Source organism: Thalia democratica, chromosome 7 (genome assembly GCF_965202585.1).
Source record: "Thalia democratica chromosome 7, ktThaDemo2.hap1.1, whole genome shotgun sequence".
Lineage (NCBI taxonomy): Eukaryota > Metazoa > Chordata > Thaliacea > Salpida > Salpidae > Thalia > Thalia democratica.
This window is the reverse complement of record NC_139171.1, coordinates 39,229,849-39,362,610: the sequence shown is the minus strand read 5'-3', so window position 1 is coordinate 39,362,610 and position 132,762 is coordinate 39,229,849. Positions and strand designations below refer to the sequence as shown.

The window sequence follows — 132,762 nt, the reverse complement described above, 5'->3', positions numbered from 1 at the left end:
ATTAGTCAGGGCTTTGAATGCCTAATAACAATTTTAGTTTTTTTCCTTGGTGTCTTTCGGGTCTGCGTGTAAAAGGTTTAAGTTTGAATATGTTATTTTAAGTTACATCTAACTTTACTTATGTTAAAATTCAGATTTGATCATTATAAACATTTTATAAATAGATATTACCCCAAGTTTCTTTAGCTTTAATTACGCTATAGTACTATATACTGTATACTTAAGCTATAATAAAATTATAAGTATACAGTATTTCGTTGCACTTAAATCTAAATTTATTATTTTACTTAACAACTCAGTTATTAATGTTTGTTGTTTTACTTCTTTTTCTTTACAATAGATTACTTATTATGTAGTTAAAACAATTGTAATTAATTTTTTCAACTAAAGTGTCTGAATGATTTTTTCCGAACATAAATTGAATAAATTGTCTATCTTGGAATGTAAGATAAATTATTTTTTTTATGTTTATGTATTTGGACACAATATTGTGAAGTAATTATTAAATTATTTTCGAATGTTTAACGACGGTTTAGTCTTAAGAATCAGTACTTTAACAACTTTCATGTGAGTGCTTTATATTTTGATTTATTACTTAATTTTGTATTTAACTTTACTTAAAAATAATTAGATATAATAATAACAAATATCATATAGTTTTATAACAGTCGGATTTAAGATTATATACTGTATCTATTATTAGCCATTAATCTACATACAATAATGTATAGTATTTACTATTTAGTCTTATATTAAATAAACACATAAATACACCTACTTTAGCTACTATTTTTTCCTTACATTATTTATCTTTTACAGAGCTCCGTTAAAAAGTGTTAACTTTTTAACACACAGAAACATGTGTTAGTTTAATAAAGAAAGGTCCATAGGTATTAAAATGACTTTGAAAAACGAAACAACAATATTTTTTGCATTAAAGTTTTGAAAAACTTATGTACTAAATCAGGGTTTCCCAAACTCATTTACTAAATCGCCCCTTTTTCAGAAATTTGAAAAATAATCGCCCCCCACGATTTTACAAAGTAGTTTTTCTCTTGAGTACAAACTTTTGAGCCAAAAAAGTTGTGTTTGAAATGTAACTTAGTCTGGTATTTCTTATGCAAGCATTTTTGTGGCTGTTTTCAAAGTAGTTTACAGGGCTTGAGAAAATGAGTTACAGTTGTTTTCTTATACGCCCAGTAAAGTGTATTAAAATAGTTGATTACTAAAAAGCCTTGTGTAATCTGTAATCAATCCTGTTTAATTATGAAATGTTTTAAAAATAATGAAACTTTTAGGGTAGTGGTGGACAACTTTTGTAACCAGCAATTAATATTTACTAAAAAATCTTTTCTAGTTTCAACTCGTTGAAAAAATGTAATTGCGGGCTGCATAATTTAATAAAATAACATATAAGAAAATTAAACAACTCGATCAAAATTGTAATAAAATGATTTAGCATTATTGTGATCTAGGAAATGCTATTGTGAACTGAAAACCAAATTGAAAGTGTATTTCAAAATATTAAGTACCAAAAAATTTTTTTTTTTTGCACAAGTAGTTTTCAAGTTATTTAGCGGGTCGAAATTTGACTGGTACTTAACCGTACATTACCGATCTGAAATCTTAATTGAAACCTGACATTTTAATAATCTCTCATTTAACAAATTTCGGACATTTAGTATTTAATACTAAGTAACTTAATTAAGCCGTTAGTTATTAGCCTATAATAATTTATTAAAGGTAGTGTTGAACTATTAAAATAAACAACACATTCTAATTGTTAATATATTAAAAATTAAGATAAAACAAAAAACAGTTGTATTAATAGTTTAAAATTTCTTAATATATAGATTTTTTAACAATAATAAATCAAATAAAAACTTTAATGGTTATCAAGACTTTTTTATTTATACAGATTAAAAAAGTAATAACAAAATATGTCAAATAAATTTCTTTCAAACAAATACTTTTATCACTACGCTATAAAAACTTTTAGTGTAATATAAAACGACAAATATAAACTACAAAATTAACCAGGTCAAAATAAAACTATTAACAGATTTAAAACATAAACCTTTTAATAAATACAGTAGACTTTCGCTTGAAATCGCACTTTGAACAAAATAAAAAAGTGCAAACTCAAAAATTATTACCATTTTTTTTACAAAATGATAAATTTAAATATGTTAGTTACAATAACGTTATGAATAAACATGAAATCAACTAAAACATAAAATGAACATTCAATAAAAAAATTAATCTATATAAGATATCAAATATTATGTAATTTTTGTTTTATTAATACTTAGTTCGTAAATGACTTTAGTTAAGTTAAATTTAAGAAAATATAAATTTGCAGTTTTTTTTTGTGTAAAAAGTGCGAAATCAAGAGGAAGTCTACCGTAATTAATATTTATTAGGCATTATTCAAACCTGTTGTAGAATAAATAACTTAATAAATTTTTTATCATAAAAAGACTTTTTAGATACATTACAAACCAGGTCAAAAAAGAAGTATTTTAAAAGATCAAATAAAATAAAAAAAACTTTTATAAAATAATGTCTGCTACTGAAGTCTAATATAATGTGAAGGATGAGGTTCATGACTGCTTGCAAGTTTTTTTTTAAATCTGGTTCTTAATCAGTAAAATAAAGCCTCCTTTACAAATATCTAGAATAGATCTTTTGCTCAAGATGTTGATAATGAACTGAAAGTTTTTTCAACAACATAGCTAGAAAGAAAAACTATAAACAAAATTCCAAATTCCTCTCAAATGATTGGATACTTTTGCCTTATTTTTTTTAGTCCAAAAGCTTTCATATCGTTCTTTAGAAAAATTTACTTTAAGTTAAAGGTTAGTTTGTAAGTCTGAGAAGGTTTCCTTTAAGTCGTTTACTTCAAAAAGATCTGCCTCGAAGGGATCCATATTTTTATCTGTATGATAGCTTTTTTGTGACAAATCAAAATTTTGACACTACACTTTTGACTATACAATATGTTGAAATTGTTAAAAATACCAAATTTTTTAGGTTTTTTTTTTGCCTAAATTGTCAAATTCTAGGTTTTTCCAGGTTTCTAGGTAAATTGGTAACCCTTTCTATTTTTATTTTTTAGTCTAACTTAGTGACTTTTCAAAAATCAATTGAAAATATCATGAGGTTAAAGTTGATAATAGATAACATAGATTTTTACAAACCATTTATGATCCCAAATAACATAAATGTCAAGTTATGGTGAGAGGGATTCCGATCGTCTATGATCTATGTAATTGTCAAATAAGAAAACAAATAAATGAAAATATGTAATTAACTTGAAAGTAGGAGTCATAAGTACTTGATTTTTTTCTCTATATTTTACATAAAAAAAAAATTTTTTGTTTAAGTTTTATCTCAGAGTCAAATATTTAATAGCAAGCTAAAATTAGTAAAATAGCAAGGTAAAAAGTAAAAATTTTATGACAGCCCAAAATTTTAAAATCGCCCCCTTTTCGCCCCCTTACTAGTTATCGCCCACCCTTTCGCCCTCTTACTAATTATCGCCCCCCGATTTACTAAAATCGCCCCCAGGGGGGCGATATCGCCCACTTTGGGAAACCCTGTACTAAATGAACTTTTAAGAAACAACGAAACTTTTTAACATTATTTTTTAGGAGTGTAAGTACTATTTAAATAATAATAACAACTTTTTTAAGAATCTGTTTATAGATTGCTAAATAATTGTACAACAGCACATTTCACAATAGTAACTCCTTATTTTTATAACGATAAAGTCATCTCTGGTATATTTTAGAACTTAGACAACATTCATGGAAACATTTGCCGAAATTGTAACATTGAATCTTAAAACAATAAACATGTTATTAGTTTATAAATTTAGAGTAATAAAGAAATTTGAGTTTAGATAATTTGTTAAAAGAAAGTGACATCTTTACTAACCCATCAAATTTTGCCAGGATAATCATTTAATTTTCGTGGAAGAGGATAAAAGTCTCTACAACTCTTATAAAAGTTGAGTCTACAACTAAAAAAAAATTCAATTAAACTTTTTGCAACTTAGTTTTTTCTAAATACAATATGATCTGTAAAGTAACCTTATTTTTTACTTCCTTCACGGAGAACTTGTACACCTAATCATGTACGCTTTTGTACTATACTTTCTATGCGACCTGTTGTTAATGTGATCGCATTTAGTAGATTCGGTTGATTCTAAACGATTTGTTCTCCAGCCTACATAGTTGAAATCTTACTAAAAAAAGCTTTTTTTTTAAGATGTCTACCAAAGACAAGCCAGTTTTATAAAATTTGAAATTAAAAAAGTACCAACCAACCTTCCATAAGCTTACGTGTTTCGATATATATTGTATATAATTAATCAAAATTTAATTTAATCGTTTGCTAATAAAGATCGGCAAAAAAAAGGTCACTGGAAGTTCCTAGGTTCTGGAACACATAATAATAATAAATTTAAAAAGTACTCTACCAACCAACCTTTGATAAGGTCTAAAAGTACTAAAACACACGTTTTTTGAAGCTCTCTAATTATTCAAGTGTTAAAAGTAATGAAATTAAACTTGTTTTTAATTTTTTATCAAGTTTATAAGAATTACATGAAAAAGTTTCATAAAGTTTAAAATAAGATAAGTATAAACCAACCTTGCTGAAGCTTACGTGTTTTTGATAAGGTCTAAAAGTCTAAACCACGCGTTTTTTGAAGCTCCCTAAATACTCAAGTATTATGGCAATGAGTTTAAACCTGTTAATCGTTTTTCATCCAAGGTTATAAGAATAACATGACAAAGTTTGATAAGTTTATAATCAAGTAAAGTACCAATTTAACTAACCTTGTATAAGCTTATGCTTATGTGTTTTCGATAAGGTCTAAAAGACGTTGCAGCATTTAGTGTAGTATTCGCCAAGTATTCGATGTAATTTTGTTTCGGAGAATTCTAATATAAAGAGTCAAAGTTGGTCTAAAAAAATGGTATGGGCGTCTTCCCTAAGGTCTGTAGTTTTGCAATTCAGTCTTTGATTTTTATTTTTTGACGTATTTTTTTTTCAAAAATGACGTTATAAAAAAAAAAAATTTCGTCAAAAAAAATAGTTTCGGAGAATTCTCATATAAAGAGTCAAAGTTGGTCTTTAAAAATGGTATGGGCGTTTTTCTTAAGGTCTGCAGTTTTGCAATTCAGTCTTTGATTTTTAATTTTTGACGTATTTTTTTCAAAAATGACGTCACAAAAAAAAGTCATTTTTCGTCATAAAAAAATAGTTTCGGAGAATTCTCGTATAAAGAGTCAAAAATGGTCTTTTAAAGAGGTATTGGCGTCTTCCTTAAGGTCTGTAGTTTTGCAATTCAGTCTTTGATTTTTTATTTTTGACGTATTTTGTTCAAAAATGACGTCACAAAAAAAAAGTCATTTTTCGTCATAAAAAAATAGTTTCGGAGAATTCTCGTATAAAGAGTCAAAAATGGTCTTTAAAAATGGTATGGGCGTCTTCCCCAAGTTCTGCAGTTTTGCAATTCAGTCTTTGATTTTTATTTTTGACGTATTTTATTCAAAAATGACGTCACAAAAAAAAAGTCATTTTTCGTCATAAAAAAATAGTTTCGGAGAATTCTCGTATAAAGAGTCAAAAATGGTCTTTAAAAATGGTATGGGCGTCTTCCCCAAGTTCTGCAGTTTTGCAATTCAGTCTTTGATTTTTATTTTTTGACGTATTTTGTTCAAAAATGACGTCACAAAAAAAAGTCATTTTTCGTCATAAAAAAATAGTTTCGGAGAATTCTCGTATAAAGAGTCAAAAATGGTCTTTAAAAGAGGTATTGGCGTCTTCCTTAAGGTCTGTAGTTTTGCAATTCAGTCTTTGATTTTTTATTTTTGACGTATTTTATTCAAAAATGACGTCACAAAAAAAAAGTCATTTTTCGTCATAAAAAAATAGTTTCGGAGAATTCTCGTATAAAGAGTCAAAAGTGGTCTTTAAAAATGGTATGGGCGTCTTCCCCAAGTTCTGCAGTTTTGCAATTAAGTCTTTGATTTTTAATTTTTGACGTAATTTTTTCAAAAATGACGTCACAAAAAAAAGTCATTTTTCGTCATAAAAAATTAGTTTCGGAGAATTCTCGTATAAAGAGTCAAAAATGGTCTTTAAAAATGGTATGGGCGTCTTCCTTAAGGTCTTTAGTTTTGCAATTCAGTCTTTGATTTTTTATTTTTGACGTATTTTATTCAAAAATGACGTCACAAAAAAAAAGTCATTTTTCGTCATAAAAAAATAGTTTCGGAGAATTCTCGTATAAAGAGTCAAAAATGGTCTTTAAAAATGGTATGGGCGTCTTCCTTAAGGTCTGTAGTTTTGCAATTCAGTCTTTGATTTTTTATTTTTGACGTATTTTATTCAAAAATAACGTCACAAAAAAAAAGTCATTTTTCGTCATAAAAAAATAGTTTCGGAGAATTCTCGTATAAAGAGTCAAAAGTGGTCTTTAAAAATGGTATGGGCGTCTTCCCCAAGTTCTGCAGTTTTGCAATTCAGTCTTTGATTTTTTATTTTTGACGTATTTTATTCAAAAATGACGTCACAAAAAAAAAGTCATTTTTCGTCATAAAAAAATAGTTTCGGAGAATTCTCGTATAAAGAGTCAAAAATGGTCTTTAAAAATGGTATGGGCGTCTTCCCCAAGTTCTGCAGTTTTGCAATTCAGTCTTTGATTTTTATTTTTTGACGTATTTTGTTCAAAAATGACGTCACAAAAAAAAGTCATTTTTCGTCATAAAAAAATAGTTTCGGAGAATTCTCGTATAAAGAGTCAAAAATGGTCTTTAAAAGAGGTATTGGCGTCTTCCTTAAGGTCTGCAGTTTTGCAATTCAGTCTTTAATTTTTAATTTTTGACGTATTTTTTTTCAAAAATGACGTCACAAAAAATGTCATATTTCGTCATAAAAAAATATTTTCGGAGAATTCTTATATAAAGAGTCAAAAATGGTCTTTAAAAATGGTATGGGCGTCTTTCCCAAGTTCTGTAGTTTTGCAATTCAGTCTTTGATTTTTATTTTTTGACGTATTTTGTTCAAAAAAGACGTCAAAAAAAAAAAGTCATTTTTCGTCATAAAAAAATAGTTTCGGAGAATTCTCATATAAAGAGTCAAAGCTGGTCTTTAAAAGTGGTATTGGCGTCTTCGTCTAAGCAAGTTGAAATAAATAAATGTTTCTGAAATCTTTAAAGTTATCAATTTACTACACAATATTGTTGTTTATATAGTATGTATATTCTTTTTGTTGTTAAGTACTTTTTTTCGTAGATAAAAAAAAATAAAATACATGTTACAAATAGTTTACTACCATCCGGCTTTATAATAAATTAAAAAACTAAGCTTTTAAAAGCATTTTATTAACTATAAGTTAGTTGGAAATTGGTTTGTTTTACTTAATTATCAAAATCAATCAAAGTTTAGCATTTAAAAATCAATGAATTTTAAAATAAACAAAATTTAAAGTAGCTATAGTTTAGTAAAAATAAAGAGAAAAATAAATATCAGTAATAACTTTTTGTAGATATAAAGTTGACTTAAAATGTAAAGAAACTTTTAAAGCAATTAATAAAGAACTGCTTTAAACAGTAACTTTTATTTTAAGACACTTAATTTGTTTTCAGAAGTAAATAAAAACATCAAAAATTCTAAAAATAATACAAGAAGGAATTTTTGATTGAGAATTTCACCCCTTCAACATAAACTTTAAAATTAAAAAACTCTGTGAACTGGAAATGCTTTGATGGCTTTTTTTTTCTTCTTTGTGACTATCATCTATTTTTGTTTATAATTTATAACAATTATAAGTATAATATAAAATAAACTACAAAACGTAAACTTACTTGCTCATCCAAAGTATCACTAGAAGAACATTCTTTGTCATAAAATTTAACCTGTTTATAAATTTATAACAATTGATAGTATAGAATTAAATAAACTAAAAAATGTAAACTTACTTGCACATCCAAAGTATCACTAGAAGAACATTCTTTGTCATAACATTTCACCTGTTTATAAATTTATAATTATTAGAAATTTAAAATAAAACAAACTACAAAATGTAAACTTACTTGCTCATCCAAAGTATCACTAGAAGAACATTCTTTGTCATAACATTTAACCTGTTTATAAATTTATAACAATTGATAGTATAGAATTAAATAAACTAAAAAATGTAAACTTACTTGCACATCCAAAGTATCACTAGAAGAACATTCTTTGTCATAACATTTAACCTGTTTATAAATTTATAATTATTAGAAATTTAAAATAAAACAAACTACAAAATGTACACTTACTTGCACATCCAAAGTATCACTAGAAGAACATTCTTTGTCATAACATTTAACCTGTTTATAAATTTATAATTATTAGAAATTTAAAATAAAACAAACTACAAAATGTAAACTTACTTGCTCATCCAAAGTATCACTAGAAGAACATTCTTTGTCATAACATTTAACCTGTTTATAAATTTATAACAATTGATAGTATAGAATTAAATAAACTAAAAAATGTACACTTACTTGCACATCCAAAGTATCACCAGAAGAACATTCTTTGTCATAACATTTAACCTGTTTATAAATTTATAATTATTAGAAATTTAAAATAAAACAAACTACAAAATGTAAACTTACTTGCTCATCCAAAGTATCACTAGAAGAACATTCTTTGTCATAACATTTAACCTGTTTATAAATTTATAACAATTGATAGTATAGAATTAAATAAACTAAAAAATGTACACTTACTTGCACATCCAAAGTATCACTAGAAGAACATTCTTTGTCATAACATTTAACCTGTTTATAAATTTATAATTATTAGAAATTTAAAATAAAACAAACTACAAAATGTAAACTTACTTGCTCATCCAAAGTATCACTAGAAGAACATTCTTTGTCATAACATTTAACCTGTTTATAAATTTATAACAATTGATAGTATAGAATTAAATAAACTAAAAAATGTACACTTACTTGCACATCCAAAGTATCACTAGAAGAACATTCTTTGTCATAACATTTAACCTGTTTATAAATTTATAATTATTAGAAATTTAAAATAAAACAAACTACAAAATGTACACTTACTTGCACATCCAAAGTATCACCAGAAGAACATTCTTTGTCATAACATTTAACCTGTTTATAAATTTATAATTATTAGAAATTTAAAATAAAACAAACTACAAAATGTAAACTTACTTGCTCATCCAAAGTATCACTAGAAGAACATTCTTTGTCATAACATTTAACCTGTTTATAAATTTATAACAATTGATAGTATAGAATTAAATAAACTACAAAATGTAAACTTACTTGCTCATCCAAAGTATCACCAGAAGAACATTCTTTGTCATAACATTTAACCTGTTTTTGAATTTTTAAAATGTCTTCAAGTAGCTCTGTTTTATCAAGTTAGCAAAACAAAGGTATAAAAGAGGAAATTCAAAGTCTTAAAGATTGAAAAAAATTATTTAACATAACTACAAAAAACTATATATATACACAATTACTAAATATTTAAACATTCTTTTGTATATTTAGTTGAATACTATTAATTTATGTTTAAAGTGTAGAAATTTAAGATAAAAATTTAAAAATACTTTGAAAATTTTATAAACATTAGATAAAAAAATTAACAAACTTGCTCAGTTAAAATTTCAGCAGATGGAAATGTTTTTGAATCACACACCTGTTAATAAATTTATAACAAATGACAATCTTTTACCATAAATATTCTTAAATAATAAATAATGTTAAAATATAACATATTAGAAGCTGCATTTATTGATATTTAATACACTTTTTAAGAACTTACTTTTGTGATGTTTTCATTCTGCCCTCTTTGCTTGATTTTCTTTTCAAAATTTTTTCCATTCTTCTTCCAGACACGTAAAAATTTTTCAATAAATCTTCTCATAAATTCTTTGGATCTTTTTCCTTTAATTATTGTTTTTAAGAACACTTCTGCAGCTGTTCTAACACTACAATTTTCTATGTGATATAGTAGAGAACAGTCAATAGCTGTCTTAATAAATAGCTCCTCATCACAAAGTTGGCTCAATGGTGAAATATTTTTTTTTGGCATTTTATTTAGTTCTTAAATGGATCTATAAGTTTTTAACAAGTATTATTATTATATAAAAAGCATAATGTTGCTAAAAATTTACTTATAGAATTTAAAATACTTATAAATTGAATTTAATAAAGAAAGTTTAGATTGTTTACAAAAAATGTTTACACAAAGTTAAGTTAGAGTTTGTTTTGCTGTGGCAACCAAGAATCGTAAAACTATGGACTTTAAACAATATGTTTTTGTATTCAAAGCAGAAATGTAAAAGTTTTGATAGTATAAGAAGGTTATACCGTTATAGTGATATAAAATTTAAAAAAGCTTTTATAACTTATCGCTGATTAATTAGACAAGTTATTTAACAATAAATTTTCATAAAAAAAAAAAAAATTAACATATAAATATAGCATCGTCAGTAAAAATTCCTCTGACATTATAGTTTTTATTTTTATCGTTTTTAAAAAACAACAAAAAAAGGAAAACTATACTTCTTATTTTAATTTTGCATAAAAAAAAACATGATAATCAAGAATTTGTTTGTAAAACAATTTGATTACTGAAAGTTTTAATACAAATTACACCACAATTTATCTAGTTTGTTTTACAAACTATAATTATCTTTTCAAACGATTATCAGTTAATAGCTATTTACAAAAACCAAGTAACTTGTTTTAGTTAACTTTAATCTGAATTGATTAAATTAGTCAGTTACTCTAATAACTGTACTTTTATTTTTAAAATTAATTTTAAATGTTATTACTTATTGTACTAGTGTTTTAAAAACTATTTTAACTTTGACAAATACATATTTTATTAAGTTGTTTTTATAACTAGTTTTATGTTTTTTTTATGTGCCGTTTCTACTTTTTTTTGAAAATTTTTCTAATTAAACTTTATTTTATTGAATAGAGTAAATTAATATTATTAGAAATTATATAAAGAATTAAAACTTTAACAATCTTTTTGGAAATTGTTATTTAACCATTAAAAATTATTCAATGTAAAAAACTTTATAAGTCATTTTATATTAGATTGGCTTAAAAATTATATTTATAATCAATTTAGGTTGAACAAACTAATTTAAAACTTAAAGATTAGTTTGAAAAACTATTGAGCAAAAAGAGGACGGAACGGAAATACTTTTTTAAGAAATAAATTTAATTTTTTTAAATCTAAAACGTCTTTAAAACAATCAAAAACTGATTTGCAAATTTACAAAACTTGATATAGACTCTTAATCTTTTCTTATCACTTAATATTCGTTATGAGGTAATACACTTAAGAAATAATTAAAAAAAGATTATTCTTCTATGACTTGATTGTAATAGAATCGATAAACAATAGTCAATTTTCAAAAATAAAAATCTTGAAGAAGGAGCCTATTCTATTGTGAATAATTAACTTTAATATTTCTAGGAGAAACGTTCGAAACAAGTTTTTTTAAAGCAAAAAACTAATTTTGTGTGACGTCATTTTTGAAACGTTTTTAAAACAATCAGAAACTGATTTGCAAAACTACAAAACTTGAGAAAGATTCTTAAGTTTTTTTATTACTTTATCTTCATTATTAGGAAATACTTTAAGAAAGTGTTTTAAAAACGATTACTTTTACATGAATTAATTTTAAAAAAATAGAAAGTCAAAAAAAATTTCAAAAATAAAATTTTTGAGTAGATGCAAATGCCCCATACTATTCTAAATTAACAATATTGCCTATTTATAAGAGTATTCTCCAAAACAAGTTTTTTAGGGCGAAAAATGACTTTTTTTTATGACGTCTTTTTTGAAAAAAAAACACGTCAAAAATAAAAAATCAAAGGCTGAATTGCAACACTACAGACCTTGGGGAAGACGCCAATACCATTTTTAAAGACCATTTGTGACTTTTTATAAGGGAACTCTCCGAAACCATTTTTTTAACGACGAAAAATAACTTTTTTTTGTTACGTCATTTTTGAACAAAATACGTCAAAAACTAAAAATCAAAGACTGAATTGCAAAATTACATACCTTAGGAAAGACGCCCATTCAATTTTTAAAGACCATTTTTGTCTCTTTATATGAGAATTCTCCGAAACTTTTTGATTATAGCAATTTTTTTTTTTTTCTTTGTGACGTCATTTTTGAAAAAAAATACGTCAAAAATTAAAAATCAAAGACTGAATTGCAAAACTACAGACCTTAAGAAAGACGCCAATACCTCTTTTAAAGACTAACTTTGACTCTTTATAGGAGAATTCTCCGAAACAAAGTTTTTTTAGGATATCAATTAGAGAAAAAAAAATACTACTATTGTGACGTAATTTAAGGTAATTTAAAACTTATATATTTAAAAATAAAAACTGTTTTCTAAAATTTCAGACCATCCAGAAAAAGAAGGTACTTTTTTTTTTGGTATTTACTTAACTTTTATATGATAAATTATCTTTTTAAAAAAACTTCGAATACTTGGCGAATACTTGGCGAATACTACACTAAATGCTGCAACGTGTCTAAAAGTACTAAAACACGCGTTTTTTGAAGCTCCCTAAATATTCAATTATTAAGGCAATGAGTTTAAACCTGTTGATCGTTTTGTATTCACGGTTATAAGAATAACATGGCAAAGTTTGATAAAGTTTATAATAAAGTAACGTACCAAACGATCTTGCATAAACTTATGTGCTTCGATATATGTCATATCTCATATATATTGAGTATTTATATATTGTTCAAACTTCACCTTAGTATTCCATTAAGCATGCTAAGCTTTTATGAATGGGTTTAAACTGCAAAAACAGCTGCATTGCAACAATGTAAGAGTAGTGTATTGCTTGTTTAACATGATTAACTTTTGCTGTTATCTAACTCAGTGGTCGTCAAAGAGTGCACACTAGTGTGCATAGATTTTTGTTTACTATGCACATAAAACTTAGTAAGGTGAAAAAATGCTTATTGGAGGAAGTTTGTTTTCTCTATTTCTATGGGAAAAAGCTAGTTATAACATCAAATAACAGTTTTAAACTGTTATGTACATACAAAGGCACTCAAAACATAAAAAATAGTATTCTTTTATACTATTTATATATTTTTTTTAAGTATAAGGTGATACAATACATTTCCAAGTAATTTAGGGTGCACAGATTTTGAAAAAGTTGAAAACCACTGATCTAACTAAACATAAATTTAATTGTTGGTCAAGTTTGAGACTGATGTGTTTATGCCATAAAAAAACAATATTATCTTTTCAAATCTCACCAACTAAGTTATAATTTAGTCTTTATTTTTAATCTAAAGTTTTTATTAATTTGTTAAAAATAGTAGTTTTTCATCTTTTAAACATACTTTTAAAGCAATAAGTATCCAAGTTAACTTTCCTAAATTTAACTCAATATTTTTTATTTTCTATTTATTTAAAATACTTGATTGATGCGAAATAAAGGACTTTATCTGTGTAGCACACCACTTGACAAACTCTTCCTTGTTTCAAGTCTCTAAATGTACAGTTCTTGACTATCCCAACGTTTCAACTCCCAACCCAAACTAGTTTCCACTGGCACTATTTAATAATGTTAACACTAACAGTCTAACTATTCTATCACTGATTTACATAAAGTTTCTATAAGCTCATGTAGATATAAAATCTAAACTAAGTTATTGCTTTTATTTTGTATATTTGTTGGCGATCTGTATAGATATTGCAATGCTCAACTAAGAGAGTTTTGAAAGCAGTCATAAGGACCCTTAGACCATCAAGCCACAGCTTTGATAATTTAGGCAAAATTACCTGGAAATTGAGAAATTTTGAAAAAAAATCTGGAAAAACCTGGAAGTTTTTACAAAAATAATAGAAAAGTTTAAACTAAAAACTATTGTTATATAATAATAACATTAAATTTTATCATTTTCAAACTTAAAAAAGTGTATTACTAGTTTTTTATTAGTACTTGATAAATTATTAGTAAAATTATTACTGCATAATAGAAACTACTTTTTTCACATCTATTTTTATTGTTTTGAATGTAAAGTATGTAGAGTTTGTTAATAAAAAACTACTTCTGATAACACTTAAATAGTGTTTAGATTAAAAGAAAATTGTTAGCAAGAGAATATTGGCTACATCTGATGCAATGTTTTATGCCCAATGTATAGCTATACTGTATTATATACTCATTAGAGTTAAAGAGTTAAGATTTGAGGTAAACCTTTATCAAAAAAAAACAGTTTTAGCGTGATTATGTAGTTCCAGTATTTGAAATTTATTTTTTGCAGTTTCATGTAAAATTCTTATTTATTTTTTTAATGTGGTTTTTATAAGGATTCCAAGTAGGTTATTTTCAAATTATTTTCAACATTTCTTAAAACATCATTCTCTTAGATAGTTTATTTACAGCAGAATAAGTTGTTAACTCTAAATATTTATTATTTTTGCAATCATCTAAAAATATGGCTCAATACTTATGTTAGACGTGTAAAAAAATCTTTTTCATTTCTAAATTTTTAGTTTTATTATTATTTAATTCATAATTTTTTGTGAAGTAGTTTTTATTTGATAAATCATGTATGTATTTATACTTCAAGGATCAAGTTTAAAAAATGGGTACATAGAAGATATGTCAATATTTCTTTTGCTGTTTAAGTTAATGTTCATTGTATTTTACAGAAAATAAGTAAGTTTTTCAATAACAAAATTTTAATCCCAGTAATAAGACTATAGTAAAAGACTAGTGTGAATATAAGCAAGTAGAAATACACAACAAATTGTAAACTATTTAAATTTTAGTTTTTCATACCTTAGAAATTTATTTTAGTTCTTCCACTTGCTTCTTGTTATAATTTTTATTTGACTTTTTATTAATTATTGCAAATTATAAAACGTTATTTAGTTAGATAGCTTGGTAATTATTGTTTAAAAAAAATAACAAAATAAAACTGACAACAATTTTTAACTAGATTGTATACCAGTTTATTTTATAAGACAACAAAATAAAGGCTTTAAAAAAATTGTATGGAATTTTTTTTCAAGTAGTTGATTCCAAATGTTAGTACATGTTGCAATAGAATAAAACAAAGACAAAATAGTAATATAGTATGGTTTAAGTAATTTTAATATATCAACAAACACTTGTTGATATATCAAACTTAAACGTTGATATATATTAAAATTAATTTACTACTAAAAATGGTCAAAAAAATTTCAAAAACCTGAAAGACATTTTTTAAACCTAGAAGATATTTAGAAAACCTTTTCTATGCTTGTAAGAATTTATGCTAGTTTTTTAAAAATCTTCTCATAAAAACTTTTGGTCAAGTTTTTCATAATTAGTTAAAAATAAAACCTATCTACTAGGATTTTAAAGTTAAGTACCTCAAAATTTAAAAGTTAATTTTATAGTGAATCTCACATAGATTTAGCTATTTTAGACAACTCAGGCTAAATAAAACAAAAAGAAAATTTCAGGCCCACTCAAGTTTTAATGATTTTTTTTAAAACTCAGATAGTTTTGGGTTCCCACTCTTTGAATCACAAAAGCCTGCCTGAGTAAACCAAAGAAAATTGAACAGTCAATCTATAAGTAGTTACTATGTTTTACAATGAAACTACTTTGGTGCTAAATTCTTAGAATTACATTCAGTCTAATTGCTGTGTTAAAGGTACTACATTAAAAGGCATCTTAATACTGATAGTTGTAATTTTTATGACATAAGTGATAAGTGGAAAAATTTAACTCGGCAGAAACATTCTTTTTACTTTTATTTGCCTAGGGATAACAAGTTTTTACCTTAACATTAAGATCATCAGTCCAAAAACTTCTGATTGACTGAGACCTTAGAAAAAGAAGAAAAAAAAGTTACCAAGGGTAAGGGTTAGGGGTAACAGTGATAGTAAAAAAAATTGATGGAAAGTTTAAAATTAAAATAAATAAAAAATCAACCCATGCAAAAGTATTTTTATGCAAAAATGTTCCTTGGTGCAAAAGTGACCCTTGGTTCATATTTGACACCTACCCACTTTTTTGACATTTAGTTTTTTCAAGTCTTTACATTTTTGTATAGTAAATTTTTAAGTTTATTATAAAATCTACATACATCTTTATTTAAGCAGTCTTATATAATCAGTATATGTGAAATAATACTTTATTATAAAAATTAAAAAAAAAAGTAATCAAAGTTTTAGGTCTTAATGTTTTATTTTTAATTATGGATAATAACAAAAAAAGTGATAAAGTGGAAGTTGTTGATGAAGAAAAGGTACACTTTACAAGGTGTATAAATGCATTACGCGCATACAGGTTAAAACTAGATGTATTTTATTATAGAATTTTTTTTACCTGTGTATGGGCAAAGTTTTTGACTGTTTATTTGAATGATGCATTCAGTAATTTAAAAAAATTGTTTTGACTCCATTTTTTACTGATTCGGTGCATAACTAGTTTATCTTTTCTAAACTATAGGTACTACTTCATGTAAGTAATTTTAAAGTTACTCAAGTTGTTTTAGTATTTACAAACTCATATATTTAATTGTAAAACTATGCTTGTTCTGGATTATACCTTACAAATTAAAAAATAAAAGTGAATTTATAGTTAAGAAAATGTTTAATTTCAATCATTAGTATATATATGTCAAACATATTAACAGTTAGTGGTCAATAGATTATCCCTCCTGGTAGCAATTTTGTTAATAAACTTGGTATATCCTTATACGAAATAAATTTTATTTTGATGTTTTACTGTTTTAAATTCTTAAAATGTAATATACTAGGTAACTTTCTGAGATATTTAAATGTGTATTCTGATAATAAAATTTAAATATATATTTTCAAAATATTCAGTTTATAAAATAAGTTTTACTTTAATGAAGTTATTCATTATTTTTAACTTGATGGTTTCTGTTTGTTGTAAATTTAAGTAAAATGTAATTATATAAAATATTTTTAATGCAAAACAGTAAGCACGGTTTTTTAAAATAAACATTGTTGTAACAAAATATTATTTCACAATAAATAAAAAATCAACTCATCAGAAAATCTGCCTTTAACACCATACACATTGCTCAACAAAATTACAAGAAGCTTTCATTCAAACACCAGAAAATGCTTCCAAGTTTTATAAAACAGCTGGAAGAAGCTAAAGTGTGTATTGATGAAAATTCTATTTATTTAACCGATGTAGCAAATGCTGGTGATGTATTTGTCAATGAAAGTTACAATGAAGTTAGTTTTAGTTTTAGGTAGTCCAAAAAGAAAAATAACCTTAAAATTTAGTTGAAAAATTACAAATAAATAAATGCTAAAGTTTCTATGTTTAAGTAGAAAGCACTGTAGTTTTATGAAGAGTACAAAAAGATCTGTAATAATAGGTTAACTAGGTATACTTGAGTAGAACGTTTTGTTTTTCAACTATTTATCTGCAAAAATGTAAAAAAGTGGTTCTGAGGTAAATAAGATATTTTTATTTACTACAAAATACCCTTAAAAATTATAAATTATAAGCATTACAATTTTTTTTTAAATTGTTATTATTTTTTTTGTGTTAAGCAATATAGAAATCCCGGAGTCTAAATTTATAAGCTAGATATTTTTGAGTCTAAGATGAATAGCAAAACAAGTTTTAGGTATTTCACAAGGATATTCTAAACTTACAATAGGTGTTCTTTGGGTCTTAACAGAAGAGAACAAAGGTATTACAAAATGCTTTATGATTAATGAGGAAATAATAAATCAATCAAAAAAATTACTTTTAAATGTAGTGTAACACAACCTTTTATATAAGATCCAATTTTAGTTTTTGTAAAAAAAAACATTTATTCTTATGATTTTAATTAATGGATGTGTTTAAATTCATAGGTTTTATATTGAAACATGGTTATAATTTTATTTATTTTGATTGACCACTTGTTTATTGAAATTTATCTTTTTCACAAGGTAGACCACATACTCAGGCTGGTTTGAAATTTTAGAAAATCAGGCCAACTCATGGTAGTATGAACTTTTTTGAAAAACTCAGGCTGGGTCATGCTAGTTTAGATATTTTTTCAAAATTTCAGACAGTTTTTAGGACTTCAAAACTCTTCTTTTTTTCTTAATTTTTTTTTTTATTACTATTTTGTTGTTTTAAGGTGTTTAAGTTTGATTAACATTAATTAAGTTTTAAAAAATAATTTATTAACATTTAAAGACTATGTTAGTTTTTTAATACGCAGTATTGGCTTTAACGATTACGACAGTAGTGTAATAGCATTGGTGATTAAGGTAAATTAGGAGTCCTAATGGCAGATTGAAACTGATGTAGTTGTAAGATTGAAATCTGTGTGTCAAATATATAAACCAAAATAATATTTAAGTAGTAATGTTTAAGCAAATAAATGTTATATCTGCAAATACATTTAAATGAATATTTTGACAAATATGTGTATCAAAATAATATTTTAATTGTGGTGTTTAAACAAATAAACTTAACCTTTTTGATGTCCCGCAACCCTAAAGTCTCTTAATTTAATCTCGCACCCCTAACACTATATGCTATAATTATTTATTAATAATTTGATTATAAAATCATCAATTTCATTAATTAATAATTTGTATTTTAATTTTTATGATAGTGTACTATACTAACAAAAATAAAATAAAATAAATAATGAGCTCATCACTTGTAATTCTACCTGCTCATTTTTATACTAACTTAAAAAATTAATTACTTTTCAATTAAACAAATCTATCTTTATGGAAAAAAAAATTCAATTAACATTAGGAAAAAACTAAACTAATCTTATATATTTAATAAATAAATTCTAAATTACACGTCGTTATAGTCACAAGATATTTAACAAATTATTAAAATTCTGTTCATGCAATATTATTTTCAAAAGATTAAGAACTTAATTTTAAATCTACTCTAAAGTTAATTACTTTTTTGTTTCTGTTTATTGTACAAAACTTTCTGAAAACGTGGCATTTTGTTGCTGATGGCAATTCGCATGTCTGCCTGTGCATTCAAGCAGTTTCTTGATTTAGTTTTTGTTGACAAAAAAGTACTAAATCCAGACTCGCACAAGTAAGTAGTCGCTAATGGAATGAGAGTACTTAGTGCTTTTTCATCAAGTTTTGGAAACATATTCATTGAACACACAGAACCAATAACTTGCATGTCTAAGTCATGTTTTGCAAAAAAAATCTTGATACATTGAAATATGTCTTTTGCTTTAGTGGTTCTCTTCAGGTCTTCACAAAGTAGAAATCTTCTTTTATCGAACCATCATGCACATATCTCACTAGTACAATCAATTGACTGCAATTTTCAATATTGGTTGATTCGTCCAACTGGAGAGAGATTTTTTAAAGAACTAGCTTTTATTTCAGCAATGACTTGATCCAAAACATCCGAACTTAAATCTTTAATTCAACTTTGAATAATATTATTAGATAGCGGCATTAACTCAAGCTTTTTTTCCCTGAACATCTTCTGTCATTTGTAACACACATGGCTTTATCAACTCTTCAGCAATTGTATGAGGCTTTTTGGATTTAGCTATGTTATACGCCACATGGTCAGAAGCCAGCAGATACAAAACCGAACTTTGGAAGTGTTCCTCGTGATTCATAGCTGATCCTTTTAGATTTCAATGACTCAAAATCATGACCTGAAATATCTGCTCCACCATGTTGTTTGTTTAAATGTTCTTGCAACTTAGATGGCTTCAAATTTGAGTTCGAAAGTACTATGTTACATAACATGCATTGCGGTTTTTGCAGGCCTTCAACTGTTTCAGTGCAAGTAAAACCAAACTGAACATAACTACCAGTCAACTTCCTTATCTTTGACATGATTGAGTACTAATTAAATAAACTGTATTCTAAGAAAAATAAAAAGTCAATTACTAAGGCATTTTTTTTCATAAAATTTATACAAAAACAATGCTTCAGCCTATGACTTCGTCATTTAGTTTTTTAAGATTTGGAAAAATGTTAGAATTGAGGAAAAACCACTAGAAAAGTAATAATTAGGCTTAAACTTAAAATTAAACTTTTTATACATTTTGTTATGAATATATGTACTTAAAAAAATAAATAAGCTGTTCTAAGTTAAGCTTATGGAATCAGAGAGTATTTATTTGAGAGTGTTAAATATTTTATCAGAGAGTGAAAATCTCCCTATTTATCATACAAAAATGAAAAGCCATCTCGCACCCCCAAGGAACTGAAATAAAGAAAAGAAACAAAGAAACTTAGTTTAAATGTATTAGGTCAAACAATGATCTAATGGTATTGCTTGTGAAAAAGAAGAAAATATCATATCATATTTTTCTTCATATTGGCTGCTTCCTTGGTGGAAAGCAACTATTTTTCTTCAACAGCAAAAGATACAACTTGAACAGGTTGCTCATTCTCTAGTTTGTGGTTGTACTCTACCATCAGCTTGGTGTAAAGTTTCAGGTCCTGTGGCAAAAAGTTGCAGAAAATCACCTGATTTAAAGCATCTGGGTTGCTTTTCATCCACTCGACTACTTTGTTAAAAACCAATTTTGCAGCCTTATCATTTGGAAAGCCATAAATTCCGGTTGAAACGCAGCAGAAAGCAATAGTTTTTAGATTGTGTTTTTTCATCAGTTCCAAACTAGTAGTGTAACAGCTCGAAAGTTCCTCTGGAAACTCACTTTTTGGACCAACAGTGTGAATTATGTGTCTTGTGGGCAGCTTGTATCTTTAATGATCTTTGATTGACCAGTCTCACAACCATTGAGTGTTTTGCATTCTTTGAGCAAATCTTTCCCTGCTGCTTTATGAATACATCCGTCTACCTGTAGACCTCTTAATAATTAAGGGCATAGGGGGGTCCAACATTTTTTTTACTAAAAATAACATTGTATCTTATATAAAAGTTTAAAGTACAAACTACAAGCCAGTTTTTACAGAATAAAAAAATCTTATTTAACTTTTGAGATATTGTAATTTTTATAAAAAGTTTCCAATACAAACGTATGGACCGCAAATTTTTCAATGTCAATTTTTTCGGAAACTTAAAAAATCACTAAAAACCTATCTTCTCCCTTATTTTTTGAGCTGGAGACCTCAAACTTTCAGGAAACGTTCCTTTTGTAATTTAGAAGACTTTGAATGTTGGAATTTCGAAAAAATTAAGAAATAAAAATTTTAGATAAAAAAAAACAAAAAAATAGGTGGTTTTATTTTTAATAAAAATTTTATTTTTCAAAATTAAAAAAAATCCTGCATTCAATCTTTTTGAAATTTAATAATACACTTTCTGTGAAAATTTGAAGAAGATTGCTTAAAAAATGAAGGAAGAGATAGATTTTTAGTGAAATGGTCTTTTTTCGCATTTTTAGTTTGCACCTTCCATTGGGAACCTATTGAGATCACCAACTTTAATCGCTCATATCTCAAAATATACTTTGTATTTTTTCAAGCGGTTAAAAATGTCTAATAGCTCAGATAAAACTCTATAAAATAAGATCAACATGTAAAAATCAAGGTAGACCCCCCTATGCCCTTAACTATTTACAGCGTTTTCACGATTGCGTCAACTGCCAGTTTTGTGATGTTAACTTTTTTCACTGTAGTTTTCTTCAATAAGTTCATTTTGTGTCTATTAAATAAAATAGGAAGTATTAAAATTTGTTCATTTTCATGTTTTTTCTTGAAGTTTTTTAAAGCTTTTTACTTACTTTTATAAACAAGTTAATTGTTTATATATATTTATATAGAATTAAGTTATTTAACTTGATAGATCAAATCTTTCACACTGAGCCCACCTTAGTCACTGAAGTTTTATGAACTTTTGCCAGTTTATTGACAATTGGTAAATTAATTTTTGCACAAGCCGTTTTGCATGATTTTTGATAGTTTCAAAATTACATCATAATCTATTTATGCTAAATTTTTTAACTTTCATTTTTGTGTTTTTTTTGTGCTTTATTTTGAAGTTGTTTTGAAGCTGATGTCCTTCTCTTGAAATAAACCTTTATAGATATACATATATATATAATTTATTGAAATGACGATTTTTAAAATGCTGGAACATATGTTTCATAAAGACAAAAAAGATTGTCTCTAATCTTCAGCCCGTTCAAATTTAAAATAAAAAGCACTTTGGTAAACAAAGATGCAAAAGTTTACAAAAAAACAAAAACAATATGACGTAAGAATTGAATATTGTACATTACAAATATTCAGTACAAAAATCAATCTACCATCTAACTAATCAAACAACTAAAATTAACGAAATTATTTTTGTTTAAGTCACTTAACTGTTGCTTTTGTTAATTTTAGTTGTTTGAAAGTTAGATGGTAGATCAATTTTTGTATTGAATTTTTGTAATGCAATATTACGTCATAGTGTTTTTTGTTTATTTGTATAAATTTTACATCTATGTTTAGCAAAGTGCTTTTTATTTTAAATTTAACTGGCTGATGATTAAGGCGTCTAGTCTTATTAAACATATGTACCAGTATTTTTAAAATCTTATTTTTCTAATACACATATATATATATATATATATATATATATATATACAATTAAGTTATTTAACTTGATAAATCAAATCTTTCACACTGAGCCCACCTTAAGGGCTTTATATATATATATATATATATATATATATATATAAATATAATTTATTCAAATGGCGATTTTAAAAATTCTGGAACATATGTTTCACAAAGCTTTAATTTTTCATAAAGCTTTGATCATCAGCCAGTTAAATTCAAAATACAAAGCACTGTACTAAACAAAGATACAAAAGTTATGCAAAAAGCAAAAAACAGTATGACGTAATATTGTACATTACAAATATTCAGCACAAAAATCGATCTACCCTCTAACTAATTAAACAACTAAAATTAACGAAAACAACAGTTAATTGACTATTAAATTCTTCAAAATTTGTTGTGTTTTAAAAGAAGCTTTTTCATATGTCGACAAGACGATATAAATTCGCTTCTCTTATTTAAACAACCTTCCTTTTTTAACGCATACATAACGGCTGTTGATTCTTTTAAGCACAGCCTACAAACAGGGTTGTTACCATCTGCTATTGGCTGTGCTCTTTTTATCACCTCCCAAGTTAATTTAAAATCAATGTTTTTGCGCTTAAGGCCGCTTAAAGCTCAGTTAACAGCCGTTATGTATGCGTTAAAAAAGGAAGGTTGTTTAAATAAGAGAAGCGAATTTATATCGTCTTGTCGACATATGAAAAAGCTTCTTTTAAAACACAACAAATTTTGAAGAATTTAATAGTCAATTAACTGTTGTTTTCGTTAATTTTAGTTGTTTAATTAGTTAGAGGGTAGATCGATTTTTGTGCTGAATATTTGTAATGTACAATATTACGTCATACTGTTTTTTGTTTTTTTGCATAACTTTTGTATCTTTGTTTAGTACAGTGCTTTGTATTTTGAATTTAACTGGCTGATGATCAAAGCTTTATGAAAAATTAAAGCTTTGTGAAACATATGTTCCAGAATTTTTAAAATCGCCATTTGAATAAATTATTTAAAGCCCTTCAAGTGGGCTCAGTTGAAAGTGTTTAAGTTTAAACATTAACCTTATTTTATATATATATATATATATATACAATGTAGTTGATCAATTATGGTTTAGAATGTAGATGAAATATGCCTATAAAAAAACTAGTTTTTGGTATCAGTTAGTTTTTACATTTTTAAACAAAAAAAAGCTCTTTAATGTAAAGATTTATTTTTGCAAAAGGTAAAAACAGAATTAAATTGATGACCACTGCTTTCTTTTTGACTTTAATTTTAGAAAATCTCCTCATCAAAGTTCATTTTGTGGATTAAAATTTTGTTACTATTGACAGCTTTTAAACAAAATTTATGATCTTTTTTATGCTATAATACAAATTTTGATAAAAATAAGCCCATAAGTAATTGCTTCTACCTAAACTTAATTATATTTTGCTAAAATAATTATAATTTCTATAATTTCAAAGCTACTAATAAAACAAATAGAAAACATAAGTTATATTTTTTATTTAAAAGTATTGATATACCATTTAGTTGCAAATATTGAAATTATTATTTTTAACTATATTGATAAATTTAAGCAATGATTTAAAATTATTTGATAAAAAACTTTTCATAACAAACTCAATATTGGTCATATAATTTAACTAAGCACAATATCAGAATTTAACTTGGAATAAAAAATTTAATTAAAAATATTACTTTAAACTAATGAAAAATTTTTATTAGAACAAACTAAACTCTTCAAAAGTATTAAATGTTACTCTTAATACTTTATCTGGGCCATATTGTTATTTTAAGTTTTTTTAATTTAGTTTAACTTCAATTGTTGGAAAAATAGATTTAGTTTTCAGGGTTATTTATAGTTTTGATTTTTTCAAAGTTTACTCTGATTTTTGTGTTTCATTTAGTTATTTTATGATTTTTCAGTTAGTTTTGAAAAACGAAGTGATACTTAACTATACAAATGAAAATAGTGAAAATTTTAATATAATTTTGTTAATAAACCTATAAGCTTGAAAACTATATGAACAGTTTCTGCTTATATTTTATTATTAAAATACTTTTTCAGTTTTGTTTTATGCCCATGTTTAGGTTTAATTTTATTTAAATCGTTATTAGCTACTAAATCCTCTTTTTAAAGATCATTTGAATTTCAGATTTGTTATGAATGTAATAAAATCAAAAATAAAAGAAAAAATGTTTATATTTTTTTTATTTCTCAGTTTATTTGTCAGTGTCTAAAGTTAAACTAAAAATTATTTCATATAAAAATTAAAATAAACTAGTTTTGTAACAAAATACATAAAATTTATACTCTGACAAAGGATTGTGCTTTTACTCTAGTTTAAGTAAAATGATTAAAAGTAAGTAAGGTCTCAATAGAAATTTAATAAGAACAACAAGTATTTATACTTCTGTTATAAAACTACTTAATTTAATCTATTTTAAACATTAATTTCCTAAAACTGTATAGTTTATTGAACTAATTTTAGAACATAATAATGAAATACTTTTTTGTTATATTATATAAAGGCCATAAGGGGGGGTAAGTCATGTTTTTTTACAAGTTGATCTTAATTTATAGAATTTTTTCTAAGCTTTAAGACGCTTTTTATGGTTTTAAAAAGTTCGAATAATTTTTGATATATGACCAGTCAAAGTTGGGCCGCATACTAGTTTCCCTATGGGAAGGGAAAACTAAAACAGCGAAAAAAGACTATTTTGTTTAAAATCTATCTCCTCCTACATTTTTCAAGCAATTTTCTTCAAACTTTCACAGTCTAATCTTTGTACAATAACAAAAAAAAAGCATTACTTGTGAGTTAAAAAAAAATTAAGTAAAAATTAAATATTTTAGTATAGTATATATGTTACTTAATTTTATTGTTAAGTTTGCTTCATTATACGAATGGATTTTTTGTATAGATTTATTTACTATCTGATTATCCGCCTTGTTGGTGAAACATTGTAATCAAAAAGTCCAGAAAAAAATCATTGTTGTCATAAAACTTAATACTTGTTATTATTGACCTAGTATTTTTATATTCAAGACTTAACATATATCAAGCTAGTACAAATACAATTATTCAAAAATAATAAAATCTTTTTATTAACTATACTGTTATTAATATTTTTATATATTTTCATCTAAACGTTTTATTAGCTAAATTTTAAATTTTATGCTAACAATTTTCTTCTATTCGAGCTCTTTTAATTAAAAAAATTATTTAATGAAATACCAAAATACGCGGTGTCTACATATTGTTTTTTGTAACTAAATATATGTGGCAAAAGACATTTAAAAGAGCACAAACTAAGTGGGTGAATCTCATCTTATTGCATTACCTCAAAATTTTCAACAACACATTTTTTAACCAGGTTAAATCAATAAAGGATGTGTCTTCTTTCCATTTGACTAAAGTAAAGTCAACTTTGCGACAAATTGCAAGAGATTGGTCAAAAGAAGGTCAAAGTGAAAGAAAAAGCTGTTATGAACCAGTACTTGAACAAGTGTTGAAATATAAACCGCTTAAACATCCAGATGTTAGTTTATTACAAATAATATAATAATATGTTTAATATATATCCATATTATGACAGCAGTAATTTTCGTCAAAGTAATTTAAAAGTAATGGAAATTCTAATAAAAACTTTTTAAATTATTCTATGACAATGTTAAGTTAAAATAAATTATATTACCAGTTTACAACAAATAATACTCTTTTTAATCCTTGTTTATGCATTGAGAATAAAAGATATAGTTTAAACCTTAAAGAAAAAGTTTAAATTATATAAAACAATTTTTTTACATAATCTAGTTGTATAACAAACTATATATCATTTTAAATCAAAAGACAGATGAAGTTAAAGTTTTGGTTCCTGGTTGTGGACTGGGCAGATTAACGTGGGAATTTTCTAAACGCGGTTATTTTGCTGTTGGTAACGAATTCAGTTTCTTTATGTTATTTGTTGCTAATCAAATATTTAACAAGTAAGTTTATTGTGATTAAAACTGTTGTACAAAATGACCTTTATGATTTTTTTTTAATTCGAGCTCTAAGTACTACAATTTAAATTGTTAAATGTTATGATTTATGAAAAAATACATTTCAAAACGAAAGTTTTATGTAATTAACTTTATAAGTCTCTGAATTATACAAATAAATTTTGTTTTATTTGTGTATAAAAAAAAATAATTATTTTTTTTTAACTACTAAAAAAGTATGATTAAATTGGTTAAATGATTTATAGATTTTGTCAATTAAAAGATTGCCCGAATTTGTTTCGAATTTTATTAAAATAAATTTGCTTTAAAAATAAAATAAACTTAAGACTATTATTTTTAACTTATAGCAATAATTGTTTTTAACAATCTATATTTGATCACGTGTTCCTCAAAGTGAGCGCGGAAATAGTTTTTTATGTACAATTATTTTGATGAATGGTGTTGATGATTTATATACAAATGAATATTTTACCTTATTTCAACTTCAAAATCTGCGTTTTGCTAGTTCTTGACAAGCTCTTATAAATGTTGAATCAAGAAGTCCAACAAAAACTTAAAAGCAAAAAAAAAAGCAATTAATAATTTAGTATATACATTTTTTCAAGTTATTTACTGTGCACAGTTTTTATAAATTTCTATAACCACCAGTTTATACCGTCAGTCTTGTATTATTTTTATTATTTTGCAGCACTGAAGGTGAATCGGAAAACGATTTTCACCAAAGAACAATCTATCCTTGGGTGGAGCAGCGTTGCAACAACCTCAAGTTCGAAGACACTGTGAGGCCGGTCAAGTTTCCCGATGTATTTCCAGGCACGTTGCCTTACAAGAACAGATTTTCGATGATTGCCGGAGACTTTCTTGAAGTTTGTTCTGAGGAAGGTTGTTACATGCTTAATTTCTAACTACATTATATAATAATTTAAAAGAAATAAATTCAATGACTCCTAGAAAAAATTCTGAAATGCCAGTTTTACTTTCACTTCAAACAAAAAGAGTCAAAAAAAAATCAATATTATAGTTTTTTCAAAAAAAATATTTAAGTCCTACAAACAAGTATAAACGTTGGTTTTTGTTATTTAAATGTTCAGTTGTAACAAATTTAATCAGAATATTATTATCAATTTTAATGTAATATCACTTAAATTTTGTACTCTTTCCTTTCCCCTTTTATGTTTAAGAGAAAAAGGCTAAAGTTTTAAGAAAAAGTTCCATAAATTTTACTTAAAATAAATGTGGTGTTAGTTTATAAAATAAAGAATTTGCTATTGATCCTTTGACAAAATTAATAATAAAAACGTTGTTTCTGTTATTTTACTTTGTGCCTTCAAGGTACTTCTCAATCTCCAAAACTTTAGTAAACTCCAAAACATTCTTAAAACTACATCAAATTTTATTAGTAGGATTCTTTGAAAAAAAGATTTGTATGTAGATACAATCGTAATATTAGTATTTTTGTATAATAATATTTATACATGTAGTTACCAGTACACAAGTTTTAAATAAGTTATTATGTTTTATTAAAATTGTAGACAAAAAGGATGTAGATGACACAATTGATTTTATCCACAGTTCTATTTCTTAGAAATATATAAAAAACTTTTAGAATCTTTTAATATCTTAAATTGTTAAGTTTTAAAAATAAAGCCTTGTTTTATTCCGTAATAAAAATGGGTATTTTTTAAATTCTAACATTGTTTTTTCTTGGTCAGTAAAAGTGTAGAATTTCGTCTATTTGCTAGTATAAAAACATGTTGTATTTATGTTTATTCAGATATTATTTAGTGCAGACTTTTATCTTGCTCAAAAGAGCTAGCAATGCTCACTTATACTTTTTGTGGTTTGTAAATAATATCCTCTTGCTAGAGTGTTACAAATGCAGTAATTAAACTTTGTAAAAAAATTTCTATTATTCTAAGAAAATGTTTTACCATTTAAGTATACAACAAGTGCTTGTTTTATTGTTGTTTGCGTAATTTGCAAACATTTTAGTTGTCAGGTAGTTTTAACAACTTTTAAAGTTTTCAGTGTACACTATTAAGCAGTAAAATGTTTAACAAAATATGAAAATAGGTTACAAGTAGAGCAAAATTTAATTAAAAAAAGTTGTTTGAAGGTTTTTTAAACGATCAACAAACTTTTTATTGTTTTAGGTGTAAACTCATAAAAAATATAATCAATATAAATAAATATACATTTCAACAAAACAGCTTCGTACGACGTGATTGCGAGCTGCTTTTTCTTGGACACCGCGCACAACGTCATCGAGTACTTGGAAAATGTTTGGAAGATACTGAAGCCGGGAGGGCTGCTGGTCAACTTGGGGCCTCTGCTGTACCATTTCCAAGGTGTCGGGAACGAAGCCAGCATCGAGCTGAGCTTGGAAGACGTGTTGGACGTCGCCAAGCAGATCGGTTTCGAGCTGCTTCACAACGAAGTGGTCACTTCAAATTACACGTGCAATGCAAGGAGCATGCTGACGTATGAGTACAAATGTTCTCTTTTTGTGGCTAAAAAACCTTAAGCGTGTCAGTTTTTAGGCTACACTGTAATCCAAAAGCCAACTTGTTAGGAATGAGTATGACTTACTTATCATGCATGCAAGCTTGTAAAAGTACTTTGAGCCTTAACTCTAGATCTTTTTAATTGTTTTGCTGAAGTGGTTTTTTGTATAAAAATAAGTTTACAATTTTTCAATTACAGACTTTTAAAGGAATGTTATAATCATAAGCTGCTACATTTGATTATTATATCGTAGTTTAATTGCATAGTTAGAAAATTTATGAAAAATAAAATATCAAATAGACTAATTTGGTTTTATATTTAGATTAAATTGATATTGTTTATCATTATTAAATAGTAATCCCAAGAAATACCAAAACATACTTTTGATTTTAAGATGATTTTCTTCCAGCGGTTGCTACTATCTTTGTGTATTTAAATTTTTATAATTTTCTTTAAAGTTAATCGCCGTTAGCTTGTTTTGATCGCTATTTATTTAGTATAACAACATATACTAAATATTCTGTTTAAGTTCCGCATATAACTTTGAAGGAAAGTCAGGAAATTTAGGTGTTAATAAAGAAAAAGTGGGGGATTTTTTCGGTTTCATATTATTATTTTGAAATATTTTGCTTTACCCCAAAGTTATTTTTATCTGGTGTTTGTTATTATCTCAATGTAACTTTAGTAATTACTAAGTTTTTAAAAATCTGTTTTATGCTTTACAAAATAAGCTAAGTAATATGTAATAAATTTTCTAACGATGCACTGTGTTTGTGGGTATTTTCTATCATATGTTTATTTTTCATATAAGCATTAGACCTTGATATATAGCAACAAACTAACAATTTAAGTTATGTAGGCAAATCAGTATAGTTACAAAGGTTTGGTTATAGTTGCTTTATAAAAACTGTTTATAAGCTTTTATTCGATTTAGGTATGATTATGTTAAGTTTTGAAATTTATCAATTTTTTTATTAAATAATTCTGACACTGATAGCAAAATAAAATATAAGCAGTTATTTTTTTTTTGACTCGGTAACTTACTGAACTTTTTTCGACTTTTTGTTGTATTAGTTTTTAACTTAAGTGATACATATTAAAAAATAATCTCTGACACATTTATTTTCTTGTAACTTTGTGTATATCAGATTTTCCCAAAGTGGGTCATATGGTCTCCTTTGGGGGCCATTTCAGAAATCTAGGAGGCTATACGCTGAAAAGGGGGTTGTGACTAGTAAAGGGGCTTTAGGGGAGCCAAAAGGCCATAACTTTAAACTTACCCTAGATATTCTGGAGTTCACGATGAAAATACAAAAAGGTCTTAATAGTTTGTAAGGAAAGTTTTGAAACTCACACTAGAAGTTACGGAACTTACACTTTTAAAACTTACACTAGACCAGAGCTTCCTTAAGTAGGTCATTAAAAAATAAGGGGGGCGTAAGGCTATCTATCAACTGTAACTTACACTAGATATTCTTTTGTTGGTGATGAAGAGCAAAAAAATAAAGGTCCTCGGATAGTTTTTTGAGAAACCTTGTTGGAGGGGGCCATCGCTTTTTTTAATTCTTCAAAGGGGGCGTTATGAAAAAAGTTTGGTAAATGTCAAGGGTCAGCAAACTGTAGCCCGCAATGTACTTTTCAGTAAAAAACAATTCCAATTAAATTAAAACTTGTATAAGTCTAGGATATAATTTAAATTTTTTTTCAATTTATTTTTGATGCACTTTAGTCAACTGGCTTGAGTATTTAAAAATAACTCAATATTTTACCAGTTTCAGCAGAAAGACCAACGAGCAGGCAATTGTAAAGTTAAACAGTTGATGCATTTTGGTCATTTTATAAAAAATGCAAAAAATAGCAAATTGTTTAACTTTACAAAAGGTGCATCCGACATAGCTAAAACTTAGCTATGAAGCTTTCCATATAAAGAGTTGCAGCTAAAATTTATTACTGTTACTTTTTGTCATCCTATTAAAGTTAAGTTTAAAAGAAACATAAAAAAATATCCCAAAATAACAATATTAAAATTGGCTGCAACTCTTTGGAAACATAGTTTCCTTTTGTTCTTATAATAAAAAGTATAACATACTTGAACAAAATAAAAATTATGTATAAATTTTTAAAATTGCTCCCAAAAAGAAAATTATATTAAGACTACATAATACACATATTCAAGAACAGTCAAATTCTTCATAATAAACTAGCTAAAAGAAAACCAGATTAACTTTGTTTATAAAATTTCTTTTTAAATATTCTCTGTTTCAAATTAATACGAAAAAATGAAAATTGCTAGTTTAGGGTTTATAAATAAAGCTGAAGACAAATATACCTAAACTAAAGTAAGACATAAAAATAACATCCAAACTTTATAACAAGTTTGTGAAAAATATGGTGCTTCTTCACAATAAAAACTATTTACCGAACTTTACACAAAAAAAATATATACGTTATTGTATTTACAGCATAAAAAACTGGTTATAGTATACAAACCAGTAAAGTATAATATCTTCTCTTATAAAATAATAATTAAAAAGCTTAAAAAATGTTAAACTAAAAAAATTAAACAATAACAGATTTAGATGAAGTATATATAAGATGAACAAAATTAACTTGTTCTTTGAAATTGAAAGTTATTATCTATAAATGTCACTGAAAAATTATCGAAGTCTAATAGTACAATGAAAAAAAAAGCTATAATTTTACAAACAAAAATATCAACAAATTATTTTCTAAAATAGATTCTAAAAAACTAAGTTATAAGTCGTAAACACAAATCATACTCAAAAATAACAAAAAATTTGAAATAATTTATTTAGTTTGAAACATCTAGTCACAATTTCTTTTAAGTTAAAATTGTTTAGAACAATGTATAAAAAAATAAGTTATTTTTAGATGTCATCTTTTATAAAAATCAGAGTTTTTATTGTTTTTAAGTTTTTGTGTAAGTTTTAATTATTTTTTAAACTATTCAAACCAGAATTTAGTTTCAAAATGTTAAATAGCGTTATTAAAAATGTAAAACTGAAAAAGCACTTATGTAAACTAACTTGATACTTTTTACTAAAAACTTTTATAACCGTTTTCTAACTCTTTTTACTTGAAAATTTTTACTAACCTGGTTTTGTTTAACACCTCAGTTGCTATTGTATCTTTTCAAACCAGATTTGTATGCACGGTAAACTCCAAAACTGTTTTTGGCATTTTTCAAAGAAGTCTTTTGACCAACTACAAATAATGGCTGTAAAGTAACTTTCTTATGAACACATGTACTTGTCTCGTTTTGCTTTAAACGTCGGTCTCTTCTTAATTTTTTCAACCCAGCCTTGTAGTTTGTAAAACTTTTTGTAGACTTCTTTAAACAAAGAGCTTTACTACCAACTACAAATAAAGATTTTGACAAAACTTCTTCTTTTTTTAAAACACTGCTGTTTGCTAGTTCAGTTGTATTTGGTTTCAAGTAAGTTGCTTTCTTTTCTGTTCTGCTTTTACAAGTCTTGCGCAAATCAACCGTCTCATTCAATTTAAGCATTCTTATTTTTTCTTCTTTTATTTTAGACCACGGATCAGAAATATCAACTACAGTAACCAAATGTTCATAATCAGCAAATCCGAATCTTGTGAATGTGTTTGTTCGAATACTTGGCGGGATGGATACTTTCCACTCACATCGTCTTTTCATCAGATCTTCTTCCTTTGCACAGTCAAGCATCGGACATCTAGTAAACTTCAAAACTAGTTTTTCACGTTCAGGTTTACCTTCTCTCAGAGGAACTTCGATCTTTCTATTTGCTCTTTTACCAACTCTAGAAGTTACTAGTGTCTCATCAGTACATTTTAGCATTTCACCCAAAATAACTATAGAATTATCTCCAGTAAACATAGTTTTCATTTTAATGGTTGCAAAGATCTACAAGTATATAAATACAAGCGACTGTGAAAGTTTTAACAATTTTTTAAAAATAAACTTTTAGTGTAAACTTTGAGCTAACGTCATAAACAAACTTACTAATGTATAGTTATAATATTATTAATTTTTGTAGGACTATTTTATGCAATTTTTCAAGTTATTGTGCAATGTGCATTCATGACCCGTTGCCATTTATGACAAGGGTCGGAAAACTGCAGCCCGCAACGTATTTTTCAGGTAAAAACATACTTTTTAAATCAATAACAAAAACTTTTTTGTGGTAAAACATGCGAAGATCATAGTTTAATAATTATTAATGCTAGTTCTTTATTGTTTCAATTGTTATCACACTTTTGTTTTTAAAACTATTATTGTTTTGTTAAGATCTCCAGTTGATTAACTTCGGTCCGCTAGTAATATTTTCTAAGAAAATTGGTCCGTTTCCTATAAAAGGCTGTTGACACTGGTGTAGAACATTATAAAGTTGTTTGCTATTATATATACAACAACTAAATGGTGTCACAGAAATCCGTAAGAGGAGTTTGTACTAGTAGTACTTTTAGCTTGTTAAGTATTTTAAACTTGTACTTAAAAAAACATAAACTAATCATAAATCCTAGCTAGAAGGACTTCAAAAAATCCGGAAGAAAGCTATAAAACCTAGAACAAAACGCCAAAAACTTATGGTCAACCTCTAAAAAACAAAATAAAAATTCGAATAATATTAGTAACAACCAATTATAAACAAACACATACATCAAAAAAACTATAGTTTTTTAAGCCATATAACCTGAAGTTGAAAAAAAATATTTATTCTTTAAAGCGAAGTATTTTAAAGAAATGTTTCAAAAAAAAAACTGCTGTAAACTTTTAAGTGCTGGTCTTAGATTAGGGGTGGGCAACGTTTTTCAATCAACGGGCCGGATCCAATAAAAATTAGTCTTTTGCGAGCCGGAGCATTTCAAATTAGTGATTTACCTGATCCAGTATCCGGATCCAGCCGAATAATGACTTTTTAGATCCGAATCCGACTGTAAACTGATTTTAAGCCGAGATACGGATCCGGTCGGATTCTAATGTAAATAAAAGTTTCAGATCCGGCCGGAATCTAATTTTATGGATACAGTTGATCACTTTTTTAAATCCTTCAAATTCAAAAAACTTCTCAAGTCTGACAACTTGATATGTAGATTGGGACATGTCAGATGTTTAATTAATGTCTATAAATAGAGTTGACATTGTAATTGACAAAGGTACGTATGTAAAATATCGTACTTTAAAAACACTTTGCTTAGGTCAATTTTACAAAAAGATATGCCAACTAAGTTAGAACAACAAAAACATAATAGAACAAAATGCTGTATTTATTATTACACATTAATTTATAAAGTAAATTTTTAGCATGTTTTTGAGTCAAATTCTTACTTTAAAAAACACTTTGCTTGGGTCAGTTTTACAAAAATATATTCCAACTAATTTAAAACAACAAAACATATTAAGATGCAAAGTTTTGTTTTCTAAAAATATGATACAAAGTTTTATAAAAAACTTGTAATATTGACCCTTTGCGAGCATGTAAATTTGCTCGCGGGCCGACCATTTTCATTTGCAGGCCGGATCCCATTAAAATTTAAAAAACGATTTGGGACCGGTCATTTTCACTTTGCGGGCCGGATCCGGCCCGCGGGCCGTACGTTGCCCACCCCTATCTTAGTTGTTATAATTATGTAAAATTAAAAAAGTTCTGAAAATGATGATCTGTGCAAATCTGACAGCTATCTCAAAAAACTATAACAAGTTAGCTATAAAAAATTAATAAAATCACGTTTTTTAGTATCTATAAATGAATTTTCCTCGACAATATTTATTAATCTGGGTATAAATTTATATAAAAAATATCATATATAATCGTAAAGTTCTCCATTTAATAAAACTATGCGTACTTTTATATGTATTCTGTAAATTATATTTCTGTAAACGTAGAATGTTAAGTCTACAAACTACTAGTTTTTATTGATATCGAACTACTCTTTGCCAAGGTATTTATTTGTGATTACTAGTTTCCAGTAAAATGGATCGTGGTTTTTAGTGTACTCAGAAATTTTAGTACGATGATTAAGAAATATAGTTGAACTTTTTAGTTATCCCCTTAACTACTGAAAGTCTGGTGACTTTTGAATGTTTTTATCTTTAAAATCGTATAAATTTCGTGAACTCTGATGTTTAGGTTACTTATTAAGGTTATTTTCATTAAGCACAAGTAGAAAGCAACTAAAATAAAAATTATGTTCTTGAAATGTGACTGACATAAAAGTACTTTATTTTTTTTTGCAGTTAAATTTTGCTGTCAATTTTTTTGTTGTACACAACCAAGTGTAATAGCTTTAGATCTACAAATTTTCTTGCAAATATTTTAAAATAAAATTAACAGTTTCGTTGATAATTTGTTTTTAGGATTCAAATCTTTTAGTTATGTATTTAAACCATTATTTTTTTATTATAACTGTTTATACTTCAAGTTTAGCATAAGGATTTTATTAAGCTTTAAAATATTTAAACATTTTTTTATTGATGAGCAATCTCTGTGAAAGCTAAATTATTACAAATTGAAAGAAGAATATTGCTAGAGTTTTGATAAACTTATTCTTAATGCTAAAGCTGGTTAGTTTTTTTTTATTACTTATAAACATTTAATGCTTGATTTAGTAAGTACTAATCAAGTATCTGAAAGCTAAAAAATAATCTAAATAAACCAAAAATGTTTTAGTTTATAGCTTATACACAACTGGTAATAAAAAATATGTTTGCAAAGTTAAAAAGTAAGTAATAACGGTTGTTTATTAAACAAATATCAAAAAAGTAGAAAAAGTAGTTCAATTTATTCCAACTTATATGTTTCCAGAGCTATACTTAACTACATAAGTTAAATAGTAAGTTATATTTATTTCAGTTCATTTTTTTTTATTCTGGTTTTAGAATTTTTTACTTACCAATAACTTCACCTTTGACTTTATTATATGGAAAACCTTTTTATCGATAGTAGTTAATATACTTTTTTTTGTACTAAATGAAACAATATAATAAAACTTTCTTTAAATTTAAAAAATTCATAAACATATTAACAATTATAAACGCATCCTTCAGCATATTTACAACAAAACTGCTTTAACAAAACGTTTTAATTATCTAAATAAAATCATTAACAAAATAAACTTTGTTTTTAGAAGTTTATATCAAACTTTATAAAGTTTCTAGCTTTAAAAACTAGAAAAGTAATTAAGTTTAATAGAATATTTTTAACTTTACTTAAATTACTTACAGTAGAAATAGAAATATTTTTGCATTTATTGACGTAGGTCTTGTTGTTTTTGCTTAAATTGGACTTTATAACACAAATAAGCAGTCTCTTAATTACCAAAAGCTAAATAATAAAAATTTGATGCTATTTTTAAGTACTTTTTATATTAATAAACGTTTGAAATGATATACTTATAGATTTATTAAGATTAGTTTTGGGTTTTGTTCTTAAAAAAATATTTGAGTAAAACTAGTATATAAAATAACAAGACTATAAATGATTTTAACTTTGGTATTGTTACTTTTTTATTATACATTTTTTTTAAATTTTTGGTATATTCCTTATTTTTAATAGTAAAAAATATAGTGTAAATTCTATTAATTCATTTGTTTAAACTGCTACTTTTTGTCTAAAAAATGTATAAAATTACAGTTTTTTTTATGAAACAATTTAGACAATGTCGTAGAAATGTCTCAATTCATTTAAAACTAAGGATTTACATTAGAAAAGTTTTTTAAATAATATGTAATATGATTATCTAATTGATAACTTTAATTGTTTAAAACTAAGAAGTAAAATTTCTGTAAAGTATCAAAACTTAAAGTTCTATCTATAATATACAAAAGCTCGCAGTTATAAAAGGTAGTGAAAAACTACATTAAATTTTATTATAAATTAACTTAAATAGTTTTTGAAGAAACTTCCCCAAACCTAAAATAAATAAATAAAAGTAGCTTAAACTACACATTAATTTAACGAATTTGTCATCACAAGTTTTACTTTAAGCTTTATAATTTTATTTAAGTTTTGTTTCATTAAAATCTACAACTCAGCATACTTTTAAAGTTTTTATGATAAAACTAGAGTAAAATTTTTAAAGTTAGTTAAAATTCTTTTGATCTTATTATTTTTAATTGCTTTTCAAGTCCAGAACTCGTTTTAGTTTTTAATGGGTAATAAACAATATACATTATTCAGTACTAACATATAAAAAACACATTATATGTGTGTATTTTATTTACATAGACTTTGAAAGCAAAAGCCAAGTCAAACAATAAAACAATTACTACAATGATTAAAGACAGTAATGAAGCTATTTACAAACCTTTTTAAAGGTATAAATTGCACGATTAACCCAGCAGATTAAAAAAAATTATATGAACTAACAGATTAAATACTTAAAATTAGTTGAAACTACTAGTACGAAAACAGAACTCAAAGATATTGAAATAAATGTAGTTGAATAGGTGTAAAACTTCATAACAGTTTGCTATAAACATTCAGATTGTTGCTAGAAATAATGTATATACGACTTTAAAGTTATGTTTAGTTTTACAACGTGTTTTATAAGCTCAAACACTAACAAATAAACGAAGTTTATTAAACTTTGAAAATTATTTTTTACAAAATACTTCTAGCCGAAAGTTTGTTAGATGGTGTTAGAAAAACTAATTTCAACAAGTATAATACAATGAAAGCCGAAATCATTGCTAGTCCAGTATTGATAATCTGAAAATTAATTCTTGTAAGTAATTACTTTATATCTATATAATATACTTTATATATTTAATTACATACTTTTATATTTATATTGATTTATTCTTATAATTGTTTAACTTCATAAGAAATTTATATTAATTCTATGAGAAATTTTCAAAAACTATAAAAAAAACTGTTTTCTGTAAGAACAAGATTAAAAGCTTTAATTATATTGTTTGTAAAGATATTTAAAGTCATTTTTAAAATACTAAACTATGTTTTTCTAACCTTAATTAAACTTTTTTTAAATCTTGTAATGTTTTTTTTTGTGTTAGGTTACTTTTTTTTTTAATTTGTTATACAGAGTATTGTATTTCAAAACTTACACCTAATGTTTTTTTGAACTTTTAAATACTACACGTAAATAGTGAAATCAAATTTACAAAAGCCTTACCATGTTTTGCTTCTTAGTTCTTATGAGCACGTGATGATACCTTATTCGAGTAAAGCTTACCTAAAAAATGTTTTGTTATATACACGAAAAATCATATACATCTATTATATATATCATTTTGGAGAAAACATTGAAACAGGAGCTCACCATAGTGTATTTTGGAACAAAGTAGTTAGGAAGCAAAAAGTTCAGAAGATTGTCTACTTTTTTTCGGAACAAAAACCAATTGCTTGCGCAATCCGACCGCATCTAGTTATAATAAAAGCAATATATAAAGGACTACTGTCAAATTTACAAACATTAGAAGTCAATTTTTCTTCTTAAACTTAAAAAATTGTTATGGCTTTAAGTAAAACATAATCTACTTGTATTTTTCAATATAAGAACAACTCAAAGTCTTAAAACTTTTTAAAAGACATGAACATGTTGTTCTGTATTAAAAGTTTTAATTCTTTTGTAGTTTATTTAATTTAAATTCCGAACATTTATAGAAGAAAATAAACGTAAACTACTTCTAAATAGTTTTGTTCAGAAAGGTCTGCTACTGCTTGGCCGTCTGGTGTGCGATTTTCAGTATACTCCGGTAAAACTTTTTCTGTAGAAATAAAATATATTTAAAATCTATTTTGCGTTTTATATTTATATGTGCATGTTTTTTAATTTAGAAGAACATGTCTGTATTGTATAACAAATTGCGCAATATACTGTTAATTAAACTATAAAAGTTCTTATAATTACTTTAATACTGTGATTTTTTTGATTTTTTTAGTACCTTATCAATCATTACGATCGACAAAGCAGCGTAAAACACACCTTTAGGGCACATTCTTGTTATATAAATAAACATAAACCATAATAATCATGATAAACTAAAATGAATTATAGGTTGTGAAACAAACTGTTAAAGTTTTGTTTGGTTAAAGTTCCGAAATCAGATTCATTTAAAATTTGTATAAAATCTTTTTTTAACTACTCATATTATAAATTTGTTGTATTTATTTGCATGCAATACATTTTCCTTGAGTTTTAACTTTTTAAAACTCGTTGTAAAACAGTTTAAGATAGTCTGTTTATTTGTTTTAAAAGTAATTCTTTATGCATAAATATTATCTAAGCTTAGTAAAATAGTTTTTATCTACGCTATCGTGTATATGGGCTAGTATACTTAAACGTCAGTCTGAGCTGAAAAAAGCTTAATCAGCAAAAAAAACTTCATGTTCTTTTTAATTTTAATTTTTTTTAACTACATACTTTGATTGTTTCTTCATATTTTAGATAAGGTGGATTAGGGATAAGAGTATAAATAAAAAGAAGTAGAAAAAAAACTTTAAAAACATTTTCTGAACCAGATTTTTTTTCAGCTTTTTTTCAGCTCAAACTGATCTTTAAGTACATTTTCTTGTACATGTGTTATCGCGTTTAGACACCATGTTTGTAATAGATGAATAGCGAAAAATGTGTTTAAATTCAACTAATTACATCATGAACATAATTTTAAAACTTGTATACTTTACAAAAGTGATAGTTAAATACTGTTTCCATTCTAAAATGACTAACCAAAATCATTATCGTGCTTTTCCATTAGTTGATTAAAAACTAATACATCTTCCAAACTCTAAAAATATTTTTTTTTAATACAAACTCTGTAGAAGCTTTTTGTCGAAACTTTACTTAGAATATTTACCGATTTGTATATAAAAACAATAACCAAATTTCTACTTCGTCAAAAAAAAATATTTTGTCATTAAAAAAAATCTAACTTACGGCATTCAACCCTTGTCCGTAAAAAGGGACAACTGAATGGGCAGCATCCCCCAAAAGTGCAGCAGTGTCTTTGTAGTGGTATGGTTTGCACTACAAACAGTTAATACTTTCACTTAACACATCTCTATGTTTTGGTAAACAAATAAATTTAACTGATTGTAAAAAGTATAACAAGCGTTATATTGTTAAATAGGCAAAAATGAGTGTTTCACTAGTATTTAATTTATGTATTTTAAAAGTTACTCAAGTATTAGAATTAAACTAATAAAGCCTGGAACAAGCTGTTTTATTTACTTCAATATTCAATAAAAACAATGTAAAAAAATTATTATTTTGTTTATACTTGAACAAAAAGTCACAAAGATATAATTTAAACAAAATTGTAAAGTTTACAAAGTAAAATTTTTATTACAACCATTTATAAATACATACTATGCAGAACAGTGGTAGATTAAAAAAGAAAACTATTTATAAGTCATGCCTTAGAATAACTTTTTAAATTTGTACAGCTTAAACTTCAAGCTCATAAGTTAAAAAAATAATTAACTTGTATATTTTTTGTAAAAAAGAGTTTTATTAGATTTTTAACAAGCTAAGTGTGTATTTATTTTCCCTAAACTTATACAAAACTGCTTTATACTTATTTTTTATTTAAAATCTTTTGAATAAAAAAAACAGTTTCTTATCTGACATTTTAATCCTATAAAAATAAATTTTCTAATCAGTTTTCAATGTATACTTTGCAATTATATTTAAGAAATTCTTAAGTTTAGTTTTATAATATTTATTTTTTTGGTTTTGTTTTATTTTTAAATTATAGTTGAATATAACATTGATTGCGTATTTATCTCTTACTAGCTACATAACAACAATAAAACACTATATTTGTTAATTTTATCTTTTTAATTTTTTTTAAGAAAATACACAAGTGGAATTTTAATAGTAACGAAAAAGTTTGTTATTATAAAAATGTTCTGTAACATAGTAACTTTAGATACAAACACAGTAGTGTTCAACAAATTTGCTGTTTTTTAGTTATATTTTTTACAAACTTTTTGTTTTTAAAAATTAGAAAATAAAAGCTGTTACTTGAAGTGTAAATTTTTCAAATCCTAGTAATTTCTTAAAATTCCATCAAAATATATATATTGCCCTTATGTATTGTTTTATAAAGATTATTAAAAAAAAATACGAAAACACAACATTTTTATAAATATAAATCAAAAAATTACCTTCACTGTAATCAAAGGTAAAGGCTTAAGTGCAAAATAGTCTTCGACAAGTCTTTCTCTGAAAAAAATATATCCTATTGTAAAACTGTTTTTAATTTAGATAAAGTAAATTGAAATTAAATAATCATTCTTAATTAACTGGATGAAATATTATCACAATTTATAGCACAACCGGTAATATAAAACAATGAAAAATTTAAAAAAATCAAGACTATGACTTTATGTAAAGCTGTTTTAGCTTTTTAAAGAAATATATATTTTTTAACTATTTTGTTAACTTTGATTTTTATCTTTAAAAAATTCTTTCAGCTATACTTTAAATAAGCAACTCTACACTAAAAAGCCCGTAAATACTTTAAACCAACCTAAGTAAATTTGTTAAATCTTAAACATCACACTAATTAATTAGTTTTTATTACCATGTAATAAATTTATTGTTATGTCATGACTTTAGGTAACATTTTAGAAATAAATTGTATGATATCGATATTATAAAAAATGAACCTTTAGAATTGAAAAATAGTACATTTTAAACAGTAATTAAATAAAAGGGAAATTAAAGTTGAAACATCTGCTTAAAGTTGATAAAAGGTCTAGTATCAAGTCTATTCAAAGAATAATTATTTTACGACTATATGTATAAGCAATTCTTCAATAATATTGCAATGTTCACACAAAACTACAAAGCAATTGATTATTATTTCTGAATTAGTCATGTAATATATCGCACAATTAAAGAAAATTCTTTGCTTATCTTCTTCAATACTTAAAAGTAAAATAAATATATATATTAAATATATAACTAAAATGCACAAAATAAACTTTTGCTTGGGACAGCTTATTAAATATAGATATATACTATTATAAATTTATTTATAGATTTGACAAACTGAAATAACAATTTTTAAATCTTCAGTAAATAAGTATTCAACAACTTTTCTTTTTTTTTATCTAAAGGTAATATTAAAACATATTTTTATGAAGAGACTGTATATTTTAGTACAAAATAAAAAAGTTTTTAAGACATTGAAAAATATTCAAAACTACAAATACAAACTAAAGGTTTGTTAATACAGATCCTATTGAAACAAGTTGGTTGGAAAATATAATAAGAACAATTTTCACAGTACGTTTTTAATGAACTAACATGTTTCCCTGCGGGGTAAGAGTCAGAAAAGCACAGCGTCACTTTAGCACGGAGTGACACTTTAGCACGGCGTCACTTTAGCACAGAGTTACACTTTAGCACGGAGTGTCACTTTAGCACGGCGTCACTTTAGCACAGAGTGACTCTTTAGCACGGAGTGTCACTTTAGCACGGCGTCACTTTAGCACGGGGTGACATTTTTGCACGTAATAATTTTAAATCTTTTAAAATGTTTATTTAAATAATGTTTAATTATCTAAAATAAATAACTTAACAAACAAATAATTGCGAAATTTAGTTCTAACACTTTTAAAAATATCGTCTTAAAAATATTATAAATAAAGTTTTTACTATGGGCTTAAAATATTATAAGAAAAATTTTAATCTTTATATTTCTCACTTTTTATTTAAAACTTACGCTTCAAGTTTAGTCTTATTAAATTAGTTAAAGCATGTAAAAAAAGTTTTTATAACCTTAGAGCTTGTATTTATTGCTAGCTTTATTAAAATAGTTTTATGTCAAAAACTTTAAAGTAAAAGTATCAAAATATTTTTATCTAAAATTAAATAGTAAAACTAGTTAATAAAGTTTTTAAATTTACTTTTGTCTTAGTTTTAAGTAAAGCCTAAACTTGTAACTCATTTAAAGCTTGTTAAATTTAGTTTATATGTTGCATAGTTCGTTTTTAGATTTTTAAACAATACAGTACCTAATGTGATTTAAGAAAAATAAAAAATGCAAAATCAATTCTGTGCTATAATGACACTCCGTTCTAAAGTGTCACTCCGTACTAAAGTGTCACTCCGTGCTAAAGTGACATTCTGTGGTAAAGTGTCACTCTGTGCTTAAGTGTCACTCCGTGCATCACTCTGTGCTAAAGTGTCACTCTGTGCTAAAGTGTCACTCTATGCTTTTCTGACCCGTTCCCTTCTCTGTGTTAAAGAGGTTAACTTTACAACTTCGTGGAACAGTGTTAACTTAAGCACAGAGAAACGCGCGTCAGTTGAGCAAAAAAAGTATTGTGCAAATTGTTTATACACAGATCTCAACTTGCTATATTTAAGACTCAAATAATAAACAAATCAAATTTTAATATATTACTTTAATTTAATATTATCAGCTCGTAGATTATATGATCAATTAAATACTGTTTTATTAATTGATTCTTTTAATTTGTTTAAAATTATGTAGGTTTAATAAAAAAGTTCGAATACAGTTGAAAAAATTTCTTATTTAAAAACTTTACATGTTTCCCGCGTCAATCACTAATATAAAAATTTTTCAGATTAATGATAAACTTTTTAAGTCGTTTTCAAAGAAAAAAAATATTTATAACGTAGTATATATATCTATTTACATAGTCTAAAGAATATTATATGCTAGTTATGGAAGTTTAGATAAAAAGTAATCTCTAAAACTAAATACTTACTCTCCGATCAATGGTAAAGCGTCCGGAAAAACATCTTTAAAAAATTGAATTACTTTAGGCCCTGTAGTTAATGGCTCGAAAACAGTGAAAGGCATAAATAAAGTAAGTGTCCATGATTTGTCCTTAAAATAAATAAAAAAAAATCAAACACCTAGTTTAAAGAAATTCAAAAATAAAATTCTATATTCTGGAAAATTTTTATTTAAGTCTAATAAATATTATCATAAAATAGTAACAATTAGTTTAAAATACTTAATATTAATATAATAAACAAACCAAATTGGGCAAAGCAATCATCATGTATTCATGTCTTGGCCAAATGTGTAAGTGGCCGCTTTCAATTTTGAACTAAAGAAAATAAATATTTACTACAGTGATGAAAATTCGTAAAACTATTTAGCTATAAAACTTTGTGAGCTTAAGCCTCATTTAAATAAAAACTTTAAGGTATATTTAAATGTTATATATAAAGTTTAACAACGTTTAAGCATTTATCATTTTTTGTGTACTGTCTAAAAAAATATAATAAAAGTTAAAAATTAGGAAAAACTATTAATTACGCTTAAATGTGAAACTATAACTAGAAGTTTGTAAAAATGTTTATTTTAGCAACTTTTCGAGTGTAATTTAAAACAACAAGTTTTATAACGACTGTTTAAATTACATGTAATGAAGTACTTTTTTTGCACAATAAAACATACAAAACCGAATTATTGTAAAACTTTTAATTAACACAACACTATGCAAAAATTCTAACAAGCTCATTATATAAATTTGAAAAACTTGTTACACAACTTCAACTCACGTCTCCATTCTCGTCTGCCGGTATGCACAGTTCTTTGTAAGCGTGCGGAATGTACTTTTGCATGTAGTCGAACAACCCCCTCTTCATCTGCGCCCGCACCTTGCTGTACGAGCCGTCGCAACCGAACAAGCACTCGGCGTCGTCAGACACCACAACTTGGTTGTCGTCTTTTCTGAGATTTCAATTTAACGTGTCGACGTGTTTATTTTGCTTAATGTAAGTTTTCAATGTTTCGTTTATTGTTATATAAGTCGTGCAACTGACAACATAATTTAAAGTTGGTTCAAAACTAATGACTAAAAATTTTTTCAATTAAAAAAATTACAAAATTAGTCGCAATAATTTTAGTTTTAAGTGAATAATTATCTGAGGAAAATTTTTAGTTCTTTGTTTGTTGTTATATAAATCGTGCAACTGACAAGATAAATTAAAGTTTGAGCTAAATCTTATGACTAAATATTTTTCTAAACATAGAAAAGCTACGCAATTAGTCGTAATAGTTTTGTTTTTGTAATTTATTAAAGTTAAAAATTTTCTATACAAACTTTTTACTTTTAGCATAGCAAAACTTAACAAGAAATATGTTACTAAGACGTAAAAAAATCAACATAATAATTTTTACCTTAAAAATTGTGCAGAAGGTTTTTCTAAATCACATGATGTCATTTTATGTTTGAAATGAACGTTGACATTTTCTAGCTTACAAGCCTCTGTAAATAAATTTACTTTTTAAGTTTTATATTAATAAGTTTTTAATTGCACTTTTTTAAATGTTCATTAGAGTATGTACAATTAATGTAACCAATCGTAAATTAACGAGTATAGTATGATCATTTTAAGAAATAGAACAAACCAGACTATTTTTGTGTTAATTTTTAATTATTTTGAACTAAAAATGTTTAAATAGTATATATTAATTATTTCAATGTCATTCTTTTTATAACATATAAGTTTTGTTTTAATTCGTATTATATAATTTTGTAAGCATTTTTTCTTACCATCTATCAAAATTTGATTGAGTTTCAGCCTACTAATTGAAAGAAGATGCTGCAATTTTTTATAACATTATTTGTATTTTTTGCTAAAGTTATGCTTTCAATTATTCTTGATAAAATAATTTTACAACCTAATATTTTTTTTAATTAACGCAAAAAAGTCGTTTAAAATTTTTTTCTCAAAAATAAACTTTACAGTAATTATCTTATTATTATACAAGGAAGAAATAAAACGGCACTTTACACAAATTTGCATTAAAAAGATTCTGTGCCTACCGCGCTTTTTCGAGAAGACATAAATAACTTGTTACTTTTTATTAATACACAGTATATGGTAAAAAACCAGTAACAACTGTCTCAATCTTATGCACCTAACACTATGTAAATTCTTTTAATTATTTACATATGCCCAATTAAACCCATCCAACTAAATTGTAACAAATTTCATTTATTTTCAAGATTGACTACTATTATACTTGTGATTCTAAAAAAACTTATTTAAAAAGATAAAAAAGCTTATCATTTGCTAAAAGATTACCAGTGATTGTTTTTAAATACAAAAATGTTTGCTTTTAATGATAAACTTAATTCAAACCCCATTTTTACGTAAAAAACTTATATTGTGTTGAAAACAGAAACACACCTGTCCCTTTTTTCCGTATGGCACAGAGTAGCAGGTACCATCTTTTTGGTGAATCATTCTTGCATGCATTGGTAGACCGTGTTTTGTAACCTAGTAAATAAGTTCGTAAAATAAAAATTAAAAATAAAAGTCTCTTACAATTCAACAACAGTTATTACTTTTACACACAATTGTTTTAAAATACAAATTGTATGATAATATTTCGGAAGTTTGTATACCGATTACCTTTTAAAAAGAAATAGTTGTTGGAATAAAACTAAAAATTTTAAATTTATGTACAATGAGTTCACTTTAACATTTAAAAAGCTCAATATAAACTATTTCACATCATTGCAAATGTTACTATCTCCTAATTAAAGTTTTCATTTACCAAGTTAAATGTATTTGCTAAAGCCACAGGTAGGAGTAGGTAAAACTGTTAGCTATATTTCTAACCTTTTCATGGAGACCGACTCCTTTTAAGGATTCAATACCTCGACATGACAATGAAAAGTTGATGCTTCTACCGGCTGCTCCATCGTCATTTCTTATATCTATTTTTAAAAGTTTAGTTCAAATTTTATAAGTAATTTATCAGTATCTAATAAAATACTTTCAAACATTACTTAATTTTTTTTTGGTTTTTATTTGACTTTATTTAATTTTTGTAGCTTAGCTGGCAAATTACCTTCTCTAGCTTCATACAAGTCAACCTTGTACCCTTTTTTTGCCAAGTAACACGCTTGAAGAGATCCGCACTAAAAAGAAGTTTCATATAACATATTTCAACTTATAAATTTTATTTTCAAACTTACCGGTCCACCTCCAACTATTGTAACTTTTTTACACTTTTTTCCTGGATTTTCCATATTTTTACTTAAATATTGAGCTTTATCTAATAGCTTTAAACGTAAAAATGTAATTTGAAAATGATCACAAAACTTAACAAAAGCAAATTATGTATTAATGTATAAATAACAACAATAGTTTACACCACACTTTTTCTTTGTTTAATTGACATATGTTTCTATCTTAAAACAAGTAACACAGTTTCACGGCGTTCTGTAAAAAAAATATACTACTTAAATAGAATAAAAGATAACGAAAATGAATATGTGGTTTTATTAATATACAAGCTATAATTATCATATACTAATTAGTAGTAGATAATATATATAATAGTCACTGACATTTTAAAATGGATTAAATCTAAATTTAAATTTTGACATTTAATGCATCTTAAAAAATTAAACTGTAGTACTTTTAGAAATTAATTTTTTATTGTTTAATACAGCATAAAATAACTACTTATGATATTTAAAGCTATTTACGTTAGAAGTAATTTAAATACTTACAATACTAACAAAAACTCAAGTAAACTAAAGATAAATTACTAAATAAACTACACTCACGTTAAAAGTTCCAATAAGTAACTAAAGTATAAAGAAAAATACTCGTTAAGTTGTAGAGTTTTAAACAATAATCTACTCCTAGTTGTTATATAATAGTTATGTCTTATATTTTAGTAAAATTACATATTCATCTTCTTTCTATATCTTCTATTATTTTTTGCAGTATATATCTTTTAAAGAACTCTTTTTTATAAATTATATAATTAAGTTTAAAGACTAATATTAACATCAAAATATTTTTTTGATTTAAAATACAAAAACATATAAATTATCTAAGCCTACAAGTATCTCATTTTTAGAAATACTTATACCCATTATTTTTACTGTACATATATATACACACTTGTTCAAACTTTTTTTCTCTAATACTCAATTTTGAGAGAATTTCGATGAAACTTGTAATATTATTATATATTGGTTGCACATTATAAAGTAAGAACAATAATTAAAACGAAATATTGACTCATATACATCGAATGACCATAAAGTAACCGAAATATTATGAAGTTTTCTTCGCATCATAAAGCAGATTTATTTTACATATTTGTTTATAAACTACTATATGTTTTTAATTTGTAAAACAATATTTTGCTTAAAGTAGGCTTGCTATTTTTTTGTCTTTTTGTAGTTTAAAAAATCGATCTTGTAATTTAATTTTTAGATTAGTATAAAGTTATTTTTATGTCCTTAGATTACACTCTTTATGTCTATACTGAAAAATGGCAAATAAGCTTAAAGATATCACCTTTTTATTGAAGTACAATTTTAATGTCATAAATTATAGGTTGCTAAATTTAATTTTAAAATGTTTTTTGCTATACTTTTGTTGAAATAATGTATAAAACAAGTTTAACATATTTTAAATAAGTTTAACGAGTTTTTTAAATATTTATGTTTATTTTAGTATCAAAACAGACAAGAAAACTAATTAAAAAGTATAGTTTGATTTGGTTAATATAAAATTTAGCTTCTTATTTCAGCAAAGAAAAATATATCAAACATTAACTAAGAAACGTATTTTTATATATTTATACTACGCTTTTGTAATCCAAAAGTTTAGAAAATTTTTGTATAAACTACTAAAACAATATATATGTTACTTTGTTTTTTGAATGCAGCAACTATATCAAAACTTTGTTTCAAGTTATAATTTTATAGCAAGTATATCTTTATTTTATTAACACTTTTGCAAAGTTTCAAAAAAACTATAATTTCTTTTAGACTTATTGTCGTAAACAAATTCATCACTTTTAGTTTACTGAGAATAACCAAAAGTAAAAAAAATAAAAAATATGTTTCTAATTATTTAAACAAAAAATTTTCTATATTACTATTGTCTTCAACTTTGCAAACAATTTGATAAATGAAATATCTCGGTTTTTTTGTTTTTGTTTAGAATTAATAATAATTCACTTTACTTTTTTTTATGCAATATAATGAAGACAAAAAAATTCTTACTGAGTATTAAAAATCCGTTCCCTACTAAGTACTTTTTTATATCATTTTGGATCTTTATTATTAGTTGTTTAGCATTAGTTGTTGAAAAACAGTATTAAAAGTTAAAAACTATCTGAAAAGTGATTAATTAACATTTAATTAAATTAGTTTTTTTTTATATAATACAGAATTGTACCAAAAATAATGTGCTATAAGATTTATTTTAAGTTGTATATAAGCTGTTAATAAAAAAAAACCTAGTTGAACTTGATAAAAATAAGTAATATATCTGTATTAATTAAACGTTTTACTTTGATCTTTTATTACCAATGTAAATAATAATAAAATTTAGTAAGTTTGATTAGTTAAATTGTTATAAAATACTTTCTAATTTACTTTTTTTCTCTAATCAACAATTAATAATTTCCGAATTTAGTTGATGAATAACATCTACAGTTTGATAAATTTTGAAATAGTCTAACGAAGCAACAGAAAAGTGCTTAACATACGATTTATGTAAAATATGCTTATTATATAATAACAAAAACATTTCAGATTTGCTGATGATAGTCTAAGTGCTGCATTAAGTATGTATTAGCATATTATTTGAAATCGTTTAGCAATAATGGTAGTACAAACAATATAATTACTTTATATGCTCAATTAAATTTATATGTTTAAAAACTGTAAATTGTGTACAGAACATATTATTGACAACCGTTATTTTAACAGTTATAAACTTGAAAAAAATACTTTTGCCTACAATTTAAAAACTAATAATACAGGCTTATAATATTATTTTTAATGTAAAGTATTTAACTATACGTTTAAAAACTATGTTTGTTTAACTAACTAAAAAAAAAATTGAATTAGTTTTTTTTTGAATCCTAACATCTTAGAGGTATATTATAAATGCAGTAGTTTTTTTTATAGTTTGCTACTTAAAATAAAGCATTAATAAAATACAAAGGTTTTTAAACATTCTGAATGGTATACTTAAGTAAAAACTAAAAAAAAGGTACATCTCAAAAAAGTACTACTTTACTTAAATTGTAAATAATAAGTCGATCCTTTATAGTTTACACACTTACATTTAACTGCTAAAATTAATCTAATCATTATTACACTAAAATTTTTATTTTTTCGCATATTTTAAGATATGTCAAAATTAACAAGCAATATCTAAGACGACGTGGTAAAATTAACTTTAGAAAGTATTTTGATCTAAGTTAAAGTATACTAGAAAATAATTGTATTTGTCAGGGGCGACGCGTGGGGTGAAACATTAGAGGTGTTGTTATAATTAGTCGAAAAAAAAAGAATAAAAATAAAGCTTACAAATAATTTTAGTTTTTGCTTTTTTTTTGTTGAATTTATTTGATAAACAAACATTCGACATGTCGGAGGTGCAAGCTCAATCTGTGTCAGCTTCATCTTAATCATAAACAAACTTTCAATACAAAATTGTTTTGAATAGCTTAATGGTGGAGTTAATTGCACTTCAGCACCATGTGGATTAAAAATCATGATCTTGTGTTGTTCAAAATCCCAACAACGCGACAACAATAAGACAAGTTGAATTCGAACAGGGAAAACTCGAGCGAAGACCATTTAGAGTAAGACCAGCATAGTTTTTATTTGATAAAAAGTAATTCTTTAATAAGTTGCAGTTTTTGCATTATTAATTCTTGTTACAGTTACTTTGAATTTTTAAAAACTAATATTTTGTTATATTAACGAATTGATCTAGTTGTAATATAAAAACATACTTAAATAGTTTAAAATAAAACTTTTAAGTAAGGAGATTTTTTAGTTCTCCTCACAAACTAACAAACATACCTTGCAACGACACTGATGACTACTAGTGCAGCTTATATCAAAGTACGTGTTATACTTTCACAAGTAACTTATTAAAAAACAAGCCCAAATACTTATTTTTTGTGTTTAAAATTACAAAAAAGTAGGAACGCTTCACGATTTTGCGTGTCATCCTTGCGTAGGGGCCATGCTAATCTTCTCTGTATCGTTCCAATTTTAGTATATGTACTGCCGAAGCAAGTACGTAGAGTGATGGTACAAACTTCGTATATATACGCGTCGGTTCACCTTACTACGGATGTTTGCGTGCTAACAACTTATGACGAAAAAACGAGAGAACTGCTTTATGACATCACGTAGTTGTCTCGTTTGAGAGAAAAAAAAATTTTCAGCTAAGACTTTGCTAATTTGCAAGTTGAATTTTAAATTTATGGAAATGAATAGATCAGTAAACCACCGTATTGAAAATAAAACAACCATATTTATTTTTTTGTTACTTTTTTGAAAAGAAATAAAATCAACCTCTTACAACAAGCTTTAGAACATTTAAAAACAAACAACTTACTAAAAATACTTTTTACAACATTAAATTGCTTTCAGTTAAACTAATAATAAAGTTTTCGTTTTAATTTATTTACGTCTAGTTCAACTTTTTCTTTAGTAATTTGAAATGTATGAAGTGTCTTAATTTTCATTCTATAGTATAGTAAGTATAATCCAAATATTCAGTTGTTACATTTCGAATTACAAAAAAGTAGGAACGCTTCACGATTTTGCGTGTCATCCTTGCGCAGGGGCCATGCTAATCTTCTCTGTATCGTTCCAATTTTAGTATATGTACCGGTAGGACTTTTTATGTGTAGTATTTTATGGGTACTATTTTATGTGTAGAATTGCTGCATTCAATTATGCCCATAATTTGATGTGATGTCATCAAAATTATGGGTAGTATTTAGATGTTGCTGCAATTAAGTTGCTGCAATTAAATGAAAAATAAAATACTGTCCAGGCCTTATATAAACATTATGGATAGTTTTTGTAGTTTTAAGTTTATAAACAAACAAATAAAGTATAACTTGAATAACATAAACCAGTAGTTTGATTTATTTTTGCATTTATTTGAGTTATTTTTTGTAAACTGACAGAAGTAGTGGCTAGACTTATTAAAAGATTATGGACAGTTTTTTATGTAATATTTAATAAAGAAAAAAAAACTTGAACACACTTAAACAAATTGTTTGATTTATATGTATATTTATGTAATTATTATTTTTTATACTAACAAAATTAATGGCTTGTCATACAATAAGTAATTTTGATATTCTTTTTATTTAATATTTTTAAACAAAAATTAAAAATTAAACTTGAACACACATTAACTAATTGTTTGATTTATAGTTGTATTTATATTTATATATTTTTTGTATGTAATTTATATTTAATAAACTTATAGAAGTAGAGGTTCGGCCTTATGTGTACTACTCTATGGGCAGTATTTTAAGTGTAGAATTGCTTCAATCAATTATGCCCATAATTTGATGTGATTTCATTCAAATTATGAGTAGTATTGAGATGTTGCTGCAATTAAGTTGCTGAAATTAAATTAAAAATGAAATACTATCTAGATCTTATATAAATTTATGTATAGTTTTTGTAATTTTAAATTTATAAACAAACAAAAAAAATAACTTGAATACACATAAACCAATAGTTTGATTTATTTTTACATTTATTTAAATTATGTTTTGTAAACTGACAGATGTAGTGGCTAGACTTCTTAAAAGATTATGGATATTTTTTTACTTAAGATTTAATAAAAAAAAACTTGAATAAACTTAAACCAATTGTTTAATTTAAAAGTATATTTATGTAATTTATATTTTTTTATATTAACAGAAGTAATGGCTTGGCATATTAAAAATATTTTGGCTAATTTTTATACTTAAAATTTTATAAAAAAAATTAAAAAATTAAAATTGAACACATATAAACCAATTGTTTGATTTATAGTTTTATACATGTAATTTATATTTAGTAAACTAATAAAAGTAGTGGTTTGGTCTCATGTGTACTATTTTATGGGCACTATTTTATATGTAGAATTGCTTCAATCAATTATGCCATAATTTGATGTGATTTCATTTAAATTATGGGTAGTATTTAGATGTGGCTGCAATTAAATAAGAATAAAATACTTTCTAGGCCTTATATAAATATTATGGACAGTTTTTGTAGCTTCAAATTTATAAACAAACAAATAAAAAATAACTTGAATATACATAAAACAATAGTTTGATTTATTTGTACATTTATTTAAATTGTATTTTGTAAACTAACAGAAGTAGTGGCTAGACTTATTAACAAAATAAGGATAGTTTTTTATGTAATATCTAATAAAGAAAAAAAAGCTTAATTACACTTAAACCCATTGTTTGATTTAAAACAGTACTTTATTTTTACTTAATTGCAGCAACTTAACTGCAGCAATATCTAAGTACTACCCATAATTCAAATGAAATCACATCAAATTATGGGCATAATTGATTTAAGCAATTCTTCACATAAAATAGTGCCCATAAAGTAGTACACATAGACCAAACCACTACTTCTATAAGTTTAATAAATGTAAATTACGTATATACAACTATAAATCAAACAATTGGTTTATGTGTGTTCAATTTTAATTTTGTTTTTAAAATGTTATCTAAAAAATTATCCAAAATATTTATAATATTCCAAGCCATAACTTCTCTTAGTATAAAAAATATAAATTGCATAAATATACTTTTAAATCAAACAATTGGTTTAAGTGTATTCAATTTTTATTTTCTTTATTAAATATTAAATAAAAAAGCTATGTATAATCTTTAAACATGTCTAGCCACTACTTCTATTAGTTTACAAAATACAATTTTAATAAGTGTAAAAAAAAATCAAACTATTGGTTTGTGTGTATTTAAGTTATTTTTTATTTGTTTGTTTATAAATTTAAAACTACAAAAACTATCCATAATACTTATATAAGGCCTGGACAGTATTTTAATATTCATTTAATTGCAACTTATAAATACTACCCATTAATTAAATGAAATCACATCAAATTATGGCATAATTGATTGAAGCAATTCTACACATAAAATAGTGCCCATAAAATAGTACACATGAGACCAAACAACTACTTCTACAAGTTTACTAAATATAAATTACATGTATACAACTATAAATTAAACAATTGATTTATGTGTGTTCAATTTTAATTTTGCTAATAAAATCTTAAACAAAAAAAATATTTAAAATGTTGAAAATATGCCAATCCATTACTTCTGTTAAAATAAAAAGTATAAATTACATAAATATACTTATAAATCAAACAATTAGTTTAATTGTAATCAAGTTCCTTTTTTTATTAAATCTTAACTAAAAAAATTATCCATAATATTTTTATAAGTCTAGCCATTACTTCTGTTAGTTTACAAAATAAAATTTAAATAAATGTACAAATCAAACTATTGGTTTATATTAACTCAAGTTATTTTTTATTTGTTTGTTTATAAATTTAAAACTACAAAAACTATCCATAATACTTATATAAGGCCTGGACAGTATTTTGATTTTCATTTAATTGCAGCAACTTAATTGCAGCAACATCTCAATACTACCCATAATGTTAATGACATCACATCAAATTATGGGCATAATTGATTGCAGCAATTCTACCCATAAAATATTGCCCATAAAATACTACCCATAAAAAGACCTACCCTATATGTACTGCCGAAGCAAGTACGTAGAGTGATGGTACAAACTTCGTATATATACGCGTCGGTTCACCTAACTACGGATGTTTGCGTGCTAACAACTTATGACGAAAAAACGAGAGAACTGCTTTATGACATCACGTGATTGTATCACTTGAGAGACTTTGCTAATTTGCAATTAAAATTTAATTTTTATAGAAAAGTATACCTGAAGGGTACACGACAATTCAAATTACAATAATTAACACTCGGAAAATTCAAATTTCGACAACTCAAGTTCGACAATACCATTACAAAATTCGTTCGCTTAAAATGTTATGTATATGTTTGAAAACAACGCTGAAATAGGTTAATATTTGTATCATAAATCCTCAAAGTTTTAGTTTTATTTTACTTTTTTCTATAAGTATAAACTGAAATGATGACTTTATTTTTTATATCAAAATTATAAAAAAAAACTTGTTAATACATTCTAAACAATAATATATTTTTATTACATGATTTTACTTTTAACAAACAGCCTTCATTTTTAATGTAAAATTTATTTCCTTAACGCAATTATTCAAAAAAAGCTCGGTCTAAGCTTTAATATCACATATCTAAAAACCAATACTTTACATTAAAAGTGTAAATTTTAAGATTTTCAAATGTCACTTTTTGCAATACAATGTTAGAATTTGAATTGTCAGATTTTAAACTTTTGGAGATTGAATCGTCAGATTTCTAAATTTGAATTGTAGCATTATAGTTGAGAGTTTTGAATTGTCGGAATTTGAATATTCGGAGTTTCAATTAACAGAATTTGAAATGTCGGAATTTGAGTTGACGAAGTTTGAATTATTAGAGTTTAAATTGTCGGATTTTCAGTTATTGGAATTTGAGTTATCCGAATGTGAGTTGTCCAGTTTGAGTTGTCAGATTTCAAATTATCGGAATTTGAACTATCAAAGTTTGAACTGTCAGAATTTGAAGTGTCCCAATGTGAGCTGTCGAACTTGAGTTGTCGAAATTTGAATTTTCCGAGTGTTAATTATTGTAATTTGAATTGTCGTGTACCCTTCAGGTATACTTTTCTATAAAAATTAAATTTTAATTGCAAATTAGCAAAGTCTCTCAAGTGATACAATCACGTGATGTCATAAAGCAGTTCTCTCGTTTTTTCGTCATAAGTTGTTAGCACGCAAACATCCGTAGTTAGGTGAACCGACGCGTATATATACGAAGTTTGTACCATCACTCTACGTACTTGCTTCGGCAGTACATATACTAAAATTGGAACGATACAGAGAAGATTAGCATGGCCCCTGCGCAAGGATGACACTCAAAATCGTGAAGCGTTCCTACTTTTTTGTAATTCGAAATGTAACAACTGAATATTTGGATTATACTTACTATACTATAGAATGAAAATTAAGACACTTCATACATTTCAAATTACTAAAGAAAAAGTTGAACTAGACGTAAATAAATTAAAACGAAAACTTTATTATTAGTTTAACTGAAAGCAATTTAATGTTGTAAAAAGTATTTTTAGTAAGTTGTTTGTTTTTAAATGTTCTAAAGCTTGTTGTAAGAGGTTGATTTTATTTCTTTTCAAAAAAGTAACATAAAAATAAATATGGTTGTTTTATTTTCAATACGGTGGTTTACTGATCTATTCATTTCCATAAATTTAAAATTCAACTTGCAAATTAGCAAAGTCTTAGCTGAAAATTTTTTTTTCTCTCAAACGAGACAACTACGTGATGTCATAAAGCAGTTCTCTCGTTTTTTCGTCATAAGTTGTAAGCACGCAAACATCCGTAGTTAGGTGAACCGACGCGTATATATACGAAGTTTGTACCATCACTCTACGTACTTGCTTCGGCAGTACATATACTAAAATTGGAACAATACAGAGAAGATTAGCATGGCCCCTGCGCAAGGATGACACGCAAAATCGTGAAGCGTTCCTACTTTTTTGTAATTTTAAACATAAAAAATAAGTATTTGGGCTTGTTTTTTTAATAAGTTACTTGTGAAAGTATAACACATACTTTGATATAAGCTGCACTAGTAGTCATCAGTGTCGTTGCAAGGTATGTTTGTTAGTTTGTGAGGAGAACTAAAAAATCTCCTTACTTAAAAATTTTATTCTAAACTATTCAAGTATGTTTTTATATTACAACTAAACTAATTCGTGAATATAACAAAATATAAGTTTTTAAACATTCAAAGTAACTGTAAAAAGAATAAATAATGCAAAAACTGCAACTTATTAAAGAATTACTTTTTATCAAATAAAAACTATGCTGGTCTTACTCTAAATGTTCTTCGCTCGAGTTTTCCCTGTTCGAATTCAACTTGTCACTACTTGTCTGATTGTTGTCGCGTTGTTGGCATTTTGAACAACACAAGATCATGATTTTTAATCCACATAGTGCTGAAGTTCAATTAACTCCACCATTAAGCTATCCAAATCAATTTTGTATTGAAAGTTTGTTTATGATTAAGATGCAGCTGACACAGATTGAGCTTGCACCTCCGACATGTCGAATGTTTGTTTATCAAATAAATTCAACAAAAAAAGCAAAAACTAAAATTATTTGTAAGCTTTATTTTTATTCTTTTTTTTCCGACTAATTACAACAACACCTCTAATGTTTCACCCCACGCGTCGCCCCTGACAATACAATTATTTTTTAGTATACTTTAACTTAGATCAAAATACTTTCTAAAGTTAATTTTACCACGTCGTCTTAGATATTGCTTGTTAATCTCGATATATCTTAAAATATGCGAAAAAATAAAAGTTTTAGTGTAATAATGATTAGATTAATTTTAGCAGTTAAATGTAAGTGTATAAACTATAAAGGATCGACTTATTATTTACAATTTAAGTAAAGTAGTACTTTTTTCAGAAGTAGCTTTTTTTAGTTCTACTTAAATATACAATTTAGAGTGTTTAAAAATCTTTTTATTTTATTAATGCTTTATTTTAAGTAGCAAAATAATTATTTGAACGACAAAAAATAGACGCTCAAATGTTTGGTCCTAGAACTTCATGTCCGAAAAAGGTTTTCGGTTATTGAGTCGCACACTACGGATACCTTTTAACGTCTGTCTAGGTCTAGGACAAGATAGTAGAATAAGAAGCTTATACAAAATTAGATATTTCTCGAAAATAACGTAATTACTTCATTTTAAACAGCATTGTTAACACAGTCTTTTAAAAATTTGTTTTTGGTAGTGCAAAACTTCAAATTGTTCCTTTTCTTTGGAGTTAACATATTTTCTTCGTAACAATAATATATTTTACACCTATTTCAAGACTGTATTTCTTTTTTGTTTCTGCTAAAATTATTTAAAAATTCAAAATTAATTTTTAAACTACTATATGTAGTGCGATGGATATTTTTGAGTTTTTAAATCATAATTTTGCTGTCTTAGGCAAAAGTTTCCTAATTGATACTATATTATAATTGACATCTACGTAAAGTGGAGGTAGAGAGAGCCTCTCTTACCATGCGCGAACTTCACAATTAAAGTACTTATCTATACATTATTAATTTAATTTTTTTTTTATATTCTTTTGCATATGGAAACTAATTTGTATTTATTATTTGATTTTGTTTTAAATGTTGTTTTAAGTTGGTCTATTCTAATTCGATTACAATATCACTACACGATTGATTTTTTTTTAATTTGGGAGTTTTTTTGTAACAGCTATAAACAAGCGAATGCTAGTATATAATTAAATGTCTCTAAAAATTTTAACCACCATGTCAAAATCCAATTGTAACCTTAAATAAGAGCTTGAACTTGGCTTAAACTTACTACATTTTTCATGTAATATAAGTTTTTCAGCACTTAAAGCTTTTTTGATTAATTATCCTTTTTCAAAAGTTAATATTAAAAGTAAAACTGCTGTATGAGATAGATTATAGTGCTTTGTTAGAAAGTTTGTTGGGTTTTAAAAATGTTGATTAACTATGACATGTTGATTAAAAGTTATCTAAAAAAACAAAAGAATAATGTTAATGCTCACAAGTCACAACTATGGTCAATGGGTTGGTGTGGAGAGAGACTTTTTGGTAGTAGAAGCTATTCAAGCAAAAGTTAAATTGTAAACAAGTTTATAAACTGTCAATAAAATTATTTTCCCATTTGCTACTACTTTTTGTTTTAGTTTTACTATGCTTTATTTTGGTTTTGATTGTTCTACTAGTATCAATTGTAAGTTGTAAGGCTCACATCAAGTACACTTCTTTAGAACTTCAAAGGGTTTCTCAATGTTTGAGTTCGGATATAGTATAAAGATAATCAAAAAAAGCACTACACTTTGCCTGTCCTTTATGCTCAGCTACTTTTTGAAATATTTTATGAGGTGTCTATAGATGCTCTAGTCTAGTTTACAGAGCAAGTATACTTGTATATAACATTTGCATCAAATATTTCTAAACACATGCTTTTAATTTTAAGTACTTGAGAACTTTTTGGATAGTATATTCTAATATGATTGTTACATTATTTTTTTTTAAAACATTTCTATTAGTTTTATTGTAATATTTATAACTTGGACACAGTTTGATACAAATTTAAATTTTAAAAAGGGATTAATTTTTGTGAAATGCACCAACTGATAAACAGTTTTAAAAAGAATGAAAACGTTGTGATTTTACATTGCAAATGGTGTTTGTATACAAGGAAATTCTTTCAACAATATAAATTAAATAAAATGTTCTTATAATACTAACTGTGCAATTAAAACATCTGATAATATAGTTGCAACACCTGGTAAATAGCTTTTTACTAAAAGTAAGTAACCTTACTAAGTGCAAAACTGTGGCGAAAAATATTAGCTACATGGTCTGTTCAGGGTGGCCACAAAACCTGGCCAGTGTCTTTTTAAATTTGGTATACTAGTCTTAGGACTATTTTTAATCATAAACTTAACCTTAAACTAAAAATAGACCCAAAAGTGTGTACTTTTAAATTCCTGGAAGAAATTCAGAAAACCTGGAAGTAATTTCTCTAAAACCAGTGGCCACCCTGTCTGTTTTATAAGTGTTGTTCTAACTTTTTATCTTAAAAAAACTTTAAACTAGGTAAAAGGTTTTAAATTAGTATATATACTTTATGTTTTGATTTTTAGAGAACAAATAAAGAGATCTCAACTACTAGAGGAGAAATAGTTTGTTAGTTTATTGAAAAAAAAAAAAATAAAATTGTTCAAAAATTTTTTGGTTCAATGACCTAGATAACAAAAAGACCTCTCGGTCATCGAGTTGCATACCCAAACTAAATCAAAATTATAATGAGCTAAAAACGAAAAAGAAGAAAAATTTAAACTCTAAAACGAAAAGCTCTATGAGAAATGACACTATTAAACTTTACAACATTAAATATCTAACGTTATATACACATAAAATATATATCTAACTGAACGTTAATAATGAATTTATTCCTTCAAAACTTTATTTTACAAACTAAGTTTTGGTCAAAGACCTCCTCAGTGCTTAATAAATCTAAAAAGATATGTAACAGTCATGGAAAATAGCACTTAAACAATTATATATAAACTAATTTTTACAACTTTTTATTATTTATAGCTTGTATTATTACTCTTGTTGTTATATTGATTTCGAACCATAAATTCAATCTTGACATTAAAATTTAATTTGTTTTATTTTTAACTAAATTTTTTTATAAAAAGCATTCAAGCAAAATCAAAAATTTTCACAGCTATTACAAGCACAAAATTGTTTAAATTTTCAATAGTTACAGCAAAATTAAAATTAGCTACATTAAAATGCATCTCAACTTAAAGCTCACTTAGTACCATTAACTACAATTTTACTTAAGCAATTTTTACTTTGAAAGTTAACTAGAAGAAAAAAGAAAGCTACATACAGCATTTATTATTATTCTTGTAGTTATAATCATTTTGAAACTTAACTAAAAATTTAAACTTTACCATAAATTCAATCTTAATATTAAAAATTGCTTTGTGTATAAGTAAAAACTTTGAGTAGAAATTTGTTTATATTTAATTGTTTAAATGCTGTTTTCCATGACTGTTACACATATCTTTTTAGATTTAATTAAGCACTGACAAGGTCTTTGACCGAAACTTAGTTTGTAAAATAAAGTCTTGAAAGAATAGATAAATTCATTAGTATATATACTTTAAACTTAAATTTTAATGCTGTTTAAACTTAAACTATAAGTGATTAAAATAGCACTGTATTCTTAACATATTATTGTTAGAAAGAAACTTAAGGTCTTTCATTTAAACTTATTGCTACAAAACTATAAGTATTTTTCTCTAAAATACAATTAATTTGTATGATTGTAGCTAGATTATGTTTAAGTTATTATTTAACATCTTTTTATGTTTTATTAAAGTACAAACACGTTTATCTTAATTTTCAATTTTTTACATTGAGTTTAAAAAATAACTTCAATAAAGCATAGTTTATAATAAATTTAACGCTAAGAAATATATATGAAGTTCAAGTGATATCAAATACATGATATTAGGGATAAAATTTTTACCTAAATTTAATATAATATAGCAGTAGTTTTTATTCTTATGTACTTAAAAAACGACCATAAAATGATTGAGCTTTTGAAACTGTATAGACATAATTTACTTAATAATTTATTATTTTTGAGAATAAACAATTACTCAGTTTCACCGCAGAGCGGATTTTCAAATTGTAAATCTTATTCAAATAGAATGACATAATTTACTTACTTAACTTGAGATACTTGACATATATACTTTTATTACCACGTAAATCATTTATTTTAGTTTTATAACATAATGTGTTATTTCAAATGTTAAATGACAATAAATTTAAATGTATCATAAAAAATAAATTATTACACAAATAGTAATAATACTTAAAAAAAAGTAAATTTATCAAAAATGGTTTTTTTGTTAAAAAGTTTATAGTATGTTGATAAAAGAGTGATTTAATTCTATTCTTTTAAATCTTAGGTTTTAGTAAACTCAAATAGATTTTAAAAATGTCCAATATATGGGAGATAGCCTCTAAGGAAGTGGAAGAAAACAAGAAGAAAGAAAAAAATGCTGATAGATATGTACTATTTGCTGGATCATCATCATGTGTAAGCTAAAAAATAACAAATGGTAATACTAGTATAACAAGTTTTGAAGTCTTTTTTTTTAAGAAACATAAGTGCAAATCATGATTTTTGTACAAAGAGTTTAAAACTTTTGACTTATATTATGGTACACTGGTCCATTTTTATTTGTTTATGGATTTTAATGTATTAAAATATTTTTCATTAGGAATTAAATTCAGCAAAATGATTTGAAAAAATCTAATTTAAACTAATTTATTTTCTTAAAAAAGATATAAGTATGTATCAGAACCAATATTAAATTATAAATTGTGCAAGTGAAACTTTGTGAATTTTTTTTTAGCTTTGTTAATTGATGTTTTATACTTTTGAAAAATGTTGCCTATAAAAAAATAAATAGCAAGTCAGATCTTTTTGGTTTCAAGTGGTAAAAAAAACACTTTTTAGTTACATTTTACAGCAAACAGATTTTATAACTTTTTAAAAATTAAGTAAGAAAACACCAAATGAAATTTCCTGAATTTAAATTTTAGTTTTTAATTTGACAGGGAAAAACAACATCAATAATGAAGTTTTTATCACGAGATGATACAAGTAATGTCAAACCTACAACAGCACTTGAATATACTTTTGCAAGAAAGTCTGCTAACACAGTGAGTTTTATTGCACATGAGATTTTTTATTTATACTACTGTTTAATTATAGTTATTTTTATGTAGTGTTAGATGTTTATTAAGATCCAGTGAACTAAAGTTTGAATATTTTTTAATCTTACTTTACTTTTTATCTTATTGACTATTTCAAAAATAAGTAGTAGTTAAATTCTAGTAGTAATATACTTAGAACATTTTTATATGCTTTAACACAACAGCAAGCCTACTATTAGAAATAATATAAGGTTTGTTGTTTTCTTTTAAACCAGTGATTAGAAAGCCAACATTCTAAGGTATTAGAGCTTCAAATCAAATTAAAAAAATCTATCTTAAAATATAAACAAGATAATTTCTGACACAAAGAAATTATCCAAAATGTGGTATAAGTACTTGATGTAAACAAATACCATTCAGTCAACTGCAGTCATGCTAGTTAGCCCAAGGCCACTTGAAAATTTTTGCTTAAATCAAGTTTAGAAAAACTTAAAATTTAAAAAGTTAGTTACTAAGTTTAATTATTAATTAAATTATTATTTTTAGTTTTTTGTTAAAAAAAAAAGAAAAGTTGAACAATGTATTTTTAGTTTTTTTTTGTTTCTCAGCCTGAGGTAAACTTTCAAAGATTTTTAAAAAATGGTTCACATAGAGGGTTTCAGTATATATTTATATCCATAAAAATTTTAGGTCTAGTAGATTTTAATAAAACTAACATATAGCCCTATATCATGCTGCATTTAAAAAAAATGTTTTTTCTTCACTTCAAGGAAAGACATTGTTGGAAATACACTATAAATTTATTTTTATTTCATATTTAAAAGTACACCTACAACTTTTTATTAAACATAAAGTCTTTATATTTTACATCTACAAGCTTGTACAACACAAAAATCAAGTTTATTTTCCTTCTTTATAAAATTTTAAATAAATAAATTTTGTTTGACAAAATTTTTACAGCAAAAGCAATTTAGAAATCTATTCAGGGTTGCCAAGAACCTAAAATCCTGGAAAAACCTAGACTTTTAAACGATTTTTACATGTAAAATATTAACATTTTTTTTTATATAAAAACTCTGGTATATACAAAAAAGTTTTGATGTCATTTACAATTTTATTTATTATAAAACACTTTAAAGAGCGTAAAGGGGCAGAGTCCACCTATATTCTTACAAGTTGATCTTATTTTGAAGAGTTTTATCTGAGCTATAAAAAAGTAATAAAAAAAGTTAAAAGTAACTTTTAAAATCTAAGCAATCAAAGTCGATATGCTTAATAGGTTCCTAATGGAAGGCGCAAACCAAAAACGCAATAAAAGACTATTCCTCTAAAATATATTTTTTTCATTTTTTAGCCAATCTTCTTAAAGTTTTCACAGTAGGTCATAACTAATATTTCAATCAATTTAATGCAGGATAATTTTTAATTTAAGAAATAAAAATCACCTATTGTTATGTTTTTTTTTATCTCATATTTTTATGTTATAATATTTTAAAACTGCAACATTCAAAGTCTTTCAAACTATAAAAGGAACGTGTCCTGAAAATTTGAGGTTTTAGCTCAAAAAATGTAAGAGAAGATAGATTTTTGATGATTTTTTAAATTTCAAAGAAAATTGACCCTGAAAAATTTTCAATTCATACTTTTGTATTAGAAGCTTTTTAAAAAATTACAATATCTCAAAAATTAGAAAATATTTTTAAATTCTATAAAAACTGGTTTGTTGTTTATACTTTAAGCTTTCATATAAGAGCCAATATTATTTTTTGTAAAGCAAAATTGGACATCCCCTTATGCCCTTCAAGTAGCATAATAATATCTTTTCTTTTTACCTTAATTTTATTTTATACTAAAAATGGAAAAGAAAACTTGAATTTTCAAAAACCTGGAACAAATTCAGAAAACCTAGAAAAAACTTCAAAATTTCTTTGGTAACCCTATCTGTTAATTTTAGTTCTAAAAGTTTTTTTTAGTTTGAAAAGTTCAATTTATCTAATCTAGAATTGCATTAAAGCTTTATTTATAAAACATTTACAAGTATTAATTTTATACAAAACAACATTTACTTTTTCCACTTCAGCCCAAATTCGGTCAAATTGATTTTAGTTTGTATATTATTTGTATGAATAAAACCTCCGCTCTAAACAACTAAAAGTTTACTGTTTTTCCACTTAATATATAAAAGTAAATATAACTTTATTTTAAGGTGGTATAAATGTTTAATTCTTATTCTTGTCATAAAGATATAATTTGTAGTATAAACTTTATTTATAAATGTTTATTACATACTGAGGTAAGTACAGACAATTATTTTAAAAATGAGTAATTAAGCTGTTTCTTCTTTTTCTACTATTTAATAATACATTTTATCTGCAGCAAAACAAGATGACAGGGCATGTGTGGGAACTAGGTGGTGGGACGCATCTTACTAAGCTGATAGAAATTCCAATTAACCCTGACACAATACAAAGTTTAACAATCGTGCTTGTTAGTCAAGTTTCATCAATAAAATGTTTACATTACTCTTATTTTAGGTTTTTTTGAAAATTAGCTGTTTTGTTTTTGTTTTTTCAATTATAAAACTAAGTTTGTTACCTTTTTGTTTTATCAGATTTCGTAGTTTTAGCAAATTAATTAAGAATTGTATTATTTTACTAGTATAGTTTATCTTTACATGTAAAACATTTTTTCCAGTAGTATTTTATATTACCACAGTAGCTAAAATTACACATTTTAGTTAGAATTTACCATTCTAAATTTTTTTAATAAATATTATATGGTTTTAACTTACTCTTTTTATTCTTTACTACTTTTAATTGTTTAGCTGTTTTTACATTAAATGAAAAAATAAGCACAAATAAAACATAGTTACAATTTTATGTAATGTTATTTATCTTTTGTTTTTTATAACTTGTGCACACTTTGTAAAAAAGAGATTACAGTTAAATTTAAAAATCTAAATAAAACTTTACTGTTTTTTAATAAAAAAATTAGGGGCGGTTTAAAAGTATTTGATTAAAGTGAAAAAAAAGAAATTTAAGTTTTTATTGTAGGTTGTTGATTTGTCACAACCAGAAAAGATGTGGTCAACACTGGAAACCCTCATAAACACAACTAAAGAAAAAGTTGACCTCACCATAAAACTAGCTGGTAAAAGAAATCCCGAAATACCAAAAGTAATAAAATCAGAAACAAAACAACGATTTGACAGAAAAGTAATAGTTAGTGTATATGCTTGTATTGATGTTTAGTGCATACAATATTTATTTTACACATTTCATAAACAACTTTTAAATAAACTTTCAGGATAATGACGAAGTCCAACCATTTCCAATCCCACTCATAATTGTTGGAAGCAAATATGATATGTTTCAAAACATGGATTTTGAAGAAAAAAAGGTAGGTATAATTCTTTAGTCAGTTACTTACTTACAAATATATTAAAATTGTTTTGTATTAAAGTCCATAATAAATGAAGTAAACTAAAAGATTTATTTGTATCATCGTTTAAAATTATATAATATGTAGTATAAAATGTAATAAATACAAGAAAATGTTACATTTTTTTAATTTTTAGTATTTCTACTATGGCTTTTTAAATTTAAAGAAAACAAAAGTTTATAAAATGATTTTTTTTGTTATTTTTTTAATAAATTGTACATGTATTTATACGAAATAGTTCGTTTTATGGTGTACTACATGTCTTATTCTAAATTTAAGATTTTTGTAAATTTTTACACTGATATAAGACTATCTTTGTCTATGATAGTTTTTTGCTGTTAAAAGAAGAAACAGCTCTGTGTTTTCGTTAAGTTTGTTTGTTAAACAAGTTTTATAAAAATATTAGCTTTCTTTTTTGTTAAAGGGCATAGGGAGGTCCACCTTGATTTTCACAAGTTGATGTTATTTTGTATTGTTTAATCTGAGCTATCAGACGTTTTCAACCGCTTGCTTAACAAAATTCAAAGCAACTTTGATATAAGCAATCAAAGTAGGTGACCTCAATAGGTGACTTATGGAAGGCGCAAACCAAAAACACTAAAAGAGACTATTTCACTAAAAATATTTCTCCTCCTTTATTTTTAACCAATCTTCTTCAAATTTTCATAGTAAATTTTTTACTAAAATTTAAATCAGTTTAACATAGAAACTGTTTTAATTAAAAAACAATATTTAAAAAAGTCGTCTATAAAGTTTTTTTCTTAAATTTTTAATATTAAAAAAACTCAAAATTAAAAGTCTTTTATATTATAAAAGGAATTTTTCCTGAAAATTGAGGTCTCTAGCTCATTAATTGAAGGAGAAAATAGATTTTTAGTGAATTTTTAATCTTCCAAGAAAATTGACCCTGAAAAATTTGCTCTCCATACGTTTGTATTGGAAACATTTTACCATAACCTCTATATCTCTATAACTAATTAAGATTTTTATATTCTATAAAAACTGACTTGTAGTTAATACTTTAAGCTTTTATGTAAAAGCCAATGTTAATTTTTGTAAAGAAAATGTCGGACCCTTATGCCATCTTATATGTTTGACTAAAAACCGCAAACTGAACTTACTTTAGAAGTTTTTTTGAACATCATAGTTGTGTTTTGGCAACAACAGAACTACACTCCAAAATTTTCTGCTTAATTATAAGATTAAGGCATATCAACAAAATTAGTTAAAAAGAAATTTCTTTAAGACACTAATTAAAATTTTTAATTATTATTAATTTTATAACAAATGACAACCATGTTTACATTTTAATAGTATATATATATTTTTTTGTAATTTATTTTCCTAACGGAATATTCTAAGCATAATAAGTTATGTTTGACTTTTGAACAATATTAAATTGTAATTTTTTCAGTACTTAATTTTGTTCAAAATTTATTTAACCCTTAACTTATCAAAAACATTTTTTACGAGTTTGCAAACTATACTCAAAATTTTACAATTTGCAGTTAATACAAGGAGCTTTAAGGTGTATAGCTCACTGTAACGGAGCCACTCTTTTATTTACCAGCAGTAAAATTGAATCTACACTAAAGGTACTTAGACATGTGCTAAACGTTGCCACTTTTGACGCAAAAATCAAGTTAGTTTTAATTTGGTGTTACTAGTTCTTTTAAAGATACTAACTTGAAATTGGAAAATAAGTATAATCCTTCGTTTTACTATCATATAGTCTTGTTTTACTAATATTTTTGAATGTTTAATACATAAAAAGTTGAATTTTTTTTATGAGTACGCAGTTGGTTGACATATATTATAGTCAATGTAGCAGTTCTCAGCAAATCATAGTATGAATTGTGCACACTGAATTATTGAAAAAAAAGCACTCTAATAAATATATAAAAGATATAATTGTCCGCATTTATATAAATTATAATAAAGATTACCAGAAAATAGAATTCAAAATAAATTTTTAGTCGAATGAACTAAATTATTATTCAACAACCAATTTTCGTCCTGTAGTATAATTATTCCTCACTATGCATACTTTTGTGCACAGGTGCGCTTTATGGAAACTGCTATAGGTGACATGGCAATATATAGATTAAAAACCTTTTCAGAAAAGCTTTGTATGCCTTATTTATTTTAACTTTTAAGTTTACTTTTATGATTCTATATAGATGTTATGATCTTAGCCAAAATGTTAGAGTTTTATAAAAAAAAATAGTTTAGACTTAAAGGATATATTAAAATGGAAACAAAATGTTTGCTATTTAGTTTAAAATTATAGACATTTTTTATTGTTTTAGTTATTAAATTGCTTAACAAAATACTTCTTTCATAATTATAATTATTTAAAGTATTGATTAGTACTTTTATATTCATATTAGAGTCTTAGTTAAATCGTTTAAAGTATTAATTTGTATGTGTAACACAACTTTTTTTGAAATAAACGATCAAAAATCTTAAATTTAATTATCTTTTATATTAAGGAAATATTGTTTGGCAGAAAATTTGATGTTACATATCGAAACTTTTTATTTTAAAACTCTAGATTTTAGAGCAAAGCAAAAATTTAAAGCTATTTAAAGCACGAGTAGTATTCTTAAGTTTTTAACTAAAAAATGTTTCTTTTGAGTTCTGTGAGAAAAACTTAACCAATAAGCTTGATTTGATTTTTATGTTTTTATATTTTCTTTTATGTACATTCTTGATTACAAACAGCAAGACTCGATCAATTGAAGAACACAAGCCAATCTACATACCGTTTGGTCAGGACAGTGTTGAAGACATTGGAAGCCCTCCTAAATCATTAACTACTCTGCATGGCAGTAGGAGGTATATATTACATGCTTGAGTATAATTATATGTCATAGTTGGTAAATTATTCGTATTTACTTAATTGGTAATATTTTGTCACCTGTTGTAAACTTCAAGTTGTAAATTTAAGTGAAGAAAAGCATGCGATAATATCTGAAACATGAAATATTTATCTCCAAGTTTTAAAAATAATGTTATTGTAAAATGTGTTTAATTTATCTAACCGTTCTTATTTTACATGTTAACTAGTATAAATTTTATTTATACTTCTGAATGAAATATATATTTTGTTGGAAAATTTTAAAATGACATTTTTTTGCTTTTAATGAGTTTATTATTTCTTACATCCTTCTAATTTTCGAGTTGATTATTGTTCTAAGTATAAAAATTATAAAAATTTAGTTTGTACTTTATTATTTGTTTAAAATGTTTTTTTTACAAGTTATAAAGATTTTTTTATTTCCTACATAACTTTTTAGTTTTATACGCGAACATAGTTTTTTGATATCTAATTCAGATTTTATATGCAGTTTAAAAATCTCTAGTTGAAATATCTAAACTATAAAAATAAAAATCTCAGTTAATACTTTATAAACTGATTTTATTGCCAGTATAACTAGCTAAAGTACTTACTTTTTTTTTTGTTTTTGTGTAAACTTGTACACAACTTTATAAGGAAAACTCGTCAATGGTTTGAAAAAAAAAACTTTATTTTAAAATGAAACAGAAATTTCCAGGAAACTTGGAAGTCAGTTTTCTGCAACCATTTCAAACAACAAGTATTAACCAATGAAAATTGTGCTGACGGTGAAAACCCGGTGACGGACAAGCAGTATTTCGAAGCTAAAGTTGACGAATGCCGAACGCAGAAAGACCGCATTTTAGAAGCTTATAAAAAACAAGAGAGTCAAAAATGGACCTCTCGAATCAGTTAAAATCATAAAACTGCTGCTTCCAATAACAGAGTTGCCTAGTTCGAACACTTTTTACTTTAAGTTCAAAAATTAAACTAGTTTTAGTTTCTTTTCAAGTGTGTATATGTTAGTTTATAAAACCAATCAGTCTTTCAACAATAACTAATATAAACTAAAACTTGCTCAAAATAACTTTATAGCACTGTGAATTTTTAAATACTAACTCTGATTTTTGTATTATTCATTATATTTTTTGTATTGTAATTTTGTAGTATTCATGTAAAAACCTAAACTTAATTTACATGAGAATAAATTTGTAATTTTGATTATTTCATAGTTTTTATGATTAGTTTAAGTCGCATAAATTTATATTTAAACTCTTCTTTTTTTAAATTCGTGTAATAAAATAAGGTGAACTTTTACGCAAAATAAAATTTTACCTAAGTTTATATGTTTTTTTAGTTTACCAGGATAGTTTTTTATGAATGAATAACGGTAAAAATTCACTCTGGATTTCGGTAACTAAGTTTAAAATCCAAATACTATTAAATTATTTTCAGTTACTAAAAATTTGGATCAAAAGAGTGTTATAAACATTTAGATATAATGAGTTTGATCTAAAATAAACACATCAGATTAGTTTTGAAAAAACATAAAGTAAAAATAACACATTACATACATTAATAAACATTTTCTATTTGTCAAATTCGTAAAAAAAACACAAATAAAACTATATCAAGTACAAACACAAGTGACATTGAAGAAACATTTTTGGTTCTTAATAAGTATATCTCAGTCTAGAATGTCTTCTAAATCTGTAAGTTATATTAAGGAAGTTTTGTCTTAATATCATTGTAACAAAATTTAACAATTTTTATCAATCTTTTAAGCAAATACTTATATTTTTAAAACTTGATAATCACTTATATGTTTCTTTAAATCTAAATATGAACTTTTTATCAGTTTGAAGAACATCAAAATTAACTTATGAAAGCAATGATAACACTGAAACAGATACTTATGCTTTAAATAAAAAAAATAATATTAATCTTCACTAATAAGCGTGTACTGTAGTTAAGCGGTAATCTTTGAAAATTGAACATCCAATCAGTAACTATGTATTTTTCAGAAATTTTGTGCATTGTACAAATTTTTCAAGTACCAAATAATTTTTTAAAAGCAATGTTTTTAAAGGCCAAAAGTATTTTGTAATTTTAACCCTAAGTAGATGCAATAAAGACCAAAAAAATCATTTAAGAGTTCGTAATTAAAAAACTGACTCGAAAAATAGTTTTGTTATAATTAAAAATCCAGTTTAGACTTTTTTACAAACTGTAAAAGTAAATTTCGAATACCATGTTACAATATGACTTCGAAAACTCTTATTATTATATTATTTAAAGATGTTTTTATTTGAGAACAGGAACTAAACAGTTTAAACATACAAAGAATTTTTAATCTCTATTTGAGTTTTCCTGTTATACGACTCTATGTGCACTACTATTTTCTACTTTTGTAATTTGTGTGCAACTTTAAAGTAAATGAAACAAGTGTATACAATGCAATAACTAAATTTTAGATTTATTTTATTTTTTATAAGAAAACTGTTTGTTGTAAAACGAGTTTAGTTTACTTGAAACAGGGTTTTCAAAATCTCATTTTCATAACTGCGTACTTTATAGAAATTTATAAAACAACTACTTCTCTACTATTTTATCATTAATATAATTTTTATTTATTGCTCGTTAATAGTCAAAACCGCCCTTTAGGGAAACTCTTATTTAAAATGATTTTTCGTTTGCTTTCAAAGTACTTTTACACTAACTCTATCTGCAAGGCATAAATAAGAGCTCACTTCACTTGTCAGATCTATTTTTGTCTGTCGTTGTTTTCCGGCTCCGCCGTCCATGCCACTTTCGATCTGTTCAAACGAACTGGCAAAACTCTCCTCATCACTCTCCGATCCTGAAGAGTCGGATATCCCACTGGCGTCCTCATCCGCTTCTTTCACTGCTTTCTTGCCGTACACTCGCTGACAGTTTATACACGTCCTATTTTCAAGTTTACTTGTTTAATTTTAATTATTCAATTTTTTTTGGAAAAGTTATTTACATTGTTAAACAAATATAATATTCCACATTTTTGGATGTTTTCTTTAAATGGATCTAACTTTTTTTTATATAAGTATATTTGCTTATGTAAAATGTTTGAAATTGTTTATTATTAAGTATTTAAACAAAACATTTTTATTTAGATAATAAAACTTAACACCAAGGAGTTAATAAAGTTCAATTTGTCGACAAAATAAAATAACTAGTATGTTTATTCATTTAAAAATCAAACGACATAATAGTTATCTTTTTTGTTTATTTCACAAGTTAGTTCTCATTCTTTGAGAGTATTCCTAATTGTAAAGCAACTGCAGCAAAACTTAGCAAACTACTATAAATTGTATTGTAACTGAGTAAGAGTTCAATTATAACTGAATATATCTTAAAAATTTAAATATTGTCTTACAACAAAACTCTTAAAAATATAATAAACATTTACGAGCAACTAAAAGTGATTTAGATATGAAAGATTTATTTTCAGAGCACTTTTTTAGCTCTACTGAAACATACCCGTGCAGTTGGTTAAAGCACTGCTTGCAGTAGGCGTACGAGCAGGCGGGTGTCGGGCAAATTTGAAACAAGTCCTTGTCTTTTTTTCCTCCCCTCGCGCTACAAATTACGCACGTGTAAGCTGTCTTGTTCATTAAAACTCTCAGCGTGAACCCAATCCACTAAGGAAAAAAAAAACTGTTAAATCAAAATACACTGCACGTATAAAAGTTTAAGTTTTCTAAAAGTAAAACTTCCCACGAAATCTTACATTGTTTCTTTCCGCGTATCTGCTGAAGCAGCCTTGCTCTTTCTTGCCTGTCGGCGGCGGCGCCTTTCTGCGCACCCACCAGTCCAGCTCGCCGATCAACGAGTGGTCCCTCTCCTTCCATATTTGCGCGTGCAAGAACCCGATCCTCGCCTTTTCCCTCCCGGGCTCGTACAGGCGCATGATGAAGCGTCGCAACCGGAGTATGTAGGCTTGGAAGAGGCACATGACGAAGCAGGCGAGGTACAGGCAGAAGACGAGGACGTAGGTGGACCACAGCGGGGTGGTGGGATGAGTGGTGCACAGGGAAGGCTCGAAGTCGTAGCCCCCCGATCGCTTCATTTCTTCTATGCTGTTCAAAATAGACCTGTGGAGGTTATATTTTTTTGTTATGTTTGAAAAAGCCCAGTTTTGTTCAGTTCGACTTTTATAAACACTGCTTTGTTTTGGCTAATTGAAATGTGAAGCGTAAGTTTAGAATTCTATTTGAATAAGATTTATTTAAGCACTGACGAGGTCTTTGACCGAAACTTAGTTTGTAAAATAAATTTTTGAAAGAATAAATATATAACAAAGTATTGTTTATACTAAGGTAAAAACTTGAACTGCGATAATAATTCAAGTTAGTTTTAATTCTAATTACTTAAAAAACTCAAATTCTGCAAAGCTTCGACGCTTTAGAAAGTTTTTGTTCTACGGTTTTTTATGCGTTCATAATATTACTTCTTAGGTAAAATTTTGGTTTATAACATTAGTATCAAAGCAGTATACTAACTGTCAATCAAGTTTTTTAGAAAAATATATTTTAAAGATAGTGTTTCTTAAATATTTACAGAAAACTGAAATATTTTAAAAGAACATATTTTTCTAATCAATCATCTCTTATTTTTGCAGCCAGCTTATCAAATATAAAATAATTTTTACTTTAAGAGAATAATATTTTTTTGTAATACAAATTCAAAACTTCTTGTTTATATTTGTTTATTAATTAAATATTTTTTTCAACAACATAATGGTTAACTTGTGAATAGTTGCGACGAAACCCGTCCCGTTAACATCAAGCTTCGTGTTGAGATGAGAAAATGTGTTGATGTACTGAAGATCAAACTCCGTAGCGAGCGTTTCGTTGTCTCTCCTCCGTATGAGGCTGGTCGCTTCTCTGATCAGCTCGGACTTCCAGTCGGAATACTCGTACCTCTTCCCCAAGATGAACTGGACTCCGAGGAGGAGCAAATAGAAGAGGACGTCGACGACGAACACGAGGAGGGTGTACGTGAAGTTGAGGATGACGACTCCCAATCCCCTTCCGGCGCCTGCAAGCTCCACCGGCGTCAGTCTGATGCTGCGGAGTTTTTGTTCAACTTGCAAAGTTTTAAGTCATCAGTTGTAGTTAAAGTATTACATTTGAGTAAAAATGGCTGAACAACGTTTTGTATAAATATTTTTTAGTCAAACATAAATAAATGATCAATTAAATAACTGCAGTAGTGTGTCAGAACGCTATATGGAGTCATTACTTTGACTAAGCTAAGCCTTTAATCTAAATAACAGTTTTTATTTTATTTAGTATATATATTTAAGTTTAATCAAAAACAGTGTTTTTACATTTAACAGTTTTGAATACTTCATACAGATCGCTTTAAAAAACTTTGATTTATTATTTTTTTTCGTAAACAACATTGAAATATAGCTGCATATATTTTTTTAGAATTAAGTTTGTGTCGCACAATCTCTTTGATGACCAAAAAACAAACAGTTAATTGCAATCGAAACTCTACAGAAGCTTATCATTTAATTTTTTTTCTATGCAGGCTGTTTGAAAACAATAAAAAATAACTTATAAATAAGTAAAGTAACCTCCAGGGTTCAATATAGTAGTACATTTCTCTCCTGGTCAGCGGTAAAAGATAGTTTTCGTTTTTCCACCTCTTTTTAAAGTCAAGCATGTAGAAACGTTGAGTGAGGTAGTGGTTGTCGAAAGTTATATCACGTAGATAATCAGCTCTATAAAAATTTATCTGTAAGGTTGGTTTCAAAGTACTTCTCATATGTTTCTTAGCTTAATTAAATAGATTATGTGGTCTTGAGTAAAAGCGTATGTTAGTTATTTGTTAAACTCAGGTATATACTTAATAAAATATTATTATTAATTTAATCCTCTATAGCAATTTTTTAGAAAACAATAATTACTTTTTATCAAAAAGTTGTTATACTGTATAAGATTTTGTTGTCTTTGAAACATTTGTACTTAAAGAATTCTTACTAAATTAATAATGATGTTAAAATTATTTGTAAAAACTAAAACAACTGTTTTTGTATGTAATTTTTCTGCTCATAAAACATGAACAGCTCTACGAAGTCTGTAAGGATTATAACAAAAATAAAAACACCATCTAAAAAAATTGCGTACAGTAAACTGTGTGTATTATGATAAAAATTATTATTTTTCGATTCAGTAAAACAATACGAACATAAAAGTTAATAAAAATAAAATTTAGTTACCGATTCCTGCTTTTTAAATTTTTACTTATTATTACCTGATCAAAATAAAAAACTAGCCTATAAAGATATGACTTGATTGCAATATACAGAAATGTCATGCTGAAAAACAAGGAAAGCCAGTAATAAATGGTTCCAGCGAATGAGAACTGACTGTTCACGTCAGATATGATGTCATTTGCTATTTCTGTGCTTCTTCTGCTGGAGTTCCAAGTGAGGTTGAAGTAGTAATCTTTGGTCATTTCAAATGAAAACTCATTCTAAAAAGAATAAGTTAACAAAATAAAAATCAATTTAAAGTGCGGGATTTCAGTCAGTCAGATTTCAGTAGTAACATTTTAATTATTTTATATTTTAAATTATGAATCTATCATAAACAAAAGTCCGATACTTAGTTGAACAGCTTTAAAAGCATCTTATTGCCGGTATGTTTAAGTCATAATTAAACATGCAATATAACACTTTAGTTTTGTTCATTAACAAATTACGAGTTCAAACTTTATAAATTAATTACAATTTTACTCATTAAAGAAAACTAATTTTTAAAGAATCCATTCAGTTTAATGCAGTCTTTTGTGTAAACGTATGAAATACTGGTTCAATAGACAAAAATTAAATACGTTTAATCTATAATCATTTATATTACCTCATTGATGCTTATTATTGACATATTAGACAAAAAACATAAACTTCAATTATACATGTATGAACACTCCTTACAAGTTCTTTCTCATAAAAAAGCTAAAACAAAACAAACAATGCATTTCGCTTTAAATGGTATTGAAATTTTACTTTAAATCATTAAAGCAATAACCATTTTTTGATCAAAATATTCCGGTGGTTTAATTTCTTATTATAAAACTCTTTATTTGAAATTATTAATTTATAAATATAGCAAGTTGCTGAAATACAAATGGTAAAATTTTCCAACTATTTACTTTTATAGAGTAATTTAAAACAAACTTTCAGGTCTTGAACTTTTTGATCAATTTTTTTCTCTACATTTTCATAATACTGTTTTACAACCCATCTAGGTACTAAGCAAAGAAAGTTAGGTAGTTCTTTTTCACAGTTTTCACCCAAATTTGTTACGTAGTCGTTTAATTTTTCAATTGAATTTTGAACAATATCAGCTTTTTCTTTAAATGCATTGAACAACTTTTCAGTTTTCTGTTACCAATTTTTTATATCAAAGTATAGGTCAGCAACAAATTTAGACTCTAGTTATTTTGTAGAACCAAAAGCAAATAAAAAATAAATACTATACTTTAATAGCTGTACTGTATAAATCGAACATACCTTATATAACTTAAACCAGAAAATATAATTTTATATAAATATTTAGCTTTTTATTATTATATAGTTACTCATAATACTTGTACTTAGTTTTAATTTAATTTTAATATTTGATTTTTACCTCAAACAAATTTTTAGAACTTTTTAGTAACTTTCTTGTGGTTTAAAAATTAATAACCAGATTATTATTACCAAACGATCAGAAGATCTTTGAAATGATACATTTCAAATTTTAGGAGACTAAAAAATTTCTATAAACCAAGTAACTTATAAACTATTTATCTAAACTTTTTTACAGTTCTTTAAAAAAAATTGTAAACGTATTCAAGTGTTTTATTTTTAGTTGTTAAAAGTATGAGTATACTAAGGCTTAATCTATCTTGGGACTTTTATTTAGCATTATTTCGATAACTTTAAAATGCTATTATAGTTTAGTGTATCAAAATCAATGTGTTATCTATTTTTGGCTGTGCCAAAAAATTTGTTGAGTATTAAAGTATACGTTTAAACAGGAACGGGTCTAAATTGCACGAGGTTACTAAATTGCACAAGGGGACTAAATTGCACGAGAACAATATTGCACGAGTGCACAAAATTGCACGAAGCTAAATTTGCACGAGAGCACAAAATTGCACGAGGGAACAAAATTGCATGAAGATGGTTTTACGACAAAGGTCAATTTTGCACGAGTTACATTTTTGCTCGAGAGTAAAAAAGTACAGAAAAAATAAAAACTAAACAGAAAAAAAAAACTTAAAATCATTTTATTAAAAAAAAAGAAAAAAAAGTCACTGACCGTGGGTAAGGGATAACATTTATATCAAAAATAAAAGATAACTACTAAAAACAAAAATAAAAACTATAAAAAAGCTACCGACCGAGCGTAAGGGTTAGGGGTAAGAGTGATAGAAAAAAATAAAATAAACTAGTTAAAAAAAAAATTAATAAAACAAAAGTTTTTTAAATAACCTACCTACCGAGGGTTAGGGGTAACAGTGAAAGTAAAAAAAAAAACTAAAAAAGAAAAAAAAATAAAATAAAACTAATAAAAAAACTAAAAAATAAATAAATAAAATCTAACCCGTGCAAAATTGTGACCGTGCAAAATTTTCTGCTCGTGCAAAAGTATCTTTGTGCAATTTTATCTTCGTGCAGTTTTATCCCCTCGTACAAAAGTATCTTCGTGCGATTTGTACGCTCGTGCAATTTGGACAGCTACCCGTTTAAACATGTGGTATATGTTAAAGTTATTTTATTTTTTTATTAGTATTAAGTATTTACAAACACAAGTACAAATAACATTTATAAAGTGAACTTGATTATGATTATATAGTATTTAAAATATTTTTCTTATTTTATTAACTGTGCAGAGTTTTTTAAAGTAAAAAAATGCCTTGTTTAATGAAAAAAAGTGTCTTTGAAATTATATTTAAATAAGGTTAATTGAAATAGTTGTGCAAAACTGTTCTAAAAACTTTAGTAGTTTTCTTGTTAAAAGCTAACTGTCTTTTAAAATAGATTCTAAAATAGCTTTCTTTTTTCTAATTTTTTTGGTTAAAACTAAAATATAAGTAATGAAAAAAAAAGTAAGTAATGAAAAGTTAATTGTGCATTGTTGTATGTACACCTTTTTGTTTTATCTTTACCGTCTGACAAATGCTTAATGATTATAAATTTGGTAGGATTAAACAGATCAACTTATTTTTTTAACATAGTAGGCTGTAATACTTTTTTGTTGCAAAACACCCTTAAAATACAACAAAGTTGATGTACTCTAATTCAAAGTTAAGCAAACTTTTACTACATTCCTGTATAAAAACATTTAAAAAACTATTCTTAAAACCAACAAAAACAGCCAATCAACATTTGTTCAGTCAACTAAACCTCAACTTCGGCTTTCACTTCGACTATGGTGTCCTCGAGCGAGTCAAGCACGGCCACCTGGCCGTTGTTCAACAGCAGCCTCAAGCTCCTGCTCGCGTTGAAAGCCAGCTCCTGACCGCAAGTGATCGTCCTGGTTATCTCTCGGTAGTTGGCCAGCAGGGTTTGCATGGGGCCGTTTGCCACCAAGATGGCCATGTACACCAACATTATAGACCTGTGTGATGTGTGCCACTTGTTATTTTCTTTATGCAATTAGTCTTTATTTTAAAATCGAGTAAAAAAAAATTGGAAAATATTTTAATCAATTAGTTTCTTATTCTTGTAAGGATTTAATTTTGTTATCATCTCAATACATATAGCCATTGCAATAAAACTTAGTTGTTTTTTTATGAGGTTAGTATATTTGCTTTTGATGACTTGACTTTCTTAAAAGCTTATTACAAATTAAACCGTTTTATTGTTAGCTAGGTCAAACTTAACTCAACAGTTAATCTAAAAAGTTTATAAAGTGAAATTTTTTTTTTTTTTTAAGAAAAGTTTATAAATTACAATAATTCTCTGCTTTTAATTTAAGTATTGGATTATGTACTATTAAAAAGCAAATTTTAAACAAAATTAAGATAACGAATTAATTCAAACTTTTTTGATAGTAGCTTAACCCAATAGTTTCAATTTATAAATTAAAGTTTCAAATATATATTTAGAATAAGACTAAACGAATAAAAAACTATATGGGTAGCTGGTATTTTTTTGTAAAACTATAAACACTAGCTAATTTTAAACAGCAATTTTTTTTTCAAATAATAGTTTTAAAATACTTCGAAGAACTATAAAAATTGAGAAATAAAAGTTCGTAGCTGATCATAAAACAGTTTTTTTTATACGTTTAGTCTTATTCTAAATGCATATAACAATATTTAATTTCAATATCGAAACTATTGGAGTCTTTATGACTAAAACTTATAAAACTAAACCAAAAAACTAAATCATGAGTATAAAACTGTTACAGTACTTTTACTATTTCACTGTATTTATTTACAGTATCATAGCTAAATACATGAATAATCTTAACATTTTTTTAAAGCACTTAATTAAGTAAACTTAACTTCCATGTTTTGTACAGAAAGAGGGAAGACACAACACAATTACAGAGCAGATTGGTTTTGACATCGCCATCCCAACTGCAAAAATAAAGCCCACAGTTCCATTTACAATTGATCCTGGTAGCTCCCAGTCTTCGTTAAAACTGATAAAAAAGTAGAAAAAGTGGTTGAGAAAAATTCCAAACAAGAAGTTCAAAACGATATTTCTGTATCTATTTCTCTTCTTTTTCGCAACTTTCTTTACCTCTTCTTTGATACTTGCGTTGTCTTTTGCATCTGATCTTCGACGAATAGCAAAACGACTTTAAAAAATTATATGGTTATTGGTAAGATTGAGTTAGAGCATACCAGTAAATAAACTGAATATTATTGTATGAAATGAAAAACACTCTTACTTTATTACTAATGACGAAGCTTCTGAATCATCAGAATCGGATGAACTTTTGTAACCCTCAGCGTACTTTTTTTCAATTTTTTTATTAAGTTTTTCTAAACGTTTCTGTTGCTCGTATCTTATCACAAGATCGTTTATAAAAAGAGCACGGTTAACCATACTTGAAAAAACAACAGTCCAACTATTTATAACAATGTTTTTATAGTAATTTTCAACACTTGTTTCTTCAAAGTTTTACTTTATACTGACGTCATAATGTAAAAAATTACTTGTTCAACTTAAAGTTTTAAAATAATTATTTTTGTATTCAGAAAGCAAAAAAACATGCTAGATTGTGTTTTTTCAGTGGAACATTTTAGTTTTAAATATAAATCTCTAGATGTTTGCTTAAAAGTTGCAGTTATAATTGAATAAAATTGCGCCCTAATAAAAGTATATTTTAAATGTCAAACTGGTGATTAATTAAGTCTAACTGTTCAAAATATAGGTTTAATTGTATGCTAACAAAATTTAGCTTACTTACTTATTTTAGACTTAATAATCACAAATATTATATAGTTTTATAACAGTCGGATTTAATATCAAGTATTTCACCTATTAATAACTATTATCTGTAGAAAATATCTTATTTTAATGAAAACATGTATACACCTACTTTATTCCATGCTTCTATTCTCTCATTACAGTAATTATTTTTTACAGAACCCAGTTGAAGTGTGTTGATTCGTTGACACACAGAAACATATGTTGGTAGAATAAAGGAAGATTACTGTATAATTTGTTTTTATTTTTATTTTGATTAATAAGTCTAAATTTTTTATGCATACTTAAATGTTTATTTCAATTTAATACTACTTTAAAAGAAGCATGTATACAAAAAACATTTCCATTGTTTTTTATAATCTTATTTACAACCTTTAGTTGTCAAAATTGATTCAATAGACTTTTTAATTTTATAGAAAGAGTAGTATTATTAAAAGTTACATAAAGATGTTATGTTTTTGCTACTGTTGATCTCTCACGTAAAAGAACTGAAGATTAGCTGGTGTAGACAAATTATGTATTAGGTCTAAAAACTATATCTGGTAATGCTTTCTAAACAAGATACAGTATTCATAATTTATTTAAAATTCGGGTTTGATCCAAAGAAATCATTAGTTACAAAACTATTCTCATCAAATCTGAATAAAATTCAATTTAACAACAAACTTTAAATTAATAAATTGAGAACTGTAATTGTTTAACTTTGAACAAAAAGGAATAATGAAAAATTCCTATACTAAAGTTTAAAAAATAGCTTATGTTTTTCTCTAATTGATTAATTTTTTTTTGTAAAAGTATACAACTTAATTAGGTTTAAGTTTTTTAATTAGTTTTCTGTATAATTATATTTTTACAGAATGAGTTACTTGAATTTTGTCCTATTAGTTTAAACTATTTTATTTTAACCTTGTTTTTATTGATCCTCAATGTTTCAATTAAGGAAAATCTTATGCACCTTCTGATTCAATTTTTTAATAAACAGGTAACCATCCTAGGATGTAACAATAGTTCCAGTGTTTACGTTTTTGCTTCATTTACCAGATACCTTATCTTGCCATGAAAGAGTAATTTAAAACATTTTTAGGTTAGTGCTTCTTATTTATGTTATGAAATAAATTTATTGAAATAAAAAGTTATTAGGTGATCTTATTTTTATATTTCTTAAAAATAATTATATAACAGAAGTCAAGTATTCAAAATTACAAGCTAATTGGTTGTTAATACAGATCCTAGCGAAGCAAGTTCGTTAGAATATATAATAAAAACAATTTCCACAGTAATCTGGAACTGGGTTAAATTGTTTAATACGGTTCATGACAACTCAAATTCTTTAAAAGATGCTTAAAAGAAAAACTAAAAAAGCAATTCATATTTGAATAAATAAAAAATGCGTATCTATGTCTAATGAATACCTAAAAAAACTTTTTTTTTTTGCAAAAAATGGACTTTAAAAAATGAATTTAAACAATTATTAAAAATTACTATGTTTCAAAATTTGTATTAGCAATATCTCCAAAAGTATTTAAAGTTGTTTAACGAAAAAAATAGTTTGTAGGTATTAATTAGACCTACACAAGCATTTTTGTTTATTTTTTAACTTATCTTTCTTTTTGAGTTGTTGCCATTCAAAAATTCTTGTAAAAACTTGAACTGTCGGAATTTTAATAGTCGTGCACTCTGTTTAACACAGAGAAACATGTTTTATATAAATGTTATAGTTCAATAAAGAAAAGTACTGTGCAAATTGTTTTTATTAAATTTGTAGTGAAAATTTTTCAGTATTATGTGAAAAAAATTTTTCTTTTGTTACGACAAGTTTAGATAGTTGAAAAAATAGTTGATTTAGTTTTCATATGCTAGAGACAACTAAGTTACGGTTACATTACCACTAACTTCTTTAATTTCACTGACACCCGTTTTAATTATCTTAAACAGTAACAAGTTGAATAAAAAAAAACACATTTTGAACAGATATAAAACAATAGTTTAGATTGAGTAATGAAATACAAATTCTAAAAAGGTTAAAAGTATTAATTTCGAGTAAATTGATATAAGAAAAAGTCAAGATTAAACTTGGATATACAGATAATTTTAAAAGTATATATTTTTTTATAAATAAATATAAAACAAATAAAATAAAACAGTTGTACTAAATAAGTTAAAGTATTACACGACTATATTGATAAGCTTTGTACTACTAACCAAAACTTAAAAAAGTTTCTTTTTACTGCCTACTGAGCTACATATATTTACAACAACAAATATTTTTATAGTTTCTTTAATTACTCTTTTTTATTAATTTAATCTTGATATAATAAAGTTTTATTTGAGTTAGAAAACGACTACTTAAAAAACTAATATTTAGTAAAATTAACTGTACAAAAATAAAATTATACATATTAATGTATTGGTGTAAAGTTTTATAAGTTCAATAAATTCAAGACAAGTAAGAACGCTTATCAAGCTACTTAAACTTTAAAAACATATTTAAAGTTTTTAAAACATGATGAGAAAAAAATCGTTTTTTTTAAATGATAAATCAAGAATATTTAAAAAGACTTTTTTATTATGAATCGGACAAAATTTTATATAACAGTTTTACTAAAAACTTTAGAGACTAATATAAATGGAAAACATATCAAGATTTTTGACCTGTAAACGTTTATTAAAAAACACACTAAAATTTTTTTAATGATTACAATATATAAAATAGCAACAATTAATAGCCTTGCACATGTTTTGTCATTGTTACAATACGTTTACATAAGTAATAAAAAATACGGATGTTTATTGAAATTTGTAATGGTATGACAAATTTTAAGTAGCAACAAAAAAGTTTAAAACAATGAAAAAAGATTTTAAGAAAAGCTTACTTAGATAAACGTTCTTTTAAGTTAGAATATTTGTAAAATAAGTATATTACTGTTTTATAAAAAGTACCGACAGTTGAAATACATATTTTAACCAATTCATTGAAAATAAACTTAAAATTATGTTAGACAAACTTAAAAAGTGTATTAGTTGTTAGTTACATTAAAAGTGTTCCTTTTATTAAAGTTAAGCAACAGAGCGTTTTTTTTTTGCTAATTATTAATTTCTCTAAAAGCTGTTTTGTATATAAGAAAATTTAAACATATAGCATAATAATTTTGAAGGTTATCTAAAATCATATATTTAAAAACAATCAAGGTCGACTTTTATTGGAAAAGCTATGTCGAAAAGGAATTTTTCTCCTATTTTAGGAATCTTATTGTGCTTTTTTCTGATTTTTCTTGAGTCTATAAGAGCTTTTAATGTCGAAACTAAAATAATCGATCCTCAAAATCAAGTTTACTCTTTAAACGATAATGACACTAATCCCATGTTTTACGGTAACACGATGGAGTACAATGAAGACGACAAAACGTTTGTTTTATAAAATAATTTTTATTTTAGAACCATACTATTTAAAAAAAAAAAATTATTTTTTTTATATTCTTTTTTAAGACTTTTTTATGAAGCGAAATTAATTGTTTCAACTCAATCTTAAGATTTACCTATGGAGCATCTTAATGAGTTTTTTTTTATTATTTTAAATAAATCTAAACAGAATGCTGGTAGGTTCAATAAAAACTGGAGATATGAAAAAGTGCGACCTTTCCACTGGAATCTGCAGTCCAGTTGTCTTGAGCGGAATTCCAAGCGACTCGAAAGGTCTTACTTCATTAACCGTTGGTGGCGGGGGAGAAGTGACGGTAATTCAAAATTGTTTTTATAAAGCTACTGTTTGTGCTCTATAATGTTTTTAACAATTGTCAACTAGTTTAGTTTTAATGAGTACAAACGTTAGGCGTGCTATTCACTCGACGAAACACGATGTGACGATGGTGAGAACAACGACGTGCTCGGACAGCTCGGTCATTGTTACGTCAGTGATGATGGAAGCTCGACGTTTCGAAAACTAGAAGAAACAAGTTTGTATCATTTTACTTTTTAGGTGTCATTAAAAGTATTATCAGAAAAAGTTAATAGAGCTTTTGTTTCAACTTGCATAAAACAACTTGAAGTTTAAAACAAATAGACATAAAGACTTAAAATTAAAACAGTAAAAATAAATAAATTAATAACAATAAAAAAAAATTAAGAATCCGACTGAACTTCACTGAAAATTTTGTTTTCTGTTTTTTTGTCTTATCAATAAACTTGTCAATATATACTCATTTTCAGACTGCGGTACACCTGATAATGTGTACTTGATGTTTATGATCGATGGTTCTGGTTCGGTTGCTCCAACAGACTTTGTTTTAATAAAAAATTGGGTCAACAGCATAGCTGACAGGGTTAAAGTCGATCAAACTTCACTTGGTCTTATTCAGTTTGCTAGAAAGTAAAGTGAAACTATTTTGCATTCAGATAAAATATTATTTAAACATTTGATATCTCTAAACTGGCAAAGTGATTAAACAACTAATACTTATTTAACAAAAATGTTTTCAAGGTAATTTATTGTATTTCAGATCTTCAACTACAGTTGAAATATCATTGGGAAATTACACAGACCTTTCTGATTTTAAAGTAAGCTAGTATTATCTTATTTATATAAAAAACCTATATCTACAAACATGACCATACAACAGACGAAAGTTTCATCAGTTGTACAAGGCAACGGTAAAACTTATACAGCAGTAGGATTAGGTCTAGCAGCTGATATTTTTGAAGCCATGACTCTAAGGCAAAACGATTTAATTTGGATTTTTGTGCTGACTGATGGAGAGTTAGTTTTTTTTCTTAATTCTACATATCAGTATTTTTTTAAATAGAACAAATAAATTTCTTATGTATAGTTTAGCTATAGATTATATTGAAAATTGTAAAATCAAACTGATTAACAGCAATTTTTTATTTAAAACCACATACAACACCCTTAAAATATGACTTTATATGTTTGTCTGAAAAAATAGCTTATTACAAACAAACCTTTAAAACTTTCTTGAATTTTTGCTAAAGTTGTAAGGCAAGAAGAGTTAAATAAGTAGAACTTAGTTTTAACTAGTAATTACTAGTTTTCGTCAACAAGCAAAAACTTGTATAAAAAGCTTTCATTTAAGACAAATTATTTTATATTTTAACTATTTTTCAAATTTAAAAAATGTGTTATAAAATATTATACTATAATGGCTACTTAAGCTACATTTATATTAAGCTCTTAATGTAAATAAATATAATTAATCTTGTGCAAACTTAGTTCCTCTACATTACCATAATTTAATTTGTACAGATTTTAGTAAAGTTTTATTTTAAGTTTTACTACTGGCGATTTTTTGTTTCTTTTGTAGTGCTTTTTGAAGTTAATAATTTTTGTTCTAAAATCTTAAAAAAATAATTCTAAACTAATCGGTAAAAAAAATTAGTTTACTTTAATTAATTTATAAACATTTTCTAATTGAAATTAGTTTTAAGTACTAAACAAACTATAGAATATTTATAGTACATACTTAATTTATTTAGAAAACTGTTTTAAAGCTAAATAACTTATGTAATTATTTATAACTTTTCATTAAATATCTACAAAAAAAAATTACATTAGAACAAGCATTCAATTTTTTTTCAATATTTTTTAATTATTTTGTACTAACATTTTATTTTATAGATCTTCAGACAAAGCAGATGTTGCAGAACAAATAGACAGGTTAAAAGCTGTAAAAGCAAATATAGCTACAGTTGGTGTTGGAAATGACATTAACAAAGATGAGTTAAAAGTATGTGTGCTAAAAATTATGAAGTTTTTTAAATACAATGATTTTTCAAGGTACATTATGTTACCATATAATTTCAGCGGTTTAATTTATATTTAGTTTAATTTTTTTATTAAGTTAATTGAAATTAGTTTATACTTAGTTATCAAAACATAGTACTAAACAAGTATAAAAACAAGCGTCTTAAAAAGTTGTATTTTTCAAAGACCAAAAATTAACTATTCTCAAATGTTTCCGAATAGTTTTTTTGTTTATTTAACCTAAGTAACTTTATCTGACGTTTATTTAAATTTTAAAAAATGAATTATCACATTAAAGCTTATATCATCATCGGAAGAAGATGTTTACGAAATAGTCAATTTTGAAGCTTTGAATAAAATTGAAGAATCTTTAGTTGTAAAACTAGAAGCTCTAGGAAATGAAGGTTATAATAAAAAAACTTTTTGCACTTGAAATCTTTTATACAACTATTGAAGTAATTTTTTTTTTAATTTTAAAACAACACAATTTTTCACTTTTAACTCATGAATATTAACCATTAATATAACTTATAATTTTATAGACTACGTGTTTTTTTTATAAAATATAATGTTTGAATATATTTTTTTTTAATTTTTAACTTGTAACCAAATTCAGGTTCACAGAACCAGTCAACAGAGTTGAGGTCGATGCAAAAAGGATTTTCTTCCTATGTCGACAAAGTAAGTTTTTGGTGAACGTAAGCATCAATATTTCTTTAATTAAAATTTATGCATATACATAACTTAAATCCCAACCCAACGTAAACAGCAGTTAAACTAGCATTATAGTAGTAACAATAGTAACATTTTCAAAAATTCTATTTTAACTTAAGCGGTATGTTTTACTTTATTCAACGCAGTATACAATAAATATTAAGTATCTTTAAATAGTGTTTACAGAAAAATTACTAATCTACCTCCTTGCAAATCAAAATGATTGCAAGAGATCTGTATACAATTTTGCAGAAAGTATATATAAAATAAAATGGGTCGAGTTTGAACAACTGCATTGATAAGCATTTGGTTTCAGACTACAACAAAAGTTTGTTAAACTTTATCTGTATTATTTTTCTGATAAACTGATAACAACTTTTTTTCTCTTAGTTTGTGTTTTACTAACTGAAAGTTTTATTTTAAGCTTATTTTTATTATACTTTAACATGTTGAAACTTTTTAACCATTAAACAGAATAGTTTACGGTAAAACATTTAGACTTTTGTACATTCTAAAATAACAATTAATTAAGCAATACAGTCACCTCTCGCGAACCTACGCATTCATTTACTTACGCACTCTTGTTTAGTTACGTATTTCATAATTCTGAAAAAATACCATAAAAATAGTTTGAAAAATTTAATATTAAACAAATTAGATTTATTACATGCATTTTGCTAACAACATATTTAACTAAATTAATAAAATTAGGATTTTTTCATTTAAACTTTGAGCCTTCCATAAAAAATTTATTGAACTCCATGGCTTTGCTCCTTATATTTTAGGTGTCTTAGTCCCTCTCTAAACCTTTAATGCAAATAAAGTACAATGTTCGATTCCTCGCTATATTCATGGCATAAAGTTTCATTCAAACTTAAAAAATCATTTATCTTTACCTAATTTGTTCCTAGTTTTTCTTGCATAGTATTAGAGAAAGATCTTTTTCTAATTCCACGCAGGACAAGTTTAATATTAGGTGGACAAGGAACAAAGTAGAAAAAATACTTTGTATGTACGTAAACATTTTTTTATTAATAAACTTTACACATTTACATTAATAACTTGAATGAAAATAATTTTTGTAAACAAACAAAGTTGAAAAGTCCTGAAGTCGTATTAAACCAAATATATTATAAGACGACTGCCAATACAGTAGGTGTATTTGCTACCTCTCGTTTAGTTACGGAGTTTTGCTGTGGAGAGGTGACTTTAACTAATAAAAATACTTTTTATCAAACTTCTATTTCTTTCACACGTTATTTAGTTTGAGTAATTTTCAACTAGAACTTTTAGTGAATGCCATTGCTTATTTATATTTATACATTTTAGACCATTTATAAATTTATTTAGGGTCACTAGTTGTTCTAATTTAGCGTAAACCGTTCCTGTAAACTAATCTGTTAACCAAAGTTTAAAGCCCTTCTTTCGTTTAATTGATTAAATAAATTTAGTTTTTGCGTATCAAAAATTTTGATTATTAGTTCAAATAAACTAAGTTATAGTTTTTAGTAAATTTATGCTAATGTGACATAGCTTATATATGGTTTCTTCCTTAGACTAATTATAGCATTTTACAAAACATTTGTTACATATTTATTGTGTATTTTAGACCTTAAATGTTTAATTTTTTTTTAGATAGTAGAACTGCTGTAATAAAGAAAACAATAATGGAGTTCAATGCTATAAGTATATTTTAGACGAATATGATGGTTCCTAAACAGTTGATTTGTTTAACAAAAGTAATTTATTGTTTTTGTGTTTAAATTAAATGTAAATTAGCTTGAATACATTTGATGAATGAAGTAATAATTTGCTACTAAAAAGACGTTTATTAGTTTTAATATTAAAAAGTCTTCTCTGATAGTTAAAATGTAGTTATTTTACTTGTTTTCTGTCTTAATTTCAATATAAGTTTATATTTCTTTCAAACTTCTAGGTAGATCTAGTAGAGGAGTATGGAGAAATGAAGATTACATTAATCTTACAATCAAAATTTATGATTATTAACAATCGTGATATGTACTGTTTTTTCGCTCGTATATTCTAATAGATTTATAATTTTTTTTTTCAATTTTATAACTTTTCATCACTATCTAGATACAATGAATTGTATTAGAAAACGAATTGTTTAGATAACAATTAAATTTTCTTTGTCTATAACATTATGAACAAAATCACGCTTTTTTACAAGTTTTTTTGTTTTATTTACAAAAGATTTTCAAGTGATAACGGATTTGTTTCTTCTATATTACAACTTGTTTTCCACTAAAAGTTGTTCGTTTACTATCTGAAGAGATAGTTCACACTTATCTTTGACACCGGTGAAAAAACGGTATAACTATTTGGAATTATATGTTATATATTAAACTATGTTCGTTATATGTTCTATAATATGTTTACAAGCTTATTATTTTAGTTGAGCGCTGTTTTAAACTAATATGAGTAGTTGTTTAACATTAAAATTAATCTTCAAGAATAAATTAAAAAACAAATACTTAGCCCAGTAATATGTTTACATGATAAAAAATGGTTTTCAAATTCTAGATAGAAACCAGTTTAAAATAAAAACTTTTGATAAAATGTAATCGTACCCAAAATATATACTTTTCTAACTCTTAAATCAAATTTTTTACTAACATATAACAAAAAGTTGCTGCGTTCAAGACTAGACAATGTCATCTAAACCTGATTCGTGTAACAAATAATGACAAGTCTCAAGGATAATAATAACAAGTATACTTTTTAAACTAAATCTCCATGCTATCTGTTTATAGTTTGTTTATTCTATCAGTTTTTTAAATTTCCTTTAGTCAACCTGGAACCCTTATTATGCACCATTTTTTAAGTACTTTGTTATTTTTATGAATTAGATTACAAAAACTAGTTGATTATAAAGATTTTTTCTTTTTTATACTTAGTAATAATAGCACAAAATCTTTTAAGTTCTTATACCTAATTTTTAAGTTGACTATGATACTTAACAGAAAAAATATTCTTATTATTAAATAAACAAACTCTTCGACATGTTATTTTGTTATTACTTAAATCAGAAAGGCAATAGGTACTGTTTTGGTTAAATAGTAAATTTCGAAAGATATTACAGAAACTTATAAATTGTAAATCTTTATTTTTTAGACAAGTACTGTATTCAATTACAAAAGTATTAAAAACACTAAAAAATGAAACTTTTTAATTGCTTGTTTACTTAACTTAAAATTAAGTATAGTAATTTTTTTTTTAACAATGATCAAAGATGTAAAATTTATACTAGTTGTAAACTCTATAGGTTAGATAATCTAGTGTTCTAAAAATAATTCTTATTTATACTTTTCATTATGTCTGACATTTGTATAGAAAGTTCTTATCCGTCTTTTATGAATGTTTTACACCTCACTTAGGTTTTTCTATACAGAGAAAAACAAAATAGTTCATTTGATAACAAAGTTGTTGGTAAGCTAAGAAATTATCTGTTGATGACTTTAAAACATTCGAATAAGATAATCAGATTATTTGAAGAATAAGTAAACAGTTTTATTGTAACGTCCTCTACAAGACGTTAAACGGTATCCGTGGTGTGCGACTCGATAACTGAAAAGTTTTTTCGTGCACCAGGTCCTAAGACCAAATAATTTGTTCCCCTTTTTTTTTTTGTGCAATAAAGTATGATTAAAGAAGTTATAGTACAATAAAAATATGAATTCAAAAACACACCAACAGGTATCAGAAACTTAATTTTTTAGTTTAAGAAGTCTAACCATAAGTATCTAACTAAACTTTTTCGTTTAAATACAAGTTTTTTAAATTTTTGTTGCTAGATACTTTTAGACATCTAAACACAATAAGAACTAGACTGCAGAAATAATTATCAAAAAAAATTCTGGAGCAATTTATAACCGGTAACGTTCTTACTAGAGCTAATCAACCAAGCTGACATAGTTGAAAAAAACGCTGTTTTAGTCTAACCAAACGGGATTCGGTACTGAAGCATCCGTTTATGATAATAATGGAATAACTAAAGAACTAAATTTTTCTTAAATCAACGTCCTAAATAGAGGTGGAGAAACTTTATAGTTTACAAATCAAAATAATAGGGAAACCTGGCTTTTTAAAAAGTGTTCGCGGACCGCGTAATTTTGAAAATTATTGTATGAAAACTAAAAAAGCACTATTGAAAAATAGAAGAAAATAGTCATTAATTAAGAACTTATTTAGTGTAAGGTTACATTCTAAGCTTGTTTTATTAGCTAACACGTAGCATTATTTCGATTATCTTCAACAAAGCTGAAAGGTTGTGCGGTGCAGTCTACTAGTTATTATATGGTGGTAAAAAGATCTCAGCTTTACTAGAGATAGGCAAAATAATTAATTAAAAACAATTTGTTCATACTTATGAAATTCATTCGGCTATTCAGCTTTATAAAAACTACAAAAATATATAAACCTTAGCTTTGCTAAATAACGTAATTAAAAACAAATTAATTTTGATTTTTTTTTATTCTGATGAACTCACAACTTAAAAGGTTATGTTTTTGTAATGTTACATAGAACCTTTGACAGTTCAGTTATATACAACAGTCTTAGGAATCTTAAAAAGTAAAAGATAAAAATTTGTACATATTTCTTAAAGTTATTACTCAAAAATAAAAAAAAACTGGTTGTTTTTTATATAAAATCTATTAATGTTATATAGAAAAAAAAAACGAAACAATTTCGCTGTAAAATGTTAACAACAACATTAAAAATTATTATTTTATTAAGTTAAACTCCGAGAAACTTCGTTTTAATAAATCAAGAATTTCTGAAATTGATGATGTTACTTGTCTTATCTACATTCTAGAAACTTAACTTTTTTTTAAACGTAAAAAAAATATTTAAAGCTTATTTTTGATACTACTCATTTTGATGTAGTATCATACAAAATTGAATAAATTTATTAAAATATTTAATAAAAAAAAATGTTCAAGCAATTGGACTGCATTAAAATTATATGATCATTCTTACTAATTGTTTTTGTTAAACATTGTCATTCATTACTAATTGAGTGGGTGTTGACACTAACTAAAGTAAGAACAGTTAAAAACTATAGCTAGTTCTTTGAAAGCATTGAGGTAAATTATACTTTGATGCTATAGAAATAAATTATTTTTATAGTATACATATTACAATTGTTTAGATTTGAAATAAAACATTTTAATTAACTATAGTTTTTTGTTACTTAGCTTTTTTTTTGTTTTAAAATGGACAGATTTTTAAAACATATTCAAATATGTAACTTTTACTAAACAAAGGAAGATAAAAAAATAAAATATTTTTTTTACGATTTTAAAATTTATAATGAAAAATATATTGAATTTCAAACGATTCAGTAATTTATTGGTCTAAATCACGATATTTTATCCAGTTACAACGAGCTATTGCATGTAAATCTAAATTTATGCAACGTTTAAAAACTTATTACTGTAATTAACTTCTAAAACAATATAGTAAAACTAAAAAGCATATATATTAAATATTGTTTAATAAAACTAATTATTTTTTTTTTTTTGGAAAGGTAAAGTAATTGAAAAGTACAAAATTAAACCATGAAAAAATTCGAATGTCCTTTCCTTTATGGAGTCATGTTTTGCTTATTGTTAGCATTACTGGGGCCAATTCAAGCCTTCAACATTGAAACAAAAATAATTGACAGTAAGACCCAGATTTATTCAGTAAGCAATGGCTCAAGCCCGTCTTTTTTCGGGGAAACTATGGTATACGACAAGGATAACAATAAGTAAGTACTAAAAAGCTTAGTAATAATATTTTAAGTTTACAGTAATGTTTAACTGTAATAAAATTAAATTGTCCTTTAACATTTTGTAGATAAACAACTTTTGTTTTAAAATACCGTACTATATTCATTGTAAAAGTTATTAGACTGTTTGTTAGTTTTTTGTGATTTTGCTTGAACTTTCTTTACAGAATGTTGGTGGGGTCGCTCAACAATGGAAACGTTCACTCATGTGACCTTTCAACTGGAGTTTGTACTCCAATCAACTTCGATAACGGTAACTCCAGAGGTCTGACTTCATTAACAGTCAGTGAGGGTGGGGATGTTACGGTTTGTTTTTTATAATTAAAATTCCTTAGCTAAGTATCGGTGTATTAATTAAAAGCTGGTTAAAAAATTACTTGACTATCTAATTTGTTAACCAACATTGTAGACGGGAAAAAAATTAAAAACTGTGCTTTGGTGTGTAGTTGTAGTAGAAAAATGTTTTAGCTTTCAACTTGTACCATAAGTTTAGCTTTGTTGATGTTTTATTTTTTTCACCGAGTTATTATTAGATCGTAAAATAAATAAGATAAGTTCAACATTAGTATTATTAAACTAAAATTTAAAGGCGTGCTACTCACTTGATGAAACAAGGTGTAACACTCAAGAGGTACTTGGTCAACTCGGTCATTGTTTTAAGTCGGCTAATGGAAGTACAAGCTGGTCACAACTCGAAGAAGAAAGTTTGTAAATTTGTATTTAAAAGTATATACTGTTTAAAATTAAAGTGTTTTTGGTATTTGTGCTTACAGAAAGAACTAAAAACTGTTTCTGATCATTCATTTGATATAGTCAAAAAAGTTAGAAAGCTTTAGAAATTCTTACCACACTTTGAATAAGTTTTACATACCAAAGATTTAAAAAAAATAAAACCGACTCAAGTTTTGAAAACTCAAGTTCTAGAATTTTAATTAAATCAAAAAAAAAACGTTGAAATATATTTCAAACTATTTTTTTTAAGATTGTGGAACACCTGGAGAAGTTTATTTAATGTTTATGATTGATGGTTCTGGTTCAGTCAATAGCGATGAATTTACAAAAGTTAAAGAATGGATCATCGGAATCATTAGCAGCGATAAAGTAGATTTAGAAAGATCGACCCTTGGTGTGATCCAGTTTGCAGCAGAGTAAGTTTGCTTTAAAACCTCTTTTTTGTCTTCAGATAACTTAATTAAACAATTTTTTACAACTGATATATTTATCTTTTCTAATGTTTATAGAGGAAAAACCCAAGTTGAAATACCGTTTGGGGCTTACGTAGACATTGACGAATTCAAAGTAAGTATTTGTACTTCAGTCATTAATTAAAAAATCGTTGACCGAACTAACGCAAATTTTTTTATTTAGTAAACACTTACCCTTTTTGAAGATTTAATGTTTAATTTAAAACAGAGTAAAGTAAACGCCATAGCACAAGGAGAAGGACAAACTTACACTGCGAAAGGACTTGGTTTTGCAGCAGACGCTTTTACTGAAGTCAGTTTTACTGAAGACGATCTACCTTGGCTTTTCGTACTCACAGACGGAATGTCAGTTCATAGTTAACTATTTATCTAAGCTCCATATTAACACTTTTACGTTATCTTCTAAACATATATAAGAAGTTAAGCATTTTTTAAACTTTATAAATAAACGTTGGTTTAATTAACAAAAGTTTAATTGTTAAGTCTAGTATTGAGTGTGAAAATATCTAAAATTCATTGAGCTTTAAAAACAACTAGCACAATGTAAAAAGTTGTCTAGCGTTATACTTTGAAAAACTTTTCGCATAAACTTTAAACTCAGATCGTCACAAACCGATGCCGAACTTGCAGCTTCAGTGAATAGGCTTGAAACTCTAAAAGTAAATAGAGCAACTCTTGGTGTTGGAGTAGATACTAATTTAGCTCAATTACAGGTAAATATTTTATTAATATTTTATAAGCTGTATCTACCAAGTACACTCTCAAAAATATAACTTAATAAAAGAAACACAATTAAAAAGAAATCAAGAAGAATTTTAAGAAAATAACTGTGTAAAATACTTCCTTCAACGTGTAATTTAAAGACTAGCTAAAGTCCAACGACTAATAAAAGATAATTTAAGTTTTACTCATCAACACAAATTACTTGTTTTTGACTAAAGATGTTTTAGTAATTCTGATTTTTTTCGGACTTTTATACGTTAAGTTAGTGGTCGGGTTTAAGACTTATTTAAGAAAACTTGGTCAAAAAAAGCATAGGTAGACTAAATTATCATAATTAGTTTTTGCAGATATGCAGTTTCTTTAATGACAAGTAGAAAACACTAATTTAATTATTGATACACAGCATTTTTAATATTAAATGTTATTTCTAATTTTCATTTCATTTACATAAGTAAAAAAGCTGACAATATTTTTTTATGAAATCTGGCAAGTTACTTGTAAAAGGTAATTTCTAATCTAGGTATCGTATTCGTTTCAGTTATAAAATTTTAATATAAAAACTATTCAAACTGATTTTATCTGAAATTTAAGGTTAATTGTTTTCAGTAAGACTAATTAGTAAACCTATACTAGGTAATATAACAGTTTTTACTTTTAAACTGAAAATTTGTAAAAAAAGTTGAAAAAATTGTAGTCTATTGCATCGTCAACAAATGATGTTTACGAAATTGCTAATTTTGATGCGTTGAACAAAGTAGAAGAAGCTTTAGTTGTAAAACTTGATCCCATTGGAAATGAAGGTTTGCTCATTAGTTGAAACACCTTTTCAATCTAGACTTTGAACTGTGTTTATAAATTTTAATTTCTTGTTTCATTATAACAAAAACTTCATTTTTTCAACTAATTTACAACAATATACTTTAATTTAGTTTGATTTTGCTAATCTGGCTTTTACAAAACTATTTGCACTTTAAAACATTAAATTCATTTAGTTTATTTTCATAGGATCGGGCTCAGCTAACCAATCAACTGAATTAAGGTCTCTTCATAAGGGATTTTCAGCATTTTTCGACAAAGTAAGTTGATATATGATGTAAGTTTGAACATTTGCTTGATATTTTTAGTAACGTAAACAAAACTGCAGTATAAGTTGTCAGATTAAAACTTACATAACCTGTATAAGAAAGTAAATTAGTACAGTTTTAAAATTATATTTATTTAGTTGGCTACACAAACGTAATTAAATAAATGAGTCGCTTGCGACTTTAATAAAGTTTTTCAGGGTTTTTAATAATAATGATTTTGGAAGTCTTCTATTGATACAAGTACAATAACTAAAAGGTGAAAAAAAGAAACTTAAAATTATTACAGGTATATAGTTCTTTATTAGCTCTAAGTTATTTTGTTTGTTTTGTTTGACTGCTTAATTTTCTTTTTTAATTATTAATAAAATAATTACTTTAACATAAAGTTTATAAATGTACACACTTGAAAGGTATACTTTTTTTAGGTAATTAAAGCTTTTAAGCCAACTTATATAAAAATGTAAACGTAGCTATTAACAGATATCTAACACCTAAATTGCATGTGACTTCCTACTTGGTTTTTGAACATTCAAGTCTCAACCTAAAACTTGTAAGTTTTGTCTTATAACTTCATATTTGTAATAAGTGCTGTAAATTAAAAAAGGAAAAAACTTTCAAGTACTTTCAATTTTAATTGTAGAAGTTTTTATGACTCATCATTTTATTTTGTCATAAATGTATAAAAAACTATACAGCTGTTAATACATTAATAATCTTATGTCATTTTTCTACATACAGTAATAACTAGCTGTAAGGTTTGTTCAAAGAAACTTTTGGTAGGCTTACTACTTTTTTACTTAAACAGTTATCACGGATATATAGTCAAATACTTAAAGTTTACGAATAAAGCAAAACTTATATACTTTTTTAGTTTACATAGATAAAACTTTAAATATGTATTTATCACTTTTCTGATTTAGTTAGTATACATAAATCGTTTATTTAAGTATGTTATTGACTTGGCTTCTTTAGTGTTTTGTTTTAAATCAGTTTAAAAATATAGTGTTAACAGTATATAATTGCATAAAAAATTCAAATAGAAAATGAATAATTTTTATCTTTTAAATTTTCTTACTAATAATTATCAACTTTACACATAGCTCGTGCTTCTTTGTTTTAAATTTAATAAATGTACAAATTAGATCAATAAAAAGTCACCTAACTTTTTAAGTAGATGTATATAAAGCATTGATAGCATTTTTAGTTCTTTGATAAGTGAATTGAAAAGTATGAATCTCATTATCTTATAATAAAAAAATTTACTAGACTGGTCAATCATCATTTTTACGTTTTTTAAACCCTTTGTACTTTAATTTTGCTAATATTTAAATAAGATATACAAAGATTAATTTGATATTTAAAACTATTTTTTACTTTATGTTTACTTTTAAACATATTAATTATAAAGAAAAGGCAAAAAGACAATTTTAATTTTAATACTTGGAATTTCAGATAAGTACCAGCAATAATATAAACTCGACAAAATTAAAACAAAACTTACAAAAAAATAAAAGCAAAGCAAAACTTAATAATATTAAAAGTTACTTAAAGTCTTACATGAAAAAGTTTTATCAGTTTCTACAGTGATTTTAAAACTTATTTTTAGGACTTAAATCTGACCTAAACGTTCCGAAATTGGGCGATATCTTCCTCTAAGTTTCTTAGTTCGGTAGCAACTTTTCTGTAGTAAAGTAAAAAAATATTTTCTATAAAAGGTTAATCTTTTTCTTTTTATTAATGAAAAATACCTAAACTTTCTTTTAAGAAAAGCTATGGTTGTATTTTATGATTAACATTTTGACAGATTTAACAACAAAGTACAAGTCAGTTTTGTGTGTTAAGCTTTATTGAACTCAACTTTTAACTATGATGCTAAAAATAATCTTTTATAGGTTGGATTTAACCTTTCTAGACTGTTTGGAATATCAAAAAAAAAAGTACAATTCTACGCTTTCTAAATAAGCAAGAGGCTTAAACTAAAGATAATCTAGCTTTTCCTGGCTTATTTCTTAACTTATTGAACTATATATTTATATTTTTTCGGTTGTATATAACTTCGTAATTATAAAAAAGCAAAGCATTTGTTACGTTTTCCGAATAGTTAATATTTTTTTATTAGTTCTCATTTAATTTCAAATGCTTTCAAATATGTTAAGAAAAAGTTAAATCAAATGTTTTTAAAATAAGTTATAATAACTATCTTAATTAAATATAAAGTGAAATAAAAAGTGTGATTTCACCTTTAGTCAACTTAGTTTTAAGTTTTCTAACTCGCAATAAAAAATTGATAGTAGTTAATTATATGCTTCGTATGATAACAATTCTTTTAGCTTGTTAAATTATATTTCAAACTGTTTTAGCAAATTGAAAAATATTGTGTAACGTACTAAAAACGTACTAAAAAAAATAATTTATATGGTTTCATTTGATTTGTCTCTACCTTAAGGCTACTTTTCACAAACTTAAAACACAAAATCAGTGAATTATTTAGTCGTGTTAAGAGCTGCAACAGCTATTGAGTTTAAATAAATATAATAAAGCATATCATACTGTGGCAACAAAAAAAAAAACATTAACTGGTATACACACTATATAATTAAATATACCCATTTATATCGTTTCATTAGAGTTCGCAAATGGCAACTACTCCCTAAGCCTAAGTCATGTTTGGATAAAATAGTCTATTTTACGCTAAACAAGTATAAGAAAAATTCTTAGGAGTCATAAGACCAATATTTTGAAGCTAATTTTTGTTTTTACTCCTGTCTCTTCTGATTTAATGTCTTTATAGATATAACTACTGTTATTATATAGTCAATCCAGAATTTCCTGCCAAGGGGCAACTGCAAAACTCAGTTTGGGAAACCCTGGTTTGAAAACTAGAGGATGAAAATTAGTTTTACGAAATACAAAGACAAAAAGTTAGCGTAGTTTCTAAAAGTAAATAATTTTGAAAAGGCCACACAGTTTATAAAATAAAAAAATTGTTGACCAACACCATAAAAAAATTGTTGACCAAGTGAATATATATATAAAGAAAAAGATTCTTTTTCAATTTAATCGTTGACTTATTTAAAAGTTTTATTTTTTGTTATGTTTAATAATAAAAATTATATTTTCAAGTAAAATTGCTTAGGAAAAATTACTTGTAATTTACAATTTTAGTTTTTTAAAAAGATAAGTTTTACAACTAACAACTCTTAAACTTAAACAAAAGCGTTACAATTAAAAATGACCCAATCAGAAGCGCTTTAGATTTGCATCTTACAGGTATGTTTACGACACTTACTTTGACATAGTACAAGAATATGATGAAACTTTTAATCTTTGTTCGACTGTACTTTAGACAAACATGATGAATATTTTACTGAGAAAAATTGCTAAATTGGCTTCAAATTGATATTTAAGTTGTTAAGCATATAAAACGAAAATGGTGTATTTTATTTGAATGTTAAGCGGAGCAGCTTTATCTAAAACATTAAAACTAATGAAACAAAACTGTAAGACTTTGGCCATTCCGTCTTCTATGAAGGAAGAACAACTATCAATATAGCCTTCGATTGTGACATTGAAGTTCTTGCAACACCTCAACAAGTTTAATATCGGAATGCTGTGGAAGAGATATGATGATCTTCAGATACAACGTCAAGTCATATTTAAAATATGCACCTACATGCAATTGTGTGAATTTCTGTGATAAAAAACTTAACTAAAAAAAACTATAAAAGGTTCTATTTTATATTTAAACATTTAGAAAGCTGTTGTATTTGTATTTGTATATTTATACCATTTAGTCATTTTTCTTGTTTATAATTTTAATGAGTTTATTATTTTTAAAGAAGAACTTTCCTTTTAAAAATTAAGTTTTCTTGTTGCTATTACTACTAAATTATAGTACATTACGTTGGGTACCAAAAACGTAGCTAGATCGAAAAAATTATGAGTCTGCAAAATACAACAAACAACAGGCACAACGCATGATGACATAAGTTTGAAAGAGCAATTTATACTACCTCTAGTCTTGTTGTGCTTCACATTTAAGTATGCAGTTATGTTAAACTTAAAAAATAAATGAAAATCCCTGCTCGAGTTGTCCTTGCTCGAGTGTCCTTGCTCGAGTTGTCCCTCCTGCTCGAGTTGCTTCTGCTATTATTCCTTTGTCTTGTTGTTCTGGCGCTTGTAGTAAATTTTTAACAACGCAAGATCATGATCTTTAATTCATGATCTTTCACACTTTGAAAATTTGTAGCTTTTAAAAAGACTTTTTTACAATGCATTGCTTTATAATAAAGAGAATCTGAGCTAAATTAAATGTTTATAATTTAAATGTCTTTAATTTTTTTAGTTTTCTAGACACTATAAGTGCTAAATAGTATTAATATTTCAAAATTAACTATCAGGAGAGTAAGTTTAAGTAAAAAAAATGAAAGATAAGGATACAGGGTCTTTTTAAACTAAAAAATTGAAACAAAAATGCTTTTTTTTTTGAAAATTTGTGTACGTTTCTGCAGATTAAAAACATAAAAATACATACTTATAATAAAATATAAAATATAACAGTAGAATATATAAGATTGTTCTTGTTAATAAGTTTTTTTTTATAGCTAAGATTTAACTACCAAAATTTTTAAAACAATTTAGCTTTAAAAATATTATAACTTTATACAAAACTTTCTTTAAGAATGTTGTTATGTATAATAACAAAACATTGCTATACCAATTTTAATGGTAAATCAAAAAGTTAAAATAGTATACTAAAAGCTAAAAATAATTTATTCTAAAAGAATATTCAATGACCTTTAATTATTCACTAAATTTTAAAATACTTAAACAATTGCTGTAATATTTTTTCCAACCAGTACTTACCAAGCACTTTGTAACGACCTACGACTAAAATAATCTCTTCAATATCTTTTGCTTCCTAAACGTTTTAAGTCGAGATTATGTTAAAAAGTTATCAACAAAATTGAGTTAAGTTTGAATTTAATTTAACTGCCTAAAATAATACATTTTTGACGCCTAAAAAAATCGAAAAACAATAACAAACAACTAAACTAACTTATAAAGAAAAAAAAAAGAAATAAAATACTACTTTAAATTAAAATCTGCGTTTTAATAACTAACTTTCAAAAAGGTTACGGCACCAATTTAATAATACTTTATTATTTTTTGTGTTTTAATACTATAACTCTCATGATATTTATATTTTCAAGATTATTTTGTAATTTCTAAAGTTATTGAGTACACAACTTTAAAATGTTGTAACTAAACTAATAGTTTACTCATTATTTTATGTGAAGATTCGTATAAGTAAAAAATCTAGTGAAAAAAACATTTAAAAATACGACACGTTAAATGTTTTTTTTTATAATCTAGTTTAGTTTTTTATTTCTAACGCAAAATTATAAAGCGAATTTACGGTACAAAAAACCTACATTATTTTCAGTTAACGTTTTATTAATTAGGGTATGTGAACAAACAGGTGTAATTCTAAAAATTGTTTTGTTATATTCATCAAACAGAGAAATCAAATTCGTTATTATTCAGCTCAAAGCAAAATATTAATTTTTTACAATTCATCGTAAATTTTCCAAGCTTCTTCATTTTTCTCCACACCTTCTAGTAAAAATAAAAATCTTGGTTTTATATTGGTCGTATCTAAAAGAAACTCATCGTCAATGCTGTCACTTCCAACTGGGGCTTTTCTATACAACCTACCTTCTTTATCTTTTGCAAAGTCTCTCGTAAAGTTCAAATCGGGGCTGATGTCTTTAGCATATCTCGTAAAAGCGTACTTACTATTTTTTTCCTTGCTTTTACTATCCATTTGACCGTATTGTTTGAAACAAACGGTTTTCATTTCTTTACTTGAAATTAAAGTTTCGTCTAGGAACACCCATCTATCCTTTTGGGATTCACCAGTTCCTAATTTACGGTCGGCGTACCTTGTCGCTACATCAGGGCATTCTGTCATATAGACACCGGGTCCAAAAAAACCAGACTTTGAATTTTTAAAACCAGACTTAATTATTGATTCAGCTTCCTTTGTACCGTGGTACAGCATAAGATTGCCTTCTTGAGCGACTGGCTTTGGAGGTTTGGTTTCCTTCACTTCAAACACTTTTATGTTGTTTATGTTGAATAGTTTCCCGCAATCATTTATGATTGCATTGTTAAAATTTTCAAGAAGAAATTTGTGTGTAGATTTTGTCTTTTTGATTTCTTTTTTTCGGTACTTTGGGATTTTTTCGTGTACTTGAACTATCTTTGGGTTAGTAGATGTCATAATTAATCATACAAAACAATTGATCTTCTTATGCAAATTAAGAATTTCATTTATTCAAAATATATATAGATATTAGATATTTGTTTAAACTATTAAGGACTTAAACTTGTTGTGAACAAATATTCAAGTATAAAAACCAAAACTAATAGTAAACTAAAGAAGAATTTATTCATAACAATATTGAAGTTTAGTGAATAACTAACTGTTTTTACATTTTATAAGAATACACTCAGCAGTATTGATTTTGTTTCTAAAGTTTTATGACCTAATTTTTATATCTGCTTTAAGCATTTATTCAACTATAAATGTTATACAAGCTAATTTTATAAATTTTAACTAGAAGTTACTACATTTATCATAATTTTTTATTATAAAGTTTATCGCGTAGTACTTAGTAAAAATTTCAGGTTAAAGTCTTAATCTTAAAATAACTAGCTTAAAGTATAACTTAAAGTATCAGACTTTGAGTTGAATAAAACAAGTTAACAAAAACGACAAAATGTTCTGTACAACATTTCTTTAAAAGTTATCTTTATTTTATACTTAACAGTTTTATAGCAAATAACTTTTGTTCAAGTCAGTTTTTGAACCCATTTTGCGTTTAGTAGTAAGCTAAACTATAATTTTTACTTATATTGCTATTATGTAATATAAGTTCATATATGTTTATAAATTCTACAATAGAAAAATCGTTTAATGTGAAAAAAACTTTAGTAGGTAAATAATAACTTTTTTCAGTATCAATTCCTCAATTCTTAAAGTTAAAAACATAAAAACATTTTTTCAACATCTTATGTTAGCTTAAATACAGGTTTAAATAATAAAATACAGTATATTCTCTATAAATAGTTACAACAAACAACTTAGATATTACAACCATCAAAGGTAGCTTCTAAATAAGTGTAATTTACAAAATGTCTTTATTTTAATAAAACTTACAAAATCTATAACAAGATAGTTTATTAAACACGATAAAAAATCAACGCTCAAATATTTTGACCTGGTGTATAAAAAGACTTTTCAGAAGTGATATACGGGATCCGTTATCCTGTTAAAATAAGTTTTTCAAGTTAGCTAAAAATATTAAACTTTTATATTACTCTAAATTTAACGGATATGCCTTATTTATTCTATTGGAATATCGATTAAGGATTTTATTGAATTGACCAGTTTTTTGGAAAATTTATCAAGTAATTTTAAAAATTGTTTACAAATATTTGTTCTTAGTTCAACTAGGTAAAATAGAACTGTTACCATTGTTTCGTATACTTGTTAAGTACAAAATAATATCTTAAAAACATAGTCGCAAGCGGGATTTTACCTGTATAGGCTGATCACTTATTAATAATTGCAAATCCTTATTATATAACAAAGTTGATTAGACTGAAAATTAATGAACCAGAGTGTTTTTATTTAACTTTAAATAATTATTAAATAGAACATAATCATAGGTTAGGAACGGCCAACGTACGGGCAATTGGCTTAACCTAGCACGCCAAGTAGAAACTTTTAGCGTGATACGTAGTTTTCATCTTGAAAGCAAATTTGTGAAAAGCAACTAACATTGGCTTTCTTAAAACAAATGTGGTAATGATTTGATTTTTTGTACGTAGCATTACTTGAAAAAATATTATTTTAATAAAAATTTTGTGAAAACTTTTTAAGTTTGTCCAACCGGCAAAAGGCTTTTTTGATAGATATGGCCTGTCGACCAAAAAATTTTCTAAAATCTAAGATAAATTTTAATTTATTAAAATAAACTTGAGAACTCTACTTCACTTTTAAAGTTTTGAAATTTTTAGTTTACTGGATTTAATTTATAAGTGAACTAGACTTCTTAGCTTTATTTTAGTTATTTAAAACCTATAATATATTGTAGGAAACTTTATTTTGATCTTAGGATCCGGAACCGGATCTGGCCGCATGTTGCCTTTTAAAATTCAAATCCGGCCGGTACTTAAATTGGAAAAATATCCGGATCCGGTAGATCACTCTTTTTCGGTCATAAACCTACACACTAACTTTTAAATTAAACAGTAGCTATGAACTAAACAAGTATATTTGAGTATGATAAAAGTTTTTTATTATTCTGCAAAAACTCTGCAAAAAGAATATATATATTGTTTATTGAACGATAAAAAAAGCGCTCAAAAAGTTTGGTCTAAGGACCTGGTGTACAAAGGAACCTTTCGGTTATCGAGTTGTACACCACATGCTTATAAAGTTTCTTACAAGCTATTACACATAGTTTTTTTTTATCATTTAAATATTTAAATCTTTAGTAATGAACAATCAATTAAACGAAAAGAAAATGAAAGAAAGTTAAACTTTTCTATTTATGGTAAAAAATAAAACATTATTAGTTTAAAACTAGAAATTCCGCAACTAAAATTAATAAAAAAACTCAGCTAGTTATTCGTTCAAAAACAAAAAATTATATTTAAAATTCAAAATTTTTATAAGTTTAGTTGTACTAATTCTTTGGCTCTCAGATCATTGGCTTCATCTGTTAAAATGTTTAGTTTAGTCTTCCATTGAACACGTGTTTATTTTCAAAATAAACTTTTAATTTTTTTTTAATCTAGGTCTCTAAATGTTTGATAAAGATAATAAGTTAATATTTAAACTCTTTTACAAAATAGAAACACGTAAATAACTTTTATTTTAGTTTATTAATAACTACAAGCTGAAGTAAGTTGAAAAAATGTGTATAAAAAAGTTATGCTTATATCTAATTTTTATACTCAGCTGACTTTAAGTAAATATAAAGTTTGAAGAAAGCTTTTACTAAAAACGAATTAGTTGTGCAACAGTCTGAACAGCTTGCGTTCATACATTAAAAATCAAAAGTAGATTCTTAAAGTCTTAATAGTTTTCTTTAACTGATTTTTACAAAACTTTTTGACTTTTTATGGTACGTATATATATAACTTGATTTTTGCTAACGATAGTTTTTTTCCGAGTTTCAAATGATGTTTTTTTTTTGTTTAATTAATAAACCTTAAATTTCTTTCTCTGAAATTTAAAAGCATTTATGAAAAAAAAAACAAGTTGTTTTAATAGAGTCAACTCACAAATTGTCCTTTTTTTTTTGTATAAAACCATAAATTTTTAAGTTTTTAAACACAATTAAGATTTGATAAAGTTATTATTGTAAGTACTTTTTTATAAGTTTTTTGAACACAAACAAAACAAAAACTAAATGCTCAAAACAGTTTGGTCTAAGGACCTTATGTACAATAAGACCTCTCGGTCATTAAGTCATACACCATATTTCTAAATTAAAACTATTTTTAGCTTAAAAAATAAAACAGTTTTCAAAACCTAAACTCTTGAGAAAGAATAACCCGCAATAAAAGTTTGTAAAAAAACTAAATTTGACAACTAGTTTAGTATTTAATTTACATCATTAAAACAGTTGTAACTAAAAACTAATCAAAAGATATAAACTCAGTCATGTAAGCCTCAAACACTTTTATAAAAAAATACAAGTTGCAATAGTTGAAAACTAAGCGCTAAAAAAATAAATATAAAAAAATAGATATTTTGTTATACAATTTTAGTTAAAAATTAATATTTTACAAATAATTATTTTACCACAGACATAAAAGTTTAACACTTTTTATCAACATTGATTTTTTTTCTTTTACACAGTGCATCAATTTTGTATTTAGATTACTTTATCTTATAAGCATAATTATTTTTTCAAAAAAAAAAAAAATTACATAACATACTTTTTAAACTGTTTGATATAACTTTAGTAGGTTATTTTAAAACTTTATCAGTCTAAAATTTAAAACCTTTCTCAATACTGTTTACAGCTTTTATTTAATTTAAAACTTTCTATTTTAAACACGATAAATCTTAAAGAGACTAAACTAAAAATTAAACAAAGTTTTGTAGCATTGTTTTTCATTTGACATAAAACTTAATTAGGTTTATTTAGTTTTTTGAGGTCTCTAAAAAAAAACTATTGGTAAAAATATAGCAAATTTTAATTCTTAATACAAATCCGCCCCATCAATTCCCACTCGAGTTATATATAACCCAAGTAGTCCTGCCCGATAAATTTCAACACAATTATTTTTTCACGCCACTTTAACACAACATTTTTTGCACGGAGAGCCTTTTTTGCTCTGATTCAGTTTTCGAGCAATTTGTTGCGACAGTCGTCACTTTTGCAGAAGTGACAATTTTGCACGGTTGAATTTTGTGAAATTAAGATAATTTACAGTTTTTATAAATCTTTTTGAAAGTCAACAATTTATTACTGTAAAACTAAACTGAAGAGAAAGTTAAGCTAAATTTGACATGAAAATAAAGTATACCTAAGTAAAGTTAAGCAAAAGTTAGCTCAAACAAAATATAACTTGAATATAACAGAAATTTTTAATAGAAAATAAGCATGAATCAGGGGATGCACGACTATTCAAATTCGGACAACTCGAGTTCCGACAATTCAAACTCTTAAAATAAATTGAAAAGGCCACAACTAAAAAAGTAATGTATATTTGTCAAATATAAAAAAAAACATAGGTAGTTCTTATTAATATCTACAAGTCATTTTTTTTTTTATGCAAAACATTAAATATTTTTTGAGATATAGCTTAAATAAAGTGAAAAACATATTTATTTTTAGTAATTTTAAAACAGTTTAAACAATATCTATGATTTTGAGAAAAAGAAAAAGTGGCTTGTAGATTTTGTTAAGATCTACATAGATTTTTTTTGTTTTTTTTTTAATTTGTATTACTTTTTGAGAAACAGTCTTTAATTTTTTTTTTTTAGAACTTGAATTGTCAGAATTTGAGTTGTCCAAATTTGAATTGTCATGTAACCCGAATCAGGGAACAAAATCTTAAGTTTTATTTTTGATCTTTTGAGACTTATTTTACTTAGGTATTATTTATTTGTCTACTACCAGGTCCGAGTGCCCATACTGTAAAAATGGAGAAAATGATAAGTCTTAATTAATTAATTTAAACCAAAGTATTATGAAAAGTAATTTTGCTTTTTAAAACAATTTAAGTTATTAACATATCATGATATTTTCACTCAATATGTAACCTGCTATATAAATAAATACTTTCAGATGCACATATATTAAATATATTTAAGTAAACGAATAATAAAAATACAAGTTTAAGTTCAACTTCATGTATGTTTAATAATGAAACAAATATTTACACAGCAACACTATGACAATATATAAAAAACAACAGATTGACATTTAAGTCAAACAGAAAATAATTCAACTGTGAAATAAAATTGAACGACTTTTTTTATAACGCAACTAAGCAAGAACGACATTCAAAATCTAGAGATTTTATAACATTATTGTAATATTATACAACTTATAAATCTTTGAAAAAAATACTAAATCATCAGTCAAAATTAGTGCTAAAAGAAGTCTTAACACTTCGTAAAACCGTTCACAAGCTGAAAACTACTAAATATGCTGGAACCATGTTTAATATAAAACTTGGAGAACAAAATTCTGGATCAAAACGACATCTTCTACTGTCTGAATCCTCCAAAGGAACTTCAGAAGGTACCACTAAATTTTTTAAATGCACATCACTTGTAACAAATACAAAAGAAAGCTGTTTAACTTCATCACCAACTTTGCAGTAACTAGTGCCTTTTTTAAGTTCCAAATCTAATAGAGCAGAAGAATAACAAGAGCATTTTTTCGAAGAAAAGAGTTTTTTATTAAAACAATATATTTTATGTTGTTCAAGTAATGACTGGTAATTTTTAGGGTATCCTTGCTTAAGAATTTTCATAACTTGATCCGCTGTAATACCTTGAAAGTTGAGGTAATTGTCATATAAATATTTATCATAAGTTTGATCTGCAGGAATAATTCTAAACATGTAAAGAACTTTTGGAATTTTTGCACAACCTTTATTATTAAATGAGCGCATTATAAACTCATAATCTGTGTCAGAATCTTCTAATGACAAGGTTTTATAAACCATAGAGTCCTCATTTAGAGAATTAATAAGATTACTCACTTCAAATGTTAGTTGAGGAATTAGAAATTTAATATTGTGATAAAATTGAGACTCTATGTGTTTAGCCTCTGCTTGTTGATTTGCTTCAATTTCTTTTTTTAGTTCGTTTATGAACATTTCTACAGAATAAGTAGGCTCTTTACTTGTTTTACTAATAGAATCTTTACACGAGCTTTGAGCCTGAAACATTGTTTTGTCTGTTTTATCAAATTCATAAACTTTAAATTTGTTGTATAACACATCTGTCACAATCTCACGTAAATCACTTTCTACTTCGATTTTTACTAGATAGGCAGGGGTGACTAGGTTATGATGAGCTACAACTGTTATTTCTTCTTCTTCTGCTGTAAACCTGCCTTTAAAAATTTTATCGTTATTACTGTCAAACACATCGTTTGTAGATGATAAAATGATGTGGTTATTAAGAGGTAACCCCTTACACATATGCGGTTGACTTACATATCTCTTCATATTACCACGGACACCTACAAATCGCCTTATATAATCATTTGAATATCCCAATTTCTTTCCATTATCATATGTTGGATTACGCCTTGCAAAAGATACCTTACGCTCTTTTCTAACTTTTTTTTGCTTGTACTTACAATCTTTTCTGAGTGAACTACTTGAAATGTTCAACTTAATAACAAAAAAATATACCATATATTTAGGAACTCCAATATCTTCCCCAATGCATACACCATAAGTGGATGCAGTTTCGATGCTATTGGTTAAATAGACTCCGGGGCCATTTTTTCCACTTAATGACGGTTTTAGTCCTTCTTTCAAAATTCCTTCCACATTTGACGCTTCAGTTCCATGAAGTAACAAAAGATTTTGATCTTCTAACGTTTTTGGTTTGTTATATACATCACCAATTGGTTTTACTCTGTATATATAAAAATCCAAATCTTTCTCCGACTCGACACAGTTAAGATTTTTACAAACTAGGCCAAGTGAATCTCTTAAGATTTTATGATCTGGATCATCATTTTTCAACAGCTTAACGTTATACTTAAAATCTGAGAAATCTTCAACACTATTGAAGTTTGTTTTGTTTAGCTCAAACAACTGCCTTGCTTCTTCAACCAAATGATCTTTCATTTTCTTAGACTCTTTTTCATGATTTTCTATTTCTTTGCGTACCTTGTTTTTTTCTTTGTTGCAAACTTCACGAAAAACCTTTAATGGATTGGAGAACTTGTTTAGAAATTCATCTAGCTTGTTTTCATCAGAACACATTTTGTGGTAACTTTTCAATTTAACTATAAAATTGATTAACACTAAATAAATAAAATATCAATATTTAACATTTTTTTGATACAAGAACTAGAAAACATCAATTTATAAAAGCTTGTTTAATTAGAAAGTTAATTATTTTTTTTTACTTACAAAAAAATGTAAATGTAGTTTAATTTAAGTGTAATCTTAAAAGTGAGCCTTCAAAATTAAAACTTAATTTATAGAAGATAATATTAGTAGTTGAATAAGCTTATACTACTGAAAAAATGTGTTGTAAATTTATATATTAAAAAAATATTCTTATTAATTTTAGATTTATAATAATGAAATATATTGGTTTGTGATTAATGACTATCTATTAAGTCTCAAACATATTGTTAATAAGAAAGATCTTATGAACAAAAACTTTGGATAAAAGTTTTTCATTAGTACTACTACTTTGGTCTGTTAATCTGAAAATAAATAGTTTCTAAAAGTTTTTTGGGTTTTTATTACACTATGAGCATATCTTAAAATACACTTTAGTCAAGTACAGTAGATTATGAACTACTCTGTGCATTGATTAAGATTACTTGAGTTTTAGAGTTTAGAGAAGCTAAAATAGATTATTTTATTTAGTTTTTACAAAGGTCTAATAATTTGCTTTTTTATTTAATCTTTTTAAACTGTACATTTATTTTTTCGTTAAAGTTAATAAATGTACTGTTTAATGATTGTTTTAAACAAACTTATTTCGGTATAGTTATAAAATAGATTACTAGAAAAACATTTACGATACAACTTTGGTGTTGTTTATGTTTACAAAAATTTAGAAAAAGACTTAATTTATGATTTACCTAAAAACTAATAAACATTTGCCTAAACAAAAAAAAAAAACAGAAGCAAAGAAATTAAACCAAATTAAACTAGAAGAATTCTAAAACTAACAGCTTAGAAGCGTTTTTTAATAAAACAAACAATTTCAAATTGAAACAAAAAAGCGGAGAAATCTTTGAATAAACAAAAATAATTTTGTTTTATTTTTATTTTGTTATAAATTTAAAAAAAATTTGTTATGATATACTATACTTCGTAATAAAAAATAGACTATAGTTTAGTAGACGCTCAAATTATTTTGTCCCAGGACCTGGTGCAAGAAGAACCTTTCGGTTATCAAGTCGCACAGCTCGGATATCTTTTAACGTATTGTTCGGGACAAAAAAAAATAAAGCTTAATCAATATGTCACCCTGCTTATTTAGTAGAAATAGAATTAATTTGATACGCAAAATTTTTAAATGGACGTTATACAACAAGTTTAGGTTAAAGTGTATAAATTTAAATTCGAGATAATCGTTTGCTTCAGTCTCAATCTCGGTCTAATGATGAAAATAACCAAAACAGTCTATATAAACTATAGTATAAAAATGCTTTTTAATGAACTATAGAAATAATTAAGTGTAAACCATTCTAAATCTGTTGTAATCAGTAAACCATAGGGCAGGGTTACATGACAATTCAAATTTGGACAATTCAAATTCGGACAACTCGATTCTAAAAAAAAAATACCATTATTTCTTTTAGTAAAACATTAAATACTTCTTAAGATATTAAAAAGGTAATAAAAACAAGTATGCTTTAAAATTTGTTTTAGTCATATCAAAAAAATACTTAATATTTTATAAAAAGAAAACAATAGCTTGTAGATATTAATAAGATGTAGATATATACTACTTGTTAAATTTCGGTCCTTTAAAATTTTTTTAGAACTTGAATTTTAGGAATTTGAATTGTCGTACACCCATAGGGCAGCTACCTCTGTTATTAAACTTAATGATTTACCTTTGTTGAATTTAGCAATGACCACCCTTTTCAATTTGAATATTGTGCACGTTTCTGGTTTTTGAAGGAGATTGCATAGTTTTTTGTACCTGATGGACCATGAAGTATTACAGCAATCTGAGTTGTTTTTCTTTATGTATGCAGACAACGTTGTATGGGTAGATGTGTTAATATGGAGCTACATTTATGTTGCTGATATCTTGTCTTGAAAGATACGAACACATAGTTATGTTTTGATGGTAGATTGTAGCTTTTTATATTCCTTTTAGCGGGCATTTTAGACGCAACAACATTATAGCTGGTAGTATAACCCAGCATATTAACAAAATTTTAACGAGTTTAAGTAAAGTTTAAAAAATATTTAACATATTTGAGCATGGGCACTATAACAAAACAAACTGTATACGAAATAAATCATTAAAAAGAAAAATATACCTTTTCTATAAAGTTGAACAAATTAAACTAATGAAAAATTTTATCAAGTAAGACAAACTAAAGTAAGGCGCGTTAGATGTTTCAGTGTCAAGAGAATTCAGGGCATAACTTAATACTTTCTCACGAACGGTGTGACGAAAAACAAGCATAAAACGTTTTTTGATGCCTTTTTGAGTACCACAACTACCATTTACCTGTGTTGCTCTTTGTGATTTCAAATACCAACCATAAAACTTTTTCTTTGTAATTCCAACTCTTTAGTTCGTTCTTTATAGCACCTGCGGCTAATGTGCAAAACTATTGTTTTAGCTTTGTTTCAGATCTTGGCACTTATAATTATTTAATTTTTTGACCACCATAGACTGTGATAACACCCGTTTTTCATTGTCATTACCATCAAAAGTTTTTGTAATCTTTTCATCCAAGTGATAAGGCATTCAAATGGCTAAACCAGGCTAGTTTTACTTTTTTCACTTGACAGCTAACTTTTTAGAGGCTGTTATTAACGTAAAAGTAGCTTAATTTGTAAGTTTAAGAGTTCCCTTCACTAATTTTACCAAGTTAAAAAAAACTATTTGCATTAAGTTTAAGTCTTTTAGAAGAAGATATAAATGGTTATTTTAGTTAATTTTTTTTAATTTAGTTTTCTTCAATTATTTTAAGTTTTCCTTTTTTGTTATAGGCTCATGTGAACAGAGTATTTATCTTTTTTGTCATTTTATAGTTTCTCATCTGAACTATCTGAAGCATAGTTAGTTAAATATGATGAGCATGAAGACATTAGAGTTTTTTTAAGTATTTTGATGATGTCTAATTCTTTTGTATTGTTCAGAACTTTATCTATAAATCCATATGTCGCAATAATATAAATCAACAAACTTCTAAAAAGTTTTAAGTCTTTATTCACTTCATATTTTTCTATATAGCTCAGAAATGGTAATATTAAACTTTTTTTTTGACTATTTAAAGAAAATTTAACTAAAAGCAGGGTTGGCAAAAGTTTTAAATTATTTTTTGATTGAATTGTCAAATTCCATGTTTTTGGCAACCCTTTAAAAAGCCTGGTGGTAGCTAGAATTTTTTTTTTACCTTCTCAGACTAACATACTTTTTGTACAGTTGTTGATTTATGTATTCAACTGTTGACGGCTATACTGAAGTGACTTTTTCACCATACCAAATAACTTTACCAGGAGCGTGTCTAGGTATTTTAAAAATGGGTAGCACTTTTATTTGTTAATTAAGTGTTTCCTTCAATTTTATTTTATATAATAATATACAAAATGATTTAATTGTCTACTGTTACAACCCTATGTAAATGATGGGTTACTTTCATAAAGAAGCTAAAATGGTCAATAGTATAACTATTAACCATAATTAAATTAATGCAAATTTAATTTTATACAAGCTAGAAACAGAAAACGAGCGTTTACATTCTTTCATAACCACAACAAAACAATAATGTATAAAAATTTTACTTAATAAATTAATCTAATTAAGATAAAATCTTAAAAAGTTGATTAAATCTAAGAGAAAGATATTTTAAGAACTGTTTTAATACAACAAAAATTGACTACTTAAACTTTAAATCATAGAACACTAAGTAGCAAAAATTCTTTAAATAGAAACTTTTCATTAAACTATAAGTACAGTTTGGAACTTATGCGCCGGAATTACATACTCACGCTATAACTGTCTGCTAGAAAGTTTTGACTGGAACCCTCGCTCAAATGCTGATGATTGTATACAGTTGTACATTGCGCATGAAATGATGCATCAGACTAATTTTAAGAACACTGAATTGTGTTAATTAGACTGTAATCTCATCTTTAACAACGAACAGTAGATAAAAATAATTTAAGTTTCTTTTCACTAAAGATTTAGATCAGGGTTTCCCAAACTCATTTACTAAATCGCCCCCTTTTCAGTAATTTGAAAAAAAATCGCCCCTCCCCCTTGATTTCACAAAGTAGTTTTTCTTTTCAGTACAAACTTTTAAGCTAAAAAATGTTGTGTTCGAAATGTAATTTAGTCTGGTACTTCTTATGCACGCACTTTTGTGTTCAATGTAGTTTACAGGGCTTGAGAAAATAATTTACAGTTATTTTCTTAGAAGCCCAGTAAAGTGTATTAAAATACTTAATTATTTAAAAAGCCTTGTGTTATCTGTAATCAATCCTGTTTAAATATGAACTGTTTTGAAACTAATGAAACTTTTAGGTCAGTGGTGGACAATTTTTGTAGTCAGCAATTCATATTTACTAAACAATCTTTTCTAGTTTCAACTCGTTAAAAAAATGTAATTGCGGGCTGCATGTGATTTTTAAAAAATTACAATAAGAAAATTAAAAACTCGAGTAAAATTGTAATAAACTCATGTACTATTATTGTGATCTAGGAAATAATATTGTGAACTGAAAAGGAAATGAAAGCGTATTTCAAAATATTAAGTATCAAATAACTAAATTTTATTTATTATGCACAAGTAGTTTTCAATTTACTTAGCGGGTCGAAATTCGACTGGATCTGAGCCTTACGTTACCCATCTGAAATCTTAACTGAAACCTGACATTATAATAATATCTCATATAACAAATTTCGGATATTTAGAAGTTAACTTATTTAAGCCGCACAAAATACTTAAATTATTTTATAAATAGGCTTATTCTAAAATAACTATACCAGAGATTAAAAAAACTAAAAAAATGAACAATTTATTATACACATAATTAAATAAAAATTAATTTCTGATCTAGTTTGAGGAAGTTTGACCGACTGGTTGATTTTCTCACATGAAAAGTGGTTTCATCAACAGCTTTAGTTAATGCAGTAAATTTATTAATTTCAATACTAAGATATGTTGTGAGCAAGTTAGTTGTAAAACTAAAAATTTAATTTTAAACTATTTTAACTATATGTTTCGTAGTAGAATACTATGAAATAGTACTTGACTTGGAACAATCTTTAGGGAACTAAACCTTAATTCTAACAATTTTTATTCTTTATTTAAATTCAAAGAAAAAATCCAATGTTTTACGTTTAATTTTGTGAACAGAAAGTAATCAATTAAAAAAAACTTCTAACTAGGTTAAAATTTTGTTTTGTAACTGTAGCAGTCTTTTTGATGGCTTATTTAATTCTGTTTAAAAATTTTTTTTTTCTAGCTATTAGCCTATAATAATTTAACAGAGGAAAATAGTGAAAAACTAAAAGCTAGTGTTGAAGTATTAAAATAAACTAAGTATATTCTAATTGCTAATATAATTGAATTAAGAAAAAAAAAAACAGTTGTATTAATAGTCTAAAACTCCTTATATAATAGTAATTTTTTTAACAATAATAAATCAAGTTAGAAAATAAAATTGAGTTAAAGAAACTTTTAAATAAAAGAGTAGAAGTCATTTAAAATAGAGACCTCAAATTTATACTCTTTTAAAAACAAAAAATTCATTTTAGAATTTAAAACTTTAATGATTATCAAAATTTTACAATCAGATGTTAGTTATATAGTTATATAAGTTATATACAGATTGAACAAGTAATAACAAAAACCTGTCAAATAAAGGTCTTTCAAACAAATATTTTAATTTTATCACTGTGCTATAAAAACTTTTAGTGTAATGTAAAACGACGAATATTAACTACAAAATTAACCAGGTCAAAATAAAACTATTAACAACTTTAAAACATAAACCATTTAATAAACATAGTAGACTTCCGCTTAAGTTCGCACTTTGAAATATTAAAAATATTTAAAAAAAAATTTAAAAAAGCAAACTAAAAAAATTATTACCATATTTTTTTTACAAAATGACAAATTTCAATATGTTATGTGCAATATTGTTATGAATGAACATGAAATCCACTAAAACATAAAACAAATTTTCATTAAAATAAAACAGATCTATATAAGCTAACAAATACTATATATTTTTTGTTTTATTAATATTTGGCTAGTAATAGACTTTACTTTAGTTGTATATAAGAAAATCTAAATTTGCTCTTTTTATTTGGGAAAAAGTGCGAACTCAAGAGGAATTCCACCGTAAATAATATTGATTAGGCATTATTCAAACCTGTTGTAGAATAAATAGCTTAATAAAGTTGTTATTATAAAAAGACCACTTAAATACAATACAAACCAGGTTAAATAAGAAGTTTTCAAAAGATCAAATCAAATTAAAAAACTTTCATAAAATAATGTCTGCTACTGAAGTCTAATATAATGTGAAGGATGAGGTTCATGACTGCTTCCAAGTTTTTCTATATCTAATTCTTAATCAGTAAAATAGAGTCTTAATCTTAAGTCACATCCTTTATAGATATATAGATAAGATCTTTTGCTCAAGATGTTGATAACTGAACTGAAAGCTTTCTCAACAACATAGCTAGAAGGAAAAGCTATAAACAACAATCTAAATTCCTCTTAAATGATTGGATACTTTTGCCTTAGTTTTTGTTGAGTCCAAAAGCTTTCATATCGTTCTTTGGAAGAATTTACTTTAAGTTTAAGGTCAGTTTGTAAGTCTGAGAAGGTTTCCTGTATGTCGTTTATTTCAAAAATATCTGCCTCGAAGAAATCCATAATTTTATCTATATGATAGCTTTTTTGTGTCAAATCTAAATTTTACTACTTAATATGTTAAAATCGTTAAAAATTGCAGATTTTTTCCAGGTTTTTTTTGCCGAACTTGTCAAGTTCCAGGTTTTTCCAGGTTTATAGGTAAATTGGCAACCCTGTATAGTTTTATTTCTTAGTCTAACTTGGTGACTTTTCAAAAAACAACTGGAAATATCATGATGTGATAGTTAATAAAAAATAACATAGATTTTTACAAACCATTTATGATCCCAAATATCATATATGTCAGGTTATAAAATAGTGAGAGGGATTTTAATCATCTATGATATATGTAATTGTAAAACAAGGAAATATATGAATGAAAATATAATATTTACTTTAAAGTAGGAGTCATAAGCACTTGATTTTTTTCTATTTTTTACATTAATAAAACAAACTTTTTTGTTTAAGTTTTACCTCAGGGTCAAATAATTAATAGCAAGCTAAAATTAGTAAACTAGCAAGAAAAAACGTAAAAATTTCATGACAGCCCAACATTTTAAAATCGCCCCCTTTTCGCCCCCTTACTAGTTATCGCCCACCCTTTCGCCCCCTTACTAATTATCGCCCCCCAAATTACTAAAATCGCCCCCAGGGGGGCGATATCGCCCACTTTGGGAAACCCTGATTTAGATTCTGTATAACTGAGGATCATGCTACATTATACTCGATAAATTATTTTTTAAATTGTTTTGATTTTGTTGTGTGGTAAAATTCATTTAGCTGGAAACAGTTTTGTATTATTCATAGTTAAAACCTTTAAAAAAATGTTTGTTAACTAATGTTAAACAAAACATGTCAAACCATTGACATAAAATACATTTAAACTTGCATCTATTTATATTGCTAGTTTATAAGTTCAATATAAGGTGCTTCTAAAAGTACATAAGCATTTGTTTTTATGTTGTAGTCCTGACTTTAACTAAACTGAACGTTTTTCCTTCTTATTTTTAAAACTTATATCACTTTCAACTTTTATGTATTCTTATAGATTGTAAATTGTTAAATCTCCTAGTTTTTAAGACTTGCTCGTATAGGGGAACGGTGAAATATGCACGAGGTGTCTTTTTTGAACGAGAGTAAAAAAAAATAAAAAACTTTAACTATAATATCAAAATAAATAATATAAATACATAAATTACCGACCAAGGATAAGGGTAACAGTGATAATAAAAAAATATTATTAAAGAAATTAAATATTATTAATGAAAATAAATATTAATAAAAAAATTATGAAAAAAGTACAAAAAAACAAATAATAAAAAAAGTTACTAGCCAAGGGTAATGGTTTATAGTTATATTTTAAAAAATTCATTAAATCAGTACTATTATTAGTATACTGAAAGACAAAAAAAGACGCTCAAAATATTTAGTCCTAGGACTTGGTGCACAAAGAACTTTTTGGTTATCAAGTAGCACGCCTCTTGGATACCTTTTAACGTCTTGTCCAGGACAAGGCGTTAAAAGAAGAAGTTGATAAAAAAGTAAGAAGCAGAAAAAAAGTAAAATAAAAGAAGAAAAAAATAATTCCGTGCAAAAGAGTCCCTTTATACATATGGACACCTACCCCTCGTATAGTGTTTTACCTTATTATATTTGATGTTTTGTATTTTTCAAACATTTTTTATTTTAGACAACGATGGAAGCGTATGCTATAATTTTTTATTATTTCCGTTTAATAGCTTAGAATTTAAAAAACAATAGATAAATTTACGCTCAAAAACATGGTCTAAGTTATCTTTTAGTAGAAATTTACTTAAACTGACATGCTTTAGCATACTACAAAATCTATAAATTCTTCTTCTGAGTTTTTTTTTCAATGCATTTTTTTATTATTGATAAGTACAGCTTTAACAAAAAGGAGGATAGACACTATTTCCAAATTGCTGATTATGTTTTTATAACAAAAATGATGGCCTAAATAAAAAATCTTTAGTGATATTGGGGTAAAGATCTTTTAATTCAAACCTTAAAAACCAATCTTAGAAAATAATTTCTTAATTAAAGAAAAAAATTCTCGAAGCGGGTCACTTAAAAAAAAATTATTAGAAACACTAACAAAACTAGTTTGTATATTTACAAACATAAAACTATCACATTCTCTTGTGAATAAAACAAACTAATGTTACACAAATATTTTCGTTTATTTGATAAACGTTTTCAAACATAAAACTGGTTATTAAAAAAATAACTAGTTTAAAATTGCTTACTAGAGTAAAAATTGGATGTTTTATTAAAACAAATTAAAACAACATTGAATTTTAATAATTCATAAATCTTTTAATCTATAAAATTACGTCTAAACTTTAACATAAATGTTAAATAGCAAAATTTAATAATAAATATACCCTTAGGGTGGGCTCCATGTGAAAGATTTAATTTATTAAGTTAATCAACTTATTTCTATATATATATATATAATCGTATAAACTTACTTTAAATAAAGAAAAATTGACTAAAAAATAGAACTTAGTAAAGAGACATAAGAGTTACTCATCAACGGGAATTTTTTCTAACTCACGGTCACATCTATCCAGACATTTGTTTATCTTGACCACGAGTGATTTTCTTCGTATTCTTGCGGCTTGAAAGTTTGCATCAACTTCTATTGAATCCACTGATTCTAAGTGCTTCATTAAATTTTCTGATGCGTTTAAAAATTTCTTTTTAATTGAATCAAAAATTTTTGAGGAGCTTTCGCCGTTGAAGCCTTTTAAAACGCTATCTAATTGAGGTAATAAGTCGTCAATTTTCAAAATAATGACTTCTACCTTCTTGTCAATTTCACCTATTCTGCTAAACACTTTCTGCTCATCAATGTTGTTTTCTCGGTTTATAACCATCAACTTAGAACCTTTAAAATAATTTATGTATTGTGTCTTATACTAACGAACGTAACTTAATCATTAAAAATTGCATAGTAATAAAAAATATTAAAAATCTATTTAAGTAGTTTTTTCTAACATATTTTGTAATAGTTTTTGTTTAGTGTCTTAACAGGCAAAAGTTTTTAAGATGTTAGAACCACTGCTTTATGATACTGATATTTTCATAATAAATTTACAGAATTAAAACTAAGCAAAAGAAAACAAAAAAAACTAAAATTAAAACGCTATTAAATAACAAAAAGAACCAGTAACCTTGCCTAATTATAATTAAAGAAATTATTTATATCTTTTAATAGCTTTATATATGTCTATAAAAAATATTTAATATATATATATATATATATGTTTTATAGACAAATATATTGAATTTATAGACTTTATATTTTTTTATGTATATTAGTGTTGCCTTTTTTTCTAGCAAAAAGCCAGCCTCAGTTTGTGCATAAGTTGTATAAAAAGTAATGTTAGTCAAAACTAAACATATTTACTATAAATAAAGCTTGATTAATTAATTTGTTTATTAACAGAAGTACATAAAATTTACAACAAAAATCAACTACAAGTTTAAGGAATAAACTAACTTCAAAGCAATAATAGCTGGCCTGAAACTTTTTAAATAAATTAAACTTTCTTTAGTTTTTTTTTTCAATCTTCAAACGAACCTCAGTTTTACAAATTACTTGCAAAAATTTCAAACTAGCTTAAGGTTTTCTAAAATAAAAAACTAGCTTTAGTTATCTTGAGTGTATGTTAACCCTGGTATATGTACCTAGAATATCTAATATTATAAATATCATACATTTAGTTTAAAACAATATAGTTAAAACATTAAATCAACAATTTTAAACCTTATTATCCTGAAAAATATAACTAAACAAGGCTAAATATATGTAATAATAACTCAGGGAATAAACTAAGTATTTTATATAATAGCTTTTCATTAAAAGACAAAATTTAAATAAACAAAACATTTTTTAATTAAGTAAGTTGAGCAAAACAACCATATTGTTTTTATTTTTAGAATTATCTAAAATAGTTTTGAAATAAACACAAGCTTTAAAAAATTTCTATAAGTAGAAATCATACAATCATGTACAGAACTTCAGGACTAAATTCAAACTTTAAATTTGGAATTTATGTACTCCAGACTTTAGTTTTAACATTTACAAGCAATGTTTACTGAACTAATAAAATTTGAAAAAGCAAAAACATTAAGCCAAGCATTGCTAATAACAATTTATTTTTGTTTTTGTATTTTTGATGAAGTTTAAATATGAAGTTGCTTAAGTGAAAACAAGAAATTAGTTTAATAAAAAAGTGGGTTCTACTAATTATCAAAGTACTTCTATATGTCTGTAAAATAAAGTAATTTAGTTTAAAAAGTCAATTTAAGATGGCAAAATAAGTTAAACTAAATACAGGGTCACCACTCTTTGATTCAATTAAACTGTTTTAAGTGACCAAAACCATCCTGAGTGATTAAAAAGTGCCCTGAGTGACCTTAAACTACTGAGTCATCCTGAGTTTTTTGTTTTTCAAATCCTTTAAAAAAATTTGCCTGCGGTGCAAACTACTTACACTTAGTGTTTATTTTTCTTTCCAATAATTAAAAAGAAAGGTTGTATGCTTCACTAAACTTATGATATACTGTTTTCTAAGATTCATTAAAAGTTTAAATGGATTTGGATAAAAAAACAAAACTTGTGGATAGTTTTTTGTAACCAATATTTTAAGGGCATAGGGGAGGACCAACATTTATTTTACAAAAATTATCATTAGCTCTTATTTCAAAGCTTAGCCTTAGAGTATATATTAAAGGATAATTTTTATAAAATAAAAAAAAATCAATTAACTTTTGAGATTTCACTATTTTTGTGAAAAAATTTCAATACAACCGTATGGATTCAAAAATTTTCAAGGGCAATTTTTTGGAATTTTGAAAAGTTTACTAAAAATCTATCTCCTCATTCATTTTATTGAAATGTACTTTTTAATATTAAAAACAACTTGTAGGTAGCGAATTAAAAAAAAAAAGTCATTTAAAAAACTTATGACCAAAATTAAAAAAGTATAATTATAAAAAATTTTCTTTGCTTACTTTTTAAAATTTTCTTTTTTCACAAAATGTTTAAATTCTGTTTCTTAAAAGTTGTTTAAAGTTTATTAAAGATTACTCTGAAAAACTTTAATTACAATTGCTCAAAAACTAAAGAAGGAGATAGATTTTTAGTGAAATAGTCAATCTTTGCCCTTTTAGCTTGCTCCTCCCATAAAGAACCTATTGTAGGCTCCAACTTTGATCGCTATACTTGTATAGGTCTTATATCTCAAAAGTTACTTTGAATTTTAAAAGGCAGTAAAGGTAATAAGTAGCTTATCTAATTTTGTAAATAGTAAGACTACTTTTGAATAAAATACTTTACCAGTGTTTGATTAAATGATTAAACATTTATCAATTAATAAATTTTATTTTTATAAAAAATACTAACCGCTTTTAATTTTAAGCTCAGTAAGAGTCTTATCTGGATGTTTTGAAATTGTAACACCCTTAAATATTATTTTCTGCATACCAAGCTCTGCATTTATTTCAGTAGCAATTTTTTGTTGAAGATCAAAGACTGTAGCTTCTTCATCAATTAACATTTTTATTTTTTTTGCTTTCAAAATTAATAATAACTCCATATTTTTCAAAATAAAAAATACTGTTTTTCCAATATTTAACACTAAAATATTTGCAAATTATTAATAAAAGTATTGTATAATTAAATTATCAACATTGTAGTAGCTTTAATTATAAACAATTAAACAACTTTATTACTGTACAAACCATTTGATTGTTATTAAACAAACAACATACAGTCACCAAATAATTTTATATAAGTAAATTTATTCAGTTATGTTTTCTTTTTATATAAGAATATAAAACTAAGATAAATAAAAACTCCATAACTACTTGTACTCAACACCAAGTCTGTGATAGTAGGTTTACAGTAAATGAAGAATCAACTTAAATATATTTTTTAAGGTCCAAAGATAAAAATACTATAATAAGGATATTTATGTTTTTCTATTAATTCTAACTTTTTTTTTCTTCATACAATTTTGCTTATATTTCTTTAGTTAATTGAAAGATTTCAGAATTTATACTATTAACGAATTTACTAGGTATATAAAGCTTTAAAAACTTTTAGTGTATATTCAAAACTTTTCAAGAGTCTGAAAACAATACACAATCAAAAGATACTGTTGACCAGAATTTTTATTCTTATTCCATCTGATAAATAAATAACTCAGGTATGAAATTTTATGTTAAAACAAACAGTTATGAAGTAATTAAAGTTGAAAATTATTTATTTCTGGCAATCTTGCTATTGATTTAGTTATTTTTAATTATTATATATTTTGTAATAGATTTAGCTATTGGTAAAAAACATTATTACAACTGTATTTATTATGAAATATTTTTTATTGAACAACCAGAAAAATAATCTGTAAGAAATTTTACTAATAATGTGTGCAAAAGACTGAATAAAAAAACATTAAAAACCAATCTAAAATAAACTAAAATACCAAAAGTATCAACAAAAAGTATAACCTCAAACGTATCAGGTCCGAACGGCAAACCTGTCCGGGGGTCCAAGTATGCCCCAAACAGATGGCCAAGCTATAGCCAGCAAAGGCCTCAACAAAACAATTATATAAATAATGGTTATTGCAAACTAAGAAACCATCATCAGTATAGGAGGAGACCAAGCAACTACAGAAGAAGATACACATACGAGCTTGATCCTAGAATAACAAATAAATATTATGAAATGTATTAACAAAACTCCGGCTGCTACGAATCTTCTGAAAACAGTGAATCTGGATATGACTCAGATAACAACAATTTATTTTACAACTATGAAGAAAGTATAGATTCCAAACACTATTAGTCTCTAAAGCTTAAATATTGTAAATAATAATTTTTATCAGGCAAGCAACCTTAAAATATTTTTAAATCTATTTAATAATTTTTAGAAAAACAGGATAAAAATTTCAGGAAACACTCATTAGAACGTTTGACTAAATTTCATTAAAATCAATAAACAGTATTCTATATAAATATAAACAAGTGATATAGCAACAAATTTGTTGGTTGTGACTTGTGACATTATGTTGTATTAAAAAATTTTCAAAGATTTATTTAAATTAAAAACTTCTGTTGCTTTAAAGCTTTAGTCTTGTTTGAACAAAAAGCTTAAATAATTAAATTTAATAATTTAAATGTTTTTTGACATTAGTCAATTTAACGGTAAACTTTAAACTTTCTGTAGCTTAAAAACTTTTTTACGCAACCTTCATAAGTTCAATGTGACTAAATGTAAAAAGCTTTCGAACAACAATTTCCAAGTTGTTTATTATTTTTAATAATTAATTTTGAATATTTTAAGTATTTTTTTAAACCAACTATATTAAGAAAAACATTATCAGTTTAAAATAAAATTAAGGTTTGTTAAAGTGTTTTTTAAATTTAATTTATTTTTAAGATTCTATGTAAATCTTAAGATTTTTTTGTTAAACATTTTAATATTTTATGGTTATAAGTTATATAATTTCTTGTGGTGAGAGATTTTAAAGATTTTTTAGTTTTGAAGTTTGTATTATGTGCTTACAAGTGCGAGTAATAATACAGCTGATAAAAAGTTTTCCATTAAGACTTTATAAAATAACAACTCGTTTTGAAAAGTGAAACGGCTTGTGAAAATTTGTTTTAAGTGTAATTTAGGCCAAATTTTAAACCATAAATGAAAAACTTTTTCAAGCTATTTTAAGAACCAAATTAAGTTCAGTAGTGTGTTTTTCTTAAAAAAATACATGATTCACCTAACTAAACTTTGGACTTTTAATTTTTAGGTCAATTTTTACAGCTTTAAATAAAAAACATGTGTAAAATTATTTTAAACACTAAGTTAACTTATTCTCCTAAACCAATATCTTTTTGAACTATAAAACTTAAAATGATTTAATACAAATTCAAGATTGTTGCTAATAAATTACTCAAGTTCGTTTCGTTAAGTGTTGCTTTGAAAGTAGTTTTTAAAGCTAATTGATTTTTTGCTTAGCAAACTGGGAAGACGTAAAAGTTTTACAGTTTGCTAATCACGTTTTTTAAACTCGGGTAATTGAACTTAACTTGTAGCAAATTTTTACGGAAAGCATTTTGCAATATAAGAAAAAATAATGTTGTTTATTTTGCATTATGCATGGAGATTAAAATTATTAACTTTGCCACAGTAGGAATTTAATTGCCTTCACATATTGTTAATGTATCTTTTTATTATTAAAATCGTTTGTTTAAAGCAATAAGTTTAAGAAGTTAATTGAATTATTTTCTAATAAAAAAACGTTAATAGCTTTGAAAACTTAATTTTTTTTGACAATTAAAATTTTAATAACGTCGTTTTTGAACAAAGCTGTTAGCTATTAGATATTAAAAAAATATCAACACTTTTTTTTTCCAAACTAACCCCAAACGACTTTTGAAATATCAGAAGCTAACCTTTTTATCGATATCGCTGTTAATGTTCTTTTATTGCTTGCCTTGTATATATAACAAAAACTTTTGTATTTGATTTTATTGTAAACTAATGGTTGAGCAAGCAATACTATTAGAAAACATGATTATGTTATTTAATAATCATAAAAATTGTAAAGAAATTACAAATTGTCTCTTAACAATGCTAGCAAGCAAGACATTTTTTTATAGTTTATACGAAAGAAACAATACTTGTTCTTGGGCACAGCCTAACGGAGAAAAAACCACACACGTCATCAGATGATTAAAAGACGCGAAACAATGTTTCTGACGTTCGAAGTCACTGGTAGCTATTATACATTACAGATGATGTTACAAAGAGATCAAACCGAGTTGAATTGAGATATTCAACGGACAGAGGTGCTTAGCGCCTAAAAGTGGTCAGATTGGAGAGACGGGCAGAAAATCAGCAGCTGACGGCCGCCGATGGAGTGAACAATTATTAAAATTTCTGACAGACAGTAATATCTACTTTTCACTATTGTATAAGCACTTATAAGAACCAATTTTAACTTAAAAATAATACTATCTAACAATTAATTATTATTCAAAAATTATGCATTAATGTTGGTAAGAAACATTTAAAAATATTGCAAGACCCCACCAAAAGACTTCAATTGAGGACTTTTAGGTGAGAAAATGTAACAAAATATGCATTTTGTTGTATTTTAAATGACCGCCAGGGGGCGTTAGACGATTTTTTATCAAATCACACAATAAAACTTTAACAATGTCTGTTATAATGCTCATTAGCTTCTAGCTTGCGCACTACGCGCAGCTCGATATGTTGTTCGTTATTTTTGTTTTTGGCTCAGTTAGCCATAAGATCGTGCAGAAAGCACGCTAATTTTAAGAACTTAAGACACTGATTGAATTTAAGAACTTTGTTAAGATTGTCATTTTAAAAGAACTTTATGTTTATTTGTATTACTGCATTGTAATGTGCTTAGTTAAGCCATAAGACCGTGCGAGACGCACACGAATTCATTATAAGAACTTTTATATTATTTTCGTCTTATAAGATCTTGATGCTTATTTGCATTATCGTATTATACTGTGCTTAGTTTAGCCATCGTTGTGCATGAAGCACGACATATATTAAGACTCTGAATTATTAGTAGTATTTTTAGTAAGACCTACTTTGTGTTTAAGATTGTGTCATTCAGACACTTTAAGAACATTATTAAGACATTTTAATTTTTAGAATTTGGTGTTTACTTGTTGTGTTTATATTCGCAGTTTTATTTTACTGATAAATTGGCTGCTTTATCATTTCTACTTCCTAATTTTCACATTAACATCACGTTTTCAATAAACTTACTTCATTAAAGAAATTATCAATATTAAGTTTATTACATACTTATTAATTACTAAGCTAAACCTAATGAGTAAGGTAAATTCAGTAAAAACCTTAAGAGCTAAACGCGCTAAGCGTTTAGCACAAAAAAGAGGACTTCCCCCAATTAAAGGTAGTTCCTACTTTAGGCAATTGAGGACTACACATCCACATCTGGTGGCTCACCTGTGCAACTCTCCAGTGGGCATTTAATCACAAGCATTCTTAATTTGATTCAGTGTATTTTTATCATAAAAAAAAAATCTTTCTAGGTTGATTAAATAAACGAACTAATTACAAGAATGACAAAATCTGAAATACAACAAAATATAATGAAAGCTATGTAAATACAATAAGCTTAAATTAAACTTTTATATACAGAAGTTTGAATTGAAAGATGAAGGTTAACTTCTTTAGCAACTGTTTATATTGTTGATATATAAAAGTAAGTAGTTTAGTAAATAACATTTAGTCATATATATGCTAGTAAGCTACAAACAAGCCTATTCTAGCTTTTAAAGATGTGATGAAAAAAAAAATCGCCGGTCTTTTGAAGCAATCGACTTTGCTTTTGCTCGTACAAATTACCAGCTTCAGAAAATACCCTTTCAGATGGAGGTGTCGAAAGATTCTTGCAAATGTGGGTATCATTTCTTGTTTGACTTCCACCATAATAAGACTTTAGATTTCTTAGTTTGTTAAAAGTAAATTTTCTTCAACAAAAAAGAAAACTAAACTTCTGTCTCAATATCTTGATCAACTTATTCCTGTTTGTAGCTTTCGTGAGAGGCTGTACTTGTTTCTGTTTCAAACGTGTAGTAGAACGATAACAAATCATTAGGAACATCATTTATATATAAAATTAAGTTTTTTAACTTAATAAATTAAATTTTTCACACTGAGCCCACCTTGGGGGCTTTATTATTAAAAGGTTTATTTAAAGATGCAAAACTCAAAGGACTCGAGTTTCGTGACTATTCACTCATCAGCTTCAAGACAAGTTTAAAATAAAGCACAAAAAAAATCACCAATGAAAGTTAAATTTTTTTTGCATAAATAGATTATGACGTAATTTTGAAACCATCAAAAATCATGCAAAACGGCTTGTGTTTTTTCTTTTCGACCTTTTTAATTTAATTAATCTACCAATCGACAATAAACTAGCAAAAATTTAATTTTATCTTTATCTCTTTCAATTATCTGTCCAAATATATAGTTACTCACTGAAGTTATATGAATTTTTGCAAGATTTATTGTCGATTGGTAGATTAATTTTTGCACAAGCCGTTTTGCATGATTTTTGATGGTTTCAAAATTATGTCATAATCTATTTATGCAAAAAAATTTTAACTTTCATTGGTGATTTTGTTTTGTGCTTTATTTTAAACTTGTTTTGAAGCTGATGAGTGAATAGTCACGAAACTCGAGTCCTTTGAGTTTTGCATCTTTAAATAAACCTTTATATATACATATATGTCAAAAGTACTGGTCAAAGTATTCACTTTCCCTAGTACCGTCTAATAATCTTAAATCCAATATATATATATATATATATATATATATATATATTTGAAAAGTACGATTTTAAAAATACTGGTACAAATGTTTTGTAAAGCTTTAATTTTTCATAATGCTCTAATCATCAGCCAGTTCAATTCAAAATAAAAAGCACTGTACTAAACATAGATGCAAAAGTTATGCAAATAACAAAAAATAGTATGACGTATTATTGAACTGGCTGATGATTAGAGCTTTATGAAACATATGTACCAGTATTTTAAAAATCGTACTTTTCCAATAAATTATTTAAAAGTCTTTCAAGTGGGCTCTGTAGAAGGTATTCACGTTTGAATAATAAACTTATTTTATATAAATTAGCTTTAAGATTATTAGATGGTACTAGGGAAAGTGAATACTTTGACCAGTCTCACGTTAACTATGCTTTTTTACTTTTAATTTCAACAGCCTTTCAACCTCCTGTTTGAGATTAGGATGTAAAAAGTAAAGTCGATACCGTGGATCTACAACTGTTGTGACTTACAACAAGCTGTTATCTTGAAAGTTTAAAGGGAGCTGTAATTTGTAGTACAAAACCTTCTTTCGAAAACTTCCTCTATGTTTTCTGCCAAGGTAGCTAAGGTTGTAGAACCACTTTGAAATGGTGGACTATTCGCTTGAAAATAAAAAACAAAAGTACAAATCACACTTGACAGCATTGCGTTGTTTCTACTACACTTCTGCTTTACTATGTAAAAAAGTACAAGCAGTTCAATAATGTGGCTGAAAAGTTGCCATTCTCAGCTGTAACAATACAATTGGAATCAAATTTATTGTAAACCACGTAGTACTAGACACTTTTGTTTTAACTTTACTTGTATTTTCAAAGCCAAACTTTTTAGGCTGAAATCACATTTAAAATTATGTAGTTAATGTTCCAGGACCAAGTGCTATTTTTGTCGTTCAATAACCTATGATACGTTTTTTCTTTAAACTTTTGCTTATAAAAAACTAATTCTGAAACTGTCGAAAAAGCAATCTTAATTGATTTGTTTTAATTTTAAAAGGCGCTATAGATCAATAAAGATTTCTATAAAAAATTAATAATTAAGCAAAAACATAATAATCTAGTACGTATAAAACTAAAAGAAGCTGATCGCAGAAAGCTAAGTCTTTCCAACAAACTGGATATCAGCTAGGATCTGGCTGAACCCGAACATTTTTTTTATTCGGATCCGGTAGATCACTATTAAATATACAAAGTTTTTTATGAATAAAAAAACAGATCAATTTACTTGATATAAAAAAAACTAATAACTTTGTCACTGAAACATTTTCAATCGAATTTTTTAAACTAGTTAATGTTACTTTTTCTAGCTTAAAATTAAACTGTGTACAAAAACTATTTTTAAACATGAAAAAGAAATTTTTTAAGAGTTAAAAAAAACTTAATCAAATAGTTTTTGAACCAATATACAAGTATAGATCCGAAACAACTGATATACAATATACATAAAAAATGTTTTTAAAGTATAAAAAACTTAGTATAACTTTGATAAATGTCAAACTTGAACCTTTTGTAATAATTAGTAACAGTAATAAATGGGATTAACTATCATTTCTAACCCGCGATCATTTCTAACCCGACCTTTTTTAACCTGATCATTTCTAACCCGATAACTTCTAACTCGTTCATATCTAACTTGATCATTTTAAACCTGGTTTTTTCTATTCCGATTATATCTGACCCGACAATTTCTAATCCGAAATTTTCTAACTCTATCTTTCTAACCCGATCATTTCTAACCCGATCATATCTAACCCGATCATTTATTACCCGATCACTTCAACCAGGTCATATCTAACCCGGTAAGTAAAAATTTGTTTACTTTAGATTTTTTCAATAAGAATTTAATTTTATTACTAACAATAATAATTTCATTACTTCAATAATATTATCAGTACAATACTCTAATTGTATTGTTATTGTGGAACACGTTCAAAATCCACCCAGTCAATTTCGAGAACCGCTCACCTATCGAGGGTAAGGGTTAGAGGTAACAATGATAGTTGAAGTAAATAAAAAATATATTTTAAAAACAAAAAAAGTTTTTGAAATAAATTAATAAATAAAGAAATTTTCTTTTTTTTAAATCGGGTGGATTTTGAACGCGGGTGGATTTTGATAGTATATAGTTATTGTATAGTGTAGTACTATATTAAATAATTTTTATATCAATATTTTATTGTAATATTTTTATTAATCTACGTCCTTTAACCAAAATTCTAGGGCGTTAAAAATATAATAAACTACTATCATTTTTTTCTTAGTATATTATCTCTTTTTAGTTAACACTTTCTCTTTTTTCTTGTTAAATCTTTTGATTATTTTATAAATCGTTTTCAAAATAATTCAAATTTAAAGATATGGCAGGTGGAATAACACATCATGATATCAAACTCACTCGCTTGACCTTCAGAAAACGTTTATCGTTGTAAAAGGGAGAGTAAAAAAAATATTAAATTTTCTTTATTTTGACTACTACTCATCAATTTTATACGATATAACAACAATTTACAACTTTATCTAAAATTGAAATTGAAGACTAAACAAATTTTTAGCTCTTTTGTTAAGTTTCAGGTTTTGACTTTACATTTTAGAAAATACAAAATATCAACTTTGATTTAGAAGTTATAATTTTTTTTTTAATGTTAATAAAGACCACAGGTGAAAACCTTAAATCTGCTTTTGGTGAAGCTAATAAAATATCAAATAAAATTACTGACTAAGGGAGGTTTTTAAAAAAAAATGCTATCAAAAACTGTGAATTCTGACTAATTTATAAAATACAGATTTAAATTGTAAAAAAGTAATGAAAAAGGCTAGCTTAGACTTATTTGCATAAAATTATATACGGAAATTTTTGGTATGTTTGTTATTTACAGATTCGCAAAACTATATGTTTAAATATATTTATTTTATGGCCTGTTTTTTTTTTGTATAGTGCTTATTCACTTATCCGGACTTAACTTATCCGGACGCTCACTTATCCGGACAGTTTTGGTCAGAAGAAAACTCAAATATTTTTCAATATTAAACACTGACATTTTTGTAGGATACAAATATTAAAGCTTTCATGCTGTAAGAAAAATTTCAGTAATTTTATAAATTCTACAACTTTGCTCATTATTAAGACGTAATATTACCACTAAAGATTACATTCTATCTTTTTTCAGAACTAGTTTAGTTATCCAAAATTTTATTTAGTTATTAAATGATTTTTTAAGTTATTATCGGTCTTAGCCAGAGGACACGCCAGAAAAAGTTTCACAATTTATTAAATTCTTCAATTTTTCTGCTTAAAAACGTTAAAAAACTATATAACAAACGTCTATTCTTTCTTACTTGAGTAAGACTTCCAATAAAAACTAGTTTGTTAGGAGTGATATGTTTCAGTTAAATTGACTTAAAATTTAGTCAAAAATTTTCGTTTATCTTTGTGTCAGTTTTTTTTCTTTGTTAAAAAACTTTTTTTAATAATTTAGAGAGATAAGTTGATATAATTTTTTGTTTTTAAAGATAATTTTAATTCATATTTTCTCTTAAACAAAAGCTATTCTTTCTTTAAAATTAATAGTTAGGGCAGTTGGAATTACAAATGATGAATTTTACTTGCTTGACCCCCAAAAAACGTATATCGTTGCAGAGAGTTAGTAAGTCTGATGTTTTCTACCTTAGAAAAAAAAAACATTAACCTAAAACTTACCTTTTATTATTTATCATTTTATAAAATGTTTATTCACAATTACTATGTATTTGTTTTGACCATAACACTTTTATTATGCATTGCATTATATACAGCTATTGTATTATAATATAAAAAAAAATATTTTTTGTACTTATCCGGAATTTTAGTTATCCGGACACTTTACAAAAAAACCTTGCCCAACGTGTCCGGATAAGTAAATTTGTAAACTGTATGTAAATTTAATCCAATCTATAAAGTCTCCACAAACGCTTATTTTCATTTTCAGTTTTTAATTATTATTGAAGGTCTCATAAGTTATGTTAGTTAAACACTGTTTTATAAATAAGTTCGTAAAATAATTTATTGTAAAAATAAATAAATATATTCAAAACTGAATGTAATGACATTTTTTCTCCAAATTATTCAATTTGCTTTTTATTTTATTTTCTCATGAAATCATTCGAACAAATTATAACAAATTTTTTTTTTAGAATTTTGAGTAGCAAGAAGCCTATTACAAAACTTTGAAGTTTGTTCGTTAAAGCATTTAGAACCAGGGAACTGTAACGGTACAAAAATACCTCAGTTTTTTCGTAACGTCGCTTTCTACCTCAGATCCTTCGCATTTATCAACGTCAAAACAAACCGGATTTATGAACGCCATAAGGCAGAACACTTTGCTGCCGACCGAAACACAACTCATTGACATATTGATGCCGGGCGAAAACTTGAACGTCGCAAACTTTTTACAAACGTCATCGTAAACCTCACATCCCGCTCTGTGGTAGCCGAAGACGTACAATTTGTTCCTGGCTGCGATCAAGCTGTGATACTGCTTGCCGCTCATCATGCTGCACATTGCCGACCACTCATCGCCGACCGCGTCGTACGCCTCGACGCTTTTCATGCTGACCCAGTCAGTATTCGCCCCTCCAGCAACTACAATGTTTCCTTTAAAAACCGCGCATGCCGCACGCGACCTAGCCTCCCTCATTCCGGTCACTTCCGCCCAGCTGCAGTCTCTCGCGTCGAATTTCAGGCAGGAGCCGATCGCGCGGTGGTCCACTTCGCCTCCAAACACGAATATGTGGTCGACAAAGGCGCAAACGCAAACTTCCCGGCGCTCGTCGGGTATTCTTCCCGCCAGCTGCCACTTGTTCGCGGCCGGCGAATATTTTTCAACCGCTTGCGTATCGCCAGAGTAGTCTTGCCCGTTGTCAAACACGTAAACGTGACCTTTAAAAAACACCGCTTTGCCCATTCTTCGAGCCGTTTTCATCGGAGGCAGCCTTTTAAAAAGTTTAATGTTTTTTGCGCTGACTTGGTATGCGCTGAAGAGGGGTGTATTGCCTCCTCTTCTCATGACTCCGCCCAGCACAAGTATGTTGAACTTGTCTTGCGTGCAAAGTCTGCTCGCACAAAACGCCCTTCTCGAGTTGTCTCCAGCATGCAACGCGTCTTTGATGATTTTAACGCAGTCCTTGTGGCCGACAATCGGCGAAGTGCTCTTCAAAATGTGCTCCAGCGCGTGCTTCGAAAGCAACGGCAGCCGAACTTTCAGCAAAAGGTCTTTTGCGAACTCGCCTCCCCTTTCAAAATCTCTTCTCCTAAACCAAGCGTCTGCCGCGTTGAACACTTCGAGTTCCGAGGTAACGTGCAGCTCGGAGCTCGCCAGTATTTTAGCGACGACGAAAAAGTCTAAATCCGTAAATGGCCCGGCCTCGGCGAGCATGGTGAAGCACCGCTGCACAAACTCGAAAGCGTGGCTGGCAACACTTTGCAGCCCGAAAAGTGCGGCCAGCTGGTAAAATTGCAAGACGTTTTTGGTGTTTATTTGCTCCTTGA

The 132,762-nt window shown here is 25.9% G+C and overlaps 5 protein-coding genes, 3 non-coding genes and 1 pseudogene across 8 annotated transcripts; 4 read left to right on the top strand and 5 right to left on the bottom strand.

Moving 5' to 3' along the window:
- The first annotated feature begins 16,265 nt into the window (after positions 1 to 16,265).
- On the top strand, positions 16,266 to 29,349 carry LOC145840484 (carnosine N-methyltransferase-like). Its single transcript, XM_082947759.1, has 6 exons — positions 16,266 to 16,391; positions 17,125 to 17,314; positions 25,982 to 26,146; positions 26,458 to 26,594; positions 27,298 to 27,491; positions 28,820 to 29,349. The coding sequence occupies exons 1-6, from the start codon at positions 16,300 to 16,302 to the stop codon at positions 29,131 to 29,133; spliced, it is 1,092 nt and encodes a 363-aa protein (XP_082803885.1). The 5' UTR covers positions 16,266 to 16,299; the 3' UTR covers positions 29,134 to 29,349.
- A 7,975-nt stretch (positions 29,350 to 37,324) lies between these two features.
- On the bottom strand, positions 37,325 to 47,146 carry LOC145840359 (kynurenine 3-monooxygenase-like). The gene is made up of 16 exons (XM_082947598.1): positions 47,063 to 47,146; positions 46,936 to 47,005; positions 46,704 to 46,801; positions 46,269 to 46,358; positions 45,629 to 45,677; positions 45,253 to 45,340; positions 44,631 to 44,802; positions 44,102 to 44,173; positions 43,826 to 43,947; positions 41,249 to 41,306; positions 40,017 to 40,106; positions 39,810 to 39,867; positions 38,765 to 38,847; positions 38,400 to 38,501; positions 38,253 to 38,312; positions 37,325 to 37,828 (listed from the first exon to the last, which is right to left on the bottom strand). The coding sequence occupies exons 1-16, from the start codon at positions 47,114 to 47,116 to the stop codon at positions 37,721 to 37,723; spliced, it is 1,374 nt and encodes a 457-aa protein (XP_082803724.1). The 5' UTR covers positions 47,117 to 47,146; the 3' UTR covers positions 37,325 to 37,720.
- Positions 47,147 to 51,051: 3,905 nt separating this feature from the next.
- Positions 51,052 to 51,158, bottom strand: LOC145841781 (U6 spliceosomal RNA). Its single transcript, XR_014370158.1, has one exon. It is a non-coding gene; the product is annotated as a U6 spliceosomal RNA (small nuclear RNA).
- A 505-nt stretch (positions 51,159 to 51,663) lies between these two features.
- On the bottom strand, positions 51,664 to 51,764 carry LOC145841782 (U6 spliceosomal RNA; annotated as a pseudogene).
- Positions 51,765 to 55,914: 4,150 nt separating this feature from the next.
- LOC145841777 (U6 spliceosomal RNA) lies at positions 55,915 to 56,021 on the top strand. The gene has a single exon (XR_014370154.1). It is a non-coding gene; the product is annotated as a U6 spliceosomal RNA (small nuclear RNA).
- A 505-nt stretch (positions 56,022 to 56,526) lies between these two features.
- Positions 56,527 to 56,633, top strand: LOC145841778 (U6 spliceosomal RNA). The gene has a single exon (XR_014370155.1). It is a non-coding gene; the product is annotated as a U6 spliceosomal RNA (small nuclear RNA).
- Positions 56,634 to 61,657: 5,024 nt separating this feature from the next.
- On the top strand, positions 61,658 to 69,912 carry LOC145840798 (cytoplasmic dynein 2 light intermediate chain 1-like). Its single transcript, XM_082948132.1, has 8 exons — positions 61,658 to 61,788; positions 62,313 to 62,417; positions 64,788 to 64,898; positions 65,465 to 65,632; positions 65,718 to 65,810; positions 67,361 to 67,494; positions 68,577 to 68,690; positions 69,400 to 69,912. The coding sequence occupies exons 1-8, from the start codon at positions 61,687 to 61,689 to the stop codon at positions 69,605 to 69,607; spliced, it is 1,035 nt and encodes a 344-aa protein (XP_082804258.1). The 5' UTR covers positions 61,658 to 61,686; the 3' UTR covers positions 69,608 to 69,912.
- Positions 69,913 to 70,395: 483 nt separating this feature from the next.
- Positions 70,396 to 79,789, bottom strand: LOC145841359 (DC-STAMP domain-containing protein 2-like). The gene is made up of 11 exons (XM_082948720.1): positions 79,632 to 79,789; positions 79,302 to 79,538; positions 78,134 to 78,347; positions 75,917 to 76,123; positions 75,044 to 75,213; positions 74,312 to 74,458; positions 73,476 to 73,796; positions 72,458 to 72,821; positions 72,208 to 72,368; positions 71,442 to 71,637; positions 70,396 to 70,401 (listed from the first exon to the last, which is right to left on the bottom strand). Exons 1-11 carry the CDS (start codon positions 79,787 to 79,789, stop codon positions 70,396 to 70,398), a joined length of 2,181 nt encoding a protein of 726 aa, XP_082804846.1.
- Positions 79,790 to 118,358: 38,569 nt separating this feature from the next.
- Positions 118,359 to 121,400, bottom strand: LOC145841358 (BAG family molecular chaperone regulator 1-like). The gene is made up of 2 exons (XM_082948719.1): positions 121,247 to 121,400; positions 118,359 to 118,723 (listed from the first exon to the last, which is right to left on the bottom strand). Exons 1-2 carry the CDS (start codon positions 121,398 to 121,400, stop codon positions 118,359 to 118,361), a joined length of 519 nt encoding a protein of 172 aa, XP_082804845.1.
- Between the last annotated feature and the right edge of the window lie 11,362 nt (positions 121,401 to 132,762).

Bases quoted from the DNA above. Each gene is read 5' to 3' on its own strand.
- LOC145841358 (XM_082948719.1), bottom strand. From the start codon at position 121,400: ATGTTAATTGATGAAGAAGCTACAGTCTTTGATCTTCAACAAAAAATT. The intron at 118,724-121,246 runs GTTAGTATTTTT...ATTATTTTAAAG, and splicing joins TGAGCTTAAAATTAAAAGCG to GTTCTAAGTTGATGGTTATA.
- LOC145840798 (XM_082948132.1), top strand. From the start codon at position 61,687: ATGTCCAATATATGGGAGATAGCCTCTAAGGAAGTGGAAGAAAACAAG. The intron at 64,899-65,464 runs GTTAGTCAAGTT...TTTTTATTGTAG, and splicing joins AAAGTTTAACAATCGTGCTT to GTTGTTGATTTGTCACAACC. The intron at 68,691-69,399 runs GTATATATTACA...AAAATGAAACAG, and splicing joins ACTCTGCATGGCAGTAGGAG to AAATTTCCAGGAAACTTGGA.
- LOC145840359 (XM_082947598.1), bottom strand. From the start codon at position 47,116: ATGGAAAATCCAGGAAAAAAGTGTAAAAAAGTTACAATAGTTGGAGGT. The intron at 44,174-44,630 runs GTGAGTTGAAGT...TATTTTCTTTAG, and splicing joins CGGCAGACGAGAATGGAGAC to TTCAAAATTGAAAGCGGCCA. The intron at 43,948-44,101 runs GTTTGTTTATTA...ATTTATTTTAAG, and splicing joins TGATTGCTTTGCCCAATTTG to GACAAATCATGGACACTTAC.
- LOC145841359 (XM_082948720.1), bottom strand. From the start codon at position 79,789: ATGGTTAACCGTGCTCTTTTTATAAACGATCTTGTGATAAGATACGAG. The intron at 76,124-78,133 runs GTTTAGTTGACT...AATTGGTAACAG, and splicing joins AAGTGAAAGCCGAAGTTGAG to AAAACTGAAAAGTTGTTCAA. The intron at 72,369-72,457 runs GTAAGATTTCGT...TTTTTTCCTTAG, and splicing joins GATACGCGGAAAGAAACAAT to TGGATTGGGTTCACGCTGAG.
- LOC145840484 (XM_082947759.1), top strand. From the start codon at position 16,300: ATGGATAATAACAAAAAAAGTGATAAAGTGGAAGTTGTTGATGAAGAA. The intron at 26,147-26,457 runs GTTAGTTTATTA...TTAAATCAAAAG, and splicing joins AACCGCTTAAACATCCAGAT to ACAGATGAAGTTAAAGTTTT. The intron at 26,595-27,297 runs GTAAGTTTATTG...ATTATTTTGCAG, and splicing joins GCTAATCAAATATTTAACAA to CACTGAAGGTGAATCGGAAA.